Here is a 144179-nt window from a genome sequence, read left to right as displayed (position 1 = left end):
AGTGTAAATGAGAAATGAAGGAATAAAAACCAAGGGATAATCAACGCAGAACTTCTTGTGCATATGTTTTGAAGGGAGTTTGGAATCCAGCTCACCATAGTGAAAACTTAAAAAAAAAAAAAAGGTTATGTACTTTCAGAGTTACATCTAAGAATTCAAATTTGCGAACAAAAAATTGTTATATTGGTAAAGAAGGATTTTGTAATTAAGGATTGCAAACTTGAGACTTATTTATGAACATTGTCTGTGGCCCCTCAACCTCGTGAGCATTCACAGACACATTAGAAAATTGGGTACAGTTAAACTAGTTACCTGTGAGACAAGAATGACATTGTCCAGAAATGGTCAAGGAACCTTGCTGAACCAGACTGTGCCATATTCCAGAAAAGGATATTGCCAGAAGAAAAAAATTCTCCATTATTTATGTATCCTTCAGGTTTCTTTTTTTCAATAACATACTTGTGAAAATGCTGTTTCAGCTTTTTCCCTTTCTTTCTTTTTGAACTAATTTACAAAATGAAGTTGATTCATATCAGAAATGTCTTTGTCAGTGCCAAACTGTCAGTGCACCTAAAAAAGCTTCTTAGTGAAGGAAAAAAATCTGAAGTAGAAACAGCTTTGAACTGCAATGCAGGGAACCAAGTCCCAGCCTAGCTTAATAGCTATGCCACTCTGAGCAAGACACCTGCCTTATGCCCTTAGTGCCCTCATTTCTATATTGAGGGATCAGTTAAGACTCACTCTACTGTTGTACATTGTGTGATAATGCAGGACATTTAATACTGGACAAATTACAAACCATCATTTTCACAAACCAGAATTCTATGTGCAATAGTTCTATTAGGGATACTATTAGTCCTTCCATTAGAGTGTTGTTGGCAAGATGTTGTAACTTGGCTGACTTGATAAGTGAGTTCATTTATAGAGTAATATCAAGACTTTAAATATACAAAATCACATTACTTTACAAATTCTTGTAAGGATATGCTACACACCTGCATGTTCCAAACATTTTCGGCTTATAGATGAATTCCCTGAGTAACATGTAATTAAATGAGGTAATGATGATGGTATATATTTCAGTTTTAAAATATATTCATTAAAATAGCACAATTCACTATTAACCTCATGAAAAGTTTCTTAGGCTTGATCTGAAAGAGGCAAATTAAAAGTATAGTAAAATACCATTTCTCATCCATTAAACGATGCACAAAAATCCAAAAGTTTGGGACATGCATGCATTGCTGATAGGAATGCAAGGTGATACAGCCACTATTGATTGCAATTTGGTAATATCTAAAACAAAATTTATATGCATTTACAGTTTGGTTTAACAACCTGAGCTCAAGAAATCTATCCCAAAGCTAGTGGCAAAAGTATGAAGTTATATGTCTAGAAGAAATTGCAGCAATTGTTTTACTAGAAAAACAACGATGATTTCCCAAGTGCCCATCATTAGAGGAGTGGCTGAGTCAACAATTTTACACTCACAGAAAGTACTGTCTAGGACTCTGTGCCTGCAGACAGGAACGAGTACCTCTATAAATGACTGTGGAATCATCTACAAGATACATAGTTCAGCGAAAATATCAGCTGCCAAACTCTTCATTCTGTACTATCTTTTATGGAAGAAAATGAATATATTAACACATATATTTCATTATATTAAGAAAAAATTGGAAGTGTTCTTTTTTTCTCACCAAAAATAATAGAAGTGATTACTTGAAGGGGGATGCAGAGAATAGAGTTGAATACTAGATTCATTTGTATTCGTCGATTTTGAAATTGCTTGCTTTAAAAAATTTGCTTTGGGACTATATAAGTCTTTTACATGGTTATAAGACAAAATTCTGTTAGATTGAATAACTCAGTTCCCAAAACTGATAATTGAGTGACTGACTTAACTAAACCCAGAAGAATCATTTCCTATAACACTTAAATTTGGATGTTAACTAAACATCTATAATTGAGTATGTTCTAAGGTCAAAGGAATTACAAAGGCACATTAAACTCTTCTTCATAACTAAGTAGTTAGTAAATGTTAGCCATGTTTAGCCTTAGTAAAAATAGTAACAGTACCACTATTACTAGTATTCTAAACTAATACATATAATAATAAAAGGAAATGAGTAACTATGCTAGTGCTGTTTAAAACAAAGGTTTTAGTGTGAGAGATAATGGATACAAATATAAGATTAAAAATTTAAGTGAGAACCCTATGATCATAAATTTGAATTGTGAATGACCGTATTTCCAAGAGTAGAAAATGTCTAGACAAAATTATAAACAATGACCATCTCAGTGTCTTGGTCCTAATATATTCCACTAAAGGAAACAAAGGCTACTTGGAAAATTGGCTAATTTCAGATCTTAGGTAGCAAATGTGCAAGATAACCTTGGAACCTCCTATTTTACAAGAAGCAAAGAGGCTGTTGAAAACTACTGGGATCATGTGAAAAATGATGCAAAAGCAAGCTAGAAAGTCCTCTTACTGGCCAAAGTCAGGAAAATGTGCATCATTTCATATTGCATTAGGCATATCTATTATTTAAAAATTAATATGAAGGAAAGAATGCAATAATTATAAATTCTTCCTTATCGGTAAGCAATCCATTCCAAAACTTCAGTGGATTATTTTCAGAAAAGTGTCTTCAAATAGGAGCTTCAAATCTATGGGGTTATTTTATTTAGAAACACTGCATAAAAATTACAAACATCACCAAATCTTAAACATACAATGGGCACTTTCCAAGCAACATGTCATGGGAGATGAAAATGATTTTGCCAAATTTTTGATACTATAAAGGATTATTTTGATCTAAATTTAATATTCTTATGACCTATAAGTGAAACTTTATATAGCATTTTATATAATTATTTATTAGAAAATTATATTTTTATACAATTTATTTCAAGAAACCAAAGTATTTAAATTAACAAAAAATAACTTTTACTATATGCATGTTATAAACGTTATTAAAGAATGAGGTCCTGTGAACTTCTGCATGCATATTTCTATTTTTAAAATAAATTTACTTATGGATCATGGATCAAGCAAGAAAAATGGATATTTTTTAATTCTTATAGAATTTTGTAGCATTGTATATAACTTGAAAAGAAAACTACAAGTCAAAAAATATCATTACAAATAATTTAGTCTTTATGAATATGAAAGAAAGAATTAGAAATGACAATGTCATACCTTGTTATTTTCAACATCATATTAACTTTGGATAAGTTTGTATATTTATTCATTGTAAATTGATACTTTTTTCTTTAGGTATGGAAAATACATGGATCTATTAATGTAAATTATTTTTAAATATGTAAATAAATACATGTAATTATATCCTACAGTACATTTATCAAATTTAAAGGAACTTAAATTAACAAGAATTTTCAATTAACACTTGCACTTTCTGTAGGCCTTTCAAAATTGTAATGGAACAGCTGAAGACCTCGAGCCCAGAGCCATGATGCAGGTCTTCTTGCTACTGAAGAGTGGCATACATTGCATTAAATTCTTTTAAGAGACTCACGAATTGCTCTTTTGTAGCAGTGATAATATCTGGTATCATATCCCATATTATGTTAACTTATTGATCAAATTATTTTATTTATACTGCTTTCATTTATTTATTTTAAGTGTTCTGTTTTATTTTTATTGAATACTAAAGCATACATTATGTATAACATACCTGTATTGTTTGTGAGGCTGGCTTTATGTGCCATAATCAAGGAGCTTTAAACTAGCTGAGAGGCAGGCAGATTATAACAAAATTATTGAGAGGAAAATTATTTATTCGAAGCACTATAACAGCTGCTATTAATTTCTAAATTGTTCTCATGTATGCTGCTTAGTATAATCAATGTCAATTTGTGAGTTCTGGAACACATTAATAATAGTCTTCATTGAAATAAACTATAGCTATAGTTTTCCTTACCAGAATGTGTGGTCATGAGATTTTTTCAGGAACAAATGACCTTTTGAAATAGGAGAAGAATTAATAGTTTAATAGCATTGACAGAAGAAACTGTTCTTTTTAGGGACATCGGAAATATTGTCTTGGCCAGATTGGCTTTGAGTCTTAAATTTCAACCACAAAGTTTGGGTCCTTTTAAACATTTTTATCATTTGATTTGGAAACAATTTCAAATTTCAAATGTGTGGATTTATCATTTGCTTTCTCTATCTCACTCTCTGGCTGTCTCTTTCTCAAATAAATATATAGAATATGTAAAACATATAAAATACACAAGTTAAAATAAGTATTTTCATTAGACCTACTTGAAACAATTTGCATTCTTCAATGCTTCTTAAAAATAGTATTTTCATATTACCTCCATCTAATTATCAACTTCAGTAAATTTCAAATTACTAATATACCATTTTTGTTGCAATTTGTCAGTTGACCCAATAACATTCTTTATAGTTTTTGTTTACCTTCAACACGGTATTTAGTTAAACGCATTAGCTATTGCACTGAGTTGTAACATCTTTGCCCTTTGTCCGTTTTATATTATTGTCTCTTAATAAATACCTCCTGAAAGGCATAGCATTAAAATAATTGTTACAATCTTCATTATTAATAAAACAAAGAAAAACAACAAATTGAGAAAACAAACACTTGTATAGTGTTTCCATAGAAGAAAGTACTTCTCTCTTATCATTTTTCATCATTTCTCCACCAAACTTTATTATTTTTCTTTTCTTTTTTCCTTTTATTCTAGAGATGTGGTTTTGCCATGTTGGCTAGGCTGGTCTCGAGCTGCGGACCTCAAGTGATCCACCCACCTCGGCATCCCAAAGTGCTGGGATCACAGGTGTGAGCCACTGTGCCCGCCCCACACCAGGCTTCTTAAAAGTATACTCTACACGTCCTCTTTTTGGCTACAAATACTTTAACTTTCTGTCATCTGTCTCCTGGCATCACTACTCTGAAAATGTTTTTGAAGTTTAGAAATCCAATGAACTTCTTATACTCTAACTCCTTCTCATCCTTTCTTAAGTATTTTTTCTTTATTTACTACCCTTTGATACTAGAACCCATCTCGTACTTGACTCCATTGACCCTGGGTTCTTCTACTTTCTTTACCTTTTTAGTCAGCTTTTATCTATGTCATTTCCTGCTTCATATTTTTTTAGTGTCTTAAAAATAAAAGCTTTCTAAACATTCATCTTTAGCACTCTTCAAACCCATGCACTCAACAATTATTATCATGTTAAGAAAATCCACAGATGTCACAAATCTAATCACCTGTTTCAGCATCCCTCTTTCAATTTATTGTCCAGTTGGCACTTCAAATTTGTTATCTCAATGTTACTCGTAGCCTACCCTGCCAAACTGACTTCACCCCTGTGTTTCTTGTAACACTTTTACTTAGTTTCAAATATGTGTGTGACTCTCCCATCTCTCTTGCCCTCTATCATCAGCCAGACTTCCCATTTCTAGTTGTTCTATCTTGTTAATACTTCTTAAATCCATTTTCACCATTCAAACCATCATTACCTAAGTTCCAGTCCTATGTATCTTTCAACTTCTTCAATTGATTTCCATCAATCCATTTCTCTTTTCATTGTAATTAGACTATTTCTCCATTATAATTTCTAATTTTAATTACAAGATTCTTTTACAAGGACATTGCTAAAAAATACTTCTGATTATTTAATTTTCTTATGAAAAAAATTTAATGTATTTTTTATACGGAATAAAGTACAAAGTCTTTTACCAGGCCATTACATTTATCAATGATATTGGCCCCAAATACTTTTTCAAACTCTTTATTTTATCTTTTAGTATTTCATAATGTCTTCTACCAGGCCATTAAGTTTATCAATGATATTGGCCCAATACTTTTTCAAACTCTTTTTTTTTTTTTAGTATTTCATAATGCACTCCCAGATGTTTTTGCATCCTGTGTCTTACTTTATGTCTTCTCTCTCTTTTGCCCACAGTTTTGCATGATTCAAAGCCCAAAGCAAATGTCTCCTTAGTCAAAAAATTTTCTTAAAGTTATCAGATGGAATTAATCTCTCCATTCTGTGCGACTCCATTTAAATGACATATATATACATATTACAGTCTAGGAGGTTTTATATATGTATATATATACACACATGCACACACAGACACATACAGACATATGCACAGAAATACATATATATGCATATGTTAATATACATATACATATATGTATATTATGTGGGTGTATTTGTGTGTGTGTGTGTAAAACTCCTAGACTATAACATTCTAGTAGTTCATTTAACCTCTAGTCTGATTCTTCCTTGTATCAAAAAATTCCTTGCATTCAATAGGTGCTTGATAAATACTTGTTTCTTAAATGATTGTGCTAATAAAGTGGAGAAAATATTAGCCAGACAATGAGCATTTAGGTTTCAAAGTATTTGTTAGTGCGAGGATTTTAGTTTTAAAATGATTTATTGTAGTAAGATTTGACTCTTTCAACAAGAAAGTATTATTACGATTTATCTCTGAATTGCAATAGCTTTCCAGTTGCTAAAGGGCTGAACTTATTTAACTAATAGATTTCTCAGTGTAAGCTCTCCACACTTCCAGTGAACAGAACTAGAAAGGCATCAGCAGTTTATTACATGAACACTTTCACTCATGTCCTGGGATCCTCCTGAGAAGCTCAGCATCAAGGTGGCTGATCCTGTTGTAAGGGCTTATTGACGCCAGATGCTGCAATTGAGATGAGTTTCCAAAGGTTAATGAATTACATGCATAACTAAAAATAGCAACATGTTTTCCTTCAGCAAACATTTTTTTTTCTGTAGTAGAGAGACTGCAGATCCGGCTTTCCAGTGGAGTTCCTCTGTGAAGGAATCTTCCCTAAGAGTTCACCTCTAGGGAGGTTTTTGAGTCATCAAGTAGTTAATAAGAAGTGAATGCAATGTAATGACTATAATTTTCTGATGGTGACGATAGTAAAGATTTTATATCTAGAGATCTTTATTCATTCGAGAAATACTTCAGGGCTCATCTTACATAGTTCAAGTTCTTTGATTTATACTCCATCACTTCTCAGATTATTTTATATTGAGGATAGGTGTGAGATACAATGATTCTCAAAACTTACAGTGCATGAGAATCACCGAAAGCCCTGGAAGGCTTGTAAAAATGCTGCAGGTTTGGAGACAGGAGGCCAAGGTAGGAGGTATTCCCAGAGTTTTTGATTCTGTAGGTTTTTCATGAGATCTGAGAATTTGCATTTGGTGGAATCCAGTAATTTGCATTTCAGCAAGCTCTCAGATGACATTGATGCTGCTGGCCCAGGAACCACACTTTCAGAATGTCATTGCTCCAGTTTTCTTTCCTCAGACTTAGCTGCAGTTTGGAACTGCCTAGAGACTTTTAACATTACCACCACCACCATCACTGTTGGAAACAAATGCTCAGTGCTGCAAAGAAGAACTAACACTCAGACAAAAAGTTTTCTCAGCAAGGCAACTTACTTCTGAAGAAGGGTGCTACCTGTGTTAGTCACGATCGCAAGAGCACACTGAACAAAGGAGAGAAGGAGTTTTTATCCCTAATGCAGTTCCTGTCCCTGTGTCCTTCCCCTCTTGGCTAGGATTGGACTGCACAATCTAAGCTGATCCCGGTTGGCTAAGGCTTAAACTTTTCTAAATATGATGCAGTTTGTAAGAGAAGGAAGGTCTGGGAGTGGTATGTCTGTTATAGTACAAGGCATGTCTGGACATGTCTGGGCATGTTAGGGTGTGACTACAGTGGGAGGGTGTTTTGCAGGCTGGAAATGAGAGTACAAGGAGGTTGGGCTTTTGAGCAAAGGATAAGAACATTACACAATTAAACCTTTTGAAGAGGAACTCATTATTCCTAACAATCACCCTGGAATTTCTGATTTAATCAGTAGAGAGTGTGACCTTGTCATAGGGATTTTTAATGCAGGTAACTCAAAGTTGAAGGTATAATCCACTGCACTAGCTTCCTGTGAGAGGTTATTTTAGATAGAGGTCAGGAATTCGACCTTCAGACTTAAACACAAAGGATAGAATATGAACAGGAGAGACAAGAAGAATGCTGAAATGGCAGCTTATTGCTATTCCGTGTCAGTAAAGCCCCTTCTGGGGCAATAAAGACCCCAGAAAGAAAAGTACACTAGCCATGTAAAATGACCACTGCCAACATTTTTTCTTCTTTACAGAATCTGGTAAAACCAAACAAGTACTCACTATCTGAGCAGGAATTTCTAGAACCAAGTTAATTAAGGGCAGTAATTCTCTTACCTGGAGAGCTTGCTAAAATTAGAGTACTGGGTCCTAACCACAGAGTTCCTAGGGGATGGGGCTGACGGAACTTATTTTTATTTCTAAGAAGTTCTCAGGTGATGTTGGTGCTGCTGGTCAGGGACAACGCTGAGAACTGCTCTCAGCAATGAGAATTTCAGCAAGACTTGCAACATACAGATAGTTCTATATTTGTCAAACAACCAGACAAGTTATCTTGGACATCTCACCCAATTGGTTCCAGGTTAAATGAGTTAATTAGTGAAATTCATGGGGATGTACATAGGTATGATAAAGACAGTATTTATTTATTAATTCTGTATTAACTTAGGTTGAGTTTATTAAAAGCTTACTATTATGTAGCACATACTAAAGTTTTTCTTTTAAATTATTGAAAGAAAAGAGTGTCAAATACATAATATATAATGATTGAACTAATTCTAACATAACTCTTGAAAGATGATATGGATTCCTAGCCAAGGGGAAAGAAGATAACTTCCTTCCTTCCTTTTTTCCTTCCTTCCTTCCTTCCTTCCTTCATGAAGTCTCTCTCTGTCACCCAGGTTGGAGTGCAATGGTGTGATCTCAGCTCACTGCACCCCCTGCCTCCCTGATTCAAACAATTCTCTGCCTCAGCCTCTGGAGAAGCTGAGATTACAGGCACACACCACCACAGCCGGCTAATATTTGTATTTTAGTAGAAATGGGGTTTCACCACGTTGGCCAGGCTGGTCTCAAACTCCTGATAGCAGAGTGATTCACCCGCCTCAGCCTCCCAAAGTGCTGAGATTACAGGCATGAGCCACCATGCCCAGCTGTATATATTGATCTTTATTCCTGCAATGCTATCAAATCAGCAATTGATCATATTGGACATCTAATATTCATATATTTTCTTGATAAATATATACTGAAACCCTTAAGAGTCCCCAAATTTGAAAATTACTCTCTAGCACATAATTTACTCACTCTTCAATTATCCAAACACTCAGTTAGGCATTAATAATAAAATAGTCAATTAAAAATAAAATATATTATGTCTATTTTCATGGAGATTAATGAGGACGGTAGACATTAGTCAACTAATTCATTACGGATATTATTACAAAGTGGGATACTACAATAAGAACATTTTATTTTTAAAAGTGTGCCTGTTATATAAGGATGGGGAGTATTTGAAAAGAAGTCTGGTTTTATATGCTCAAAACCACATTGTACTATCAAACTAAAGAACATTGGGTAGATAAACACACACAGAGAGGCACACTCTCTGCCTGACTGGCTTCAGTATAATTGGCCAAGAAAATTCAAATTCATGACTCATGAAAATACACATCAGTATGTGTCACTAATCTTTAGAGAATATTGCTTGTGATTATATCTATGGATGTTAAAGTCACATATGTCAAAGAACTGCTGAGTTTGGCCAAACTTATTTTTAAAGACATATTGGCAATCTCAGTTAAAATAGAATTTTATTATTGAGAAATCACAAGCCATTTCTTCTGATTCAAAATAAATGTATGTAATAGTGACCTTTTAGCAGGAATATTGACTAATTTAGGTTAAATCATATTCGTCCAGTAGATTATATTCATATTTAGATTCTAAATATATCCAGGGTCCTAAGAAATGTGTTGTCAAATAATTCATTATTGTAAACAGAAATGTCTTTTGAATAGGTAATAGGTAATAAGACAGCAGTTCTATGTTTTTATTCTTCCTTTCCCATATATATATAAAAGTCCCATATATAGTGAACTTTTTATGAATTATAACACATACTAAGAATGGCACACATTTTAAATTTGTAGAGTAAGTAATTTTCACAAATTAGACCGATTTGAAGAGTTTTACATGGTAATGTGAAGGTCTCCCTTTTCATTTGTACCAATTTATACTGCTCATAGCAACAGATGAGAGTTTCAGTGGCTTTATTTCCTTGCTAATATTTATTATTTTCTTTCATTTTAGAGATTCTCATAAAGTATAGCAGCATTGAATTGTGGTTTGAATTTGTAGTTCCCTGATGACTAATAGAATGAAATACACTTTCACGTGTATTGGCTTTTGGATATTCTCTTTTGTGAAGTATTTGGAGTAGTCTTTTTACTTGTTGATTAGTAAGAGTTTAGTAAGTGGTGTGGTACAAGTACTCTGTCACCTCCGTGTATTGCAAGTATTTTCTCCCATTCTGCAGGGTATCTTTTCACTATGGTGACTTTGTCTTCTTGGCTATATATCCTCCATCCTGCTTTTCAGACTCTTGAGTACTCCTTAGTATTCTTTTCTTTTTTCTGAGATGGAGTCTCGCTCTGTCACCTAGGCTGGAGTGCAGTGGCACAATCTCAGCTCACTGCAACCTCCGTCTCCTGGACTCAAGCAATTCTCCTGCCCCAGCCTCCTAAGTAGCTCGGATTACAGTCACACACCACCATACCCAGCTAATTTTTGTGTTTTTAGTAGAGACGGGGTTTCACCATGTTTGCTAGGATGGCCTCGATCTCCTGACCTCATGATCTGCCTGACTCAGCCTCCCAAAGTGCTGGGATTACAGGCATGAGCCACTGCACTCGGCCTCCTAGTATGCTTTCTGGATATTACCTCAAGCAGCTTCAAAATTTGACAAATGCATTGAGGAAAAACACTGCCGTTTGAGCCCCTGAGTTACCAATTTTATCACTCCAGCCCCATTAACCTGCCAACGTATTGTAGTCCCCTCTACCTCAACCCCTAGCAGTAGCTCTCTCTGTTTAGTATAAGCCTCTAGTTTTCTTTACTTGAGCAGCCTTTTGATGCCATTAAATGTAAACAAAATTTCCCCAGCTATTCTGTTTGTTCTCAGTGGGGCTGTTAATGGTTCAGAAGTCACACATCCTAATTGGAAGTTTAATCTGTACCACAAACCAGATTTCATTTATAAAGCACCTCAAATCCTGATAAAAAATAAGTAAACATGAGAGACTAAGATTACTGACTCAACTTCTGCTTTGAAAATGACACAACGTGACTCACCTAAACCGGATATTAATAGTCAAGAATAAAGATGATAATTTGAAAAAGAAACTTTTAGAAATTAGATTAAACTTGAAGTGTTTATTTTTGTTTTTGTTTCTGTTTGTGATATGCTATGTGTTTTTGAGAAAAAGCAAAACAGAGCAGCCATCTGGAAGCCAAGAGACTAAGTTTTCAGAGCCTGTCCTGTTCATGGTAAGCTGTTATTTTATCTCCCTGGGACTTCATCTTTTTGATATATAAAATGAGAACTTGAAGCTAACTCATGGAGAGTCTTTTTTTTTTTCCTTTGAAAATTGGTTTCAGCAATCTTTCCTTTTCAACTTAGTTTTGAGTCTAGAGAACTAAACTTAAAATATTAGTTATTGCTTTAGACCAAAGAAGAGGCAGACAGAGAGTATTTACTCTTCATATTCACTCATGGTTTGATATGACAGACAATGTGGTAATTTACTGGGGACATTGTCCTAAATATAGAGAGTAGTACAGCATAATAGCTAAGGGTGATGACTCTGCAGCATAATATACTGTCTAGGCTCAAAACTGTCCAGGTTCAAATCCCAGCTTCAACACTTATTAGATGCATGGTCATAAGCCAGTGACTTGACCCTTTATTAATATTTAATATGAGCATTTGACAAGTTAAATTTGTAAAACACCTGGAACTATGCAGGCAAATAGTAATTAATATAAAAATTTCATAAAGAGAGAAAAAACTACATATACACACATTTTTTTACAAGATAAAATCCTCATGAAAATATCTTCTTGGTATTATTTTTAATGGGAATTTAATAAATACTTGCTCTTAGTGGAAAATTCTTGTTTATTTTCTGAGAAAATTGAACATGACCATGAGATTGCATTTCTACTTCACTAAATATGCATAGCCGGGTTAAAATTTTCATTTTTCTTCAGTAAGCTTTGTTTTCTTAGTTCAGAATATGTCTTTATTGGAGTCAAAACATCAAGGAAAAAGCAAAATAAAATAGTCATTCTTCTAAATCTTCTGCTCTCAATACTTAGTAATCCTGAAATAATTTCCCCTCCCACCCCAGGGGAGAATAAAAAGTTTAGAGAGCTACTTTCATTATTTTTTTTTTTATTTTACATCTGCCTTTCTATCTTTTTTCAAGCCCCAGTCAGGCTCCTAAACTAAAATCCAGAAATACATCAAGAAAGGCAGATCTGATGTTGGGAATAAGAAGAAGCCCTAAATCCTAACATCTATCCTCACTTCAAAATCCCCTGCAACGTTTCCCTTATCACTTGGTCTTCTTTAGTCCCTTGAAGAATTTGGCTTCACAGTCTGAAGAATAATATCGAAGGAATTGAGAAAGTTTTAGGTAGAATCGAAGTCCAGTCTGTATCATCTAAAATACCATATTAGAAGCAAAAACACTTTATTTGAAATTACATTTTCAACGTTGTTTTCAAAGTAGCAGATTACTGAGAGCTCTTAAGTTTTTTATAGTTGTTTTTCCATTTTCTAGATTTATTTTAAAATTTACCATAGGCAACCTTAAGATAAGTAGATTGTGACGTTATTTACATGAACTTTTTAATCACAGGAGTTGAGATGGCTTGTCAGACTAACTTACTGTTTCCCGGTTTTCCTTTTTTGAGTCCTGTTCCACAGAAATCCAGGATTTTCTTTATGATGTTTCTTACAGTGCATTCTCAAGTCTTTGGTTTCCAGTTTTGCTTTGAGCATCAGCCTGGAGTCTTTAATTTAAAACCCAATATGGGTCACACTTTCAGGAAAGATGCTGAAGTTTAAATTTTCACATGTATTATTGAATTTGAATGAAGACATTTTTGAGATCCAAGGTAACAGGCTTTTGCCTAGAATTTGATCAGATTGCACACAATCCACATTAACTTTTGTTCTTTTTTTTGATCAAGATCAAAATCTGAAAAACATGCTCCTGAGGAATGTGTGCAGGAGGTGAATTGAATACATATTGCGAAATGGCTAAGAATACTGCGATGTTGGGCCTATATAAAAGAAAATATTCATGAGGAAGCTGCAGTAAGATTGATACTTCACCTAGGTCTCCCAGGATCATTTTTACCATTATTTTGTGCACTGTCATCCTTCACCTTCTGTGTGGTTTTGCTTTCCAGTAACCAATACCTGTTGCATTTTTTTTACAGGATGGCCCTTGAGCTACTGGAATAAAGTTGCCCTTTTCCCCTTAGGTATAGAGGGTGCAGGTGCTCCAGGACTCTTATCCCCTGGTGTGTTGGCTGTTACCCAAATTACTGACACGTTTAGGGTCAAGAGAGCTCAGCTGACTTTGTTCAGGATGTACAACTCTTAGTGTAAGTTATTCTCTAGGGATGCCCCGCAGAATCAAACTGAAGCTCACCCCTTTAGAAGACCTTGCATGAGAGCTCGCCTTTGAGTTGCTTAACACCCTCCTTGTCCAACTTTTACCCCTCATTTTTGTCATTCTTTCCTGGATTACTCCCTTAAGATTACTCCCTTACTAAATCACTTGCAAACACATCTTCTTATTACAGAATGCTTCCAGTTTACCCCATCTAAGACACAGGACAAGATAATGTAAATTATTCATTAAATCATTCACATACATTCATGCTACAAATACTTATATTAAGAGCTTTCTGTGTACCAAGCAGCGTGCAATACTGAAAAAGTAATGGAAAGTCAGGAAACTGGAAGAGACAGACAGTAAGTCAATAACTGCACCTGTAATTAGTTGGTTGCTAATTATGACAAATGTTATGAAACAGAAAAGATAGGCTTGCTGTCATTCATCAGACAAAGAGTTTACGCCTATCCTAAAAAGCTTCAGTGGAAAGATCTGGAGGAAATGGATGGAAGTTACAAAAAAGTTAATTTTAGGTGAATGTAAGAAGAAAATTTTAGCAATCAGTCCCATGTAGAGTTTTCTATTTGTTTGTTTGTTTTGTTTTGTTTCAGAATGCTCCTATGAGAGATGAGCAATCTCCATCATTGAAGATATTTTTTATTAAGCCCTAACATCATTTGCTATGTCCATGAGAATCAAGCTTAGGTTGGACTGGATGAGTTAGATGAAACTGTAAAGTCTACAACTCTACTTATTATGCTGACACTATGTGGTATATCAGAGGAAAACGAGAACGGTTCAGAAGGCACTAAAGGATTTTAGTCTGCAGTCTTAAAGTAAATGTCACAGGGAAGTTTCATAAAATAATTAACTGGTTGACATAAAAGATGAACAATTTTGTCATAACCTTTGCCAAACTAAAAAAAATAACTTTCAGCCATCATATTTGATGTGCTTATAAAATAAAAATAAAACCTGTACTTATTTGTAGAATTAATTTCCCTTCATTCAAAATATAAATGTAAGAAATCTCTTATGAGACCTTGATGGAAAGAAAGGCAATGTGTAATCCGAAAGGGTATTGCTCTTATTTTATAATCCTGTTTCATATAATGTACTGTCCTTTGTCAGATGTTCATAGCTTGTGAATATGTACTCTGACACTTCTTAAGTGCTACAGGGAAGATGACATATGTATATAATGCATATGTATATATACATATATATGTATTACATACATGATACATTATATACATATGTGTTTTTTCTAGGTATCTTGTTTATAACATAGGTATATGTTACTAGAAATAACCTGACATGTACCTTCATTACAAACAACATACCTAGAAAAAATACATATGTATGTAAATGTCAAAATTATGTCAAAGAGTAAATATTAGGCCAAGCATGGTGGTGCATGCCTGTAATTCCAGCACTTTGGGAGGCCGAGGCAGGATGATGGCTTGAGTCTAGAGGTTTGAGATCAGCCTGGGCAACATAGAGACTCCATTTCTACAAATAAATTAAAAAATTAGCTGGGCATAGTAGCACACATCTCGAGGCTCACTGCAGCCTCGGCCTCCCAGCTCTGGTCCCTATGAGCTGGTCGATTGAGTCTACAGTGAGCCTAGATCACACCACTGCAATCCAGCCTGGGAAACAGAATGAAACTTTGTCACCTAAATAAATAAATAAATAAATAAATATTCCCCTTATTAATATAGAAACTTTTCGAGGATGTAAGCCATGTCTGTATTGTCTATTATTGTATCTTCTACAGCTAAAGTAGTATCTGGTACAAGGTAAATGAAAAATAATTATTTGGCAATAAACACAGTAGTAAAGTGACTTATGTGGTATGTAGACACATATAGTGCACATAAGAGGAGTATTATTGTAAGTAGTAGTTCTTCCTCATGACTTAGTTGTATTTACTTATTTTTAGAGTACTTATTTCCTCTAAATTAATAAGGTCTTTTCCAGGCAAGAAAACAAGTGTTAGCTTCCTATGATTGACCATTGATGCTTCACTGTTAGCTAAAATAATAGGAAGAAGAAACGATCTTGGTCACAGAGGCCTATATTTTAAAGATATTTTATTAGTATATTTAGATGCTATGGAGAATAAGAAAAAAAAATATCTTGAGTAAAATATGAAAAATTTGTAACCAAATGGTGAGTCTGTCTAAAAGTTTACAATGAAATCATTTCTGTGATAATGAGCTTTAGGTGTGCTTTATATTTTTGCCCCCAAGTGTCTTCCTATTCCACCCTTTGCCGTCACCTCTGGAGCCAACATAATTTTGCTCCGTATAAATCATTCTCATTAGATGAACTAGATCGTGTTGATGAGTTCAGCTTGAGGTAGATATACAAAGTGACAGAAAGGTAGAATTCTCAATTTACTCCAGTATTTTGTATGATCTTCGAGGAACAGCTTTATGATGTGGTAATTGGGCAATAGTTCAGCATTCTGATAGCCCCAGGAGATTCAATTCCACAGTAACAAAAGACATTTAAAAAGCATATCTTTTTATTAAAGAGTATCCTGAATATCAATGCACTTATTTTACTTTTTTGAAAAATCTGAGAAATACTTTACAATCTATATTTTTTTCTTTTTATTCAATATTGTTCAAGCTTCGAGCACTGACTCACCAAAGGGTGATGTAGGAGGCGTCAAGCTCCATTGGGCTAGCTAAGTTCTGTACATCACTGATTACTACCCTGATGACTCCTCTCTTCAGGCCCGGAAGTCAGATCTGCTTCTTTGTAAGGAAACCGCAGGACTGACAGCACACAATGAATCATGCCTAACAACATGCTGACAAGCTGGCAAGAGACAGCCTGTACAGTGACAAATACAGCTGACAACAAGTGTAAACATCTGTTTGGTAGAATTTATGAGAAAAGAATACAAACAAGGAGACTCGTTTTTTCTTTTTATAAGAGAATTTAGAGACTCTTTCCTTTCTATTCAACAGCAGCAACATAAGAAATACACATTAGCCCTCAAGATTTATTTATTACAAGCGCAACTAGATTATAAATGGTCTGTGCAGATTAGCATTTTGATTATCAAACTGCCGTTCCAAATATCTGATGAACAGATATTAGAATAGTTCTTAAACATACTGATTAAACACACATTGATGCTGCTATTTTTAACACTTGCTTATATTCAGGTGTAAATCAGTTTCCTTGAAGCTTAAAGTGAAAAATATGTAACAGTACAAGTCATTTCTCAGGGAGACAGAGATCTAAACCATAATTTTTGATTCAATATTGGGGATTAAGTAAACAAATTTTAAAAGGAGGTCAACAGATTAACATGCTCATAATTACGTGTTCAAGTCGCTTATGCAGTAATCAAATTTATTATTTCACCACCAGCCTGTCATTCCACACATTTGCCTTTGTCTATAACATAAAGCACCATAATTTTCTCAGTTCTAGAACAAGTCCTAAATTTTAAAATGTTGTTTCTTAACAATTATAATAACAGAAAAACAAAAATAGCAATAATAAATCTGTTCAATAATTAGTTCAAAAATTAGTTCAATAATTAATCTTCCCCTCTTCCTCCTGCAGGAGATTTTGTATCAGACTGACAATCACTGCTGCACAGATAAACTTCCACAAATGGTAATGTGTTGCATTGTTCAGGTGATTTGGGCAGAAAAAAAGTTGAGACACTTTGGTTTCTGACAAGTTGATTTTATCCCCTTTACAGTTCTCGATTTGAGCTGTTTTCTTATAATTGTTATTGTTGGTTTCTCTTTTTTCTCTGTTGTACTGGAATGACTTTAAGGGTAGAGCATGTGCTTTTCACATAGTAAATGCTGATTTTAATGATTAATATACTAATGTTATTTAATGTCAAATAAAATAAACTAGGCTGGAGTAAAATGGACCTAGATGTTTTCCTCTAGCCTAAATGGCGCAAGCTCTGACCAAGCAGCAGTTTTACTGGTATCTTTTCTGTCCATTCTTTCTTTTTCTTTTTTAATTGACTTATTGGATATTTAGTGAGTATTCACTATATACTAGGCAAAAGGGACAGAAACAAATGGTCTGTTCAGAATTACTTTTAACTCTTTCAGCTATGTCTCAGTCTTTATCATTTTAAAAAAATCAATTCTTCTGAGTTAGTACACATTCATTCTTTGGTCATTCTTCAAATACTCAAGTCTCCTTCCAAATGCTCCATAATGCTGTGACTACTTAACATTCCAATCATTGGCTGGGCGCAGTGGCTCAAGCCTGTAATCCCAGCACTTTGGGAGGCCGAAGCGGTTGTGAGGCCGGGAGTTCGAGACCAGCATTGCCAACATGGCAAAACCCTGTTACTACTAAAAAAAAATACAAATTAGCTGGTGTGGCAGCACACACCTGTAATCCCAGCTACTCAGGAGGCTGAGATAGGAGAATCACTTGAACCCAGGAGGCAGAGGTTGCAGTGAGCTGAGAATGTGCCACTGTACTCCAGCCTGGGTGACAGAGCAAGACCCTGTCTCAAAAAGCAAATAATTATAATATTCCAATCATTGTCTAAAATTCTATAGGAATTACCATTGTTTTTACCTTTGTTTGACAAAGCAGTAATCAATGGAATAAAAGCCTTCCTTTTGGTGGCAGTGAAGCATTGTAATACTTGATGCTGTCAGACGTCCATTTTCAGTAAAAACCAAAACACTAAGCTCTAAAACATCATATGCTATGCCAATCAGTGAACTTCTGAGAACACAGTTTTCCTTGCTTATATTATCTGAATTCAAAACATCAGTTACAAGGAGTTTGTAAGCAGCTGTAGTAAACTAAAATCAAAGCACAGTCAATGTATATGTCTGCAAAGCATCACAAACTTGAAGCAGTGTTTATAAATGAAGTTTGCCAATATTCCAGAGAAACTGAGGCAGTATACGGAAGAGACTCGATCCTGACAAGTCACATGAGTAAAATGGAAATGAAAGTCCAGATGAGTCTTATATGCCTGGGCATATTCCCTCCCCTGCCTTCTTGCCTTCCTTAAGAAACTAAACTAAGTCACATAGCAGGAAAAAGGGTCTCTCCTAACTTAGCTGACTGGGCTAAATTCTTAACTATAAAAGGAAAATCCTAATCATTTGTTTCTTTTGAGCGATGCTTTCCAAAGTCACCGAAGCAAGACTGAAATTCTAGACAAGAACCTGACCAGCTACAGCGGCAGAAAGACAAGATGAACTCTGGTGCTGTCCTTTCACTGATTCTCTCCGTTACAATCTCATTGTAATGCTAAATTCTTCATCCAAGACGGGCCTTATATGGTCCTGCAGTGCATATTAGAGCATGACATCTTACTGAACAAGGCAGGAAAAAGGTCCACCTAAACATGCTTCTGTGTCATTCCCTTTTTCTGCCTCAACTTCCTTAACGTGACAAAGGCCAAGCCTCTCAGGGAGCTGGCACCTGGATCACTTTCCTAAGCCCTCCTCCCTTGTGCATTGAAGCCACAAGCTACGAAACCTGAAACTGCCTTTGCAAAAATTATAACTGAGGAAATTATGACAGTGAACAAGATCAGACCTAATCGACTTCATCTTGCTTCTAACCTTTAAGATTTCCTTGTTCATTCCTGGTCATAGGCAGAACTAACCTTGGGAAGGAGTTCAGTTTATAGTTTAACTCTGAAAACAAAAATCGATAATATCCCTTACCAAAAAAAAAAAAAAAAAAAAACCTTTGCCTGGGGACCGGTATGCCTTTGTAGGACTTACAAATTAGCTGCAAGATTAGGAATTACAATGTAGGGGCCATTCAGTCCCTAGTTGCAGGAGTTTGAACCTCCTCAAATTGCTCCTGGGAATAACATCACTATTGTAACACCTAAGATCACTGTTTCAGATATTTTGCAGACCTTGCACTCATGCACCAGCTGACACCACCTAGACAGGTAATCTAACTCAACCCATTCTGCCATCCCATCCAGGAACAGAAGACAGCAACAAAAACTCACTTAGACTCTACATGATTCCATCTCTAACCTGAATAATCAGTGTTCCCCATTTTTCAAGCCCCTACCACACAAATTTCCTTTAAAAACTCAAATCCCTGAATGCTCCAGAGACCTGATTTGAGTAATAATAAAACTGGTTTCCCACACGCCAACTCTGTGTGAATTTTTCTATTGCAATTTCCCTCTCCTGATAAATCAGCTCTGTCTGGAGCCAATAGATCGGCAGTGGGCAAGGTGAGCCGCCCACTGCCTAGTGGGTGATTACAAACTTTGCCTGAGGGGAAAAAATACCTCCCTTTGGCCTCTTATTTTTATTTACACAAGAGTCAAAGAACTCAAGGTTCCCGTGTGGTAACAAAACCAGCTGTTGTCCCAAATAACACCATTCCGTAAACATTTAATGTCATTTATTTTGTAATAAATTACAATGTAGGGGCCATTCAGTCCCTAGTTGCAGGAGTTTGAACCTCCTCAAATTGCTCCTGGGAATAACATCACTATTGTAACACCTAAGATCACTGTTTCAAATATTTTGCAGACCCAGCACTCATGCACCAGCTGACACCACCTAGGCAGGTAATCTAACCCAACCCACTCTGCCATTCCACCCAGGAACAGAAGACAGCAACAAAAATTCCCTTGTTTCTGTGGTTTTTTGTGTGATGTTGATGGCCATTGGACTTCTATATTTTGCACCTTCTTGACAAGGACTGGGTTGACCATGCGTATATGCTGCCATCTTGATGTACTTGAGTGCTTCCCCAGTTCCCACCTGCACCACACCTGCATCCCTCAAGTCAGCTCTAGCCTATTTCTCCTCTCCCTGGTTTTTGATGGAGCTTCTTCACTGTCAGTATCCTTAGGGATACTGGGAAGCAGAGAAAGTTTCTGAATATCCCAAGATATTAGAAACAGGATCAGGAGGACACTCATCTTGTCTCCATCATTGCTTCAACCTCCAAATACTGGAAATGGATGGTAGGTAGGAATATTATCAGAGGCCTGGATGATGGAGATGTTATTTCAGTCGGGGTGATGCTAGCCACCTGAGACTTAACCAGAATTATTTAAATCCGGTTCTTCCTTATCTTCAAGATGGAGCTAGAGTTGTAAACAATACTAGTTACTGTTGAGAAATGCTGAGTGTATGATAAAATTATATTGTTTGCTAAGAACGATGGCAAGGAAAACTTAGCTGCCCCCAAGTGGAAAACTACTTGGGGCATTCTAAAGTAGCAAAACAGTATAAGTATATCATACACCGGTTAAAACAATTATTTAAGCACGGGATACGTGACCCTGCCCCCTGGCTCCTTTGTGGAGAATACTTTCTGGTCTGTTCTCAATCAGTGGTAAGCAGGCACCAGCTGCCTACCTAGTTTATCTTGGTTCTATGAGAAAACACAGAACACCTGTTTGTTAATAATAATCACCTGTTCAGAGAGAATAACTACGTGAGTCAGTCTGTTCGAGGTCCTCAGCCTGGAATGCTGTCAGCCTCCTGAAGCTCTCAGCTCGGAAGGTTATTGGCCCCCCGATAGTCTCACTTTGCTGTTCTGTCGGGGTGTCTGCTTCTTAATGCCTTCAGCGCTGCCTGAGTGGGGTACTCTACGGCTGAGCTGGTCTCAGTAAGTACCAGGGAAAGACTGACGGGAGAGAGGATAGTCTTTCTTTACAGATATCAAACTGTGCAGTCTAGTCTAGTCATTGTCATTGGTTTAGACTAATAACTGGTTTACACTCTCACTAATATTTGAATTCAAGTTTGTTTATAACATTTAATCATGATTATTGCTTTTATAAAATCTCTATCCAGAAACTGATTTAAAAATAAGAAGAAAAATCTTCCCAGGCATAACATAATACCTCAGTATATTCAAATATATTATCAATGTTTCTCTCCTATGTTGTTAAATTTTAGAATTAGAGGATTTTAGAGCAAAAATAGACTGTAGAGATCATTTATTTAAAACCCTTAATTTTCCTTCTTTCATATTTGGCGCATGGTTCTACCATCCAGTTTGTTCTGCTTTTATTGAGTGAATTTCAAAGTAATATTTTATCAAATGTCACGTATTTACATAATTAGCATAATTACATATAAGTGCCTAATTGGTGTAAATATACGTAATTACATTATTATAGTATGCAAAATTCTTGTATAAAGCCTTTTCTAACTTTTCAAGCTAAAACATATGCATTGTGCAATCATATTAGATAATTTTTGGTATTCAGTATCTTGCCCTTCTTAATTGACTTAATCAAATACCAAATTTTAATATGTATGTTTAAAAGATAATGTTATCTTTCTTTTTGGCCAGCTGTTTAATGATTTGTTTGTTTTAATTAACAAAAATCCTGAAAAAGAATCACATTTTTTTTCTATCATTTGGCTCAGGTTAGTATATGAAACAAGCAATCCTTGATTTGAATACAACACATAGCTTCATTTGCAAATTTGATTTGGAGAGAAATGAATACAATTGCAAACTCTGTGACTTGGCAAATAATAGGTATGAATGAAAATGCTGGATGCCACATTCACTATGCTGGAGCTTCTAGTGTACCTCATAAAAACATTCTAGTAATCTTAAATTCTGGACCAGACATAGAGAAATGGCCAGTAAGTAGAGAAATCCACACTGAAACACTATAATCTCTTCCTTGTCAGTTTCTGTAAACAGTTCTAAATATGTTAAGAAAACAATTTCATTCATCTTTCTGACACTCCAGAATGATTTCCACATCAAGTATATCTCTTTGAACCCAAAACTTGAATTTCTGTGGAAAAAGTCTAAATCCCTCACATCTACCAGGTTTGAAGATAAATATAATTGTCTGTGGTGATTTTTATATGTCTTTGCTTAGCATTGAGAACTGGTGATTAAAATTATTAAGATAAGATGATATAGTAAAGATATTTCTCTTTTCTCATTCTGTTGAAAATCACCTACAATATTAAGAAAAATATAAAATGCAAAAAAAATCTTTAATACCAAATCATAAAATATAATATTTAAAATAGAAGGTTAAATAATAAACAATCTATGGAAGAGAGAAATAATCATTTAACTATAGTGTTTGAAGGAGTAGGTAGGTGGTTACTGAAAAGACGGAGGTTACTGTGCCTTTAAAAATGACTTCGAGAAAAGAGTAAGGCCGGTGACTGAAAATAAGGATAGCAACACCATCAGTTAACTCATCAGGTAGAGTGAATTCTATACAAGTAATGCAACAGCTAGTTCTCTCTATCATAGAGCTCCACAGTATTTCCCTAAGCAGGAGACACGGTGGATCCTCTAGAGGAAAAAAAAAATTGCCTCAGAAGAAAAGGCTTACAAATGCCGACATCTGTGTGTTTCTCAAAAAGGTAGCTGGCAATCCAATAGGCCTTCAAAGTGTTAGGCTATTCAGCAAGCCATTCCCCCAATCCTGTCCAAACATACATAGAATTTGTTGCCTGTTGCATTTATCAAATAAGAGGAGGACACTATGCAAAAAGGTATAACAGAGAAAAATAAAGATCTATTGACAAAATAAATCATAAGATACAATATCAAGATGCTAAAATACTGGTGATAAAGAGAAATAGTTGGTCATAAAGGGTTAGAAACAAAGTGATATTGAATTTCTCAATAGCAAACGTAAGCTGAATGACACTAAAACAATACCTTTACATGTTTAGTCAAATGGTATCAACATACATATTTCTGTGCAGATAATAGAGTGTGAAGCTAAAATTAAGACATTTTATTTATGCATCAAAAAAGCTACTTCTCATTAATGCATTTTCAGAGAGCTTCTGGGAAATGTATATATCCCCAAACGGGGGGAAATAAAACAAGAAAGGGAAAAACATAGAATTAGGAAGCTGAGGCTCTAATGCAGGAAAAAAGGGAAAGGAATTATCAAGAAAAGCAGAATAAAGTCCTAGGATGGCAACTGTGCAGGTGACGCACAGATCAACTGAACTAGATTAATGGGCTTCAGGAGGAACAGCTACAGGTCCAGGTTTAACCAGGTAAAAACTTGTACTAAGATGTTTTACTCACTTATTGGAGGATTTAGATTTAATCAGATATTAAACATTTTTTTCAGACAAAAATGAAGCATGTATTGAGAAAAATGAAAAAGTTGTACATGAAAGGAAATAAGAAATATAAACATAGTATAGACCTGTAGCTCAACAGTAATCAATACTTTCAGAGTTCTAAAGTTGAAATGAGTAAACAGGGACTTAACCAGAGTTAAGTAACCAGAGTTACAATGGCAGCTAAGGAAAGAAGAAAGAGTATAAGAAAACTAAAATCCCGTTTACAATACAAGGTACATAAAGTCCATCTAAGGAATCTGCAAGTAGAAATATTTTCATATTATGAAGAAAGATGGAGATAGAATCCAGAATAAATAACTAAAATATTCGCAGCTAGCTGCCACTGGGAAGTGGGGCTATGTTTATTCATAAGCTTTTTAAGTATTATTTCATCTTTTAAATTATATAAAATACTTTGTTAAAAGTTACAAAGAATTTAACAATTTTATATCACATCTCAAAAAAAAAAACAAAAGTTTTTCCATTCAATCATTTGCATTAGAAATACTTAATTTGGATTGATAAATTTAATATTGCTAAATTGTTAGGAAGATATTCTGGAAATTACAAAAGTACATAGAGTGGTTAAAATTTATAGTGCATAAGGAAAATTTATAAAGCAGAATCTAGACAAATCAGACAAAAGAAACGCAGAGTTGCAGGTGTTCCAGGAGGCACTTTGAATGTGTAGAAGGGATGCCAAAGGGATCTGCATGGGGTGCTAACAAGTGATATGGCATCTATCCGGTGGACTAAGATAGAAACCTGAGTTATTCCTGGCTTTCTTTCACATGTTTTTTACATCCAGACAGTCATCAAATCCCATCTCCAATCTCTTTCACTCATGTTCTTCATCTCTTTATCATAGAGCTCTACATTTATTCAAAATCATTTATTATTTGAATTGTTACAAGAGCCTGTTCATTGATTTCTTTGAGTTTTTAATTGCTGTCATCTTCATAACAACACATAATCCACTCATTTTCCTACTGTAACTTTTCATTTCACACAGGTCACATGGAAGTTAGAATATTCTAAAATTAAGGACTCTGGAATCAGAACTGAGTTTGATCCCTGTCTTTGTTCCTCATCAGCTTCGTGACCTTTGGCATGATATTTATACTCTGTCTCATTTTCCTTGTTTGTATGTTGGGGATATTTATAATTATTTTGCAGGGTTATTTCGAATGTGAGAAATAATATCTTTAATTTGTTTTTCTTTTAGGAGCTAATCAAATGGTAACTAACTTTTATTTGTATTAGCATGGTCTCATCATACAAGGCCCTTTGCAACATTGCCCCCACCTCTATGTCTAGATTCTGCTCCACTGTCCTGTACATTTCGGCCACCTTAGATGTCTCTCTATAATTTGGCCATGTCTCATCACAACTCTAATCTTGTTTGAATTCCTTCAATGCCCTGAAAAACTCCTACTCAAACTTACAAAGCCAGCTCAAATATTGTGTTATTCATAATTTTTTTCCTTCTTCATCCAGGTAGAGTCTAATACTTCTTCACATGCCACTATCAAACTAGGTTTAAAATGTTACTTTTGTACATTTAAGAACTTGTTTTAACATTTTTATTTTTAAAAAATTTTAATAGCAAAAATATTATAGCCGAGAGGAGTATCATTATATACTCCTCTTAAATGTAATTTAAATAATATTTATTGTATAAACATGGATGTAATAACTGTAATCTGGAAAAAGAAATAGAATATAGCCTATATCACTGAAGCTCCTCTGTGGGCTTCCATGATTAACACCTATCCCATGCCTCCTTGAGCTAGTAACTATTTTGATTTTGTGTTAATATTTTTATAATTTGCTAATTTTCATCTGAATCTTTGAAACATATGTTTTCCTATTTTAAACTGCATATAAATGGAGGTATGCTGAATATATTCTTTTTTGACATGTTTTCCTTAACTGGTGTTGAAAACATGTTTTTACATATGTCTCTCTGACCAGCCTATATGCTTCCCAAGCTAAGAACAAAACGAAATTTACTTTTATATCTCTAGCGCTAGGTATACTGTCTTCCATAACAAAAATCTGTTAAAAGAAAAGATAAATAAATAGATGGCTGGATAGATAGATAATATTCTTGTTATTGGAAACCACATAGTTTAGGAGGCTATAACAAGTGTTTGTTCTAATATAGAATGGAAATGAATATTGATTTTCTAAGGCAGGGTTTTGATGCAAAATGCAGACTTTCAATGTGGCAGGTTATATGTGAAGTATTTTTAAAATATGAATATGATTGAGTTGGCTTGGTTTCATATGTGCAATTAGCTTGTACTTCCAAATATGTCAAATTATTCAGTGATTGCCAAGATCACACTCTCTAACATGCCCTATAGTAAAGATTAAGAACTCTTATAACACTCATTTCTCTAGAGCCAACAAGCATGGCAGTGCAAAGTTAAATTCTATGCATGCATCCAGAAAGAATGGTACAGGGCAATGATAATTATTTAAATCTGACCAAGGATGTATAAAACACCTTAGCTAAGATCTTACATATATGAAAATTTGAAAGTATGACCTTTACTATATCAGAAAGTAGAGTTAAAAGGAAACTCTCAAAAATCATTTAGAAGCTGATAAAAGCTAACTTTCTATTAAGTGACCAGTGTATTTATGTCTGAAAGGAAGATAACTACTTTTAATGAGATAAATACATAAATATTTGTAAGTCTACAGAAAAGCTCAGAGAGATGGTAGTGCTGACACTCTGTTTATATATAAAGTTCTTTACTAGTCCCATAGAACAGAATGAATAGAGTCTTGTCTTAATACAGCATTGATTTATTATGTAATATATCCATATTTTTCCATGATCAAGATCTTCCTGTGCATATTGAGGCTGACAGCCAACTTGGCTCATGTGAAGAAAGATAAATTTTTGATTGCTTTTTGAGTGTTTTAACATGAAACAAAACTAAAAAAGAAAAAACCCCTGTCTTAAGCATTACTTATGTAGAAAGAAGCAATTTTAAAATCATTCGTTCAAAATATAAAAGTACCATCAACACAGGAATTGCCATTGAGAGTGATAATGAAGATTCTGTTTTCACACAATGGGAGTTATTTTAGTATTTTCTTTAGCTGCTTTTGGCAGTTCACATTGTCAGTGAAGTTAATGCTGAATGTGAAACATGATTCCTCTTTTTTTTCTCTAAATGTATTTATTCGTTTTTTAAAACATATAATTTTATGTATTTCTCATGTATGGCATGATTTGAAGTATATATACATTGTTGAATGATTAAAGTTAGCTAATAACATATGCATTACCTTACATAGTTATCATCTGGGGGCTGAAGACACTTTAAATTGAGTCGGTAAAGAGAGAAATGACTTAGAAGAAAAAAAAAATAAGCCCTTATGCAAAAAATGGTAAGATACGACTTCTCTAGGGAGAAAAATAATTCAAATAGTTTAAAATGGTCCCCACTGTCCAATTCAAATTTCCTTTGATCTTTTACAAATTTTTAAAAATACAGCAACATTTCCATTAATAATTTAAATCCTAAAATCATCATACACTAAATGCAAGTTAGAATTTCACTTTTCTATAGATAAGTTTAAGTCAGATGGTGAACAAAAGCTTTTCTTCTCCCTTTGCATTAATTATTTATTTAAAAGGGTTTGTTTCCCTTTTAGAAAGTATAACAACAATATGCTTTCTCACTGTATCATAACACCTATTTAAACGATCCATTTTTTTAAAAGGCACTGGCAACAGGACGTGTGATTTTTGAAATAACGTCAAATTTTGCTTTACCAAATGCACCATAGATTTTAAACAGTAAATATTCTCACCTTCAAAGTAACAATACTATCATTATTTTTTTAAGGGTAAAATGTTCTTTTGGAATTAGTTTTTGAGCCTATTTGAAAGTTATTCACATTTAGCCTTATTCATTTAAAAACTATTTGGAGTTAAAATCATGTTATTTGAATACCTACCCATTTCATCCAGGAATCTTGGCTCTCAATAGCTAATGACTAATTCCAAAAACCAAATTTGACTTCAAATCATCATTTTTTACCATCAATCTGAGATATTCTAAGAATGCACCATGGGATCTTGAAGGCATGAACATAAGAGATACTTTCTAAAATGTCTTGAGCAGTGAGAACGACATTGAAATATTAATCCACATTCCAAAATACCTACTTTGATGAGGTCAGTGTGTATTAGAAAATCTTAAATCTGATACAGTTGAAAACTAGCTATATTATGTAATAGTCACAAACTCATGTGAATAGTCTGCTCCTTTCTTCATTTACTCTGGACATTTTAAACGTCAAATTCCTTATTACAGTCTGGAAGATCTGACCTCTGTTTTCTTCTCTGACCTCTACTCACTTTAAGTATCCGAGATATAGTGGCCATCTTCAAAACCACATCAAACCCACTGCTTTCTCTGCCTTCTGCTTGCTGTTTCCTCAAACTAGAACACTCTATCAACAGGTGTTCTCAAAACTTGATTTCTCACTATGTACACTCATATAATTAATCAATTGTCACCACATTAAAGAGACCCTCTATGACCACCCCACCTAAATACCTCCACCTCCTTACCTATCTTTATTTTTTCTTATGACCATGTGAAAATACACTGTGTATTCATTTGTATATTACCTAGCTTTGTCACAGGAACATGAAATCCATAAGGATAAGGGTTTTATATGTTTTGTTTGCCACTCAATTTACAGTCCCTAGAACTATGTGAGCCTTTAGTAAATTCTCAAGAAATATTTGTCCAGTACTGAGTGATGAACTGAATAATGTATTTAATCAATGCTTACCTACCCTGTTCTAGTGATGCAGAAAAAGTGAGGGGGAAGGATACTCTTTCTTGAAAGAGCTCATGTTTTTTAGGGGAGATGGGCATAAAAACAATAGGTAGTTACAGTAAGTAGTTTTAAGGGTAATAAGTATACACTAAAGAAGAAAGAAGAACTTTGAATAGTTAATGAAGGTTTCACAGAGAAGGATAGTTTTTAATTGAGTTGAGAATCCACTGGGGTTTAACAGTGGGAAAAAAAATTTTTTTAATCCTAGAAAAAGCAAAAAAAAAATAGATCAATTCACTTTCAAAGGTGTATAGAGTACTTACCAGAGAGTCAATATTCTGCTAAATGCTGAAACACAATAATAAGAATCAATGGCAAATACCAATGATCTTATCTATTGGGGTAGACAAATAGGTAAATAATTTCATGAATGTAAAAACTATTCTGATAGCATTATGCATGGTGATAAAAGAGAACCAGTTGCTTCTCTGTCAGGTGGGAAATAGATGGGAAAATCTATATTTTGCTCAGGGAAGGCATAGCATTCCTTATTTCAGTAACTGTCTACTTCCAAACACCAGAAAGATTGTCTTTCATGATACCATCTACTTAAACAGCAGAAGAGACAAGTTCCATGAGGGAAGAGGTCTCAGGTGCTGGAGAAGAAAAAAGAGATTATATAGAAAATTTTGTCTCAAGTTAGCTTTTAGGCTAGACTATGCTGCATATTAAAAAAATCTTTCTTCACTGAGCAATTTGAGGCTTTTAAAATAATAAATACTTTATGTAAACTAGTGATAACAGATATGTTCATGGCTCTCAAGTCTACACTTTTTACACGATTATTTTTGAGAAAAGCAAAATAGTAAGTATATCCTCTTTCTTCTGATTTTTGTCCAAAATACTGATCTCTGTTTTTCAGTGTTACTCACATAGATTTGTAGAAAATGCATATCTTGATATTAAATCATCATTGTATAATATTTAAAATAGGGAATTGCAAAAAGCATTTACTGTATCTTTAAAGTTATTAAATTTCTTTTGTTAAATACAGAAAACAGAAATGGATTAAAAGTCCTATACATTGGTTAATGGTACAATTTTTTTTTTGTAGTAGGAGTATTCCTTATAAACCCTTGGGTAGTTTTGCAAACATGTAATAGTGTTATACCTGGGACAACAAAATTAAACACTGACTAATTAAAAGGTACTTTCATGATAAATGTGCTCTATATAGAATAGTCATGTCTATGAATTGTAGAATTAAACTGACTTTTTAACAAACTAGAATCCTTTTCAGAGGGATAGAGTGGCAAAACAAACAAAATTGTTACTTTCATAAACATATCAGTCTCATTGATAAATCCTAAAACATAAATCTGTTTTAGCTTTACCGTTGGCAGTAGACAGTAAGAAAATTATATGTCTTCAGTTACTCCTCTGATCAGATATCTCATCTATAAAAATTTGATAACATAACTTGTCAACAAAAACTACATAATTGAAACCATTGTTTTATTCTATTAATCTCAATTTTATGCAGCATCAATTGTGCCTAACCCTATGACTACTTGGCAACTCTGGAAAAAGTGTACTCTCTCTAAAAGCATAAATTGCACATGTATTTGTGCTGTGTAGTTACCTATAAGTTTTTTTAAGGGTAGACATATTCACCATATGCAGTGTCTGGTACACGTTTGTTTTGTTGTAGATCGTAAACAAAGTTCATTCTTTGAATAAGTAAATATATGTCTACATAGTGTTACAGAGAAGAAAATTCCTTTCTGGAAAATACACTGCGGTAGAGGAATCTATCACTAGAATAGTTTTATCTCATCTTTGGAAAAAGGACAATGAAGATGGCAAAAAGGTTAAAAATGTTAAAAATGTTCAGAAATCATTTACTTTTTATATAAAAGAAGACAAAACCCATTTTAATTCTTTGTTTTATTAAAAATACACTGAGCAAAATAAAGCCGTTGAACTCACACAAACAAAGTCCCCACTGATAAAGAGTCAGGCTTAGTTATAAATAAAACAAATAGAAATCAAGCTTGACTTCCAAGCAGTTTGAAGAGGATTGGACCAGTGTTGCACAGATTCCTGTCCTAGAAAAAATAACTAAGAAGAGTTATGATTTGCAGGGAGACAAGAGGAAACTATTACAGATTTAAACTGTCTCCAGCTAGTACTTCTCTACACATCCTGCTAATTCAGGCAGTGCTTTAAAACTAGAATGGATCCCTCATCTTTTCTCATGAACAGGCCTCTGACTTCCACAGCCAGAAATTGTCACATCATTTTTTCAGAGTAGTTACTAATATTATGTCCATTGCTACCTCATCTGTGACAAAGGAGAAAATTCATTCTCTAGCTATATTCCACCTTGGGATAAATTATATGTGTGCACACAGACAGATGTTTCGAAGTTTTCCTCTGTCCATTGCATGTTCTGTTTCTAAGGCTTTTTCTTCAACATCCGAGGTGACATGAGTACCTAATTTCGTTAAGTTGAATGGACTAATATATTATCAACTGTGATAATATTTTAATACTAGCCTCCTATAAATCTGAGTGAAAACCAGTGACCATGGAATAATTATTGTATCCCCGAGACACTAGCCTGAGAATACAAGATTTAGTATCCAGACTTGATTTATCTACGCCTTCAGAAAGGCTTCAGATGGAAAGACTCCCTGAGTATCATCTGTAGCTTGTCTAGGGCCTCTTGGGAAACAGTGTATACCCCTTATGCATTGCCTGGTCCTCAAGGGAAGAGACTGACTCACACTGCACTAGTCAATTTGAGGTCATTGTGAAAACACAGGCAGGTCCTCGACAGACTTATGCTTCTCCTACAAATGATAGAAGTAAAAGCAAATGGTGCTCAGAAAATAGGTGTCTTTTGATAGTCCTTTGATAATTTATTTGATGTTGGGATTGTGTTCTTTTCTCTGTAGACCTTCTCATGCAGTTATTTTATGAACTCTTTTCTGTCTGGCTTGGTAACTACCTACCTCTCTCTGCCCCTCACCATTTGTCAAAGTCTAATTGATGATGCACAGATTTCAATCACCTACTTTTTTACTCTCTGGGTAGTACTTTTTTTAAAATTTTTTGTCAGAATCTCTAACTCACTAGTATCTATACCATTTTTCTTTTAAAAAGAAAACTTTTATTTTGGTTCAGGGGTACATGTGCAGTTTTGTTATATAGTTAAACTTGTGTCATGGGGGTTTGTTGTAAAGATTATTTCATCACCCAGGTACCTAACCTAGTACCCAACAGTTGTTTTTTTCTAATTCTCTCCTTCCTCCCACTTTGCACCCTCAAGTAAACGCCAGTGTCTGTTGTTCCTCTGTGTCAATGTGTTTTTATCATTGATCTCCCACTTATAAGTGAGCACATTCAGTATTTGATTCTCTGTCCTTGTGTGAGTTCGCTAAGAATAATGGCCTCCAGCTCCATCCATGTTCCCATAAAGGATGTGATCTTGTTCTTTTTTATGGCTGCATAGTACTCCGTCATGTATATGTACCAAATTTCTTTATCCAATCTGTCATTGATGGGCATTTTGGTTTATTCCATGTGTTTGCTATTGTGAATAGTGTCACAATAAACATATGCATGCATGTGTCTTTATAATAGAAGAATTCATATTCCTTTGGGTGTATATCCAGTAATGGGATCGCTGGGTTGAATGGTAGTTCTGTTTTTAGCTCTTTAAGGAATCACTACCCTGCTTTCCACAACAATCGAATTAATTTACATTCCCGCCAACAGTATATAAGGGTTCCCTTTTATCCCCAGCCTTGCTAGTATCTGTTAATTTTTCATTTTTTAATAATAGCTATTCAGACTGGTGTGAGATGGTATTGCATTGTGGTTTGATTTGCGTTTATTTCTCTAATAATCAGTGATGTTGAGCTTTTCTTCATATGCTTGTTGGCTGCATGTTTTTGTTTTAAAAACTGTCTGTTCATGTCCTTTGCCCACTTTTTGGTGTCTTTTTTCTTGTAAATTTAAGTTTCTTATAGATGTTGGATATTAAACCTTTATCTTTGTCAGAGTCATAGTTTGCAAATACTTTTTCCCATTCTGTAGGTTGTCTGTTTTCTTTGTTGATAGTTTCTTTTTCTGTGTAGAAGCTCTTGAGTTTAATTAGATCTCATTTGTCATTTTCTGCTTTAATGCAATTGCTTTTGGTGTCTTCATCATGTAATCTTTGCCAGTTCCTATGTCCAGAATGGTACAGCCTAGGTTGTCTTCTGGGTTTTTATAACTTAGAGTTTTACATTTAAATGTTTAATCCATGTTGAGTTGATGTTTGTATATGGTATAAGGAAGGGATCCAGTTTCAATCTTCTGCATATGGCTAGCCAGTTATCTCAACACCATTTACTGAATAGGAAGTACTTACCCCGTGGCTTGTTTTTGTCAGCTTTGTTGAAGGATAAATAGTTGTTGGTGTGTGGCCTTCTTTCTGGGCTCTCTATTCTGTTCCATTGGTGTATGTGTCTGTTTTTATACCAATACCATGCTATTTTGGTTACTGTAGTCATGTAGTATAGTTTGAAGTTGGGTAATATGATGCTTCCATCTTTGTTCTTTTTGCTTATGATTGCCTTGGCTACTTGGGCTCTTGTTTGGTTCCATATGAATTTTAAAATAGTTTTTCCTAGTTCTGTAAAGAATGTCATTGGCAGTTTGATAGGAATTGCATTGACTCTATTAATTGCTTTGGGCAGTATGGTCATTTTACTGATACTGATTCTTCCTATCCATAAGCATGGAATGTTTTTCTTTCTTTTTTTTCTCTTTTCTTTTTTTTTTTTTTATTGCATTTTAGGTTTTGGGGTACATGTGAAGAACATGCAAGATTGTTGCATAGGTACACACATGGAAGTGTGATTTGCTGCCTTCCTCCCCATCACCTATAACTGGCATTTCTCCCCATGCTATCTCTCCCCAACTCCCCACTCTCCACTGTCCCTCCCTATTTCCCCCCAACAGACCCCAGTGTGTGATGCTCCCCTCCCTGTGTCCATGTGTTCTCATTGTTCAACACCCACTTATGAGTGAGAACATGCGGTGTTTGATTTTCTGTTCTTGTGTCAGTTTGCTGAGAATGACAGTTTCCAGGTTCATCCATGTCCCTACAAAGGACATGAACTCATCGTTTTTTATTGCTGCATAGTATTCCATGGTGTATATGTGCCACATTTTCCCTGTCTAGTCTATCATTGATGGGCATTTGGGTTGGTTCCAGGTCTTTGCTATTGTAAACAGTGCTACAATGAACATTTGTGTGCATGTGTCCTTATAGTAGAATGATTTATAATCCTTTGGATATATACCCAGTAATGGGATTGCTGGGTCAAATGGAATTTCTATTTCTAGGTCCTTCAGGAATCACCACACTGTCTTCCACAATGGTTGAACTAATTTACACTCCCACCAACAGTGTAAAAGTGTTCCTATTTTTCCACATCCTCTCCAGTATCTGTTGTCTCCAGATTTTTTAATGATTGCCATTCTAACTGGTGTGAGATGGTATCTCAATGTAGTTTTGATTTGCATTTCTCTAATGACCAGTGATGATGAGCATTTTTTCATATGTTTGTTGGCCTCAGATATGTCTTCTTTTGAAAAGTGTCTATTCATATCTTTCTTCCACTTTGGGATGGGTTTGTTTTTTTCTTGTAAATCTGTTTTAGTTCTTTGTAGATTGTGGATATTAGCCCTTTGTCAGATGGGTAGATTGCAAAAATTTTTCCCATTCTGTCGGTTGCTGGTTCACTCTAATGATTGTTTCTTTTGCTGTACAGAAGCTCTGGAGTTTATTTAGGTCCTATTTGTCTATTTTGGCTTTTGTTGCCAATGCTTTTGGTGTTTTTGTCATAAGTCCTTGCCTATGCCTATGTCCTGGATGGTTTTGCCTAGGTTTTCTTCTAGGGTTTTTACGGTGTTAGGTCTTATGTTTAAGTCTTTAATCCATCTGGAGTTAATTTTAGTGTAAGGTGTCAGGAAGGGGTCCAGTTTCTGCTTTTTGCACACTGCTAGCCAGTTTTCCCAACACAATTTATTAAACAGAGAATCTTTTCCCCATTGCTTGTTTTTGTCAGGTTTGTCAAAGATCAGATGGTTGTAGATGTGTAGCGTTGCCTCCAAGGCCTCTGCTCTGTTCCATTGGTCTATATCTCTGTTTTGGTACCAGTACCATGCTGTTTTGATTACTGTAGCTTTGTGGTATAGTTTGAAGTCTGGTAGCGTGATGCCTCCCGCTTTGTTCTTTTTGCTTAGAATTGACTTGGCTATGCAGGCTTTCTTTTAGTTCCATATGAAGTTTAAGGTGGTTTTTTCTAGTTCTATGAAGAAGGTCATTGGTAGCTTGATGGGGATAGTGTTGAATCTGTAAATTACTTTGCGCAGTATGGCCATTTTCACAATATTGATTCTTCCTAACCATGAACATGGAATGTTTCTCCATCTGTTTGTGTCCTCTCATTTCATTGAGCAGTGGTTTGTAGTTCTCCTTGAAGAGGTACTTTACGTTCCTTGTTAATTGTATTCCTAGGTATTTTATTCTCTTTGTAGCAATTGTGAATGGTAGATCATTCTTGATTTGGCTCTCTTTAAGTCTGTTATTGTTGTATGGGAATGCTTGTGATTTTTGCACATTGATTTTGTATCCTGAGACTTTGCTTAAGTTGCTTATCAGTTTCAGGAGATTTGGGGATGAGATGATGGGGTCTTCTACATATACAATCATGTCATCTGCAAATAGAGACAATTTGACTTCCTCCTTTCCTATTTGAATACCCTTTATTTCTTTTTCTTGCCTAATTGCTCTGGCTAGAACGTCCAATACTATATTGAATAGGAGTGATGAGATAGGGCTTCCTTGTCTAGTGCCAGATGTCAAAGGGAATGCTTCCAGTTTTTGCCCATTCAGTATGATATTGGCTGTTGGTTTGTCATAAATAGATTTTATTATTTTGAGATACGTTCCATCAATACCTAGTTTATTGAGAGTTTTTAGCACAAAGGCTGTTGAATTTTGTCAAAGGCCTTCTCTGCATCAATTGAGATAATCATGTGTTTTTTGTCTTTGGTTCTGTTTATGTGGTGAATTACGTTTATGGACTTGCATATGTTGAACCAGCCTTGCATCCCCAGGATGAATCCTACTTGATCATGGTGGATAAACTTTTTGATATGCTGTTGCAATCAGTTTGCCAGTATTTCATTGAAGATTTTTGCATCTATGTTCATCATGGATATTGGCCTGAAGTTTTCTTTTCTTGCTGAGTCTCTGCCAGGTTTTGGTATCAGGATGATGTTGGTCTCATAAAATGATTTGGGAAGGATTCCCTCTTTTTGGATTATTTGGAATAGTTTCAGAAGGAATGGAACCAGCTCCTATTTGTATGTCTGGTAGAATTCGGCTGTGAACCCACCTGGACCTGGGCTTTTTTTAGGTGGTAGGCTCTTAATTGCTGCCTCAACTTCAGACCTTGTTATTGGTCTATTCAGGGTTTCAACTTCTTCCTGGTTTAGGTTTGGGAGGATGCAAGTGTCCAGGAATTTATCCATTTCTTCCAGGTTTACTAGTTTATGTGCATAGAGTTGTTTATAATAATCTCTGATGATGGTTTGTATTTCTGTGGAATCTATGGTGATATCCCCTTTATCGTTTTTTTATTGCATCTATTTGATTATTCTCTCTTTTCTTTTTTATTAATCTGGCTAGCGGTCTGTCTATTTTGTTGATCTTTTCAAAAAACCACCTCCAGGATTTATTGATTTTTTTTTTTTTTTTTTTTTTTTGAAGGGTTTTTGTGTCTGTATCTCCTTCAGTTCTGCTCTGATCTTAGTTATTTCTTGTCTTCTGGTAGGTTTTGAGTTTTTTAGATCTTGTTCCTCTAGCTCTTTCAATTTTGACAATAGGGTGTCAATTTTAGATCTTTCCTTGCTTCTCATGTGGGCATTAATTGCTATGTATTTTCCTCTAGACACTGCTTTAAATGTGTCCCAGAGATTCTGGTATGTTGTATCTTCGTTCTTGTTGGTTTTGAAGAACATCTGTATTTCTGCCTTCATTTTGTTGTTTATCCAGTCAACAATCAAGAGCCAGTTGTTCAGTTTCCATGAAGGTGTGCGGTTCTGAGTTAGTTTCTGAATTCTGAGTTCTAACTTGATTGCACTGTGGTCTGAGAGACTGTTATCGTTTCCGTTCTTTTGCATTTGCTGAGGAGTGATTTACTTCCAATTATGTGGTCAATTTTAGAGTAGGTGTGATGTAGTGCTGAGAAGAATGTATATTTTGTGGATTTGGGGTGGAGAGTTCTGTAAATGTCTATTAGGTTACCCACCAAGAAAAGCCCATCAGACTCACAGCAGATGTCTCAGCAGGAATGTTTTTTCAATTGTTTGAGTCCTCTCTGAATTCCTTGAGCAGGGTTTTGTAATTCTCATTTTCAAGATCTTTCACTTTCCTAGTTAGCTGTATTCCTGGGAGTTTTACTCTTTATGTGGCAATTGTGAATGAGATTGTGTTTCTGATTTGGCTCTCAGCCTGGCTTTTGTTGTATAGAAATACTAATGACTTTCGTATATTGATTTTATGTCCTGAAATTTTGCTAAAGTTGTTTATCAACAGAAGGATAAATGGGCCAAGACTATGATTTTTTCTATATATATGTATATATGTGTATGGATGTGTATAGAAAGCATAGGAGTGATGGATAAATTCCTGGACACATACATCCTTACAAGACTGAACTAGGAAGAAATTGATTCCCTGAACAGTTCACAATTTTTCTTATCTAATCCTTTTAACCCCCATAACCCACAAAACAGTGCTTAATGGGTATTGTTCAATATTATATCAAACTAGGTTCATAAATAATCATTTAGCAAACATACCAGATATAAAACACAAAACTCAGAAGCAACACTTATTTAAGGGCCTACTATGTTCAGTTTTTTTTTTTTATATTTTCAAGGGATCTTTTGGTGATTAAATTGTCCTAAGTGAACTTGTCCCATCAAGAGTGCTGGAGCTAAATGGCTATGTTATCTAATATATTATCCCCACCACTTGGGTGCCTGACCCAAGGGTAACCATTCTTAAGCTGGCTAGTCATTCATGATGGGTCAGAATATATGACCCCAACACTAATGGTTGTTTAATTTTTAATAGATGAGAAGACATAAATAAATTGTGGATGTAGCTAACTTATGTTAATGATTGAATACTAGAGGAAATATTTATAAAATTCTTCTGTTGAAATTTTTGGAACTGAAGTTTCAGCTCCAAATCTCTAGTGTCAGAAAGACCCTTCTCTATTGTTTAGATTTTCCCGAGATCCTATAGTCCCTATTTTTTCTCATGTATCACTTTCCAAAATCCTCTTTTCATTGAGCTTGCTTGATGGGTTTCTACCCCTTGAAAGCAAACAAGACTAAATAAACATTTCTAAAATGAGGATTATATTAACTCTACCATTGTAGAGTAAAATGAAAAGGATAGTTTAACAGCTCTGGCTTTGATGTCCATGAATAGGGACACTAGTGAAGCCGATGATAAGAACTTGTTTTAGATTGTGTGACACTGGATTAAAAATACGATTTTGTTGATTATACCAGTGTATAAAGGGATCCTTAATTCTATTCTAAACTGTCTAGTATGTATGTGAGTTTCCTATGCTTCGTTTTTGCCTTTATGATTAAAAGTATATGTCTAATTGCTCTGATGGTAAAAGTGTCATATATGTTACTATATAAACAGTTTTCTCTTGTGAATAATGCTGAGTGGGAAAAATTCATCTAGACAGTACTGATGGTGACAAGCATTTTTTCAGGCCTAATCTGTCATGGGCTCTAAGAATATTACTCTTCAATGGTGACTCTGACCCCTTGGCCTTGGAATGAAGATGTCCAGCTTGATCTGTTTACTAAAGTCACTCTTATTCAGTTTGACATCATATGTCACTTTCTTCCCTGGGCTAGTAGTCTCCTAACCTGAACTCTGCTATTTCTTCTATTTCTTTAAGTTTAATGCAATGTGTCACTTGGGGCAAAAGGACCTCTCGTTCTGGCCACCATGGCACTAAGATTCTTTCTCAGACCAAACTAGTTTCTAATTCTCCCAACAGTAGGCACATCAAATTGGTAATTTTCTACTTAGTAAATAAATCATGTGAAAATGCCTATTAATATAACAAGCAAATGAATTGTGGTATTGTATGCAATAGAACACTACTAGTTGTAATATAGAATAGAAAACTACTGAGCAATAAAAATAAATAGATTACTGTTAAATGCAACAACATGGATAAATGTCTAAAGTAATAAGTTGATCTAAATAAATGAATGCAAATGATTCCATTTACATAAAAGTCTAGATCAGGTGAAACAAATCTATGATCATAGAAATCAGGTTGGTTTTAGTGTGGAGGGAGGAGGAGGGACTAGAATGGACTGAACATGGCAGGAAGAAACGTAGTGTAATGAAGTTGCATGAGTTACATATAATTCATAAAATAAAATAGGATATGACCAGTTTCTGGTAACTCACACTATTAAAATACAATGACCAGTTTCTCTGGTCTTCCTTCTTCTGTAAGTACTCAGGGAGATGTGTTTACCCCAAATACCCCAATTTTAGCACTTATCATACTCTATCATAAGTATATGCATATATTCATAAAAATTCATAATATAATATATGTAAAATCTATGAATTTTATTGAGTCTAAGTTGCATCACAATAATACAAGAGCAAATTGTTACAAGAGAGCTATGTATGTATACTTTGATGTTTTATTTGTTTTTTAAAGTAACGTCTAGCCTGGTTTACCAAAATAGGAAAGTACCAATATATTTCTGTTTGCAATCATATAAAAATATTTTGCCAGATGTATCTAGGGACACACATCTTTTTACATAAGATTTTTGCAGTAATATCTTAGGGTATATATTTACCAAAAGCCTCTATTCTTAACTTTATATTAGTGTGTATTTGTTATTAAATTATCAGTTTTGTAGTTATTAGGCAATGATTTATTCCAGTCAATAAGCATACCATATCTTGTTTAAAATTTCATTTAGAGACTTCTTTAATTTTTTTTTTTTTTAAAAAAAGAAGGAATAACTTGATCTTAGGATTTTTAGACTGAGAGATTTGTTGAGACAGATCAGGCTAAAAAATAATGTTTTAATTTAGAACGTTGAGACTTTTTAAACCAGACACTTCAAAGTAGACCCTTTTCATGCTTCAGAGCGGTGTTAATAAGGGATGTATCAAAGCAGGTTGGGAGCAGTAATAGGCATGTTTTCAAATGGCATCTTTAATTCCTGCATATGACTTATTTTAGCCATTGGAGGAATTACCACAGCACTAAGCTATAACTCAATAGATACTTGCATTGGATGTCTTAATCCAGGCCTTTTTTAAAAAATGAATAATTATTTCCCTGTCCCCTGTGCATATAGTAAGTCACTGACTACATATGGATGATTGGTCATGGTGTGAAATAGTCACATAATATAATAAGATAAATTTTACAGCATTGCAAGGGAAAAATAGCTTTTAAAACTGCCTTCTTGTTCTGTAACAATTAAAAAAGAGGCTCTATATTGCTCTGCAAGGTATTAATGCATGACATTGATCTTTAGGTTATTAGTAGTATATATCATTAGCCATTAAGCAAGCAATACCTTTTTCATATGTTTGGATGAGATTAGCAGGTTGCTCTTTCTCCTCTAATAGACTGGGTCCAGCATGAACTTTGGGCTTTTAAAGTTTAAGCAGAAAATGACTTGACTGTCTTTACCCAAATATCTTAGTCAATGCTTCTTTTATGGACATTTTATATTTAGGTAGAAATCTTTAATTGGGACTGAATTATAGAGAGGATGCGGGTTGTTGAAGATACATGCTTACTCTTTCCAGTCCTAAGTGACCTCAGTAAAGAAAATATAATGACCAGTGTCTCTGGTTTTCCTTCTTCTGTAACTACTCAGGGAGATGGATTTACTCCAATTTTAGCCCTTATCATACCATATTATAATTACCTGCTTATGGGACTTTCCTTGGTTGCAATGTAAACTTTTTGAGATCAGTGTCAGCCTCTCATTTTAATTGAATACCGCTGAGTACTCATCCTTTCTTGGCCCCATTTAAGGACCATGCATGAGATTAGAAAACATTCCAATTACTTTTTATTGAAATCAACATTTATAAAAAAGCTACATCCACAAAGGGAGACATGACTTACTGATGCTGGTGCTTCGGATGTAGCGTGGATAGCTGGGGCTGGGTATATCCAAGAAGAGCAAAAGTTAGAGCCTGTACTCGTTCACTGTCCCTGCTGAAGGCAGACTACTCCGTGCTAAAAATAATAAGCAGGTTTCTCCTTCCCCCTTCTGGCTTCCACTGTTCTTCATTGGCTCTGCATTTGCAGAACCTCACCAAAAGCCAGCTGACATTAAACTATAGGAGGTATGGATTCAGAGTCTCATCTAAGGTATATATTTCAAAAGGCATTAAAAATGTGGGCTTCAAGTTCAAAGAAAATAGGTAAATAATTAGCACAGTGACAAGAGTCAACAGGGACATTTGATGAACTACCAAAAGATGATGTGCAAAAATGTTTTCACAAAAGAAGGACTGCAAAAATGGCCCAGATTTTTTATTCTTTTTCTTGTTGTTGCAACATGAACTTACTACTGCCTTCATCAAGATGGGAACCCTATTTAGTTGCCTATTTAATTTCATCTGGTCTTGTGATTTACTATGACCAAAAGAATAAGCTGGAAGGGGTAGTGTGCTTATTTTAAGCATGGGTTTCAAAGATTCTTAGGTGTTTCTGTTTTTTCTCTTACAATACTCTTTTCCTGCAAGAACAATTCCAGAATCTCCTACTGGAGGATGAGATACCACAAGGAAGAGAGACAAGTCATCCTCACTGAGGCCACACTTGATCAGCCAGCTCCTGACTTAACTTAAAATCTCTCTCTTAAATATTAAAAGAAAAAAGAAAGCTATACCCAGGAATCATATTACAACCTACTTTATCTTGGTAGTTCTGTGGTTTCTTGGCCTACCTGCCAGCTTTATGAAAATATCAGTGGGAATGGAGGGAGGGAACAGATAGACCTGGACATTAGACTTTGAAATTCGAGTTTTACCTAATAACTAATAGGTGTTCAGAAGTTTTACAGAATAATTACAATGGAAAGGAAAAACTAAACAAAAAATTGGTAGAACAAACTAAGCCACAATTTAGCAGAAGGAAGAAAAAAATAAAGGTCAGAGCAGAAATAAATAAAATAGAGACTAGAAAAACAACAGAAAAATCAATTAAACTAAAACTTTGCTTTTTGAAAACATCAACAAAATTGACAAATCCTTAGCTAGATTAACTAAAAAAAAGAGAGAGAGAAGACTTAAAAACTTAAAATCCAACATGAAGGATGAATATTTAAAACATTGCACAGAAATAAAAAGCATGCAAACTTAGGTGTAAGTAATATTTATATCCGGTCTATATTCAATTTTTCCTATTTGTTCACAAAATGTCTTTTATAGGGCCAGGCGCGGTGGCTCACGCCTGTAATCCCAGCACTTTGGGAGGCCGAGGCGGGTGGATCACGAGGTCAAGAGATTGAGACCATCCTGGTCAACATGGTGAAACCCCGTCTCTACTAAAAATACAAAAAATTAGCTGGGCATGGTGGCGCGTGCCTGTAATCCCAGCTACTCGGGAGGCTGAGGCAGGAGAATTGCCTGAACCCAGGAGGCAGAGGTTGCGGTGAGCCGAGATCGCACCATTGCACTCCAGCCTGGGTAACAAGAGCGAAACTCCGTCTCAAAAAAAAAAAAAATGTATTTTATAAATGCTTTGTTTCTTAAATCCCAAATACAAGTCAAGATTTGCACAATGAACATATCCAGTTATTATGTCCATTTAGTTTGTTTTCATGTGAAATAACCTTTACTCTCCACATTTAGTGATAACTTTTTAAAGAATCTAAGCTAACTTTTCTATGAGTGTTTCAAATTTTGAGTCCTATTTGTTTCCTCTTGATATTGTTCCTCAGCCCCTGCTTTTTCTGCAAACTGAAAGATCTAAAGATGTAATCAGATTCCAATCATACATTTCTGTCAACAAGTCTTCATAGGTATATTACATATTTCATATTGCCATATAGGGTTGTCCTGTCACAAGTGATAAAACCATTTTTTACTTGAATAAGCCGTTGACTGCCAGACCTCTCCATTGTAAAATCCATGTTAGTGTGTGTAATCAGTAAGTGATTGTGGTGCAAGGCAAACACATTATTCTGCAACAAACTTTCAGCCAATAGTTCAACCAGTGGTAAATGAGATTTGCTTGCATCCATGTTTTACACTGGGGATTGGAAAATGGCATATTCTCTTTATCTCATATTTCATTCTACATTTATTAGCTGTAATTACTGTTTTAAAAGTTTGTCTTCTCATGAGGGCCACACATAGCTTCTCTCTCAGAATACTAATTGGATTATGGATTCTAAAATATGTAGCTTCTAAATTTTTATAATCAATCCTTAAGACATTTTTACTGTTTAAATTGTTATAAACTGGCTGGTGGAGTCTCTTCATGTCAGTTTCTGTGTATTTTCAACATGATTGCATTTTCTTTAGAGCATTGATTTTCAACTGTTTTGGCACTAGGGACTTGTTTCATGGAAGACAATTGTTCCATGGTCTGGGGTCGAGGGAATGGTTTGAGTATGAAACTGTTCCATCTCAGATCATTAGGCACTAGATTCTCATAAGGGGCATGCAGCCTAGATCCTTTGCCAATTGCACATGCATGTGCAATTGACAATAGGATCTGCACTCCTATGAGAATCTAATACCACCGCTGATCTCAGGCAGTAATGCTCGCTGGCCCGCTACTCACCACCTGCTATATGGCCCCGTTCCTAACAGGCCATAGACAGGTACTGATCTATGGCCTGGGGATAGGGACCCCTGCTTTAGAGCACCTTCTTGCTTTGTGGTACAAGTGGTTTTGTACTTAATCTATATTACACAGGTCTCAGATGTTGAGGGTCATGCATTGAAAAGAGCAGTAAAATAAAATGACTATATCTCTTAGAATACATGCAACATAATTACTTTATGGAACTCTTCTGCACAAAATATTTGTTTCTTGAGTGTTAACTCTTTTACTTCCCTCAGTGTACTATTAACAAAATCTGTTTTCATTCTACTGCCAAAATGTCTCTGAAATACTTCCCTCAGCTCTGGCCCCAGGGCCACAACCTTACTTGGCCTCTTAATAGTAAGGTAGTATGAGAATGGGAGAACATTTTTGCAATCTATCTATCTGACAAAGGGCTAATATCCAGAATTTATAAGGAACTTAAACAAATTTACAAGAGAAAAACAACAACCACATCAAAAATGGGGCAAAGGATATGAACAGACACTTCTCAAAAGAAGACATTTATGTGGCTAAAAAATATATGAAAAAAAGCTCATCATCACTGGTAATCAAAGTAATGAAAGTCAAAACCACAATGAGATACCATCTCATGACAGTCAGAATGGTGATTACCAAAAAGTCAGGAAACGATAGATACTGGCAAGGCTGTGGAGAAACGCTTTTATACTGTTGGTGGACATGTAAATTAGTTCAACCATTGTGGAAGACAGTGTGGAAATTCCTCAAGGATCTAGAACCAGAAATATGATTTGACCCAGCAATCCCATTACTGGGTATATGCTGAAAAGAATATAAATCAGTCTATTATAAAGACACATGAACATGTATGTTTATTGCAGCACTGTTTGCAATAGCAAAGACATGGAACCAATCCAAATACCCATCAATGATAGACTGAATAAAGAAAATATGGTACATATACACCATGGAATACTGTGCAGCCATAAAAAAAAAATGAGATCAAGTTCTTTGCAGAGACATGGATGAAGCTGGAAGCCATTAGCCTCAGCAAACTAACACAGGAAGAGAGGGCCAAACACTACACGTTCTCATTCATAAGTAGGAATTGAACAGTGAGAACACATGGAAACAGATAAGGGAACAGAACATACCAAGGCCTTTTGGGGTGTGGGGGCTAAAGAGAGGAAACTTAGAGGACAGGTCAATAGGTGCGGCAAACCACCGTGGCACACGTGTACCTATATGACAAGCCTGAACATTCTGCTGCATATGTATCCCATTTTTAGAAGAAATTTTTAAAAATTAAAAAATTAATAAATAGTAGAGTAGTATGTCTAAATTTTGAGGGAAAGCAAAAGATCTGCAGTGTGTTTCAAACTTTTTATGACAATAAGAATATAAAAACCCTGTTTACATGATACAGCACAGACACACTTATACATATTCATGTGTACATATAAAATGGTAATGATTTCATGAAACAACACCTGTATTTTCTACATGTTAGGTACTTTGACATTTTTCTATTTTTTTCTATTATATTTTCTTTCATTTATAAAAATTGATTTCACCACCAATGATCACCGACTCAGAGTTTAAAATAAAACACTGAATTAAATGATATAAAAGAACTAAATTTCTCCAGCAGGGGACTATAACTGAACCTGAAAGAAAATGAAAAGGAATATGGGATTTGAGAACCAGGAGATACAGGACTAGGAAATATTGACATGCATAGCAAATTACACTAGTGTATCTAAAAAAAATCCAGCCTCCTTATCTTTCCTGCTTTTAATCCATTCTCCCTTTTATTATCTTCTTTCTTTTCCTAGTCTGGTTTCAATATCTTAGTTGAGCTACATTAAAATATTTGAGATATCATCGAATAAATATTTATCATATTTATATTGCCAAAGAATAGTTATGCTTATTGGGTAATTGTGTCACCTCTAACAATTATTAAACATTTGCCCTCTGGAAAGATGGGGGTTATGACTTTCTTTGCAACTACCCCCACATTGTGTCTAATCTCTTCATTTATCAACGGGACTATTAAAATTACCACTTAGCCAGTCAGCTCCTCTCTATTCTTTGACTCCAACTGCAGGGCAAACTATCCCTCACACTACCACCAACCATTGTGATGTCATTTCTAGTACCTTAAAAGCTCCATAAAGTTGTTTCCAACAGCATAGAGGAGTATATTCATTTTCTATTGCTGCTATAACAGATCACTACAAATATAGTGGCTTAAAGCAACACACATTTATTATTATGCATTTCTGAAGGTCAGAAATCATAAATGGGCCTTGCTGGTATAAAATTAAGGTGTAATATGTCTAAATATTCCTTCTGAAGGTTTCAAGGGAGAATCATTCCTTTGCCTTTTCAAGCTTCTAGGGGTTATCCCTATTTCTTGGCTTACGGGCTGTTCTTCCATTGAGAAAATTGACAACATAACATCTTGCCCAACTTCAGAAACACATGTGGCCATGTTTTACTAATCTTCACAAATAGTACCACTAATCTGTAAAGTCTTCACTGACAGAGAGGCTTCGGTTTTTTTGGTTGGGTTTTTTTGAGACGGAGTCTCCCTCTGTCCCCCAGGCTGGAGTGCAGTAGTGCGATCTCGGCTCACTGCAGCCTCCGCCTCCCAGGTTCAAGCAATTCTCTCAGCTCAGTCTCCTGAGTAGCTGGGACTACCAGCAGATGCCACCATGCCTAACTCATCTTTTGTATTTTTAGTAGAGATGGGGTTTCACCATGTTGGTCAGGTTGGTCTCCATCTACTGACCTCAGGTGATCTGCCAGCCTCAGCCTCCCCAAAGTGCTGGGATTACAGGCATGAGCCACCGCTCCTGGCTGAGGTTTCAGTTTTAATAACGCTATCGGGGCAAAGTCTGCCACAGGGGGTACAACTGAGAGTTATCAAAACCTAGGAAAGTAACAAGATATATATCGTTAATGAAAGGAGGTAGTACAAAGTAGAGTACAAAGTCAGCAAATGCTGCACGAAGTGGAAAGAAGGAGAAAGATGGAAGTGGATGGTGGAGAAACAGAACAGGTGAAGACACTAAAAACAAGTCAGGCAGTTATTTGGTAAATATTCTCAAAATGCATAGAAAAAAATAACAATAAAGACAACGTGGAATAACTACACCTTGTCACACCACAGTCAGACTGCTGAGAGCCTGAAACAGAACGCTGTACAGGCAGTTAGAAAAAAGCTCCACAGGGGAATATCGATGCAAATCGTGGCTAACTTATCATCAGACACAGGAGAATTTAGAAAGCCATGGGACAGCAGTTTCAAATTGCCAAAATGCCAATGTCCATCTAGATTCTACAACCAGAAAAATTGTCTATCAGAAATGATGGCAAAATAAAGACATTGAGATGCATGATATTATTTTTATCTAACATATACACACAAAAAATGCTAAAGGAAGTTATTTAGGCTTAAGAGAAATAATACCAGACTGACAATAGACTGTTCTGGAAGACTGAAGGGTACTGAAAGTAATTAATATAAGATTATATCTCTATATGTACTTACATACAGATAAATAATATTTGCCATATATAGGTATTATATATTATAATTGTACATATTACATAAATGTGACAATTTTTTCATGAGTATTTCTAAAAGATTTGGCTGTTGAAAGCAGAAAATAATATTTTGTGGCTCTTATGAAATATGTAACTGAAAACATATGTTAACAGTGACACAGAGAATAGGAGGTAGGTAAATGGAAGAAATAACACAAAAGATGGGAAATGAAACATGGTTGCCTTCCTGTGCATGGTGGCACAGCCGATCTATTGTGAAGAATTATTTAATAGGAAGAATTATTCCTATTAAAATTCTACAATTGAGCTGGCAATAGTTTTCCATGTTCTTTCCACTGCAACTATTATGGCCTTCTGGCTTGAGTAGAATCATACTGTCCCAGCTATGTAGTCTCTGCATGTGTAGTTAGAGAAGTCACTTGGGCCAATGGATTCAGAGAACCATGTATTTGAGACCCAATTATGTTTATGGTTGTGTCCTTGAATAATCATGTAATTGCTTCTGTTTCTGCAAGTAAGAATGAAACATAACTAACCTGAATATCTTTGATAAGGCTTAGGAATGATATCCATAAATCCCCAACCCAGTGCTTGGAATAGAGCAATTTGAAATGTAAGTGATAAACACTAAAAGAATAGATAACATGGAAGTGGAAGAAGGACAACTTCTGTACCTTTTGGTGATGTCATAGCTAAAACTAACAGGACCAATTTAAGGTCAAATTGAAGTGTCAATTCACATTTCTTCTCTGATGACTTAGTGTCAATCCCATCAGATGACTTTAGAACAGCCTCGTTTATGGAATAGACTGCATCAGAGCCAGCAGAAGCCAGACACAGTTGCAGACGTTTTTTGCTAAAGAACAATCCCAAAGGACAATAGAGGACAAAGGCTGCTAAGTCCCCTTCCTGATCACTCATACATGGAAAAGAGAAAGGAGAACTTGGCAAGGCAAGGACCCAGGTGCCACTTTGTGTAAGTGCGTGCTGGGTGAGTGGGGCTATACAGCCTCCTGAGTCCTTAGACCTCCATGCATTCACCCTGTGGCACGAGCAACCAGGTATCCAGGAGGAAAGCTGATGAAAGAGGAAACCATGTGCTTGGAGTAATCAGTAGCAAAGTTCAGTGCCAAGTGAGGGCTGTGCAGCTGTTCAGATACTTTTGTTCCTTAAAAATAAAACTTGGATTTACTGAAACCCAAATTTATATTTACCTAAAGGCACTTATGTTTTTGTAAAACAAGGATAGCTTCTCAAATGAAGATCTTGATTGCTTGGCAATGTGAATTTTAGTGTTTTCTTTTTTAAAAAAAACAAACAGGTATAATGTTAAAGCAATAGATAAATGCCACATTGCATATAAAAAATAAGCAAATCCTTACCATGAGGATTCAAAACCAAGGAATATATATTATTTTTCCTAACCTGCAAGCTCTGTGAAACCCATATTATAATGACAATTTGACTTAAAATCTCACTTAAAAATATTCATTATATCAATTTCTTCTTCCAAAATCAATATCATCCATACTATCAGCTATGATGTATAAACCCCAAATAGCTAAAATTTCTCTGTGTTTATCTGCCTTTTCTTTTTCCATTTACTTCAACAGAACTTTCAAGCAGACCATATCTCTTTGTATAAGTAAAACCCAGAAATTTTAAAAACCAGGGCAATACTTATTTTGCATTTCTCTATGATTTTGGTCTCCAAATAGTTGCTTTTAAGATGCATCAAGTTATTTACAAAAGCTTTGTCTGTCACCTCCTCATTGCCAGCTTTAATTATAATATATGCATACTTTAAAGCTTTATATGAATTGGTGAAAAAACGCTTTTAGTTTTTCCTTTCACAAAACATTCATTGTGCAACTCTGAGCTTTCAGAGAATATGCTACAATGTCAGAATTTTATGCAAACATCATCATATTGCACATTTTAGTAAATATCATGTTTTATATTTTGGCAACCACAATCTTTCTTAAATATTGTGTCTTTTTAAAAAATCTCTTCATGTCTTCACCTGGGCAGGTTCAGAAATGAGTTTGCAGTTAAAACAGTTCTGAGCCAAAGCATCCTACCAACCAAGCTATTTTCTCAAAGAAAGTTAAGCATCTAAAGAAATCCTCTTGACCCTTTGAGGGTCAAAATCTTCAAGAAGAGACTTTTTTTGCAGACATAGTTTACATAAACTACTTGGTGATTTTAAATCTTCATTATTTAACCTAACTTTTTATTTATTTTATTGTACTTTAAGTTCTGGGATACATGTGCAGAACGTGAAGGTTTGTTACATAGGTATACATGTGCCATGGTAGTCTGCTGCACCCATCAACCCATCACCTACATTAGGTACTTCTCCTGATGCTATCCCTCCCCTATCCCCCAACCCCCTAACAGGCCCAGAATGTGATGTTCCCCTCCCTGTGTACATGTGTTCTCATTGTTCATCTCCCACTTATGAGTGAGAACATGTGGTGTTTGGTTTTCTGTTCCTGTGTTAGTTTGCTGAGAATGATAGTTTCCAACTTCATCCATGTCCCTGCAAAAGACATGAACTCATCTTTTTTATGACTGCATAGTATTCCATGATGTATATATGCCACATTTTCTGTATTTAGTCTATCATTGATAGGCACTTGGGTTAGTTGCAAGTCTTTGCTATTGTGTACAGTGCCACAATAAACATATGTATGCATGTGTCTTTATAGCAGAATAATAAATAATCCTTTGGGTATCTACATAGTAGTGGGATTGCTGGGTCAAATGGTATTTCTGATTCTAGATCCTTGAAGAATTTTCACACTGTCTTCCATAATGGTTGAACTAATTTACACTCCCACCAATAGTGTAAAACCATTTCATTTCTATTTCTCCACTTTTTCTCCAGCATCTGTTGTTTCCTGACTTTTTAATAATCACCATTCTAACTGGCATGAGATAGTATCTCATTGTGGTTTGGACTTGCATTTCTCTAATGACCAGTGATGATGAACTTTTTTCATATGCTTGTTGGCCACATAAATGTCTTTTCTTGAGAAGTGTCTGTTCATATCCTTCACCCACTTTTGGATAGGGTTTTTTTTCCTTATAAATTTAAGTTCTTTGTAGATTCAGATATTAGCGCTTTGTCAGATGGATAGATTGCAAAAATGTTCTCCCATTCTGTAGGTTGCCTGTTAACTCTGTTGATAGTTTATTTTGCTGTGCATAAGCTCTTTAGTTTAATTAGATTCTATTTGTCAATTTTAACTCTTGCTGCCATTGTTTTTGGTGTTTTAGTCATGAAGTTTTTGCCCATGCCTATGTCCTGAATGATACTGCCTAGGTTTTCTTCTAGGGTTTTTATGGTTTTAGGTCTTACGTTTAAGTGGTCGATAAAAGTCAATACCCCTTCATGCTAAAAACTCTCAATAAACTAGGTATTGATGGAACATACATCAAAATAACAAGAGCTATTTATTAAAAACCCACAGCCAATAGCATACTGAATGGGCAAAAGCTGAAAGCATTCCCTTTGCAAACTGGCACAAGACAAGTATGCCTTCTCTCACCACTCCTATTCAACACAGTATTGAAAGTTCTGGCCAGGGCAATCAGGCAAGAGAAAAAAATAAATGGTATTCAGATAGGAAAAGAGAAAGTCAAATTGTCTCTGTTTCCAGATGACATAATTGTATATGTAGAAAACCCCATCTTCTCAGCCGAAAATATCCTTAAGCTGATAAGCAATTTCAGCAGTCTCAGGATACAAAATCAATGTGCAAAATAACAAGCATTCCTATACACCAATAATAGACAGAGAGCCAAATCATGAGTGAACTCCCATTCACAACTGCTACAAGGAGAATCAAATACCTAGGAATACAACTTAAAGGGATGTGAAGGAACTCTTCAAGGAGAACTACAAACCACTGCTCAAGGAAATAAGAGGGGACATAAACAAATGGGAAAATATTCTATGCTCATGGATAGGAAGAATCAATAACATGAAAATGGCCATACTACCTAAAGTAATTTATAGATTCAATACTATCCTATCAAGCTACCATTGACTTTCTTCATAGAATTAGAAAAAACTACTTTAAATTTCATATGGAACCAAAAAAGAGCTCATATAGCCAAGAAAATCCTAAGCAAAAAGAACAAAGCTGGAGGCATCACACTACCTGACTTCAAACTATGCTACAAGCCTGCAGTAACCAAAACAGCATGGTACTGGTACCAAATCAGATATATAAATCAATGGAACAGGACAGAGGTCTCAGAAATAGCACTGCACATCTACAACCATCTGATCTTTGACAAACCTAACAAAAACAAGCAATGGGGAAAGAATTCCCTATTTTAAAAATGGTGTTGGGAAAACTGGCTAGCCGTATGCAAAAAGTTGAAACTGGACTCTTTCCTTATACCTTATACAAAAATTAACTCAAGATGGATTAATCTAACATTTTTTGAAGGCACATATAACTAAACAATATTTCTAAAAGAGCTAAGATTTTAAAGAATTGTAAAGGAGAAGCCCGGCCGGGCACAGTAGCTCATGCCTGTAATCCCAGCACTTTGGGAGGCCTAGGCAGGTGGATCAGGAGGTCAAGTGATCAAGACCATCCTGGCCAACATGGTGAAACCTCATCTCTACTAAAAAATACAAAAATTAGCTGGGTATGGTTGCACGCACCTGTAGTCCCAGCTACTCAGGAGGCTGAGGCAGAAGAATTGCTTGCATCCAGGAGGCGGAGGTTACAGTGAGCCAAGATTGCGCCACTGCACTCCAGCCTGGCAACAGAGCAAGACTTGGTCTCAAAATAAAGAAATGAATAAATAAAATAAAGAGGAAGCCTTTTACCAACATTAAAATCAATAGAATTTCATAGCTTAAACTTTCCTTTCTTCCACTAAACATTTCTGAACTCCTCTCTCTGCCATGTACAACTTCAGAGTACAACATCATTTGCTTAATCCAGTGTTTTCTTTCCTAAATAAAAGTGACACCTACTTTGCAGACACTCACCTTGAGGATTAAAGAGAACATTTCACTTTATTCTTGGACCTTTCAAGTAGTAAACACCAGCTTTGTCAATACAAGGCACCTCTTAAGAGAATAACATTTTTTTTTTTAGAATAACAATTTAAAGGAACTTGATTGAAAATGTACCAGTCTAGTGAGGAAAAGCATAGGGCATACATGCTTGTTACCTAAAATCAGAAATACCAACACTGCCTGTCTTGTTTCCTGGAAAAATATTTTATTTTTGGCTTATTTCATCATTCTGTCTCTCCACGACCCCTCAAATTTACACTTTTTTCTTTTCAGTGCTAAAGGCTAATAGCATTTCATTTCCACGAAAGTGAAAGGGGGCTATTGAAACTCTTCTCAGTGTAATGTTCAACCTCTCTTCTCATTCCTTAGACCAAGGCAATGAGGGTATTTTCTGTGAAAAGACACAAACCTTCAAGATTCTTTCTCATAAAATTAATTACAGAGCTCCATTTCACACTCACCAAGGTTTGGTTGGGCTTTTTTTTAAATTTTTTTTGAACACAATGACAACATTTCAAAACAGGTTTCTTAAGGCTATGCCTACACATACAAACTAAGATGGAGAACTGAGTAATTAATAAAATATCTTAGATGTTAAAGTAACTTTGTATGGATTATTCAGACAGTGAGTACATAAATATTCTGAGTGTTTTTGCCTTGAACATGCATAACTGCTTCTAATTCATTTTATCCAGAAGTCTGAGGACCAAGGCTAGAGCTACCTGATGAAAAGAATCAGACCATTTTCAACTCAGTAAACTATGTCAGGTTAGGATTTTACTATCTCAACTAAAAAATGAGCAAATCAATCAAAATTGAATGTGTGCTAATCCTCTTTTCCATCTTTAACTAAACACAGTAAAAACTCTGAGCCCAAAACGGGTGGGTTATCTGAAAATCATTGCATTACAGATGAAAGTTTAGTCTAATTTTTGCCTTACTGCTAAAGATCTTTAAAAACTGGACAACATGCTTTAAGTCTCTTTATTATTCTAGAATTTAGTTACTTTTGTTATAAAGTAGAGACAATGAAGTTTTACCTTTTTATGCTATACCTTACAGAAATGGGAGATAAGATTCTAGATCTAGAATTTCATTTTCAATTGCACTCCATAATTATGTGGAAGAACATGCAGGGAGAGCGTTCTATTTTTTCCAGTTCAACTTGCCAAGATACTTGTACAGTACACCTCCTTTCATTCTTCTTTGTGCTATATAACTTAAATATGCTATGTAATTGATAAAGCAAAAGAAACAAAGAAAGCTCAACATGTAAATTATACTTTTTGCCATGTTATCATGAGGAAACTGACTTGAACTAATATGAACATGTTTATTTAGCAACTGAGTGTTAACATTGAGACCTTGAAGCCTTATCTGTCTTACACCAACATTTGCTTTACAATTTTTCTTTCTTTTTTGGACTTAAAACATTTTACATTATTTTTCTAGACAAGTAAAGTCATTATCAAAGTTAATAACCTTCAAACTAGCAAAATTATAAAACCTCAAAGATAAATAAAATCAAATATAGTTGAGCAGATAATGGTGGAATAACTCAACATCTTTCAAATTGTCAGATCTTTAAAGTCAGGAAAATCATATTCAAAGTAGTGAGAGGAAACTTTATAATATCAGTAAAAAATTCTAACATTTAAAAAATTCATAGAAAATTTTTTAAAATGACAAAAATGGTTTTGAAAAAGAAAATTTAGACTTCAGAACCAGTAAATTGCAGCTTATTCCTTTCCCCAGTTATAACTCGGAATTTTAGAGATGCTCTTTTTAAAAAATTTAAATAGGAGTTGGTTAAGTCATATCCAAATACATTTATTTTCATTACAATAGAGATAATATACATAAGGGACAAACTTATGGAAATATTTTGAGCAGATAGATTCCAGTAATAATGAGTTGACTTACAGTTAGTAGAGTAATTGTATTCAAAGATTGCAGTGGCTCACACCTGTAATCCTAGTACTTTGGAAGCCGAGGCAGGTGGATTACCTGAGCTCAGGAGTTTGAGATCAACCTGGGCAATATGGCGAAACCCTGTCTCTACTAAAAGTACAAAAAAATTAGCCAGGTGTGGTGGTGAGTGCCTGTAATCTCAGCTACTCAGGAGGCTGAGGCACAAGAATCGCTTGAACCCCAGAGGCGGAGGTTGCAGTGAGCCATCTTGCCATTGCACTCCAGCGTGGGCGACAGAGGGAGACTGTTTCAAAAAAATAAAAAAGATAATGACTTAAAGATATGATGTCAGCTGAAAGAGATGTTTCCTGAACATATGTTCTAACCTCTCTATAGAACATTAAAATCAATGACAGGAATGAATACACAGTTTTCAAACCTACATATAACACATTCAGGATTTTAAAAGATCTTAACACATGGATACATATGATGAAACTAAGAGCTAAACCTAAGAGGGATATATGTAAATTACCACATTGGTTTTAACAATCTGCTGCACAAGGACTTCATGGAGATTGAACTTAATCATAGTTTATGTAAGTAATATCAAAGTCTTTTAGAAGAAAACTCAGCACATATTAATCAACCGTGGTATTATAGCTATTTTAGTCACCTCCATTTTGTTACTAATCATCACTACAATTATACTCACCAGAGAAGTGAATGTAATAACTTTAATGTACTTTTTATTCAACAAAATTAGTTCTAGGCAGTAGCATAGTTGGAAGCGGGGAAGATGAGAGGAGATCTTATGGATGATGGAGCACATTTTCAAATGAGACAATTCCTTAAGAACTTTCAAGATAATGTGATGAAATGCTGGTTGGCACCATTATTAAATAAAGATGTTGGAGAAATCAGGGTGAGGCAAGATCATGAAACTGACTGAGTTCATTTAAAGGTCTATAGTTTTCTATGTGTCTGTGCTTTCACCAAGCAAAAACATAAGCCAACCCAACCTGAGCTGGGCCATTCTCTGTTCCACACCCTATTTCCCCTGATGTTTTAATCTGGCCATGCTTCCTGTTCTTGCTGCAATATTGTAAGAATGACGTTGACAAATAAGAATGCATTTTAAGTAATATGAATGAGTAATTAAGGGTCTAAATCCTATGCCAATTGAAGAATCTCTGGTGTACCTATGGATATTTAGTTACTCAAGTGAAACCATGGAGAAGAATGATGTGTTCAGTGTTTTAGCACATATAAGAGACTGCTAAATAGAACAGAGATTAGAGTACATCTGTGAAACTTTAATAAGACAGGACCAATAAGTGAATATTAAAACAAAGTAGATTTTGTTTCAATTATAAGGATAGACTCTAAAAACAAAAGAAAATAGAAGAAAAAAGAGACTGAACCACATTTTTTAAAAAATGACATGATTGCACTCAAGAAGACATTGTCAAAAATTGTAGAAAAAAAATTTTTATATTAACTTGGAAGATATGCTAAATCTCCAAAAGGATCAACCATGACGAGTCTAGAATTCTGAATATATAGAATCAGAGTAATAGGAAAAAAAGTAGAGTAGTCTTTTTTTTTTTTTTTTTTTTTTTTGAGACGAAGTTTCGCTCTTGTTAACCAGGCTGGAGTGCAATGGTGCGATCTCGCCTCACCACAACCTCCGTCTCCTGGGTTCAGGCAATTCTCCTGCCTCAGCCTCCTGAGTAGCTGGGATTACAGGCACACGCCACCATGCCCAGCTAATTTTCTCTATTAGTAGAGACGGGGTTTCACCATGTTGACCAGGATGGTCTCGATCTCTTGACCTCATGATCCACCCGCCTCGGCCTCCCAAAGTGCTGGGATTACAGGCTTGAGCCACCGCGCCCGGCCAGAGTAGTCTTTTATATGCTCCATTGAGTGTTAACATTCTCTGTTTTTCTGTCAATAACACCTACATAATTATATTTCCTAAAATTGCTATACTTCATTCCTGGACATGCCCTACCATACCATAAGGAAAATATTATCTTAATACTGTTACTAGATGAGGGGATGCGTTTTTCTAGGCCGAGTTTCCTGTATAATATTTAATTTTTTTCACCATTAATTGTGTGTGCACATGTACCTGTGCATGCTTTAATTCTTTCAAAGTATAGAGAAAGATACACAGATGTCATTTTGTGGATTTCTTTTTTCCTTTTTGAATGATGATAAAATTGGGTTCAATAAGTTGTACTTTGGGCATAGTACCCTCAGCCTAGGAGCACAGTAAATCATTACCTGATTATAACCCATTATATTTGCTCTAAGAATTCCCCATAAAAGCAGTAATGTTTACATCATAAAGGAATATCTTTATAATGATTCATAGGATATATTTCTCTCAGGTGTAAATCTATACAATATAAATTTATTTCCTCTTTAGTAATATTTTTAATTTTTTAAACATGAATTATAGGAATATTTGATTCCTTATATTTCTCCTTTTACACTGAATACCAAAAATTCAGAGACAAATTGGTGATCCACTAGTCATAACTTCAGTTTTAAATATTACGTTACCCTAGCTTTATCTTACTGCTTTTCAATTCTTTTTTTTTTATTTGCCAATCTCTTTTCACTTTAAAAAATCCATTAGATTTTGTTTCATTATCATTAATACTTTATGGAACAACCTGGACACTTAATAAACACATAGATAAATAAATAAATTACATATCAAATAAATATGCACAAGTTTTCAATGCTATAGAAACTTTACACAAGCCTACTGTAGAATCTAAAAGAAAGATTTAAAAATGGGTATTTTTTTCAGAACAGCTTATGATAGTACCATGATCCTATTTTATATTCATCATTTTCACTATGGTCACTTTGTCTCATGACTCCGCTTTCTCCTCCTCCAATGTCAACAAATTTCTCACTGTGAGGGCAATGATGCTGCTGTCATATTGAGACTCTGTAGAACTGTTTTCTCCTGTGGAGCAGTCTTCACGTGCACCTGCACGTGTCACTATGCAAACCCTATCCTTTAAGAGAGAAGAAAAGAGCCCTTTAAATTAACTCCTTGCATGCTGAAAACACTAGGCTAAGCACATCCAGCTATAGGATTCCTAAGTTTCCTTCACTCTATAGCTTGTGTAATGAAATTTATAGCCATCATAATTCTATTTCAGGCCATGCATGACCATAACTTAGGAAACAGGATAATGGTGGGAGCTGTGCTGTTTTTGTCTGTACACATTCTCATCAATCAAGGGAAGCCAAGAAAATTTTTCAAGAGTTGAAAATAGACAGGCGTCAATTACTTTTATAGGAAAACTGAATTCTTATGGCCTCTACATAAAATATTTATTCAGTATAACTAATTGCTGATAGAAAATAGTTATATGGAAAAGAAATTGCTTATTCTGGATGTAAGGGGGATAAAGCCAGTAGCTTATATTTTGTCCATTTCTTTTGATTACAGGTAAGTGGTTATTTGCTTATTTAACAAAGTTAATGCAACTTAGATGAAATATGTTTTCCCCTTGAGGTATTATACTTTGCTATAAAGCAATATCAAAGAAATTTAAATGTGTTCTCAATTAAATGCATTGGCCCAGATTCCAGAGCTGAGCTGAATTTCTCAAATTATAGTTCAAATGCATCAGTCTTCCTATGAAGTTTATTGTTCTGTAGTGGAATTGGCTAAGAGAAACTTCAACACTGGTGGGCTTTAAGGATGCAGTAATAGCTCTTGAATGACCATCAACATAGAAAATTGTTTGAGGTAGAGAATAAATTTGACTTAAACTCCTTCAATATGCACAGGTCAAATGACTCTGCACAGGTTCCTTTAAGAGAAAAATCTGAAACCAAGTGATAATAATAAAATGCTCTCATGAGAATGATGTCTGGCAAATTTCACCCAGCAAATATCATGACATTTAAGCCCAAAGTGACTGGTGAAATCTTTCTCTTTTTGATTTAAACAGCAGCCTTCAATAAACAACACATTGGATCTTCAAGTCTCTGGTCCCTATTCTTAATTAGTATTTTGTTTTGTCTGTTGTTTCTTTAATTCATCTTGGGATCCTTGTGCTGTGGCTTTTCCCTTAACATAGCCACTTTTCTAAGCCACAGCAGCCAGTGCAGCTCCCTCATTATTCCCAGTACTGCTATTTAGTGTCGGCTTCAAAAATGGAAGCACGCAAGGAAAGAAATGTTCATGCTGTGTTTCTCTTCATTGCATAGCCTTACAGGGTTGATTCCTATGGAAATCCAAACTGTAGGAATAATATTTCAGTGAGAGAAAGATGCAGAAAAATCTTTATTGATGAGTAAAGGGCTAGGTCATTGCATTCACATCCATCCCACTGCAAATGAAATCTACAATTTAAATGGCACATCCTATAAATTCAGCCATGAGGATGCAGGATAGCCAGATCCTGGCTGCCCCATTGGGTGCGGCAGATACTTGAATTCCTCAATTGTGTTCTACACAGAGATAGCACCATAGTGTTTTATTTAATTGTTTCCCATAATATCAGCTGCCTGAAGGTAACACTTCTACGTATTATGATAAATTATGGAGGACACCATATGTGGTAAGACTAGCCATGTCTTAATGAGCAGATACAGGGAGTAAGTATGTTAATACTTCTCATCTGTCAGGAAAGAGTCATCAGTGGCAGCAAAACTTCTCTGTGTTTCCATTCACTTTGTCTTTATGGTTTTCTACATTGTAATTAATACAAATTCTAAGGGCCTTTACCTAAGGTGCTTTTTTTTTTTTTCAATGTGGTAGTGTGTAGGCTAGTTTGTCTGTGATTCTGCAGTTCGATCATCATTTTTCTTTACAATCAACTAAAACACAGCTATGGCCCTCAAGCAAGTATTTTAAAATGGCAGACGGTTATATAATACACACAAATTGGAGGCATAAAAAGGGAAAAGGAAAAAGTTCTTTGTTTAGGTATATCTTGAAATGTAAGAAAGAATACAGTATGTATTTGATCTTTTTAAAACTTCACATTACTTTGTGTAGATACTTGCTTGAATTGTAAATATATTTTTATTCTTATGGAAAATGTCTTAGCAAAACAGTAAATCATGCTAGACTTGAACATGTCACTTTCTCACCTGGGTTTGTCATTTTGAATATTTGTCATGAGTGAGGCTACAGTTTCTTTTATGGAACCCACATTTATAAAATTCTGTGCTGTTAATGCAGGTCCTCAAATTAAAATGAATTAGTTTTTTTTTAATAAAATAGGGGTTAAAGTAAAATCACTCTAATATACTCACTCATTGTACCTCATTGCAATGTGAAATCTGTTTCCCAAAAACACATATATTCTTCCCATTAAAAAAAATACTTTTCAATGACTTGGAAGTTGAGCATAAGAGGGAGAAGTAATGAAATGAAAGTAGTTTCAGGACCAAGGGTTGTAACTTGGGGGTTTATTATTTCCCTAGGGATCTGCCTTCTATTTTTCTCATCAGATTGCGTGCACACATAAGTTTAATTGTCTTACAAGGCACACTTATGAAATTTAGCATGTTACTGTCTCCCTGAGTCTATAAGTCAATCCACCATGATAAAAGAAGCATTTGAAGAGGCAAGTAACTTTCCAGAATCAATAGAATATACCTAATCTTGTTAGGGCAAAAGAAGATCAACTTTATTCAATGTTGGATTGAGTAATTAGACAAGAATAGGATTGCAATTTAATTAATTTAGCATATCTGCCTTGTATCTGACATGGCAATATTTCTTGACATATGGAAATTAGAGACCTTCTAAATTATTCTCCAAGGAGAAGAAACAAAAGAAAAAGCGTATTTGCTAAGTACATTTTAATTTTAATTGAAGTTTCTGTGATGATGAAAATGTTTGATATTTGCATGGTCTAAGCTATAGGCATTGACCACATCTGGCAACTGAGCACTTAGTGTAATTGAAAATCTAAAATTTTATTGCATTTTAGTTAATGTATATTTAAATACTCACATGTGGCTAGTGGCTGCCATACTGGACTTTGCAGTTCTAAATACTAGAGAAGTAGAACAATTTTCATGGAAGGAGGTTTGGGGAGAGCATCCCAGAAGAAAGGCAAAACTTATGTGATTCCTGAAAGTGAAACCAGGGAAACAGTAAATAGCCATATGAGTAGAGCAAACATTGCACAAAGGCATGTTTCAAAGGGGGAAGAAAGAAATTAAACCAGGGAGTTGGTATTTTTTAAGTACAGCCTGGCCACAATTTTTTTAACCAGATTACTAATTCCCAAATAAAAGTTTAAGCAGATCCATCAGGCTCCCATTTGTTCTAACTTGATGTAATTAATAAGAAATATGGAATTTGTTTTGATGACCCTTTAATAAAGCTGTATTCTGTGTACATATATATAAATACATATGTGTATAACTGCCTCCTAAAGAAATATTGAGAGAGACAAGTGCTATTTGGAGGATTTTGAAGGACTAGGTTAAAGCTCTCCGTTTATGTTCAGCTGGGTTATCAGATCTTGGCATTCCATGGCTAAGATCAACGATTGCTTCAAACACAATCCCAAGGAATGGTTGTGGGGTTTTTTTTGTTTTTTTTCTTTTTTTAGAAATCTGCTGAGCAGTTGTATCACAGAATATTTCTTTTTGGACACAGCATTTTCAGTATTTTGGTATCTCAGTTACTATTGATTGCTCTATCCACAGGAAGTCGATGACCAGAGAGAAGGTGGTGAGGATATACAGTATCACAACAGGAAAGTTTCTGGAGATCATCTAATAAGTAAGTGCCTAGATTCTAATCTAAGCCTCTAATTTTCCATCTGGGGACACTGAGGTTCAGTGAAGTCAAGTTGATGGTGTTGGTTTACCAATTTAACAAATATTTCTTGAATCCTTCAGTGTTCCAAGCATCCTTTTCATTTCTGTAGATGTGATAGAGAGCCAAATCTCCTTCTTCCATTCATGGCTTACCTTCTAGTGTGGAGGAATATAATATGCACCTAAATATATCCAACAATCAATTCGTTCTTTCAACAATATTTTATTGAATACTTATTATGTACCAGTCGTAGTTCTAAAAACTGGGAATATAGCATCAAGAACAATAGAAAAGAAAGAAAAATAGGCAAATAACCTGTGCCCTTCTGGGGCTTCCAATCTGATAAAGAAAGAGAAAACAAACAAGGTAAATCAGTAAATAATTATAGTATGTTCAATATAAGAAAAAATAAATAAAGAACCAAAAGGAGATTCAGGGAGAACTGAAATTTGGGTAGACTGGCCAGGCAAGCTTTACTGAGAAGACGACACTGGAACACAGCCCTTGAAGGAAGGGAGGAAGCAATTCCTTCAATATCGGATGGAAGACCTTTTCTGACAGAGGAGGAAAAGCAAGTGCAAACACTCTGGGGCTGAAACATGTCCTCCATGTTCAAGGAAGTCAGCATGGCTGGAGTAAGGGGAATAAGGTGGAGGGAGACTGGAAATGAGCTCATGAAATTAACAGCCCAGGGAAACCAGATAAAGTCTCATTTTTCATAAAAGAAGGGTGGCTTTTACTTTGAGTAAAAAAGGAAAGTTGTCAGGGGTTTTCATTAATAGAGTGACATGACATAATCTATTTAGTAAGAACACTCAAGCTACTTTGCGGTAAATTGACTAAAAAGGATCAGGGACATAAGTAGACATGTCAGGGAGAATGCAATTGCAATAACCCAGGTACAACAATGATGGCAGCAAATGTGGTGAGAAGTGTAACAGCTTATGTAGAAGTATAGGTTTACATCTAATTGTCTGTATATCGATATCTTTTGAAAGCAGAACCAATATCATTTGTTGATGGGTTGAGTGAAGAGTATGAGAGAGAAAAAGATAAATTAAAAAAAATAAACATTGATGGCCTAAACAACAGAAAATATGGAACTGTCACAAACTGCTACTGTGTGTGTGTGTGTGCGCACGCACGTGTGCATTTTGAGTGATGTTGAGTTATAAAAAAGAAAGAAAGAGTAAGTGATGAGTGATAAGTTGAGGTGAAGGTGTAATTGCAGATGGAATTGTCTATATAAGTTCCCTTTTTATTTTATTATTTTATTTTATTGAGATGGAGGCTTGCTCTGTTGCCTAGGCTGGAGAGCAGTGGCAGGATCTCGGCTCACTGCAACCTCTGCCTCCTGGGTTTAAGCAATTCTTCTGCCTCAACCTCTGGAGTAGCTGGGATTACAGGTCCCTATAACCACACCAGCTAGTTTTGGTATTTTTAGTAGAGACGAGGTTTTGCCATGTTGAACAGGCTGGTCTAAGATTCCTGACCTCAGGTGATCTGCCTGCCTCGGCCTCCTAACATGCTGGACTTAAAGAAGTTACCTTTTAATATAGACCTAAAATAAATTCTCTTCTGGAGAGGGAAGCATACTCCAAGGAAAGCATAGAACAAGGACAAGGGTCATGAGAAAGGAATTCTCTGGGCATGTTTGAGAAACAAGGAGGAGGCCACAGTGGCTGCAGAGGAGTCAGACCATCAGTGAGGTAACAGAAGGTAGATTATGTGACCCTGGAGGCCATGGAATATGCCTTGTATATTCCCTGCATGAGACAGGAAGCCTCTGGAGGGTTTTGAGCAGAAAAACTGATATGACTTGAATATGATTTTTTAAAGGTTACTCTGGATTGTCATCAAGGGTCAAGAGAGCAGAAAGACCAGCTTAGAAGACTATTTTAACAATACAGGTAAGAGATAATGGACTACAGCTGTAGGGGTAGAAATGGTAAGAAATATTTCTATTCTGGATGCATTTTGAATGTAAATACAACAACATTTTCGGAAGAATTGATGGTGAGAAAAAGAATGAAGTCTGGGATATCTCCAGGTTTGCAAGCCTGAGCAACTAGAATAATAGGCCTGTTACTTTTTGTCATAGGAAGATTGTGGGAGAATCAGCCTCGGAAAGAATGATCAATCGTTTGGTCTTTGACAGATTATAGTTTAGAATCCTATCAGACATCCAAGATGCAGCTGTGAGAAGGTAGTTGTTTAAAGCAGTTTAGAGTTCATGAGGGAGGTCAGTGCCGGAGGTACACACGTACATGCACGGTCACGTGCACACACACACACTTGCCACTGGTATATAGATGGAATCAGAAGATGCCACTCGTGAAATTGATGTATATGGATGCTGATAGAGAAAAAAGAGGGCCAAGAACTAAGCCCACAGACACTCCCACATTAGAAATCAGGAAAATGAAAAGCAAATCGACTGAAAAGGAACAGACAGTGAGGCAGGAAAAGAACTACGAATGGCAAACTGTAAACCTGTAAACTGGAGGCCCAGGGAAAAAACACGTTTCACGCTGAAGAAACAGATCAACACTAGCAAATAGTGTTCATAAGTCCAATAAAATGAGCCCTTGACCATTGGAAATGACAACTCGGCAGTTGTCTTGTAGATGTCATGATGACATCTACAAGATCATTTTTGATGTTAGATACAAAATTATAATTTGACTGCTTTGAATAAAGCCTATCAGTAGTGTCACTGGAAGTCAAGTGAGTCTTATGAATCTTAGTGCCACACAGTTTCTCCAACTCCAGTCTAGTCCCCAGTGTTTCTATGAAATATTAATGTGTACCCAGAGGTACCTATCTATATATGATTCTTACAGTAATAATAATCTTCACTAAAATAGGTTTTAAAAATATGTAAAAATAACAAAGGCATGTATAGTTATTATAATTAAATAAAATGCTATGCACACTGCATATAAAGAAATCACAGTAGAAATTGGTCAATGCATGAGTAGCCATTTATTAACTAAAATTCAATTAATTTTTAAGTGTCATTCACCAAAGAAGCAACTCCTTGATTTGTCTTTGTTTTAATGATTAGCAGTCTGTAATATGTCTTAGTTTATAATTTTAATATACCTTTGTTATTCAATATTATGCAAAGTCTAATATTTGTAAGACATAAAAATCTGTGGTTGTAAAAAGAAGTTTTAGCCAGGTGCAATGGCTCATGCCTGTAATCCCATCACTTTGGGAGGCCAAGGCAGGTGGATAGCTTTATCCCAGGAATTCAAGACCAGCCTGAACAATGTAATGAAAGCCCATTTTCACAAAAAATGCCAAAAAAAAAAAAAAAAAAAAAAAGAAAGGAAGAAAGAAAGAAATTAGCTTAGTGTGGTGGTACATACTTTTGGTCCAAGCTACCCAGGAGGCTGAGGTGGGAGGATTGCTTGAACCCAGGAGGCAGAGGTTGCAGTGAGCTGAAATCATGCCACTGCACTCCAACCTAGCTGACAGAGCAAGATCCTGTCTGATTATATAAATAAATAAATAAATAGATAGATAAAAGTTTTAGATACAAAACAGTTTCTTGGCATTGAATGGAATAAATCAAGGAAAGATTAACAATTAAAGACTGGTTTTCAAAATCTCAGAAGCCAAGTGGTCTAATAGAAATTAATAAATAGTTTCTGGAATACCCTAATTCAAAGGTGTTCCACTATTAACCATAGCCTGTTTTACTATTTCTGATGGACCAGATCTCTGCAAACAAGATTGTCATACAGCACTAAAGTGGAAATAAATAATCCCCAAAAACCACAATGTTTTGTCCAGTATAAAAATATAATTCAATGAAATTATTCATAGTATTAACTATAAAGAAAGAAATCACTTAAAAGGGCTGGTCTCATTAAAATGTTCTTTGTATTAGTTTTCATATCGACATATAAAATGAATTATTTTACTTTATTTTGTTCTTTTGATCATAATTAATATGACTTAATTGTTATAAATTATTTTTATAATGTTTCTTAAAAAGCATATAAATCAGAGCTCAGTTATTTCTTATAGCAGAGAATTCATCTGTGAGATCATTTATTTGTCCATTTTACTCCAAATGAACCTTACATCTCATGAGCTTTGCTTGATATTCTGCCAATGTTTAAATGTGTTCTGTAGTCAAATAAGCTTAGGAAATAATTCCCCACAGCAAGAAACCTGAGGCATAGTAATAGGCTTTTGGCTGCATGTTGGTCACCACAAAACAGCATTGGAGTAACTCAGGTTATAGAATTGTGTTAGCATTAAGTGCTTGATTTCTAAAATATTAAAAACCAAATCAGACATATTGTTGCACTTGCGTAATGCAGGTAGGCAGGTGAATAAAGATCAAACCACGGAATTAATCAGTATCAAATTATTTTAATAGTGCAAGATTATTCAGGGAAAGTAGGCAACAGTAAATTTTTAATTGGAAAGAAAGATAGAATTTGTAGTTGTGATAAATCTAGATCTAGAGAAAAACTAAGATTTACTGAATACTAGAGAGAATATATGTATGCATGTATATGTGTGTATATATATGTGTGTGTGTGTGTGCATATATATATGTGTATATATATATATATAGTTTCTTTTTTAAAAATATAATTCTGGACCAGGTACAGTGGCTGACTCATGCCTGTAATCCCAGCCCTTCAGGAGGCTGAGGCAGGTGGATCACCTGAGGTCAGGAGTTTAAGACCAGCCTAGCCAACATGGTGAAACCCCATCTTTAAGAAAAATACAAAAACAAACAAAAAAATCAGCTGGGCATGGTGGCTTGGAGTACCAGTTACTTGAAAGGCTAAAGCAAGAGAATCACTTGAACCCGGGTGGTGGAGGTTGCAGGGAGCCAAGATTGTGCCACTGCACTCCAGCCTGGGTGACAGAGTGAGACTCCATCTCAAATTATAATAATACTGGACCTGTTAATTTTCAGTCACTAAGCTAGTTACCAGGGATTCTGAGATGAGCCTTCACAAAGAACATCACCTAGGTCAATGGTTCTGTGTAGTTCCCAGACCAGCAACATCATCATTGCCTGGGAACCTGTGAGAAATGCAAACTTTTAAACACCCAGATTTACTGAATCAGAAACTTTGAGGTTGGTAACCAACAATCTGTGTTGTAATGAACCTTCCAGGTGATTCTGATGTATGCTAGAGCATGAGAACCTCCAACCTAGCTAATCATTCTAATCTCATGGGTGAGAAAATTCAGACTCAGATTAGCAGGTGATTTGGGAATATGGATTAAAACTTAGGAGTTTTCTAGTCTCTACTACATAAATAATTCTGCTTAGAGCACTTGAGAACACATTAACTAGCTTACTCAGAATCCATTTGGTTGTTTTTATTTCTTTTAGAATAATGGTTCTGTTAAAGGACTTCTTACTCTACATTTTTAGGTTCCAAAGGAAAGTGGCCTTATTCTCGATGACACTTTTTCTAAGCAAATTAGAGTAGTAGCAATGTCTTTGTTATTTATTCACATAGGGAAGAGTATTTGACCCAATTATGGCCAGTGAGAAAAAAGGAAAACTTTTGGGAGATATTTTCTCACTCCTGGGAAGAAATTATAAGAAGATGAAATACCTCTTCTTCCTAGGTACTGCCATTTTTGGGTAGAATGCCTGGGACTCCTACAGCCCTTTTGTTACTAAGGGCAAGTCCAAACTTCTGAGAACATTACAATATTTACTTGTAAAGAAAGTATAATACCCATGATGTGACTGAGCTACTAAAACAATCTGAAACAACCAACCAACAATATAAAGTACCTTTCGTGACATCCATCCTCCCTTGGGAGTTTGAATTATTGACATAATAAAGGTCTCTACAGTTTAAGCCACTATGAGTCAAAGTTTCTGCTACTTATATTTGAAAACATCTTGGACACAGGAGTTTTAACACTATCCTGTTGGAGCTCCTTAATATCTTGTTTGCTTCTCATATTTATAAATTGTAAAAGAAAAAAAATGCATCATGTTAAAAAAGATAAAGATTTTTCATCCCTAATCCTACTTTCTCCTCTATTCTTGAAATGTAAATCTTTTGAACCCTTTCTAATTGTTTGATAGTCTTTATCATAATTATAAATAACATTTCTAATATTTACTGATTGGTAATTTTTAAATATATATTTATTTCCTGATATGAAATTATTATCCTACTTATACAACTTGAATTTCCCTTTCTCTCACCTATCTCCAGATTTTTATTTATTATATTTTTATTTTAGTTCTGTTAGCAGTTACCTTTATAATTTTAACTAGGAAAATTTTGATCTACTAGTTTTGATCCAACAAAATTAAGTAGTACATGTTGATTATCCAGTACATTAGATGAAGAAATAATAATACTTCTCTGCTTCCACTTCTTTCCTTTTTTTCCATAGCTGCAAACTCTTTTATCAATGTTCAAATAGGCACATATTCTTCTGGAATATCACTAAAGTAATTTGAAAACACTGAAAATCATTAGTCCTTTACATCTCAATGATCCAAATGTTGTTCCCCAAAGAATTGAAGGATTGAACTCAGAAACTGAGGCATATTCTAGCCTCATAAATCTATGCTACTTAACATGAAATTTCCAGGCATTATGATCAAATAGATTACCTTCCTTTCCATTTCATCACATGTCACATCTTAGTTTGTTTCGTATTTGAATCATGACATTCTTGTTTTTCTTTTCCTAGAAGATCCAATCACTTTTTCATTAACTTTTGGATAGAACTACAAGTTCATCTTATTATTAAGGGCTTCTAAGTCTCTTGATTTTTTTCTCCCATAAGTCCCAAATGGCATCTTTTAAAAAGCTCTTTTTACTCCTTGGTCTAAATCGGACAGATAAAAGTCTATGTCAGCTGCACAGATGTCTTTCTGAGAATGTTTTCCAAATAAAATTGTGGGTTACTTCTGTTTGGATCTAATATTTTCTTTTTATTTGGGTTTCTCTTTTATTGTTTTACTGGATCATGATGTTAAGTAAGTGTTTTAAAGATTTGTGTAGAACTAAACATTCTGTCTTTGCATATCTCAAAAATATGCTCATTTTGCGCTCATATCTGATTTATACTTTCCAGATTCAAACTCTGAACATTTGTTTTGCCTCATTAGTTTCTAGCATTTAGTAACACTCTTAAAAGTCTGATACCAAGGTGAAAATTTTGTGTTTCTAGATATTCTCATTTCTCTTCCAGAGAACTGAATTTTCTCTTTACACTTGAAAATCTGAACTTTCAGAATAACATATATAATTGTAAATTTTTCTTCACATATTCATTTATTCCTTTCTTCATTTATTCTACAATGGACCTCAGTGTTTATTATATCAGTCAGACATTCTACTGATTTTTTTATGTGTTTTGACAATTATATTTTTAATTAGCAAGAGTTATTTATTTTTGTTCTACATTTTCTCCTTTTTCATAGTAGCCTGGTCTTGTACTATGAATATGATATTCTCTCTCCTTTCTCTAAGAATATTAATTGTAATTGGTAACACAGTTCTCTTAGGTTTATTGACTTACGGTGGTTCCTCCAGTCAATTGTTGTGTTTATTTTCTAGATCTATCTCTTTCTACTATTTACTCCAAATAACCTTCCCTCCAACGGGAGGCCTAAGCGTGGGCCATGGGACAAGAGTGATTTTCAAGTGACTTGGGCTTTCTTTTATGGAGCATGAGAAAGCATGAGAGAAGGCAGGACAGCAGCCCAGGGCTCATGTAATTTCCAAAGTTAAGATGAACTTTACTCCAAGGGGAGCAGTGTTGCTGTGCTGTAACCCTCAGTGGGGCCGTGGAGCTGCCTTTATTGACTTACTTTTCTATGCTGAATCCTGCTACTCTCTTTCCAAGCCCAGTAGCCACATCACATGTCTTCCAAAGCAGCTTTCTTGTGTCTTAACACAGGTCAGGCCAAGTGCTGCAGCCAGAGCTCTGTAAACTCGAGTAGTGGAGAGGGAAATTGAGAGGATTTACCTTCTTGGTATTTTTTTTTAATACAGACAGCCCTCTGATTAGCTCTGCTGATGACTGCTCTCTAGACAACTCTGCTAGGACGATTAGGACCTGCTCACTCTGAACTTAATGTTAGTTTCAGAACTTATGGCTCCTACCTCTGCTTACAGCTTTCTCACGTGGACTTTTAATCTCTGGTTTCCTCTGTCCCGTATAACCCTTAATGAAGTCTTACCTTCTTTTCCACCTTTCAGGAATTCTGCAAAATATTTTATCTACTGGTGACACCCATCAGGGTTTTCAGGATTGATATGAATTATTTCATGTAAACAAAAATTTTTATAGCTATATCACTGGTGTGTTGAAAGAACTTGTAGATGGATATGTGCTCTCAATATATTATTTTGCTCTGAATGCACACATACACCCACACATATACACATATCAATACACACACACATATATATTATAGAACACATGAAGTAATTTGTGCAAAATTTCCTTAGATAATGATAGCATTAGACTGAAATAAGGACAATATTCTGATTGAACAATTATGTCAAGGAAAGAATTTTTAATACTTGTGAGGCACAGTAACTTATTTTATGTATCACTTTAAACAAGCAAACATGCAAATCAAGGTGATGGAATCAAAGTGATGACAAAATATAAATATGGCAGAAAATAGCATGAAAACAATAATTATTAATAGACATATCTCGATCCTGCAAAATTTGAGCAAACATTAATAATATAGAAAAAGAGAGAGAAAAACCAAGCTGTAGAAACATCATGTTATTTCATACACATAAAGTTCAATCCCAATAAATATCAAGCTTTTTATTATATTTTATCAAGCAAGAGAAAACCAGGAGTTGTTACTGATCTGAGTAACGTTGCAGAGAAATTTGCATTCATTTTCTTAATATCTTGGTTACTATGCACTTTGTAGAGTAAATTAGTCACAAAAGTTTGTTTAACGTGCTGACTGGCAGCAAATAAATTATAGTGAGCCAATACCATTCCTCCTTCATCTAGAAACTAAAAGCTGGACTAAGCCATCCAATAAAACTCAGAGGTGTTCCTTTAATTTTCTCATGAGTTCCTTCAGGTGACTTAAATAAATGGATGGATTTGTACATGGTTATGTAAACTTAGATTGAACCTATGTTAGGCGAGGTACAGTGGCTCACAGTTCTCTCAACATTTTGGGAAACTAAGGTGGGAGGATTACTTGAGCCCAGGAGTTCAAGAGCCCCCTGAGCAACATAGTGAGACCCCATCTCTGCAAAAAATAAAAATTTGCTGGGCATGGCGGCACATGCCTGTAGTTTTAGCTATTCCAGAGGCTGAGATGGGAGCAACGGTTAAGCCCAGAAGGTCAAGGCTGCAGTGAGTTGTATTCCTACCACTGCACTCCAGCAACAAAGAAAGAATCTGTCTCAAAACTAAAAACGAACAAACACAAAAACCCTAAAGTAATTGGTACCTATTGTGAAGCAATTTTCAATTTCACATACTGTTATTATATACCTTGTTACATTATATTTATTTTTTTCATTCTTATAAAATACACTGCCTAAAAATATACTTAAGTAAAAATATCTAGCAAAATAAAATGGTTTGTGGGACAGTAGTATCCCATAATTTAAACTGGCGTGTATTCGTAGTTTAGGATTTATTTCTAAAATATTTCCTGGCTGGGTGTGTGGGATGGCTCGTGCCTGTAATTCCAGCACTTTGGGAGGCCAAGTTTCATGGATCGTCTGAGGTCAGGAGTTTGAGACCAGACCAGCCTGATCATTATATGAAACCCCATCTCTACTAAAAATACAAAAATTATCCAGGTGTGGTGGCAGGCACCTGTAATCATCCTACTTGGGAGGCTGAGGCAGGAGAATCACTTGAACCCAGGAGGCGGAGGTTGCAGTGAACTGAGATCACACCACTGCATGCCAACCTGGGCAACAGAGTGAGACTCTATCTCAAAAAGAAATAAAATGTTGCCTTTTTAATTGTTGTATTATTTAAATTGTATGTGAAATGGGCACACCAGGAGCCCACTTTTGCAGTACACCAAAGGCACTTTTATAGTACACCAAAGGTGCATTCCTCAATTCTTCATGATCTTGTATAGCATACTCATTATAGGCAAGATGAGATTTATAAAAACTGGGAGAATCTTATTCCCACATTCCTTCCTTGACCTACGAAATAAGAACTTGGCCAATTCTGCCATTGTATTAAGTAAGTACTAGGGAGGAAGCTTCCGCCATTTTCTCCATCCTACTTAATTCCTCCTCCCCAGAAGAAGATGGGTGACTTTGCTAATTAGTACACTAGGGCAAGGGCTACAGCTTGCAGGTGACCCACATTCTTGGCTTCAGCTTTCTATTTTTCACTTTCCCTATCATCAGTGTGCCCACCAGGGATGTGTGTTCACTCTCACCACTCCCACTCTCATGCAGGAAGTCCGCATGAATTAGAATAAGGCAACATTCTCTCAGCCCTGGCTTGCTGAATTCTAGAGCGTATGAAAGGTTATTCTCTGTATAGTTGAACAGGTAAATCTCTGCTCAAAATAACCAACACTCCCAAGAAAAAGGCTCCAAGGTCAAGTTGAGAAAGATGGATAAAATCAGAAGTCTTACTTTGCTGTCGAAGCCCAAACTTTTTCACCTAAAATAATACTACAATATTAAGTATGTATTTTAACATTAAATATTTAAATTCTTACCTCATTTTTTGTAGTTGTTCTCAATTTGGTTGGTGCTCAGAAAACAGCAGTGGAATAAACATTAGCACTTCACCAATTCTTAATAAAAAATAAGAAAAAACCTTTTTAAAAATTTGCCTTAACAAAGATCTTTTGCATACTCACAAAGGAAATAAAAGTCCCACTTACTTAAATAAAAATGTTTCCTAACTACAAGCCCATACAATTAAAAAAATAGTTGCACAATCCCACTGAATTTTAATTCTCAAAATATATTTAAAAAATTAAAGTTGTTTAGGTTTCAAAACATCATTCTGTGGCAGAATTGTTTCTTATTTGGATGAGTACAAGCAAAACAAGATCATGATCTTTTTGTAGATTTGTTATAGGCAAAAACTACTTGGTTTAGAAGTACAATTATTACTCCAGCCTGGGTAACAAGAGCGAGACTCTGTCTCAGAAAAAAAAAAAAAAAAGTACAATTATTTTTCCCCTTTGGCAAATCAAAGACTCTGCATGTAAACACTTTGAGGGTTAAAGCTCCAATGCTCATTTATCTTTGCAAGCTTAAAGAGTTTTGCAGACCTCTGCCCGTAAGCCAGTGTTTGATAGAAACCTTGTGCTTTAGGGAGTTTTAAATGTGTCCAGTAACTTTCTACAATTATCCCTTGTTGAATTAGCAGAATCAATAGGGCACCCAAAGAGGCCCTTGTGATTTTTTTCTTGATACCTTGGGGTTTTTTTAAGTTTCTGAAACCTTCCAGACTTGCTTAATCCTGTGATTTTAAATCTAACTGGCTGTTGTATGTAATGCACTGTTGTACAGAAATTTCAAGGTCTCTGATAACTAACTTTCTGCAATGTCCTTTGTTTTATTAACCAGACCAGTGGGGCTATCCCATATCATGCCTGTATTTGGTGTGCTTTCCCTATAGGTTCAAAGGCAGCCATTTTAAGTCACCCTTAAATGTTTCGATTATATACAAGACTCACTTCAGCTCTGTGAATGTAGGGCCATCAGCCTTTCCAAGAGTTGACATACCTAGAGACCAATTGGAAAGTTGCAGGAGATAATAGTCATGGGTCCGTTAATTCAGTGAGAAACAACTGTGAAAAATTGAGAATAGATTTGTTGTATGCTGGTCACCTTTTCTCATGGCTTTGAATTGTATTTTCCTACTTACCTAATCATGCTTAGTGCAGTATCCTACCTCGGTTTTCTAAACATTAACTGATAATTTAGTAAACCTCAGGAATCAGAAAATAATCTTAGACTTAATATTTTTACAAAAATCTTCTTCTATTTTGTATGAAAAACTTTGAAGCTTCATTTTAAATGTTCATCCTGTTAAATCTGTAGATTTTTTATGGCTTTCCAGAGAAGTACAGAAAACTCTGATAATTACAAAGTGTGAAGTAAGACCTGAAGCAGAGGCTAATGAGAGAATGCACTAATAGCATACATTTCTTCCTGGTGTATTTCATTTTCTCTGAACCTAAGAAGCTGCACCTATGAGCTGAAGGGGGCCAAAGAGGAAAATTATTACTTAGATTTTGCTTTCATAAACAATTTTCTATAGATAAAATACTATTGAGAGAGCAATTTCCATGATACTTTATACTTATATCAGAAGAGGATATTTGAATTAGTTATTAGAAAAAATATATTAAGCAGGAAAAACTATAGTCCCTTTAGCTCAGTGCAACCATGACAATCTAGTGCTTTTCCCAAAAATTATTTACAAACTTTAAGAAAACAAAAGCAATGTTGTCATTATTTACATAATTTATATAAATTTTAACTTTCATATTAGTGTAGAGAAATAAATTCTGAAACAACTGTCATATTTTATATTTTTCGTACCCTTTGAGAACTTTGGGACTCACTGAATCAACATGTAAAGTTTGTGCACGTATTCAAAGTAAAACTGAGTAGCTTTGCTATTCTAAGTGATTATGGGTGCTTCTGGTTGATACAACTTTGCATATGTATAGTCTGCTTTCATACTGCTAATATAGGCTTACCCAAAATTGGGTAATTTTAAAGGAAAGGGATTTAATGGACTCACAGTTCCACATGGCTGTAGAGGCCTCCCAATCATGGCAGAAGGCAAATAAGGAGTGAAGTCACATCTTACATGGTGGCAGGTGAGAGAGTTTGCATAGGGGAATTCCCCTTTATAAAACTGTCAGATCTTGTGAGACTTATTCACTATCATGAGAAAAGCATAGGAAAGACCTGCCCCTATGATTCAATTACCTCCTACCAGATCCCTCCCATGACACATGGGAATTATGGGAGCTACAATTCACAATGAGATTTGGGTGGGGACACAGCAAACCATGTCAACATCTATGACATTTTCTTTTTCTTGTTATTACCCCTGACTGATTGTGTGTGTGTGTTTTGATGTCCTGGTCTGAAGTAAACTTGGCAATAGGACATGAAATCAAGTTTAGATTTATTCTAATCATTTCAAAATAGTCATAAATAAATTATGGGGGAAAAAGACTTTTGGAGCAGAGATGATTTTTAATATAAATATGTTTTCTAGAGTAATTTTCTTAGGTTTCTTTGCATAAAATAAGCTAATCACTAGAACCAAATCACTATCTGCAGAGTTTTACAATGTACAAAATCTCAAGTACTATATTAGTTTCTATGGAATATCTTAAACATGCCCTGGGACCACTATAATAATAACGTATATGCCAATTATGAGCAAATCTACTCAGCCACCACAGCAATTTTTTCCTACATTAGTTAGCACTTTTTGTTACTTTGCATTATAATTATCTTTTTATATACCTGTCTCCTCCATCAGACTCAGAAATCAGTTGTAAAAAGGTTTAGCACATAATGTGCACTCAATGGTTTCTTTGGTTAATGAATAAATAAAATATCAAATGAATGTATCATTTTATTTTTTACTAAAATAAAATTTATATTTATGTTAAAATTATATTTATTTCATGTTGAAATGTAATTTGTATTTGGTTCTCCAGAAACTCGTAGAACTAAGGGAAACATAACCTATTTTCAGAGATTATAAGATTATCTGGTAAAAGCTTTGCCACAGATGTTTTAGCCAATCCTTTACTCTTTACTCTTCCCCTAATTCATCTTTCTTATTCATCTCAACATCTGATCACACATTTGCTTTTTGCTCTAAAACTTGATTCACAATCCTAAAGTGGTTTTAAAGAACATTTTTTGGTTCATATATTTCACAAGTAACAATGATTACACCTAAAGAAATCCAAGAGCTGCTTCCTTCTCCCTTCTCAGCAAATTCTTCTTTGCTTCCTAGGTTTTGTATGTATGCCATATAAAGTTTGGATTTAAATTTCAAAACTCATCATTTTTAGTTAAAATATTAGTATTCTTTATTATCCATTTCTTCCATAATTTTCTAACACCTCTTTCCAACATCATAAAAAAACCTCTGAATTTTTATACAGAACAGTATAAATTTGCTGTCCTAAATGACATATCTGTGACTATGAACATAATCAATGTCTTCAGCACAGAGAGAATAAGTGCATTTCTAGCCAGGCGTGGTGGCTCATGCCTGTAATCCCAGCACTTTGGGAGGTTGAGGTAGGTGGATTGCCTGATGTCAGGAGTTCGAGACCAACCTGGCCAACATGGTGAAACTCCATCTCTACTAAAAATACAAAAAATTAGCTGGGCATGGTGGTAGGCACCTGTAATCCCAGCTACTTGGGAGGCTGAGGCAGGAGAATTACCTGAACTGGGGAGGCAGAGGTTGCAGTGAGCCAAGGTCTTGCCATTGCCCTGCAGCCTGGGTGACAGAGTGAAACCTCCAACTCAAAAAAAGAAAAAAGAAAAGAAAAGAAGTGTATTTGTAGGGACCAGTTCATATACTGGTAGGATAAATGTTAATTCTTTATAAATATCTTTCTACCCTCTCAAGATTAGGAATTTGATATATTTTCTTTCATAGAAATTCAGTAAACATGTAAATGATAAGCTTCAGTAACTATTTCCTGTTTTCTTGATTATTAGTCATTATTTTAAGATGTATTAGAAACAGGGAATGCAAATAAATTATTTTTAATTCTATTATGCAGCCTATCATAGATATTAACCTTTGTATGAAATTGTCTTTGTACAATCACAAGTTTTCACTCTGACAAAAAGCTTTACAATTCATTTAAATAACCTGGTTTCAGTTTATTAATCATCATCAACTGATTTTGAAAATCAATTATGATTTATTTTAATTGAAATATTATTTTTATTCAATAGTTTACAAAACCCAGATACTTGTGCTGGTGACATATAGGCACACCTATTTTAGTTTTTTAACAACTAAACAGTACAATTACAATGGCAAGTTTGAACTATAGAGCTTTTAGCTGCAGATGAAGGAGAACTGCATTCTCATGTACCTTCCATTGAAGATTTCAACCTGTGGAAGAAAATAATCAAACAAACAAAACACATATATCAATCATTTATTTGAAATGTAATTTATAATCTGTTTGAGATAACGTATCCCTATAAAAACTAAAACAAAAAAATTGTTTGGGATGTGAACTTTTTATTTTGTAATTTAACTTGCTCTGCTGTTACTTTTTCCTCCATGAAATCCATATTGTAAACAATTTCAGAAAAGATATGCCAAGAAGATGACAAGAATGTTAGAGATCTCTCCTGCATGAGATTATTTAACCTAAACACCTCAACTGTGAAAACTGGGGATGCAACTTTGAGAAAACATTTTGAATGTGACAGCAAAATTACTTTGTGATGTTTATACATTTTTCATAATGCTATTCCCAGTAGAACTGATTTCTATATTTCTTACAGCAATGGTATGAAGAATCAGCCTTTTAAAAAGATTGGGATTTGCTGACACTGCTGATAGAGTGCCTTGTTAGCTGAGAGACAATGATGTGGTTAAATGCAGCAAAGTAATAACTTTGAGAAATTAGAAGGTATCAAGAAAGGGAGTTGTATGGCCCTATATGTCTGTATTTGTGTGAGAGAAAAAAGAGAGGAAAACAGTGAGACAGACAGAAATGAAATAAGGCAGTCAGAGCAGAGGACTCAGACAATGTGCCACTGAGGTCGATAAATCTATACTTATTTTTTACATCCTGCAAGGTCATAGATGACGCTGACATTGGTCTCCTAGCAACCAACTCTACTAACCTACTTTTGTCCCAATCACTGGAGAATGGGTTTGGTGCTTTGAGCTGTGTTTCTAGATAAAAAAGAAGGAATCAAAGTGATGCTGGGTAACTACCAATGGGTGAAATTTTTTAAAAGTAAGCACATATGCAGAAACATAAACATTTCTGGTCTCTTTCCTATCTAAGTTTACAAAGTTCAGAGCGGTCTTTCTACTTATTTCTTAGAATTGATAATAAATGTGCAATTATCACAAAATTTTTGCATTTTTAAATATCCAAAATACATGATGTAGCACACATGATACTTTACTACATCTAAATTCAAGATATAAAAAGTAAAATATATATATGTCAATTTAACTAGTGACCAGGATCTAATTAGAAAAAATCAATTAAGCAAAATAAACTAAATTCTAATATAGCTGTTGTTACTTTTAAGTTTTATTATGTAAATATAGTTGTAAAAGCAAAGTTTTATAAATACAATTATAAATTGCCAATATATCATTTTTTTATCCTTCAAGTTCAGAAGCAATATTCTGAGAATTAGTTTTCTGTGACTCTAAATTTTAGGAACTCTGTTATCTCCTAAGTTTTTTTTAGTTCATTTAAGTATAATTTTTTGGTTCTATTATTTCAGGTCTTCATGTCAATTTCTTATCTCTACAATTCTGTTGTTACCTTTTCTTGATCGTCTCCTTAGTCTTTACTCTCATAGAGAAGACGATGAAAGTATTATAACCTATTTTGTCCATTTGATTCTTAAGGAGGTAAATAATAATGACACTTATTCATATTTCCTGGTGCGAGGTGATCCAGTATATGGTCTTCAATTCAGGAATCTCTTCTCCAAAGTCCTTGAACCCTTGACTATTTGCACATTAGGGAACAGTTTAATTATGTGTGCTTCATTTAATATGAGATTTCTGCCTTTAGTACTGGAGTCATATGATATAGATTCTAGATACCCCAGTGTTTTTTATGTCATCTTACCTTCAACTCTTAAAAAGTCACTCAAAAATGTTTTCTACAGTATTTTATGGCACACCTTAAAATACAAGTCTCAGAACTGATTGAAATATCCCAAATTGTATACATTATTATCTTCTTGTTCAATGTATTATCAATCCACAACTGCCATTATTTCCTTTAGAAATAACCAAACATCACTATAGTATACAAAAATGTGATTGTTTTTCCCAGAATTTCACTAATCTGTCACCCCCAATTGTATAATACATTTGTGCAAAAATTGAGCAAATATTTTGAGTCTTCAGGGAAACTTGTATTATCCTTTAAACTATTTTTTTCATGGCTTCAATTATAGTTTCAATTTTTTGAGATATGCTTTCAAACTTGATTTAGTCATAGAATCAGTATCTCCTAGTTTTTTCTTTTGTCATGTGAAAATGCTAAGTCTGCCATTGCTCTTTCAAAATATTTATAAACTCTATTAACATGACCTTTAGTTTCAAGATGGTGTATTAAGCACATCTATTAACCTTCCCTGCTTTCTAAAACCTAAGTAAAATTTCTAAAATAATATTAAAGAAAACATATATATGAAAATTTAAAAAAGGAGATTATTGTTAAGAAAAAAAATGAAAGAGGCAAACTGATAGACATCAGAAACTAGTGTTCTTACATTAATGCAACTGCTTCCTGAGTAGAGTGGGAAGGTAAACATAAAAACTTATTATTTGGAAAAATAATTTAAAGTTGTAATAACTCAGATGCAATACATATAAAATTTCATTTTTTAGATGGAGTTTCTCTGTTGTTAAAATAGCTATTGCAGAAACACAAAAAACAACAAACGTTGGGGAGAATGTGGAGAAAAGGGAACCCTTACACACCATTGGTGGGCATTTAAATTAGCTATTATGAAAAAGAACATGTAAGGTCCTAAAAAACTAAAAATAGAATGACCATGATCCAGCAATTCCACTTCTGTGTATAAAAGGAGGCTAATTTTTCTCTCTATTCGTTCAAGAACGAGGTTGAGAAATCTCTTCATTATCCAAAAAGAAAGTGGTATTACAGGCTGGGCGTGGGGAAGTGATGGTTCCCGCCTGTAAATCCCAGCACTTTGGGAAGCCAAAGTGGGAGGATGGCTTGAGCCCAGGAGTAAGGCTGGGCTTGGAGGAATTAAAATAATTATGTCAAAGAAATATCTCCAATGCCCTGTTTACTGCAATAATATTAACAATAGCCAAGCTAGGAAAGCAATATAAGTGTTCATCAATAGACAAATGGATAAATAAAATATTGTGTGTGTGTTGTATATATGGAATGCAATTGTACACTATTCAGCCTTTAAAAAGAAGGAAATCATACCGTCTGTGACAACACAGATGAATCTGAAGAACATTGTGCTAAGTGAAACAAGCCAAGCACAGAAAGAACAATATTGTATTATCTCACTTATATATAGAATCTAAAAAAAGTCAGACTCATAGGAGCAGAGAGTAGAGTGGTGATTGTCAAGGGCTATAGTGTTTGGAGGAGAAAAAAGTTGTTGGACAAAAGGTACAAAATTTTAATCAGACAGGAGAAATAGATTTTAGTGATATATTCCATAGCATGGTGACTATAGTTAGTAATAAATATTGTAAACATTGTATATTTCAATACTGCTACAAGATTAGATTTAAATGTTCTCATCTCTAAAAAATAAGCAGGTGATGTCATGAATATATTAATTAGCTTGATTTAACCTTTCCAAAATGTATACATATATCGAAGCATCATATTGTAATCTATAAATATATACAATTGTTTCTATTAAAAATAAAATAAACAGATATTACAAATTAACCTAGGTGACAATATTATGAGAATTACACAGAAGATATCTGGAGCAGATTAAATGTTTAATAAGTATTAGCTATTGTTAACTAATAAATTACAAACAAATGCTTTACCATTTAGGGTGTTTACTTAATGTTCTGTTGTTATATTCTATTATAAATATAGAAATGAGATAAAACATGTGAAATTTCTTTGTAAAATATCAAATTTGTGCCCCAACTTTTTTTTTTTTTTTTTTTTGAGACGGAATTTCGCTCGTTACCCAGGCGGGAGTGCAATGGCGCGATCTCGGCTCACCGCAACCTCCGCCTCCTGGGTTCAGGCAATTCTCCTGCCTCAGCCTCCTGAGTAGCTGGGATTACAGGCACGCGCCACCGTGCCCAGCTAATTTTTTGTATTAGTAGAGACGGGGTTTCACCATGTTGACCAGGATGGTCTCGATCTCTTGACCTCGTGATCTACCCGCCTCGGTCTCCCAAAGTGCTGGGATTACAGGCTTCAGCCACCGCGCCCGGCCCCAACATATATATATATATATTTTTTTAGACAGTATATTGTTCTGTCGCCCAGGCTGGAGCATAGTGGCATGATCATAGCTCACTGCAGCCTCAAAGTCCACGATCCAGTGATCCTCCCACCCAAGCTCAGTGATCTCAGACCTCTCATGCTTAAGAGACCATCTACCTTACCCTTCTGAGTGGTTGGAACTACAGGTGCAGACGCATGCCACCACTCTCTGCTATGTTTTTTAGTTTTGAAAAATGCACTCTCACTATGTTACTGAGGCTGGTCTTGAATTCTTGGACTCAAGCAATCCTTCTACCTGGGCCTCCCAAAGTTCTGGGATTTGCAGATGTGAACCATCTGCCCCACGGCCTGTAGTGCCACTTTTTGTTGCACTTTTTATTGGCTAATTAAGAGATTTCCCAACCTGGTCCTTGAACAGATGGAGAGAAAGATTAGCCTCCTTTGCAATTAGGGAAGACTTTGTGACAACTCTGGCTCACAAGATATGATGGAAATCTACTAAAGTCTTCTGAAAAAGCTTTTTCTCTTTTCTACCTCTCCCCCAATATAGCACAAAAATAAAGTTCTTTCTGCTTCTCTCTCCCCCTTGCTGTCTGTATTGTGACAATATAACACGAAACTGCTCCAAACAACTTTGACCATAAGAAAAAAGCCAAAAGAATACATCGATTCTAACCAGAGACTCTGACTTCACTGAGCCACTGAAACACTCCTGGGACTACCTACCTCCTGCCTTTTCATTATGGGAGGAAACTCTATTGGTTAGGTCACTGTGAGTATTAATGGCCACTATTAATGGCAGCCAAAGCCATTCCTAACAGACACATTTTAATTATGAAGATATTTGCCTTCATAAATTACAATTTATATAGGTGCCCTTGGAAATTAATTATGCATAGTTTTAACATCGTAATTATTATTACTCTGTAGTATTCTTTACTGGTCCTGGCAGTAAAACATGTCACCTCTGAGAAAACAGGAAGAGATCAGATGATATTAGAAAGAGAATTGTCTAGTAACCAAACAGATTTAAAACACAAACCCACTCTGTTATTGATTGGTTCTGTGATAGTCTGCTATGTTACTTAAGCTTCATTTTTTCAGTATCAATGTAGGTAGCATAATATATCTCTTACAGGCTAGAATTAAATGAGATGATTATAAAACTGCATGACAAAGTACAGAAGACAAAGTAAACATCCTAGAAGTTCATTGTTTTCTGGCCTGATTATGGCCCTTAGGAACTCATGTGGTAGCGTCCACTCTTTTTCTGTGTGGAAATTTAGCTAGTTGGTGAATTATTTGCTCTCTTATCTTATGGATATCTGGTAGCAAGAGTCATAAATGTGACATTATCATCACTTGCAAAGTGTGGCTGAAATTCTAGTAGTTTTACTATATAGTGTAATATTGATTTTGAATAAAATAATTGGCAAGTATTAATGTTTTCTATATGAGATATATTATACTTTCTCATATTCTATAAAATGATTACAATAATACCCACCTTCAGTGATGATTAAATTTGGAGAGGTAAATAGACTATTCCTCATGATACTTTGAACCCTTATTATTGTTAATTTTACTATAAGTTAGTCATGTGTCTATATCATCTACCTGAATAGACTATAGGGCAGTGTTTCTCAACCTCAGTAATACTGACATTTTGGACCAGATAAATTTTTGTTGGAGAAAGGGGGTGTCCTGTACATTCTTGTATGTTCAATGATATCCCATCTTATGCTCTCTAGATGCCAGTAGTAATTCCGTTCCCAGTTGTAATAACAAAAATATCTCTAGACATTGCCAAATGTACCCTGGAGGATGAAATTGTCCTCCTAGATGAGAACTATTGCTATAATTCATCCAGGTGAGAAACACAATGCCTTGTATCTATGAGGATTATGAGAAGAAAAATGTTAGTTGAAGTGATTTGAATATGTGTACCAATAAGCAACTACATCTATATTAGTGATTTTATTAACACTATTTTCTTTTTTGGCATCTTTAGCAAGTTCTTGTTGATTAATAGATCTCAGAATTGAATAATGAAATTTGAACGTAGAAATATAATTAGACATTAAAATGATAAGCATGTACAGTAATGTTTAATTGACATTGAAAGCTGAAATGTAATATTGAAGTAGCGTAACTAAAATAGAATAGAAATATTTTAGGAATAATTTTATACCATTCTATAATACGGAGAAAGCAGCAACAGAATAATTTTATGTAAGTTCTATAGATGTAGTACGTGATTTTGGGGTAGCCAAAAATTTTAAATATCCTTGTAAGTGGGAACACCCATTGTATAATTCGAAAAATTTTAATTTAGCCTTTATTTAGCCTGAAAGCAAAAATAGAAAATCTCTGATAAGAGAGTGTGCAGTTTTACTGAATTGATGTAGATCCATGTCAAAAGTTACAAGTGAACATTCTAAAATGAGATGGCTACTGAACATACCTCTAAATGAGATAAATGTGCAATTGATTTAAGCTTGGTTTAATTGCTGCATCTAGAAAATATTTTTTATATTCTCATGTAAAAAAATTATTTCTTTTTCTGATGTGCCATTTTTATCTACATAGGGTGTAAAGTATGTCCCTTAAAATTACAGGAGAAGAAAATGTTTGGAGATGATAAATAAGTTTATTTGCTTGATGGTGGGGATAGTTTCAAAGGTGTATGCATATGTCCAAACTCGTCAACCTGTATACATTAAATATGTTCAGTTTATTGTGTATCTATTTTATCTTAATAAAGCTTTACAAAATAATAATTAAAATAACATTCCAAAGGGAAATATCTACTTTGGTAACTTTCAAATAAACACATTGATCTTTCTCTGGCGTGGCCAGATGCATTAGGCATTTAAATGATCTTCTATTTGTAAATAAATATATATTTGTATGAAGTGTGTGTGTGTGCGTGTGTGTGTGTGTGTCCATGTGCATGTGTCTCCTTCTATGTCCAATTGGTAATTTACCTGCTTTGAGTCAGTAATTACATTTTATGACTTAAGAACTAAAAATCTCTTAAAATAAAAAACTTCTCTTCTAAAAGATATAAACTTTCATATGTGAGGTAAGGAACACAGCATTCTGCACCAAAAAATAAAATCTTTTTCTTCTCTAATGTGGGAATAGTTGACAAACATAGAAAAAGAGTTTTTTGAGGATTTAGACATATTGGAAATGGAAAGCTTGGACAAATCAACTAATGACAGATTTTTTAAACAAATGTTTGAAGTCCTATAGAAAAACAAAAGTAAGAGGATGCTCTTGAAAATTTTATTCTTGTACAGTGATGTGTTGATTAAAGATGGGTGTGTTCTAAGAAATGCATTGTTAGACAATTTCCTCATCATGCAAATATCACAGAATGTACTTGCACAGACCTAGATGGTAGAGCCAAGGACACACCTAGGCTTTATGGGGCAGCCTATTGACCCTAAGCTTCAGACTTGTACAGTATGTTGCTTTACTGAATACTGTAGGCAATTATAATACAATGGTAAGTGTCTGGGTATCTAAATATATCTAAATAAAAAAAGGTACAGTAAAAATACACTATTAAAGATTAACAAAATGCTACAGCTGTGCAGGACAGGTACCATAAACGGAGCTTCAGGACTGGAAGTTGCTTTAGATGAGTCACCAAATGAGTGGGAGTGGGGAGTAAAGGTAAAGTCCTAGGACATTACTGTACAGTACTGTAGGCATTATAAACACTACACGCTTAGGCTACACTAAATTTATAAACATACTTTAACTTAAATTATAAATTAGCTTTAGTTTGCTGAATGACCACCATCATATATGCGGTCTGTCATTGACTAAAATCCCGTTATGTGGTACTTGACTGTAATTCCTAATTTAGCTAAAGGAAGAAGAAAATGAAACAACATTTAATGAATATCTAACATGAATGAATTATGCAATATAAACCTTCCTGCAACCTAGTTACTTATAAATTTTTTGATTTTACAATAAAGGAAACCATGATTTCAACTTCAGATAATTTGAGCAAGGTCATAAACTATCCTATTTATACCATAGCATGGTAGTTAAGAATCCTATGTAAAGACCTCAATGCAGCTCTTTTCGGATGGCGAAAGATTTTCTAAAATGTATTTATAAACTTTTATTGTAGCTGTGGATTTGTTGTTAGATAAATGTGTGGCATTTTTTATCATCATAATAATGTTCAGAACTCTGAGAATTTGCCTAATTGAAAATTCTTCAATAACGTATTTATTAATTAAATAAAAATCACAAAAGTATTGGTTAAGTAAGCCCTCTTTAATTTGCTTATAAATCACAGAAGATGGTGTATTACTGTTAACCATGGGAGCAAATAATAATTGCTTTAATAAGCAAAATGATAATTTCCTGTTGGGGTCCGTGAGATCGGCACGTCTGCCGGGGGTCTCTTGACCAGCAAGAGGGTCCTAATACCTGGAAGAGAGAGTGCGCTGAAGAAAAGAGAGATAGAGAAAAATGGATCTGGAGGTCTGATAAGAGCTATGCTCAGATCAGCGATTTATTCTTTGTGTCCAGGAGCTTATATGTTTTTTCATACAGTGACTGACGTAGGTCCCAATACAAAAGTTTTATCAGGAGGGAACAGAAAATTACAAAGTAAGCATGGGAGGGGGTAGCATACAGGTTTATCTAAAGATCGCTGAACCCAAAACAAACAAAAGATTCTAATCCGATTAAGATTCTTATCCTCTTATCAATGACTACAGTTACAGTAAATAACATCAAGCAAGCGATAATTTGAGGGGTAGCAATTTTCTAGTAACGTGAGTGATCACGGGATTTAGTGACTGCAGGTAAACAGAGTCATAAAACCAGCCCAGAATGGGAACTTCCAGAGACAATAGTCTCGTAAATAGTCACGCAGGCCTCACCCAGACATGGCATTAGCTCAGTGGATCAAGAATAGGCTTCTGCAAACTCAGGCCTCTATCACTTCCTTCTTTTTTCCTCAGCTCGACTGCCCTCAGCGGGGAGAATATGTCCGGGCTCTAACTCCATAATGGCGGAGACACGGAGGGGTCTCTACGCTGATGGAGTGATCCCCATAATTTCCAGTGTGTTTTCACTTATGTCTACTCATTTACATCCTATTTACTTCATGTAACAATAAGTCAAACATATTTATTAATGTAATGATTGATAATATGTCAAAATTCCAAAAAGTATTTAGAGGGACTTGTAAGAATATATACAATATAACATGGAGACCAGGATTATTTCAAACATAAAGTCAAAGGAATAATAAAGAAAACTAAACTAATAAAAGGTAAATTGAATAATCAAAATCCATATCATAAAGCACAAATTATCCAGGAAAAATTAGGCACACGTTTTAGAAAGAAATTTTTAGAAAATAAAGCAGAAGTAAACACAATTAATATATGATTAAGAGAACGTAAGAGAAAATAGCAAACTAAGATAAGTTCATTAGTTTTGAAACAAAAAAAGAAAAAATATTCTGCCATAACTTCTCAAATAGAACATCAAGTGAAAGAGTAAACAACAATCTCAAAAGACACCATTCGTTTGATCCAAATTTGGTTTCTTAGAGCTATTTCTCATAATGCTCCGTTTTAGTCTTATTCAGAACACATTTCAATATTTGATAGTATATTAATTAGCAATCTCACAAATAATGAACATTCAAATATAGGGTGATTGGAGTCCACCTTTGAGGAGGAGAAGGCTTAGGTCTTACCTTCTCTGAAAGACAGAATATAAGTAGAATCGAACTTCCTTATTTGGCACTTTTTTACTTCCAGGTACAGCACACATTTTGGTTGTAATAATCTATTGTTTTAAAAAGTGAAAACACAAGCATTTATTTTTTGGTTGGAATGGCCCATTCAACAAATACCCTCAAACAGAAATTATAATGGCCACATGTTCCTAAAATTTTGTAACAGTGTAACTTCTACTTTCCACTTCAATTAAGTGAGCTTCAAAAAAGCTGTTAACAGAGAATTTCCTTAAATCATAACTCTCACACAGTGTAATGGAGGAATGTCCTGTATTCTCATATAGTACATTCCTATTGTTGAGGAAACATCACCATTATTTATCTCCAGAATTCTTTTCAACTTACAAAACCGAAACTTTATGTTCATTAAACAATAACTCCCCAATGCCCCTTTTTTCTAGTGCCTGGCAACCATCATTTCACTTTGTCTCTATGATGAAATAATTAGTCTATTCTATATTCATAACATAAGCAAAGACTCTTTTTACTTTTAATTAGCATTATATTTGATTATTTATTTTCAATTTATTTTAGTTTTAGATTTGGGGGTACATGTGCAGGCTTGTTACACAGGTGTACTGCTTAATGCTGAGATGTGAGGTTAGTGAGCAGAGTACAAAATAATTTTCCACACTTGCTCCCCTCACTACCTTCCCCTTCTAGTAGTCCCACTGTCTGTGGTTGTCATCTTTACATTCGTGAGTACCACTCAAATGCTGAATGTTCTCACCTATAAGGGATTAGTTTCCACACATTGGTGAGAACATTCAATATTTGATTTTCTATTCCTACAATAACTGGCAGTGTATAAGCATTATGGGTTGTCTGCAGCCTTACCAGCACCTGTTATTTTTAATAATAGCCATTCTGACTGGTGTGAGGTGGTATCTCATTGCGGTTTAGATTTTCATTTCTCTGATTATTAGTGACTTGGAACTTTTTTAACTGTATGTCTTCTTTTGAGAAACGTATGTTCATATCCTTTGCCCATTTATTAATGAAGTTGTTTGGTTTTTGTCTATTCAATTGCATCAGTTCCTATAGAATCTATATATTAGACCTTTATCAAACGTGGTTTGTGAATATTTTCTCTCAATCAGTAGGTTGTGTGTTTACTCTATTTATAGTTTTTTTGCCGTAAAGTAGCTCCTTAGATTAAGCAAATTTCATTTGTCAGTTTTTGGTTTTGTAGAAATTGCTTTTGAGAACTTAGTCATAAATTATTTCTCCAGGCTGATATCTAGAATGGTGTTTGTTAGGTTTTCTTCTAGTATTCTTACAGTTTGAGTCTTATACTTAAATCTTTAATCCATCTTGAATTAATGTTCATATATGGTAAAAGGTAGGAGTCAAGTTTTATTCTTCTGCATATGGCTAGCCAACTATCTCAGCTCTATTTATTGAGTAGGGAGTCTTTTCCCCATTGCTTATTTTTGTTGACTTTGTCAAAGATGAGATGGCTGTAGTTGTGTGACTTTGCTTCTGGGTTCTCTTTCTGTTTCATTGGTCTACATGTCTGCTTTTGTACCAGTACCATGCTATTTTGGTTAGCGTAACCCAGCATAACCTTATTGTAAAGTTTAATATTGGGTAATGTGATGCCTTCAGTTTTGTTCTTACTGCTTAGAATTGATTTGGCTATTTTGACTCTTTGAGTTGCACATACATTTTAGAATATTTTTTGCTCATTCTGTGAAAAATGATATTGGTAGTTTGATAAGCATAGCACTGAATTTGTAGATTTCCTTAGGTAGTACGGCAATTTTAATGATATTGATTCTTCTAATCTATGAGCATGGACTGTATTACAGGGAAAGAAAGAAAAATAAAAAATCCTACCAAATGAAAATAATTACAGAAATTAGAAGTGCCAGCATATCCAGGTGAAAGGGAACCAGTGCAAGAATTCTGGCACCATGAAAAATCTAAATGTTGTGATACTACCAGAGGATTACACTAGCTTTCCAGTAATGGCCCTTTACCCAAATGAAAGCTCAGAAATGACAGATAAAAATGCATAGATTGCAAGGAAGCTCAATAAGATCCAAGACAAGTTTGAAAATGAACACAGAAACTTTTAAAGCAATCCGGAAAATGAAGGAAAAGAAAAACATATGAAAAGAAAATCAAGGCCAGGCACAGTGGCTCACTCCTGTAATCCCAGCACTTTGAAGGCCGAGACAGGAGGATCACTTGAGGTCAGGAGTTCAAGACCAGCCTGACCAACATGGTAAAGCCTCGTCTCTACTAAAAATACAAAAATTAGCCGGGTATGGTGGCACACGCCTGTAATCCCAGCTACTTGGGAGGTTGAAGCAGGAGAATTACTTGAATCTGGGAGGTGGAGGTTGCAGTGAGCCGAGATCATGCCATTGCACTCCAGCCTAGGCAACAAAAGCAAGACTCTGTCCAAAACAAAAACTAAAAACAAACAAACAAAAAGAACAACAATAAGACCTTCTGGATTTGTAAAGAAAAGCTCATTTAATAAATTTCAAAATACAGTTGAAAGCTTTATCAATAGACTGGACCAAGCAGAAAAAAGAATTTCAAAATTTGAAGACTAATATTTTTTAACTAATCCAGTCAGACAAAAATAACAACAAAAATCCATAAAAAATGAAGTCTTCAATAAATATGGAATCATGTAAAATGACCAAACTTATGAATCATTAGCATTCCTGAGAGAGAAGGAAAAAAAAGGAATAACTTGGAAAATGTATTTGAGGGAATAATTCAAGAAAATTTCCCTCATGTTGGTAGAGAGGAAGATATCCAGATACAAGAAATCCAGAGAATACCTGTGAGTTACTGAACATAAAATGAACAGAACCAAGGCATGTTGTCAGCAGGCTGTCCAATGCCAATGCTAAGGAAAAATTCTTAAAGGCAGCTGGAGAAAGAGGTCAAATCATGTACAGGGGGAACTTCATCAAGCTAACAGTATACTTCTCAGTGGAAAACTTACAAGTAAGGAGAGACTGGGTGCCAATTTTCAGCATCTTTAAAGAAAAGAAATTCCCACCAAGAATTTCATATTCTGCCAAAGTAAGCTTCAAAAACAAAGGAAAAATTAAATCTTTTCCAAACAGGCAATAACTAATGAAATTTATTATCACTAGATCAACTTTACAAGAGATCCTTAAGGGAGTTCCTTACATAGAAACATAAGAACATACCTGCTACCACAAAAGCACACTTATGTACATTGTCTGCGGACCCTATATAGCAACCACATGATAGAAACTATGAAGCAACCTGTTAACAACTTTATGATAGCATAAAAACTTTACATTCCAATATTAAACTTTAATCTAAACAGTCTAAACTGCCCATTTAAATGGCACAAAGTTGCAAATTAGATTTTAAAAAGACCCATAATTCTGTGTTCAAAAGGCCCATTTCATATGTAATGACACCCCTAGACTCAAAGTAAAAAGGGTTAGAGAAAGAGCTGTCATGAAAATAAAAAACAAGAAAGAGCAGAAGTTGCTATTCTTATATCATATAAAACACTTTAAACCAACAACAGTAAAAAATGACAAGGAAAGGCATTACATAGTGATAAAGCGTTCAATTCAGCAAGGAGACCTAACTATCATAAATATTTACACACTGTATTAGCCCATTCTCATGCTGCTATAAAGAACTGCCCAAGATGAGACTGGCTAATTTATAAAGGGAAGAGGTTTCATTGACTCACAGTTCAACATGGCTGGGGAAGCCTCAGGAAACTTGGAATTATGGGGGAAGGCACCTCTTCCCAGGATAGCAAGAGAGAGAACAAGAGAGGAAACTAAAGGGAAAAGCCCCTTATAAAACCGTCGTATCTCATGATAACTTACTCACTATAATAAGAACAGCGTGGGAGAAACTGCTTCCATGATTCAGGTACCTCCCACTAAGTGCCTCCCACTGCATGTGCGGATTATGAGAACTACAATTCAAGATGAGATTTGGGTGGGGACATAGCCAAATCATATTACACACCTAACATTGGAGGACCCAAATTCATAAAACAAGTACTTCTGTACCTAGAAAAATACTTTAATAGGCACATGATAATAGTGGTGGAACAAAGCATAAGACAGATCATCAAAGCATAAAACTAAGAAAGAAATTCTGGAATTAACTTCAATACCCAACCAACTGAACCTGTGATAATAGATAGCTACAGAATATTCCACCCACCACCCATGGAAGATACATTCTTATCGTCTGCTGCAGAACATGCTCTAAGATTGACCACATGCTTGATAATACAGCAAGTTTCAATAAATTCAACAGAATGGAAATCATACCAGTCATACTCTTGTACCACAATGGAATGAAAATAGAAATCAATACGAAAAAGACCTCTCAAAACACAAAATTACACGAAAATTTAAAAACTTGCTCCTGAATGACTTTTGGGTAAAGGGCAAAATTGAAGCAAAAATCAAAATATTCTTTGAAAGAAATAAAATAGAGACATAACATACCAAAATCCCTGAGATGCAGCAAAAGCAATATTAAGGGGAAGGGTTTCAATGCTAAAAACTGACCTCAAAAAGTTAAAAAGATCTTAATTAACAATCTAACATCACTCTGGGAGGAACTAGAAAAACAAGAACAAACTAACCCCAAAGCTGGCAGAAGAAAAGAGATGACTAAAATCAGAGCAGCACAGAACATAGTGTAGACCCAAAAACCCATAAAAAGGCCAGGCGCGGTGGCTTACGCCTGTAATCCCAGCACTTTGGGAAGCCGAGGCGGGTGGATCACGAGGTCAAGAGATCGAGACTATCCTGGTCAACATGGTGAAACCCCGTCTCTACTAAAAATACAAAAAATTAGCTGGGCACGGTGGTGCGTGCCTGTAATCCCAGCTACTCAGGAGGCTGAGGCAGGGGAATTGCCTGAACCCAGGAGGCGGAGGTTGCGGTGAGCCGAGATCGCGCCATTGCACTCCAGCCTGGGTAACAAGAGCGAAACTCCGTCTCAAAAAAAAAAAAAAAAAAAAACCCATAAAAAGAATCAACACAAAAAAAAGTTTGCTGGTTGAAAGGATAAGCAAGATCGATAGACCAATAGGTAGATTAAGAAACAAAGAAAAGAGAAAAAAGTCAAATAAGCACAATCAGAAATGACAAAGCTGACATTACAACTGATCCCACAGAAACACAAAAGATCCTCAAATACTATATGGACACCTCTATGCATACAAACTAGAATGTCTAGAGGAAATAGATACATTCCTGGAAACATAACCTCCCAAGACTGAATCAGGAAGTAACTGAAATCCTGAACAGATTAATATTGAGTTATGAAATTGAATCAGTAATAAAAGACCTACAAACCAAGAAAAACCCTAGACCCAATGAATTCATACCAAATCCCATGCTGCCAATTCTACTGAAAGTATTCCAAAAATTGAGGAGGGACTCCTCCTTAAATCATTCTATGAAGCCAGCATCACCCTGATACCAAAACCTTGTAAAGACACACACACACACACATAAAAAGAAAACTACAGGACAATATCCCTGATGGAGATAGACACAGAAATTGTGAACAAAATACTAGCAAACTGAATCTGCACATCAAAAAGTTAATTCGCCACAATCAAGTACATTTCATTCCTGAGATGCAAGGTCATAGCTACATATGCAAATCAATATATGTAATCTACCATATAAACACAATTAAAGGCAAAAACTAAATGAACATCTTTACAGATGCAAAAAAAAGCCTTCAAGAAAATCCAATATCCTTTCATGATAAAAACCCTCAACAAATGAGGCATCAAAGGAACATTCATCAAAATAATAAGGGACATCTATGACAAACTCACAGCCAACCTCCTACTGAACAGGCTAAAGTTGGAGGCATTCCCCTTGAGAACTGGAACAAGACAAGGATGCCCTCTCTCACCATTCCTATTAAACATAGTACTAGAAGTCCTACCCAGGTCAATCAAGCAGGAGAAATAAATAAAAGGCAATTAAACAGGAAAAGAATCCAAACAATCTCTCTTTGCTGATGGTAAGATTTTATACCTAGAAAACTCTAGATATGCTTATAAAAAGTTGCTGGAACTGATAAACAACCTTCGTAAATGTCAGTATACAAAATCAATGTACAAAAATCAGTAGCATTTCTGTACATCAATAATGTTCAAGCTTAGATCCAAATCGAGAATACAATTCCATTTCCAATGGCCACAAAAACAGTAAAATACTTAGGAATATAGCTAACTAAGGAGGTGAAAGATCTCTCCAAGAAAAACTACAAAACACTGCTAAAAGAAATCATAGCTGTTATATTCTTTACTTCCTTATAGAATAACTAGAGGAAGAACAAAATAAAAGTATCTTTTCTAAGCCTCGTAATATGATAATCCTATAATTTATATAAGTATTTTTGATACTGACTCCATCATGGTTTTGTTTTCGTATCTACCATGTGTTTGCTTGTTTGGCTTTTTCCTCACTGGTGTGTAATCTTCATGGAAAAAACACTTTTCTTTGACACACTTATTTCCAGAACGTGAAAAATGTCTTAATATATATTTGCCAAATTAATGAGTGAATAAATGGAATGTTTTTCATTATCAAATTTTTGCTGACACATTTTTAGTGAGGAGAGCTTATTTCTGTGCATAGAAGCATTTGTATAATACAGTTGTCCGGGACCCCCTTCATATACCAAACTCTGCACATAGTCAAGTCCCACAGTTGGTCCTGAGGAATCTGTGGATGTGAAAAGTTGGCCCTCTGTATATGTCAGTTTCATATACCAAGGATACCATGTTTTCCATCTACATTTGGTTGAAGAAAGTCCATGAATAAGGGGACCCATGTTGATCAAAGTCAAACTCATGTTGATCAAGGGACAATGGTACTTTAACAAGTGTTTTCTGTAAGATAACCACTGTAAGACTGTATCTCCCTTTCCTTAACTGTCATCTCTGCCTTGTTATACAAGACATTGATGCTGCATACAGTTTTTTTTTTTTGCTTCTATAATGTCATAAAAGCATTTCAATGCATAGGAGGCATTTACAAATCAGAATATTTTACCTGAAAATCCAGATTCCTGACTTCTGTTGAACAATCTGATAGTCAACACAGGACCTACAATCATACATGAGGGCCATCAGCTGTATCTGAAGAGCTTCTCTACCTATAGAATGGGTACATAACTCTAGCTTACTTACCTCACGTATGTCACCTGCTTATCCCTTGTAACCAATTAACTTTTTGACCCCTTCTGTATGTGATTTTTTGGCAGTTGTAACTTTCCTTTTTCTCTGAGTTGCACTTTTTCTCAAAATGCATGTAGAAATAACTATTTCTTACATAGAAATAAGAAGAAATAAGTATTCTCATATAGAAATAAGTATGAATAACAAGCCATCAGGGTCGTGTGACTACTGATTGAAAACAGAAATGAGTCCCCATTGGTGCATTCCTATTACGTCCAGGGGATCTCTGGGAAGGCACTTAGCATAAATTTAAGTTAATATTATGTAAAGTCGTATCACAGCCCATCCACCTTGGAAAAACTTGAGTCTTCATTTTTACCTACAGTATTGAAGTCATAATATGATATGAGGTGACTAGGAAGAAGATATTTTTAAATGTATTTAATATGATATGGAATGACTCCTGAATCCTCTCCATTTTTATGCCTTACATCTGAATGATGCATCCATTTTGCATCACATGTGTGTGAAAGTTCTGAAACATATTTCAATTACAGATTTGCTGTATTTTTTAATTCAGTTAATTTAGTGGTAAGAGAGCTGTTATATAGACCTCATCAATAATTACACAGAAGGGTCTGTTAGACTAACAGATGCTCTAACAGTATAAACAAAATGTTTTGTTTAGAGTTCTGTTTAACTTTACATATTTAATTTTAATAATATTTTAGTTGAGTTATCATAGTTTATAGCACAGCAAATTTAGTTTTAAACACACACAGCATGAAATTTATAGTTATAAAATGTATAAGATTTTAGGGCACAGTTATCCATGAATTGGTTAGCTGGGGGACAAAAAATTTCCTACAGTTGGAGCACAATCTAAAATAGCAGATAAATATAAAGGCAAATTAGATGTTGAATAATCCGATTTAATAATGCTGCATCTATATCAGTGAGACAAAATTATTACAACTGAAATCATTGTAATAATTTATTTTAAAGAAACTTTCTTTCTAAATTGTAGAGCTTATTGTTTCAAAATAATAATCATTTATTTGTGTAGCTATTTAAAATTTTCAAGCCACTTAACATCTGGGTTACTGCCTTCTACCAGCATTAAAGAAAAGGTCATTCTCTCAACCTAGTTATACCTCAGATTTGTTTTTTAGTACTCTATGCCATTCTGCATGAAAAATCTATACCATCTTTGGACACTAATTAGAACTAATAGGCCATTTGCTTGAAAATTCTCTGAAGCAAAAGTTTACAAACTGTGTCCTGTGGGCTATATTTAGTCCTAAACATTTTATCTTTCATTCACACATTATTTTAAAATTTATTTGAAACATTTGTTGATACTTTAATATTTAGAGATTTCTCAAGATACTGGATTTCTGTCTTCTTCTTTCAAAATAATGTGAAGATCAGACAAAGTCTGCCTACCCCTATAGGAATAATCAGCCAGAACAAAGAAATGGTTCCTTGCCACCATGAGCACTCTACAGTTAGCCTCACTCTAACAGAGCCTGTGTCACTTACTTACATTACCTGAGTTAGACCTTCTAGTGTTGTCCTTGTGAGTAGCTTTTAAAGTTGGTGCACTTGATAAACACGTGAGGGTAAAAAGTGTTGATTCCCTTTATACATCAGGACCAGTTAAATCATAAACTCTGAGGAAGCAGCCTGGGGATGGGTCTTATGCTTCCCAGGTGATTCTATTGTACATCCGGGTTTGAGAACCACAATTCAAGAGGTTTCTGCCTATGCTCTAATTCACTGGTACTCAAAGTGTGGTTGCTCTCAGCATCTGTACCTGTTAGGATATTGTTAAAAATGCAAAGCCCATGGCCCATTTCAGATTACAGAATCAAACTCTCTGGAGGGGAAGCCCAGGAAACTGTTCAGGAATGTTTCTAGGAAAATACTTCTCTAATTCACTACAGCCAATGCATAATTAAGGAAGAATTGCATGTGAAAGTGTCTCATCTCTGACCTTTCCTCTGCTATTCACAGTCTTTCCTCACTAACATTTGTTGCTCTCTGATGTGTTATCTCTCAATGTAAGGCCCAACCTCAGCTTGTTTCCTACTCTAGTTCTACGTGGTCCCATTTTACCTTTACCACTTCTGACCTTATACCATTGAAGGGCCACTTCCTACAAAGTTGTCATGGGAAGAAAACAATCTGACATCAATTTTATGATTATGATTCTCACCGAGGTTATACTTGTGGAAGGTTTGAATTTTCAAAGAGGAGTTGTTAACATAGCTAAATCTCAAATTTCAGGAATTTTAGCCATTTTAGCAAAAGTTTGCTGGGGTTAGGCAGGAGGTACAGCTTATTTTCCCTTCAAGCCTAATTCTCCAGTACTTTACTTGACTCTATATTATAAATTTGTGCTCAAATACTATTAAAATTCCCTAGATATCAGGACTCCCTAATCCCGATTCTCTATGCTTTGGGGCCATAGTTTTCTTATTCTTGGGCCAGTTTCTCTGAGCCTCATTTTATATACCTATGAAATAAGAAGATTAGGCAGAAAGTATGTTTCTCTCCCTTTTTTAAAGAAAGACTTCTCTTTTTAAAAAATCACATATGAAATTGCATTAAGTGAAACATCTGAAAGAAAATTTAAAAAACCTAATATGAGGACACAGAGCATCATTAGTTCACTGGTATCTCTCTTTCTGACTTGAAACAAGCAGATAGGGGAAAAGAAAAAAGAAAGCAGAGGATTATTATTCTTAGAGAACAGACTCCTTGAATTACCTTCTCTATATATATAGAATTGATAAAATTTAACCATGTGTGTATTTTCGTAAACCCTTTGTGTTTTAGTAGCCAGAGCAATTAGATTAATAGTATAGGACCAACAATTTGTGCAAATGAAACTGGCATAATTTTTTTCTAGCATATTAAAAGATACCATTTACTGAAACCATGGTATTGCAGGAACAGTGCTACATGGTTAATGTGGATTGTTAAAAATTATAAAAACACTACAAAGTAGTTATTACCACCTGAATTTACACAATTTTCCTGAGGTCATACAACTTCCAAAAGGCAAAGCCAGTCTCCCAATCAATGTTCATCTTGATGCAAAGATTATGTTTCATCTATTGCTCCACACTATTGCTCATCAGTAAACACAACATGCTTCTAGCAAACATTTCAGGATTATTTTGTGTGGTGTTTCTAGTAGGGAGGAATTTCGAGTATGTCTTACTGCTATTGGCATATAGTATTCTAAAATAGGCAAGATTACCTATGGGAGTCAGAACACTCCCTGTACTTCCATTTTCTCACTTGCAAAATAGGGGTAAAATCCTTAATTTACATAATTGTTGGAAGTAGGAAATACATTTGTAAGTAAAAAGAATACATGGCATATTAAAATGTTTTAAGAATATTGGTTTTCTCTTAAAGACGTAAGTCTGTATATTTTCCACTGGCCTGGTACCTTAAGAATAAGTAACATTTAAGCATTTTATTGGAATTTCAACGTTTTTTTAATGTGGAGATGTTCAATACAGATATTACATGCCTAATATAATTATAGAGGTCTTGTTATCTTTACAAAATTATTTCCAGAACTGACACAGATATAACCTAAAATAAAAAGAGGGTTTTTTTTGTTTGTTTTCAGTTATTTGTTGGGTGATCCATATAATTTAAATAAGAAATAAGTTATTTATAAAAAAAGAAATACTTTTCAAATATAAAAAGATTAATATTGATGCTATTTAATGGTACATCTCTATGGACAAATTTCCCCTAAAAGTGAAGCTCAGTGTTTGTGTCTCTGTATTCTTTAGTCTTCATATGAATTCTTCCCACAAACTGAGCATGCAAGCTCAAAAATGTAGATTTCCAAATGTCTGCAGAAAACAGGACTAAATATAAACAAGTATATTAGTATCTGAATGATAAATATTCTATAAAAACTTTTTCATAGTCTTTATTCTTAATTGAACTTATAATTTTTCAGAGAGATTGTGGTGGCTGTGCAATTTTTATGTTTCCTATGTGAATATAGTGTACTTGAAAATATCTGTATTCTACTCTCAAAGCACATGATGAGCACCACTCTTCAAAGAATTACTTCCTCAAGAATAAATGCAAAGGAGTATTTTGAAAGCACAAACAGCATCATTTAAAAATGTAATAATGATGGACTTGATATTTATTTATTTAATTTGATATTTTTCATGCAAAACAAAAAATATTAACTTTATTTTTTTAAATAAATTGCTAGCATATTCATAGTAAAATTCTATATGACTTAAAATCATAGGGTTTTAAAGCTTACCGATTGATGATGATATCCTAAACTCAAATTTTCCCTTTTTACTGAGAATTTTACAATAGGAAGCCCTTTTATTGCAAGAATTTTCCTGGCACCTGTTGGGCTTCTACATTAAAAGTATTACTAAAAGCAGATTAGCATATTTGTAAGAGGTACTATGTAAAAATGTACATTGACAACACCAAATGATGGCAAGGATGTGGAGCAAGAGTAACTTTATTTATTGCTGGTGCAAATGCAAAATATTACCACAAATTATTAGTCAGTGTTCTCCAGAAAAGAAGCAGAAATATTAATTTTATATATAATATATATGTAATAGTTATCATGGGACTTCTCAGTTTTCATAATTGCATGAACCAATTCCTCATAATCCCTCTCTCCTCTGTGTGTGTGAACATTACGTAATGAACATTACGTCACACACATACAGACAGAGATTATGTATGTTTTTACACAGCATCTCTTACAAATATGCTAATCTGCTTGATTATGTGGTTATCAATAGCTTTAATGTTTATAGGAACCCAACAGGAGCCACGAAAATTCTTGCAATAAAAGAGCTTCCTATAGTAAAATTCTCAGCAGAAAGGGAAAATCTGAATTGAGGATATCATCATCAATCTATAGTATAAAATGTTATAAATTGATGATATCCTATGTACTATATATATTTATATGTGTATATATATGTTGTGTATATATACACATTTTGTATATTATATATATATAGTATAGTTAGATACATAGATAAATAATGTTCACAGAGAGAAAGAGTGAGACAGAGAAGAGAGAGAGAGAGAGAGATTATGAGGAATTGGCTCATGCAATAATGAAAGGTGAGAAGTCTCATGATCTGCCATCTGCCAGCTAGAGACCCAGGAAAGCCAGTGGTGTAACTGAGTTTAGGTCTGAAAGTCTGAGAACCAGAGGAGCTGATGGTGTAACTCCCAGCTGATGGTATAACTCCCGGCTGATGGTGTAACTCCCATCATGAAATGAGATATACCAGCTCTAGTAGGCAGAAAAGAATCAAAAAGGACAAATTCTTTTTTCTTCTGCCTTTTGTTCTATTCAGGCTCTCAGTGGATTGAAAGATGTCCCCTCCCCACCACAGTACGGAGGACAATCCACTTTACTACATTGGCTGACTCAAAGGTTTATCTCATTAAGACACACCCTCACAGACAGTCAGAGATAATGTTTAATCTGGGCACCTCATGGCCAGTCAAATTGAAACATAAATCACAGTCACTCTGGTAGTTTCTTACAAAATGAAAACATCTTTTACCACATGACCCAATAAACATGCTTCTTTGTATTTATTCAATGGACATGAAAATGTATTTTCACACAAAAACCCACACATACATGTTTACAGAAACTTTATTTGTAATTGCCAAAACTTGGAAGCAACCAGGATGTTCTTTAATAGGTGACTGGATAAATAAGTGTAGTACATAAAGAAAATAGAATATTATCGCCTGTAATCCCAGCACGTTGGGACACCGAGGTGGGTGGATCACGAGGTCAAGAGATCGAGACCATCCTGGCAACGTGGTGAAACCCCGTCTCTACTAAAAATACAAAAATTAGCTGGGCATGGTGGCACATGCCTATAGTCCCAGCTACTCAGGAGGCTGAGGCAGGAGAATTGCTTGAACCCGGGAGGCGGAGGTTGCGCCACTGCTCTCCAGCCTGGTGATGGAGCAAGACTCTGTCTCAAAAAAAAAAAAAAAAAAAAAAAGGAAAGAAAATATTATTCAGCGCTAAAAGGAAATGAGGTATCAAGCTATGAAAGGACATAAAGGAAACATACACACATATTACGAGGTGAAAGAAAACAATCTGAAAGGCTACATGCTGTATAATTCAGCTACAGTATTTGACTTTTTGGAAAGCAAAACTATGGAGACAGTAAAATGATCAGTGGTTGCCAGGGACCAAAGGGGAGGGAGAGATGAACAGGCAGAACATTGAAAATCTTTAGAAAAGTGAAATTTTCTGTATGATACTACAATGGTAGATATATGTCATCATGTAGTTGAGTGAACCCTGATGATGTGTCAATGTGGGTTCATAGATTATAGCAAATGTAGCACTCTGATATGTGGTGTTGATCTTGGGGGAGGACATGTATGTGTGAGGCGGGGTAGGCAATGGCTAATTTTGTGTGTCGATTTGACTGGGCTAAAGAGTGCCCATATAGCTGGTAAACATTATTTCTGGGTGTGCCTGTCAGGCTTTGTTTTCAAAAGAAATTAACATATGATTAGTAGACTGAGTAAAGAAGGGTATTCTCACCCATTCAGTTGGGCATCATCCAATCCCTTGGGGGCCTGAATAGAACAAAAAGGTAGAGGAAGAGTGAATTTTCTCTTGTCTTGAACTAAGGAATTCATTTTCTCTTGCCCTTGGCCATTGGTGTACCTCATTCTTGGGCCTCTGGAATGAGACTGGGACTTAAACCATCAACTCCCAGGTTCTCAGGCCTTCAGGTTTGGACTGGAACTACACTACTGGCTTTCCTGGGCCTCCAGCTTGCAAATAGAAATCGTGAGACTTCTCAGCCTTCATAATCACAAGAGGCAATCCTTTATATTAAATCTATTTATATGTATATATTTACACACACACACACACACACACACACTTTACTGGTTCTGGAGAAACCTGACATGAGTGTAGGTTTGGGTACTAAAAGTGGTTGTAGAGAAGCAGAATTTTAAGTATGAAATTTCTGTTGAAAGATTCTGAGGTTTCTGGAATTGACTCTGTAATCTCATTAGATTTAAAGATGCTAATGGCTGTTTCCAGTAGTAAAGAGAGCACACACCTTTCACTAACACTATAAAATATAAATTTGTGAAGGGAGCTCCAGTATTCTTGAAGAGCTCTGTGATTGCTCTTCCCTTTAGGCCAGACCCCACACTGAAAACAGCAGTCACTGAACTGTGAAATCTAAACACAATGGGAGAAATTGGAGTCTAGAATGCCAAGGGCCACGGGGCAGCACTCATCTACCAATGGCAAGACAGGCATGGCTGCCTTCATGGAGAGCAGAGTCAAAGCAGACATCAGCAACAGCGTGACTCACGCAGACCTATGGTGCTGGCTGATTAATCCTAATGTAGTCAAAGCAGACATCAGCAACAGCGTGACTCATGCAGACCTATGGTGCTGGCTGGTTAATCCTAAGGTAGTCAAAGCAGACATCAGCAACAGCGTGACTCATGCAGACCTATGGTGCTGGCTGGTTAATCCTAATGTAGTCAAAGCAGACATCAGCAACAGCGTGACTCACGCAGACCTATGGTGCTGGCTGGTTAATCCTAATGTTCCTAAAAGTAGAAATAGATAGGAAGCCTATTGAATTTCTATTTGATCTGTTTAAGCAGAAAAGTTCTGTGTCCAGTTAACAAAAGCCTAACTCAGATTACAAAACCAGGCAGTTATGGCCCCTCAGTCAATTCCCAGACTTTAGCCAGTTTGCAAACCAGAACCCCTCAAATGGAAAAGAGGCTAGGTTCTCTAGGGGAAACACCTTGGTAAACTGCCAGAAATGTATACTGCTAATCTTTCTTCCGGTCTTACGCAAAAGACACCCTTTTACTAGAGTGACTGCATACGGAGGAAAGGAAATCATTGGACCTTTCAGGGACTACTTGACACTATCTCTGAACTGACATTATTTCAGAAAACCCAAAACATCACAGTAGCCAGTCAGAGAAGGGATGTACAGAGACATATCATCAATGGAGTTTTAGTCCAAGTTCATTTCACAGTGGGTCCTGTGGGTCACTGAACTGATCCTGTGGATATTTCCCCAGTACCAGATGCAAAATTAGAATAGACATAGCAGCTGGCATAATCCCTACATTGATGCCCTGATCTGTGGAGTAAAGGCCATTGTGGTGGGAAAGGCCAAGTGGAAGCCATTAGAACTCCCACGACTTAGGAAAATGGTAAATCAGAAGCAATACCACATTCCTGGGGAGATTGCAGAGATAGTGCCATCATCAAAGACTTGAAAGGTGCACAGGTAGTTATTCCTACCTCATTCCCGATAAATGTTCCTTTTAAAAAAGGCACACTGCAGAAAATTTATGGATCCTGGAAAATGACCGTGGATTATCATAGGCTTAACCAGGTGGTGACTCCAATTCCAACTGCTGTACCAGATGGGATTTCATTGCTTGGGCAAATTAAAACATCCCCTGATGCCTGGTTTATAGCTATTAATCTGGCAAATGCTTTTTTCTCCATCCCTGCCCATAAGACCTACCAGAAGCAGTTTGTTTTCCACTGGCAAGGCTAGTAATATATGTTCACTGTCATACCTCAGGGGTATATCAACTCTCTAGCCTTTTGTCATAATTTAGTTTTCAAGCATCTTGATCACCTTTCCCTTCCACAAGACATCACACTGGTCCATTATATTGATGATATTATGTTTATTGGACCTTGTGAGTAAAATGTAGAAACTACTCCAGACTTACTGGTGATACATATGCATATCAGAGGATGGGAAATAAATTTGACTAAAATTCACAGATCTAGAAAAGAGAATTTCTAGGGTTCAAGTGGGGGACATGTCAGATATCCTTTCTAAGGTGAAGAATAAGTTGTTACAGCTACCCCTCCTGCAAGGAGGAGGCCCAATGCTCATAGGCCTTTTTGGATTTTAGAAACCACATATTCTTCAGGAGGGTGTGTTACTTCAGCACATTTACCAAATGGCTTAAAACCTGCTAGTTTTGAGTGGGGCTCAGAACCAGAGAAGGCTCTGCAGTAGGTTTACACTATTGTTCAAGCTGTTTTGTCCCTTGGGCCATATGATCTAGCAGACCAGTGCTTAAAGTGTCAGTAGCAGAAAAGGATGCTATTTGGAGTCTTTGGCAGGCACCTATATGTGAAGTATAGCACTTTTGGATTTTGACAAAAGGCTCTGCCATCAACCGCAGATAATTACTCCCTTTTTGAAACAGAGCTCTTGGCTTGGTACTGGGATTTAATGGAGACCGAGTGGTTAACAATGAACCACCAAGCTGTTATGCAACCTGAGCTTCCTGTCATAAACAGTGGTATCTGATGCTAAAGCCCTAAATTTTGACACACACAGCAACAGTCCATCAGCAATCGTAAGCGGTATACATGTTATCATGCCTGAACTGGTCCTGAACACCAAGTAAGTTACACAAAGAAATGGATCCAAATGCCCACTTCTTTAAGAACAGGAATGAGTCCTATTCCTGCTTCAGTGCCTTCTCTCTCCCAGACTATACCTATGGCTTCATGGGGAGTTCCTTATAATCAGTTGACACAGGAAGAAAAGACCCAGTCTTAGTTTGCAGAAACTGCAGCCAATCATGTGGCTGGATGATCAGTGATTTGGAAGAAACAAAACATGATTGGTAATTTAGTGACCAATAAAGTCACTAAAGAGTTATGTAGATAGATCTCTCTGAATAGTCAAAAAGCCATAAAGATATTTGTATTCTCTGTGAATGTTTACCGAAGAGTGACTACTGCAGAGGAAGATTTTAATAATCAAACAGAGGATAACGTGTTCTCTGAATACCAGACAGGCTCTTTCCCCAGCAACCCCTGTCATTGCCCAATAAGATCATGAGCAAAGTGGCCACAGTGACCAGGCGGCAGTTATGCATGGGCTCAGCAACATGAGTTTCTACTCATCAAGACTGACTTGTCTACAGTCATTGCTGATTTCCCAGAGACCAGCACTGAGCTCCACATTTGGCATGACACTCTAGGGTGATCAGCCAGCTGATCCAGTGGCAGTTTTATTACATTGTATCACTTTTATCATGGAAATGGCAGAGTTTTCCTTACCAGAATAGACACTTACTCTGGATACAGATCTACATACAATGTTTCTGCCAAAACTACCCTTCACAGACTTACAGAATGCCTTATCCATCATTATGTTTGCCTACATACCATTGCTTCTTATCAAGAAATTTATTTCACAGCAAAAGAAGTATAATAATGGACCCAAATTTATGGAATTCATTGATTTTGCCACATTTCTCACTATTCTGAAGCGACTGGCTTGATAGAATGGTGAAATGGTCTTTGAAGTCTCATCTACAACACCAGCTAGGTGACAATACTTTGCAAGACTGAGGCAAGGATTTCCAGAATGCTGTATATGGTCTGAAGCAGCACTGAACATATGGTGTTGTTTCTTCCAGAGCTAAGATTTACAGATCTATACATCAAAGATTGGAAATAAAAGTGGTACCACTAAATATTACCCCTAGTGACCCACTAGCAAAATTTTTTGTTTACTATTCCCAAGGCCTTACCCTGTGCTGCCCTACAGGTCTAGTTTCATAAGGAGGAATGTTTCCACTAGGAGATACAATGACGTTATTGAAATGGAAGTTAAGACTGGTATTAACCCATTTTGGACTCCTTGTCTCTGAATCAAGCATCAAAGAAGGGAGCTACAGTGTTGGCTGGAATAACTGGTCTTTAATACCAAGGTGAAAGTGGGCTACTACTTCACAATGAAGATAAGGACAAATATATCTGAAACACATGTAATTCTTTAGAGTGTCTCTTAGTATAAACCATGATTGAAGTCCTGTGATTAAGGTCAATGAAAAACCACAACTCAACCCACACAGTACTATAAATGACGCAGATCCTTTAGGGATAGGATTTTGGATCACTCTACTAGGAAAAGAAACACAACTAGATGAGGTTATTGCTAAAGGCAAAGGGAATACATAATGTGTAATAAAATAATATCAGCTATGACTATGTTACCAGTTACAGGGACAAGGTTTGTAATTATGAGTAGTTCCTTTTTATTTTGTTGTGAAAATATTTGTGTGTATACATACAAATACATTTTAAATATATTTGCTACCTTTCCTCTCTTATTCTCTTATACACAACATATATTGACTTTATATCATTATCTAAGTATTTTTGATTTTACATAAAAGTATTTAAAAGATATGAGAAGAGTAAACAGCACTCAAGGACTTTACCATTTCTTTTTAGAAAGGGACTAGTTCAATTTTAGCGGCATGTAGGATACAGTTGTATCATGTTAGGTGGACTAGTGACCCTGTTACTGTCTTTACTGAGGATCAAGCATGGTTTAAGGAGATAAATGACTGAGTGCCAAGTTGACAAGTTGTGGAATTATAATGGTTAATTTTATGTGTCAACTTAAGAAGGCTAAGAAATGCCCAAATCACTGGTAAACGTTATTTCTGGATGTGTCTGTGATGGTATGTCTCCAGAAGAGACTCATATTTGATTGGTAGACTGAGTAAGAAGGTTGTTCTAACCAATGCAGGTGGCATCATTATTGGTATGGTTTGGATTTATGTCCCCACCCAAATCTCATGCTGAAATGGAGGAGGGGCCAATGGGAGTTAATTGGATCATGGGGACAGTTTTTCTCCTTGCTATTCTCATGACAGTGACTGAGTTCTCATGAAATCTGATGGTGTAAAAGTGTGTGACACTTCCCCCTTCACTCTCTCTCCTACCACCATGTTAAGAAGGTGCCTGCTTTCTCTTCACCTTCTACCATGATTGTAAGTTTCCTGAAACCTCCAAGTCATGCTTCCTGTTAATCCTGTGGAACTGTGAGTGAACTAAACCTCTTTTCTTCATAAATTACCCAATCTCAGGTAGTTTTCTGTAGCTGTTTGTGAATGGACTAATACAGAAAATTGGTACCAAGAGTGGAGTACTGCTATAAAGATACCTGATAATGTGGAAGCAACTTTGGAACTGGGTAATAGGCAGACGTTACAACAGTTTGGTGAGCTCAGAAGAAGACAGGAAGAGGTGGGAAAGTTTGGAACTTCCTAGAGGCTTGTTGAATGGTTTTGACAAAAATGCTGATAGAGATATGTAAAAGAAAGTCCAGGCTGAGGTAGTCTCAGATGGGGCTGAGAAACTTATTGGGAATTGGAGTAAAGGTCAGTCTTGCTATACTTTAGCAAAGAGACTGGCAGCATTTTGCCCCTAGCCCAGAGATCTCTGGAATGTTGAGCTTGAGAGAGATGATTTAGGGTAACTTGCAGAGAAATTTTTAAGCAGCAAAACATTCAAGATTTGACTTGACTGTTTCTCAACATGTACATTCATTTGTGTGAACAAAGATTATTTGAAAATAAAATGTATATTTATAAAGGAAACAGAGCATTAAAGTTAGGAAAATTTATGTCCCAGCCATGCAGTAGAAAAGAAAACCCCCCTGCTGCAGAAATCCACGTAGTAAAAAGGAGCAGAATGTTAATAGACAAGACAGTAGGGAAAATGTCTCCAGAGGATTTTAGAAACTTCCCTGGCAGCTCCTCAAAACACAGGCCCAGAGGCCTAGGAATAAAAAATGATTTTTGTGGGCCAGACCTAGGACCCCTGCTCTGTGCAGTCTCAAGACATGGCAGCTTGCAACCCAGTTACTCCAGCTCCAGCTGTGGCTAGAAGGAGCCAAGGTACAGCTTGGGTCGTGGCTTCAGAAGGTGCAAGCCCCAAGCCTTGGCAGCTTCCATATGGTTATGGGCCTGCAGGTGTGCAGAAGGGGAGAATTGAGGTTTTGAAGCCTCTGCCTAGATTACAGAGGATATGTGGAAATATCTAGGTGTCCCGGCAAAAGTGCCGCAGAGGCAAAGCCCTCATGGAGACCCTCTACTAGGCCAGTGCAGAGGGAAAATGTGTTGGAGCCCTCACGCAGAGTTCCAACTGGGACACTGCCTAGTGGAGCTGTGAGAAGTGGGCCACCATTCTCCAGACCCCAGAATGGTAGATCCATTGACAGCTTGTACTGTGCATCTGACAAGGCCACAGGCACTCAATGCCGGCTTGTGAAAGCAGTTGTGGAAACTGTACCCTGCAGAGACACAGGGGTGGAGCTGTCCAAGGCCTTGGAGGCTCACCTGTTGTCTCAGCATGCCCTAGATTTGAAACATGGAGTCAAAGGAGATTATTTTAGAGATTTAGGATGCAATGTCTGCCCTGCTGGGTTTCAGACTTGCATGGGACCTGTAGGCCCTTTGTTTTGGCCAATTTCTCCCTTTTGGAATGAGAGAACTTGCCTAATGCCTGTACCCCCATTGCATCTTGGAAGTAACTAACTTATTTTTGATTTTACATGTTCAAGGGTGGAAGTCACTTACCTTGTCTCGGATATGATTTTGGAATGTGGACTTTTAAGTTAATGCTGAAATCAGTTAAAACTGGGGGACTATTGAGAAAGGTTAATTGAATTTTGCAATGTGGGAAGGACACAAGATTTGGAAGGGGCCAGGGGCAGAATGATATGGCTTAGATTTGTGTCCTTGCTCAAACCTCATGTCAAATTGAAAGAGGGGCCTGATGAGAGGTGATTGGATTATGGGTGCAGTTTTTCCCCTTGCTATTCTCGTGATAGTGAGTGAGTTCTCATGAGATATGGTGGTTTAAAAATGTGTGGCACTTACCTATGATTTAAAGTTTCCTGAAGCCTCCCAGTCATGCTTTCTATTAAGCTTGCAGCACTGTGAGTCAATTTAATCTCTTTTTTTCATAAATCATCTAGTCTAAGGTAGTTGTTTTTTTTTTTTTTTTTTTTTTTTTTGAGATGGAGTCTTGCTCTGTTAACCAGGATAGAGTGCAATGGCATGATCTTGGCTCACCGCAACCTCTGCCTCCTGGGTTCAAGCAATTCTCCTGCCTCAGCCTCCCGAGTAGCTGGGATTACAGGCATGCATCACAATGCTGTTCTAAGGGTGTTGTTCTAAGAATCACAATATGTATTTTCAGTTTATCACCTTCTACTTGTAGTAAAGTTTAAATCATATCACATAAAATATGGGGAATTGTACAGTTCTGTTTATGCCACATATTTTGTGACGTCATTATCATATCTTGTATAATGTCATAATTTTTGCACTAAACAGTAAGTTATCTTTTAAAGAAATTAAGAGAAGAAAAAAGAAATAGTCTTTTAGTGTCAACCACTATTTAAAAAATTAACTTTATTGAGGTATAAATTACATGTAATAACATGCACTTATTCTATATGTGATTAAATGAGTTTTGGTAAATGTTTACCACCAAAATCAAGATATAGAATATTACCAGTAGTCCATAAATTTTTTAATATCCTCTCCCAGTCAATTCTCCAACACCATCCCTGCCTCTAACTTTTAAAAAAAATAATAATTATAGTCCATAGGTTACATTCTAGTTTGCTCTGTTCTGTACAGTTCCACGGGTTTGGATAAATACAAAATTCCATGGATTCTTTAGACTATCACATTATAGAATACTTTCACCATCTTAAAAATCCCTAGGTCTTATCTCACTCCACTCACCCTTGAAAATCATTGATTTTTTAATTATCTCTACAGTTTGGCTTTTCCAGAATGACATATGACAGAAATCATACAGTGTGTAGCCTCTTGAGATTAGCTTTTTTACTTTGCAAGGTGCACTGAAGTTTCTTCATGTATTTTCATGACTTGACAGCCCATTCCTTTTTAACGCAGGTTATATTCCATTGTATAGATATACCACATATATTATCCATTGGTCTATAGAGGGACAACTTTATTATTTACAGTCTTTGGTGATTATGAATAAAGCTGCTATACACATGTGCAGTTTTTTGTGTGGACATAAGTTTTAATTCATTTGAGTAAATATGTAGAGCACAGTTTCTGATTCACATGGTGAGACTGTGTTCAGCTTTGTAAGAAACTGCCAAACATTCTTCCAAAGTAGCTGTACCAATTCCCACCAACAATGAATGAGGGTTACTGTTGCTTCATATCTTCATTAGCATTTGGTGATATCAGTGATTTGGATTTTAGTCATTCTCATAGCCATGCAATGATATTTTGTTGTTTTAGTTTGTAATTTCCTAATGACATATAATATTAGGCATCTTTCTATAAGCTCATTTGTCATCTGTGTATATTTTTGGCAAAGTGTCTTTCAGATATTTTGCTCATTTTTTATTGAATTCTCTTACTGTTGAGTCTGAGGAGTTTTTTTTTTTTGTATTTTTGGACATAAGTCCTTTATCAGATATGTACTTTGAAAATGTCTTCTTCCGGTTTGTGGCTTCTTAGCAGAGCACAAGTCTTTCATTTTAATGAAGGCCAATTTATCCTTTTTTTAAAATGCAACAGGCTTTGGTGTTGTATCTGAAAACTGAAGATCACCTAGATTTTCTTCTGTGTTCTCTTCTAGAACTTTTATAGTTTTGTGTTTTACATTTACATCTGTGATCTATTTTGAGTTAGTTTTTGTGAAAGATGTAAAGCTCTGCATCTGGACTCTATTTATTCATTGATTTATTTGCATGTGGGATGTCCAGTTGTTCCAGCATCACTTGCTGAAAAGACAATCTTTCTGCACTGAATTGTCTTTCTTTGTCAAAGATCAGTTGACTACATTATGTGTATCTATTTCTGTGTTCTCTATTTTGTTTCACTGATTTATTTGCCTATTATTTTATCAGTATGACACTCTCTTTTTTAGTGTAGATTTATAGTAAGTCTAAAAATCACTTAGTGTCAGTCCTCTGAATTTGTTCTCTTTCCAATATTGTGTTTGCTATTCTGGGTCTTTTGTCTTAATTCCTCTCATGAAAGAGTGAATGCCCTGACTGTGCCCTCAAGAATTTAATAATCAAGCCAGTGGATATTTAGATTTCAGCAATTTGTTAATTTCAATTTAAATGTGTCAAACAGATGTTGTCTCCAGTGGATCTTCTCCAGGTCAGCTGTAATCCTCCATATATACCTGTCTCTCTAGTTTTTGAAGTTACAGTTTTCCTTGTGATCTCATTTCTCTGATGGATTGAAGAAGAGTTGTTGATTTTATTTTTTCATGCTTTTCTTGTAAAAACAGGAGTAATGACTTCAAAGCTCTTTACATATCAAAGCAGAAGTTATAAGACCCTTCTCATTTACTTTTAAAACAGTTAAAAATTACACACATAAAACAGTAATACATTTTCTTTGTAATAAATAAAATGTTGCAAGTAAGACGTATTCCCTTTTGACCTTCTCTTTCCCACTGCCAAGCATATCCTTCTGCTCTTTTCTCAGAATTTTCTGCTATCGTCAATTTTATTTGTGTTCCTTTTGACATTTTTCTATAAATTTATATATAAAAGTTTCATATTTACTATAATGTTATATATTTTATGTGATCTGTATGTTGCAAATAACTATTTCTATAACTTCATCTTTTTCTCTACTGTCTTAGGATGTTAATATAGAGAGATTTGCCTCATTTTGTTAAAGTTTTTAATTATTGCATTTTCTCATTCTCATGCTGAGACATTTAAGTTTATTCCAACTTTTCTCTATCAGAATTAATGCTATAATAACATCCTTGTACTTATAACTTTATCTTATTAGGAAAGTCAATTTTCAACAAGAATAAGTGATGTACTCATAACAGTAAATCTGCCCACAATATCTTATTAGGAAAGTCAATTTTCAACAAGAATAAGTGATGTACTCATAACCACTAAATCTGCCCACAATTTTGGAAAGGGGTTTCAATGACCTTTGGATCGGAGAGAAACATAATGACAGTCCTAAAGTAATTCAGGACCTTTATGTTTCTCTGGACTGTCTCAAGCTAAGAATCTTGGACTTTTCCAGAATTTTATCAGTTAACATTATCCCCACACTGCTAATGAAAGGCAATTACTTCAGATGTTTTCATAAGAAATTTGTCACTCAGTTAAGTACCAGTTATTGATTAACACTAGTTAAGAGAAGAGGTATTTAAAATAAAGTAATAATGCCCTACTAGTGAATACTGTGTAATAAAGTGTTGTCTATTATAGACCCACAAATATCTTGATTATTATCATTATATTAAGACTCTCTAGCAGAAAGGGCATTTGCTTCCAAACAGGAATAAGATGTTTCCTATAATAAATGATTAAAGTAAGAATTGGATCATAAATAGAAAGTGTTAGTTCTTACCATATGTTCCCTTTAGGCAAAACATTATTACCTCAGATTATATTTAAAATCCTTTGTAGGAGTATTTATCATCAAAGCAGGTGACTGCATATACAGTAGAAGTTTGGCTGACTTTGATATAGCTAAACAATTTAATTTTGTGAAGGTGATAATCATTTTATAGAAGGTTGTATTAAAACACATAGTAAGTCTTAGCTAATCCAAAGCTCATTTTTTAGGGGAAGTATTGAAGCTGATTTTAAAATAATGTGCCATTATCTTCTGTAACTTTTAATTTGCTCAGAAGATGAATCTAGAAGTGGCACTGCTGCATGTTCTAGTGACTCAAAATTGGGCTGGAAGTCAAAGCAATAGTGTTCTAGATCCCATTTGCCATGAAGTGGCAAATTCTTCAGAAGTTGCCTGAAGTGACAGAATTCTTCAAATTTCTGGGCATCAATTTTTTTTTCTTGTAAGTTAAGGATATAGTAAACTCTACATTTTCTTCAAATACTAAACGCTATATATCACTTAGTAATAAAGTCAGCAAACATTTTTTGGGTCTCTACTATGTGATATCTACTATACTAGGCACTATATATAAAACAATAATAGGATATAAGGATTATGCTTCTAAATTAATGTTAATTCCGATCATCTGTTCATGCTGGCTTACTAAAACCAGGAACTTTATGAAAGTCCTCATCCTTCATAAATTCACACATCTGTGCAATCAGAAGGCAGTTAGATGGACTTGGATTCTTCCAAAGGAAACATGGCAACAGAAGCATTGATTTATTTCAGAGGAAATCTCTATTATCTCCCTAAGACAATACTTGCTTTGGCATTTAATAAGCATTGAGAAAATAGAATGAAAGACATGTAGCTAATATTTTCTTGTCCAACTGGGTTGCAAACACAAATACAAATAAGAATCAGTGACGTGGTAGGACTTCTACTTTATTCACTCAACAAACTTAACGACCTGCTTTTATAAATATACCATCATAACCATTGTAGAGCATATGCGTGAACAGATCTTCGGTTTCAACCTCAAAGAGTTCATTATGTGCTGATGAAAAAGAGGTATGCATATAAACAAAGATCATATAGCGTATAGTGCAAAATCCAAAAATAAAAGCAGACACAGGACAATGAGAGTTCGAGATTTTCCCCACTTCATTACATTCTAATCTGAAGTCTGACTACTCATCTTTGAAAATTCAAAAACCTATCTTGTTTTTTATAGCTGAATGTTAGAAGACTAAGACAAGAAATAAGCCAAAATTAAAGAGGTTTCATTTATTCAGTTTTGTTTTATTTTTCTTTTGTTGTGTTTGATTCTTTCCCAGCGTCTCTCCTGGGTAATTCATTGTGGGGTTTACTGTCTCTGCTCCTCCAGAGATGCTCAAGGCATATGGCTAACTTTCCTCTCCAGTTGAAAACTACACATTTTCTTACTGAAGCCCACTATATTATTCTTGTGTTTTGAACTTCTTGTTCTTTCTCAAAATTGTAAGTTAATGAAACCAAATTTTCTGTACACAGAAAACTGGAAAGCATCAATCTCTGTCAGAACTGAGAACTTTTTAAATAATCATTTTGGATAAATTGTTCATCCTGTTTTTGTTTTGTTTTGTTTAACCACAAGTATAAAAGTAATTGAAGACATTTCCAGGCAAATAAGGAGGGGTAATGTTTGGCTTGACTGGCCAGTTCTCATGAAAAATGTTTCTGAACTGGAGAACAAGAAATACCTTTCTTCTTTAGGATGAATATACTGAATGACACCTGTTTTCAAAAGTCTATAAAAAGTGACCTCAGCAGACTAATTAGTGCCTGTGTTGATACTTCAATTTGCAACCTAATTGTTTATTTAACTTCTAGCTATTTTCTTCCTCAAGGTTGTTAGTACTTTTTAAATCCTGTTTCCAGCCTGGCAAATTAATTATGTGATTATTCATTGGTTCCCAAGGACCAAGTTTTAAAAGGCTATTCAAAAAACAATGAAACAACTAAAAATCAATATATATGTTGAAAGAAAGGAAACAAAGTAAACTACTATTCCACCAGCTTACTAGAAAAAATTATTTTTCCATATTCCTTTTTAGCCTCTGCTTGTCTTTTTCTCTGTCCCTAAGATTTTAGCTACCTGCAATGACACTCAGAAATGATGCTTTTGTGGTTGTTTCCTTTATTTTCCTCTCCATCTTTTCCCTTTTCTTTCTTAATCTTTTCAGGTTGCTGTCTTCTCCACTAACCATTAGTCTAAACGTCTTAGAGTTAAGAATTTTGTAGGCAGTAAGCCCTTACTGAAAGCTTGGTTCAAACCTCTCACAAAATGGTTTTTGTAGCCTTCCTAGCTTCTAAAAAATGTCATTTCAAATATAACTTTTCATCTGAGTTTAAGTTTGGCTGGAATCAAGAAAAGAAGCATAAATAGGCTTCCACCTAGTCTTCCACATCTGAATTTATTTCTCCTGGGTGGCACTTTTTATCCTGCTCTTTCCACGTGACACATGCTCACTTCTCTCCTTCGGAGTCTGAATACATTCCATGACAAGACAGAACGAGATTTTTTTCTCCCTTATTACCCTATGTCTTTTTCACATAAATATTAAACTCTCCACATCTCCAACTAGCAAAAACAAAATAAAATAAAGCTTAGGGCAGGGGATGGGACAGAAATATTGATAACCCAGAAGGAAAGGACAGACAGGAAGCAGGGGTGTCACTCACAACGGAAGGTTTTAAAAGGGTCTAGATATACTGGAATAAAGAAAAGATAATAGACACCTCAGAGAACAGAGGACCTTGAAGAGTCTGTCAGAAGAACTCTGTGAGTAGCCTCAAGAAAGGAAACGTAGAGCCAGCAGTACCTATGGAGGAACAGTATCTAAACACTAATTGGAACAGTGTAAATCTCCAAATCTCACCTTGAAGGAGGCTACTATAGCTCATAAAAGGTAATTGAGCCTGAAGTAAAGACCAATTCTCCACATTTTTCTTGATTATCATTTTTAGAATCAGAATTTACTACACCATTCCTCTGATATTAAGAACTTGGCAGCAGAAATGACCTTTGCCAAGTCTTCAGCATTGCACACAATTGAGAAGATATGGGGACTGGAGAAGTGATAGGAAGGACCACCATCTAGTAATGCAAGAACCGTGGATTCAAGTTATTAAATGAAATGTTATCAATCTTTTATGTATTAATATTATTACTCCTTGTCTGTGCACCTTCACAATCCAGTCACCCATCTGGGACCTGTCAACCTCTAAATCACTGCCTCTCAAACTTTTTTGACCTCCTTACTCCTGTATACTCTGAGAATTAGTGAGGACCCCTAAGAGCTTCTGTGTATGTTGATTTTATATACGTATGTGTGTATATGTATATATAAATTTACTATATTTCAAGTTAAAACAAACTTTATATTTTTGCTTAGTTTAAAATAAAAATAATTTCATTACATGTTAATATAAACAGCCGCCTTTTTTGAAGAATACTTTCCAATGTCCCATAACAATTTGAAAAATGTGGCATTGCTTTATATTTGTAAAAAGCATTTTGATGACTGAATTAATAGAAGACGGCGGGTTCTGAAACCTGCTTCTGCATTCAATCTCTTGTGATATCATATGTCATATAGCCTCTGGAAAATTATACTATATGCTCATGAGAAAGTAAGATTCTAGAACAAATAGTGGCTTACCATTATTGTGAAAATTGTTTCTATCTCATGAATTTCTGAAAATGCCTGGGGGATCTATACTTCAAGAATCTCTGCCCAAATTCATTGTAGTTCTCAGATCAGCCCAAATTTTCAACAAAGCACATAATTTAGTTGTTCTCCCTTCCTCTTCAGTGGTAACATAGCACCATGAGGAGGTTAATCCTTGAGAGAGAAAATTAAATTATAGTTTTAAAAAAAATAATCTGCCCCCTAAATCTTAAAAATTATCATGTAACCATTTGAGGAGTATAACAAAAACGAACTAACGCAGAGCAACTATAGGTATTTTCATACACCTTATTTTGTGTCAACGTCATAAGAATCCTGGTCCACAAGTAAAGCAGGCTATATACTTATGCCCATTTTAGTTAGCAGAAAAATGAAAGCCCTTTTCCTTCAAGGAAAAGTGGCTCCTACAAGTACAACGTATATTTGCATCTAGTTAAATGTAAAGGTCCAAATGACTTGAATATTGTGCTGTTAGTATTGCTCAACAAATTGAACTGACAAACAAGAGTTAAGAAATCTAGTTTATAACTTGGGTTCTGTCTAAGATTTGGCATTGGACTTTTCAGAATCTCTCCTTATAGGAGTAGAGGTCGGTGTCTATTATAAAGTAAAATTGTCTCATGCCAAATTTTACAATATTTTTTTAAAAATGATCAATTTTGACTCATTTATCCCCCAGCTCTCTGAAAAAGTAACTCAGTGGATTTATTTTTATTGTGTTGCTAGCCTTATTTTCAACCTTTTTTAACTTTTATTTTAGGTTCAAGGGTACATGTGCATGTTCATTATATAGGTGAACTTGTGTCATGGGGGTTTGTTGTCAGATTTTTTTGTTTCCCAGGTAGGAAGCCTAGTACCTAATAGTTATTTTTCCTGCTTCTGTCCCTCCCCCTCGCCTCTGCCCTCAAGCAATCCCCAGTGTCTGTTGGTCTCCTCCTTGTGTCCATGGATTCTCAACATTTAATTCCCTCTTATAAATGAGAACATGTGGTATTTGGTTATCTGTTCCTGTGTTAGTCAGCTAAGGGTCATAGCCTCCAGCTCCATCAGTTTGTGGCTCTTCAGTGCAGTCTATGAAGACTGACCCTGCCAGTTTGACAAACGGGGAGAAATCACTCGTTAGATGATCAGTCACTTGGTGTTCCTGAGACAGAAGAAAAACAAGCAGTAAAATTTCACACTAACTTCTCTTTGGTGAATACAGAAGTAACTCAGAATAAGCAAGTTCAAGATGGAATTTATGATGAGGCAAAGTCCATTAGTCCTCCCAGAAACTCACCTGAATTCTCACATGAAGGGTTTTAGGGACTGAACTAAGCCTTCTAATTATCTTTAGACTGAATCATATAAGAAATTGAGCTCTATTCCCCCTCGTACAAGGCTCTCTGGCTGAAAGATGCTTTGGGAGGAGCGTTTAACCCTTCAGGGCCTGTAAGGTTCTACTTTGGTCAGATTGACATTTAGCAGCAAAAATCTCACATAAATACCTCTGGGTCTCTTCCTTATGCATATAGGCTATATGTGATTGGTCTCCCCCCTCCACCAAAAAAGTTAGATATAATACTTATATACTTACACTAAAACGAGACTGATTGCTACTTTGGTTCACTCATAATTCGTCTCATCACCTAGTACAGAAACATTTCAAGTCTTGTTTCATGTTAACTTTTATGTCTATATTTTTAAAAAATCTCTCACTAGTTTAAGTATTTCAGTTTGTAGGTTCTAAATGCACAACAAATTCAGCAGGCAAAGTACAGAAATCTGTATCTTCCAAGAAATCTCCTAAAGCTCTTAGAACATTATTTTTTATCAGAGGCAATATTGAGATATTCACATTTCCTAACCAGATTCCAAGGCTACGTTCTGATCTGTTTGCTTGCCTAGTCAAATCATTCCCTCCAACATAAAAAGATTTATTCTCTTTTCCCACTGCTATATCTCTTGCTTGACTCCTCAGCAATGTAGTTCTGAATGAGAAAACTGCATCTCCTTTTTGATTTGACACACCAGATCTTCTGAGTACTACTGATACATTCATTTCCATTGCTGACCTGGTTAGGCCATGATGCTCTGTTATCTGCTGACTTTAATGCCTGGTGCCCGATTACCTTGCAGATCAAATTAATGATTGCAATTTCAGTGTGAAATTACAGTACTCATCTTTCAGGGTTTATTTCAGGTAATAATACTAGGATTTCTTTTTAATTAGTTAGGACATATTTCTAAGTAGTGCTATTAAATATTTGATATATTTTAGATAAAATATATAAATACATATCAAAACACCCAGAAAAACATAATTTGTATTTAAATGCATAAATTTATTTATGTATATTAACATAAAGGATAACATTTATCCTTATGTTGTAAGAAGATACAAATATTAAAGAGTCTTTACAATGATAAAATAAGCCATTTTCCGTTCTCTGGTCCTGGTGCTGCCTATGACTTTGATCCTTTCTGCAACCAGGTTATTCTGATTCCATGGTCTCTGATAGAGCTAGTCTTATTTCTTGGGTAACTTTCTGTTCTGTTCAGTGACCTTAAATGAAGCTTCGAACACCACCACCACATCTGGGAATTGCAATTTTGATTTTTCTGCTCACCAGTCCAGGAAGAATGGTCCTGCCCACAGTGAAATGAATCACCTCCCTGTAGAGACAAAAGCAGATATCAGAAAGTCCTTTCTGCCTGTATCATGGTGGGTGGGGGTCAGGCTACATGAACAGAAAATTGACAGGATGTAGGATAATGAGCTCCAAAAACCAGGAAGTAAAGGAAGCCTGGGAGGCCTGAGGCTGCCAGTGATTCAGGGATGATACTGCAGATGTATAAGCTGCTGAAGGGTATATTTCATAAAGGTTCTATCCCCACAACAATGCTCGTGTTTCGGTACTTTATAAACCATGATATGCCAGAAGACCCTAAAACCAAAAACAGATATTTTAATCACTAGGTCAAAGCTGAAATAATAATTCAAGTCTTTTCTACCCTACCAGTCTGAGTGAACTGTAAATTTTGTGAGGATAAAAACACATCACACATTGCCCCCTTTCAGGCAAAAGATGCTCCATTAACTATGAATGAGTTGACGCTAGCTAAATCTAGGCAGGATAATAGGATAAATTCTGCTATTGTTTCAGATAGGATGAACCATATATGGGAAAGCACAGAGTCATGAAATAATATATTTAAGGAATTATAAGTAGCCAAAATTGCAGACCGATGGGTGCTTTTTGATGACTGGTAGTAGAATAACTGGGGAGGAAAAAGAAAGAAATCATGAGGATTAAACTTGGGAAATGATAATATATTTTGAAAGCTTTTGAGAGCTAATTAAGAACTATAATCTGGACAGGAAGACTGGAGGACTGGCATTTTATCGGATTTAGATGATTTTTAAAGTTCATTTTGTTAGCAGCATAGGGAATAGAATGGGGTAAAACTGGGCAGAGGGAGGTTATTGCAATATCCAAGAGAAAAGGAGGAAAGGCTCCATGTAAGCCAGCTATGGTAAAAAGGTAGAGAAGGAGACTCAAAATAAGTATCAACACCAGAACCTAGTGGAGCAGTGACAGCAGTAAAGAGAGGATTATAAGGTAAGATGATTTTCAGGCTTCTGATCTGGGAAAGAATGCATGGTACTATTTTTCACTAAAGTAAGAGCAATCAATAGAGTTACATGTATCTTGAGAGGCAGAATAATTCCTGAACACAGTGATAGCTATAATTTAATGAGCATTTATTTGGTACCTGGCAGCATGCTACATACAAAACTGTTTTAGGCAAAATATAAGCACAGATGGAGGTGAGGAGTCTCTCTTTCTTAACAGGCCCTGCAAAATTATTCATTCTTTTTAAAAGGCAAATAGTGAAAAGTCAAAACTCAAGAAAAAGAACATTAGAAATGCCTTTCAACAGAGTTTCTTTACTTTTAAACGAAGATAACATCAAATAATGGTGAATTCTTGAATTGTTGCAAAGGCCCACACAGAATGAAGGATCCCCATGCCCACAGTCCCCTCAACTCCACTACCCACATGGGTATTAAAAGGAGTGCTTGGAAATACATCCTCCCACAGTCAATTGCTGCTCCCTGGTGGTGAGCCCACTTTTTTTTGATAAAGCCTGAGAAGACTGACAGTTATTTATATCCAATTACAACTTTCCTTTATTCAGTTACTGCGCTTTAAAATCAGATCTTTCTCTCTCCTATTATAGATGTAACACAAGGCATCAAGAACGTAGAAATTATCCTAACATAGTGAACTCTATAAAGACTATATGAGATATGGCAACTTTCTTCCCTGTACTTTTAAATTTCACACACACACACACACACACACACACACATATAGATATATATATATAATCTCATGGGAATCTAACACATATGTTTTGCAGAACAATGTTCTCTCAGTGAAAGTCACAAGTCTACCTCATCACAGAACTAGGACAATTGTTACATGGTTAAGGACCTAGAATTTCTTCTCCTCTTAAGATGGGTTTATCCAGAGGTTTCCTTACACACAAATATAATTTAATCTTCTAAGAAGCAGCTGTTGACACCTACGTTCTGTAAGTCAGAAAGCTAGCAAAGACAATACATTGTCCAACCTCACATAGCTACTAAATATTAGATATGAAGTTCAAGCCTGGTCTGAAGCCCTTCCACCCCACTTCCTATCAATTCAACAATGAACCTGTTGAAATGGAAAGTTTTATGAGACATTAAAGTAGAAATATGCCGTAAACAGTTGAATGTAAGTCCAGAGCTTCAGATCAGTGATACAGATCTGGGTTTATCAGTTCAGAATGTAATGGGTAAAGATAGGGAATTGTACAATATTGCCAGAGACAGTAGGGAATAATATGTTTACAAGTAAATTTTTATGTGAAACAAAATAGTTTATTTTAGGTTCAGATCACAACCATCATTGAAGGGACAGAGGAAGCAGTTTATCTTCCATGATGTTCTCTATACAAACTACATACCGAACCAAATACCTATTTCAATAAAAGCAGCCTACTTTTCTAGTCTCAATTTTGTAAGCAAAATGAGTCAATTCTTTCATTCTGTTTCTTTTATTTGAGGGCTCTGAGTTCAGTACAAAAGTCACATTCTTTTATTCATACAAATTAAACAGAAAATTATTATATCTGAAATATACTCATACATAAATAAATATTGAATTTTATAGCATTCTGTGAGAATTGTAACAAGAAGATAAATCAAAGTGGGTGTATTTATATAATAGTTTTTAGACAAATGCAATGTATTAATAGGACATTAATGACAACAGTCTTTCTGGTCACTATATATTTAAATGAAATTCACTTTTATCTCATGTTATGATATTCTATATTACCTTAATTATTTAGTCTACTACTATTGAAGGAGAGTCATAATTTCTACATCTAGCCATAACACACAATGCTATGACGTGATTTTTGTGTGTGTTCTTATATAAAATCATTTTACATTCTGGTACTAGTAACTAGAGAATAATTTCTTCAAAGTGGGATTTCTGGGTCAAAGAGTATGTAAAATTTTCATTTAAATGAAATTGGCATTTTACTTTCATATATTTTAGCTAGTTAGCCCTCAACAAATAATGTAATGGAGTGCCAATACCTTTGTCTCTTTTCTTTTTGATCAGAACGCTTTGTTTAAATATTTGTCGATCAAATGGACAGGTGAAAATGGCAACATTGTTTTGGTGGCATTGTTATTTTATTTTCCTTATGATGGAGTCAGAGTACTTGATAATGGCCATTTGGATTTTTTTTATGTGTATTATACGCTATGTGACCATTTTTCTATGGGAAACTGGATAAAGGAGTTTTTTTCTTCCATTTAACAATTTATAAGGCTTTTCACATAACTGAAAAGTGTACAGTGATTAGTTTCTTCTGTGCATTGTAAATAGTCTCCCAAATACTTGTTTGTCTTTTAGTTTTACATTTTTATTGTATTTTTCTTGTGGATATGTATCTGTATAAAATATACATGTATTTGCTATGGAAACTAGAGATCCATAGGTATTTTCTTATAAGTAGGCAACTTATATTAGTACTTATTAAATGAATAATTCTTTTTTCAAATTATGTATATTCATATTACATGAATTTACTTTTAGTAACTGTGATGTATTTTAAAACTTCATATAGAATAATAAGAAAGCAATTTCTATTAAACTTTTTGCCACTCTCAGATTTTCCTCTAAATTTTTTTCCCACTGAATATTAAAAAAATTAATATGTAAGATTTTTGTTAATTTTTTCCATTTTGATTGCCATTAAAATTATTAATATATGAAATTTACCTTTAAAATTCAACATAACATTTTGTGATGTCTATTTACACGTAGCTTTTGTACTTCAATGAGATCCTAGATCTGAAATTTTCACTCTAAATTATTCATTTTCATTTTGCATTGTTTTCAGTATTATACCAGTATTTTGGTTTCAGTTCTACTTTGAATAGATTGTTGCTAAATTTTTACCGTACACTTAGTCAACTAATTATTTAATTCTATCTTGTCTTCCTCAGGTCTCTCATGCTTCTAAGACAGATAAAAGTATATTCTTTAAAATGTAAGTACATTTTCAGCATTTATATGTATAACTTCAACTTCTTGTCTTGTTTCATTAGTTAACTCTTTCAAAATGGTGTTAAATGAAAATACTGACAGGCAATTTAATCATTTGGATATATACCCAGTAATGGAATTGCTGGGTCAAATGGAATTTCTATTTCTAGGTCCTTGAGGAATCGCCACACTGTCTTCCACAATGGTTGAACTAATTTACACTCCCACCAACAGTGTAAAAGTGTTCCTATTTCTCCACATCCTCTCCAGCATCTGTCTCCAGATTTTTTAATGATCGCCATTCTAACTGGCGTGAGATGGTATCTCAATGTAGTTTTGATTTGCATTTCTCTAATGACCAGTGATGATGAGCATTTTTTCATATGTTTGTTGGCCTCATGTATGTCTTCTTTTGTAAAATGTCTGTTCATATTCTTCGCCCACTTTTGAATGGGCTTGTTTGTTTTTTTTCTTGTATATGTTTTAGTTCTTTGTAGATTGTGGATATTAGCCCTTTGTCAGATGAGTAGATTGCAAAAAATTTTTCCCATTCTGTTGGTTGCCAATTCACTCTAATGACTGTTTCTTTTGCTGTGCAGAAGCTGTGGAGTTTGATTATGTTCCATTTGTCTATTTTGCTTTTGTTGCCAATGTTTCTGGTGTTTTGATCATGAAGTCCCTGCCTATGCCTATGTCCTGAATGGTTTTGCCTAGATTTTCTTCTAGAGTTTTTATGGTGTTAGGTCTTATGTTTAAGTCTTTAATCCATCTGGAGTTAATTTTAGTGTAAGGTATCAGGAAGGGGTCCAGTTTCTGCTTTCTGCACATAGCTGGCCAGTTTTCCCAATACCATTTATTAAATAGGGAATTCTTTCCATATTGCTTGTTTTTGTCAGGTTTGTCAAAGATCAGATGGTTGTAGATGTGTGGTGTTGCCTTCGAGGCCTCTGTTTTGTCCCATTGGTCTATATCTCTGTTTTGGTACCAGTGACATGCTGTTGTGATTACTGTAGTTTTGTAATATAGTTTAAAGTCTGGTAGTGTGATGCCTCCCGCTTTGTTCTTTTTGCTTAGAATTGACTTGGCTATGCGGGCTCTCTTTTGGTTTCATATGAAGTTTAAGGTGGTTTTCTCCAGTTCTGTGAAGGTGGTCATTGGTAGCTTGATGGGGATAGTGTTGAATCTGTAAATTACTTTGGGCAGTATGGCCATTTTCACAATATTGATTCTTCCTAACCATGAACATGGAATGTTTCTCCATCTGTTTGTGTCCTCTCTTATTTTACTGAGCAGTGGTTTGTAGTTCTCCTTGAAGAGGTCCTTTACGTTCCTTGTTAGTTGTATTCCTAGGTATTTTATTCTCTTTGTAGCAATTTTGAATGGCAGTTCGTTCTTGATTTGGCTCTCTTTAAGTCTGTTATTGGTATGTAGAAATGCTTGTGATTTTTGCACATTGATTTCATATCCTGAGACTTTGCTGAAGTTGCTTATCAGTTTCAGCAGATTTTGGGCTGAGATGATGGGGTCTTCTAAATATACAATCATGTCATCATAGAGACAATTTGACTTCCTCCTTTCCTATTTGAATACCCTTTATTTCTTTTTCTTGCCTAACTGCTCTGGCTAGAACTTCCAATACTATATTGAATAGGAGTGGTGAGAGAGGGCATCCTTGTCTAGTGCCAGATGTGAAAGGGAATGCTTCCAGTTTTTGCCCATTCAGTATGATATTGGCTGTTGGTTTGTCATAAACAGCTTTTATTATTTTGAGATACATTCCATCAATACCTAGTTTATTGAGGGTTTTTAGCATAAAGTGCTGTTGAATTTTGTCAAAGGCCTTCTCTGCATTAATTGAGATAATCATGTGTTTTTTGTCTTTGGTTCTGTTTATGTGGTGAATTACGTTTATGGACTTGCATATGTTGAATCAGCCTTGCATCCCCAGGATTAAGCATGCTTGATCATGTTGGATAAGCTTTTTGATGTGCTGTTGCAATCAGTTTGCCAGTATTTTATTGAAGATTTTTGCATCTATGTTCATCATGGATGTTGGCCTGAAGTTTTCTTTTCTTGCTGAGTCTCTGCCGGGTTTTGGTATCATAATCATGTTGGTCTCATAAAATGATTTGGGAAGGATTCGTTCTTTTTGGATTGTTTGGAATAGTTTCAGAAGTAATGGTACCAACTCCTCTTTGCATGTCTGGCAGAATTCAGCTGTAAACCCATCTGGACCTGGGCTTTGTTTGGGTGCTAGGCTCTTAATTGCTGCCTCAACTTCAGACCTTGTTATTGGTCTATTCGGGGTTTCAACTTCTTCCTGGTTTAGGCTTGGGAGGATGCAAGTGTCCAGGAATTTATCCATTTCTTCCAGGTTTACTAGTTTATGTGCATAGAGTTGTTTGTAATAATCTCTGATGATAGTTTGTATATCTGTGGAATCTGTGGTGATATCCCCTTTATTGTTTTTTTATTGCATCTATTTGATTATTCTCTCTTTCCTTTTTTATTAATCTGGCTAGTGGTCTATTTTGTTGATCTTTTCAAAAAACCATCTCCTGGATTTATTGATTTTTTGAAGGGTTTTTTGTGTCTCTATCTCCTTCAGTTCTGCTCTGATCTTAGTTATTTCTTGTCTTCTGCTAGGGTTTGAGGTTTTTTTTGATCTTGCTCTTCTAGCTCTTTCAATTTTGATGATAGGGTGTCAATTTTAGGTCTTTCCTTGCTTCTCATGTGGGCATTTATTGCTATATGTTTTCCTCTAGACACTGCTTTAAATGTGCCCCAGACATTCTGGTACATTGTGTCTTCGTTCTCGTTGGTTTTAAGGAACATCTTTATTTCTGCCTTCATTTCATTGTTTATCCAGTCAACATTCATGAGCCAGTTGTACTGTTTCCATGAAGCTGTGCGATTCTGAGTTAGTTTCTGATTTCTGAGTCCTAACTTGATTGTACTGTGGTCTCAGAGACTGTTTGTTATGATTTCCATTCTTTTGCATTTGCTGAGGAGTGATTTACTTCCAATTATGTGGTCAATTTTAGAGTAGGTGTGATGTGGTGATGAGAAGAATGTATATTCTGTGGATTTGGAGTCGAGGGTTCTGTAAATGTCTATTAGGTTTGCTTGGTCCAGGCTTGAGTTCAAGTCCTGGATATCCTTGTTAATTTTCTATCTCGTTAATCTGTCCAATATTGGCAATGGGGTGTTAAAGTCTCCCACTATTATTGTGTGGGAGTCTAAGTCTCTTTGAAAGTCATTAAGAACTTGCTTTATGTATCAGGGTGCTCCTGTATTGGGTACGTATATATTTAGGATCATTAGCTCTTCTTGTTGCATTGATCCTTTTACCATTATGTAATGTCCTCCCCTTTGTCTCTTTTGATCTTGTTGGTTTAAAGTCTATTTTATCAGAGACAAGAATTGCAACTCCTCCTCTTTTTTTGCTCTCCATTTGCTTGGTAAATCTTCCTCCATCCCTTTATTTTGAGCCTTTGTGTATCCTTGCATGTGAGATGGGTTTCCTGGATACAGCACACCGATGGGTTTTGGCTTTTTATCCTATTTGCCAGTCTGTGTCTTTTGACTGGAGCATTTAGCCATTTACATTTAGGGTTAATATTGTTATGTGTGAATTTGATCCTGTCACTTTTATGCTAGCTGGCTATTTTGCCTGTTAGTTGATGCAGTTTCTTCATTGTGTCAATGCTCTTTACCATTTGGTATGTTTTTGGAGTGGCTGGTACTAGTTTTTCCTTTCTATGTTTCGTGCTTCTTTGAGGAGCTCTTGTAAAGCAGGCCTGGTGGTGATGACATCTCTGAGTACTTGCTTCATCTATGCCTATTTTTAAAAGAAGTTTTATTTGAAACTTTTGCTAAATATTAAATGCTATTTAAGCTTTTATTGTTGATTTTATGAATTGATGGAGTTTATGGTCTTAAATGTCTTTCCATTTTAAAAAATTCTACTTAGTGTTTGTATATTAATCTTTTAATATACTACTATATTCAATTTATCATTATCTAATTTATAATTCTAGCATAATATTTATAAGATTACTTAATCTATAGTTTCTTTTTTCTATTATTGTTTCAAGTTTTATATGGGAGTGTAACAGCTCTTATATAAACAAAATTAGTACCTTTAAAAATTCATATGAACTGGGATAGTATTTATAGAGAAGGTATCTGTTCTTTAAAAGTTAGATAAGTTTTGTGATCAAACTATGTGAACATGGGAGTTTTAAAAATTATGTCTTTTTTATCAACTCCTCTATGATTACTGCACTCTTTAAATCAATTTCATTAGTTTATATATTGCAATAAAACTACTGTTTATTCTAGATATTAAACTAATGCTGAAAAATTACACATAAAATTTTAATCTTTTCAATATTTTATATTTTATCAACTTTAAGTATTTTAATTTTTAACTTTTCTTTCTTTCATCAGAATCATCAAAAATTTCTCAATTTTATCACCCTGTTCAAATAACCATGTTTTGATTTTATTTATCCTTCCTTATTTTGTTTCATAATTTCAGCTTTATGCAGCCCTCCCTCCTGCTTTGTTTCATTGTGTTTACTTATTCTCTAGGTTTTAAGTTATTTGCAATCTTAAACAATTTTTTTTTTTTTTTTTTTTTTGTAATTATAAGAGTTCTGAAGAACATGCATTGTCCTCTAGGTACAACTTTAGTGTCATCTAGTAATTTTTCTTCATTATTTCTAAATAATTTTCAGGTTTATTTTTTAACCTCAGCTTTGATTCAGAGATTATTTAGAATATATTTTTCCAGGCTCTTAAGGTTTATTATTTTTATCATAAGGAACCAGTAAGTCACTGAGTTATTCGTTCGTTTATTCAACAATAGAATTCAAGACTAATCATTAGGTAATGCTACTATCTACTTTGGTTACATTTTTTTTGGTTCATCACATAATCAATATTTTGATAACTTCCTATGCCATGAAAAGAATGTACAGCTTCTCTTTGAACTTTATAAATTTTGGGATTTTTTTTCTTGCCCATTGCTATATTTGTACTGACTGGAAAAGTACCTGAATATTGTTGATGCTCAAGAAATATTTTTAAAAATATTAATTCCTGATCTTTATTATGTTAATCAAGTACTTTACCTCCCTCCTTATCCATCATCTTTGGCCTGACAAACTTGAAAACATGGATAGTAAAATTATTCAACATAATTTTTAATCATCAGTTTCTCCATGTAACTCTAAAATTTTCCTTTTTTCATGAATTTCTCTGCTATCTACATACACTGGGTGCATAAATGTATTCTTTATATCACATTTTTAAGATTTTAATTAAATAAAAGATCAATTTTTATTTTCTTTACATATGCTGTTATTGAGTCACATTTCAGTTTTAATATTTCCATTTTGCTTTTATTCCGACTATGACAAACATAGGTTTTTCTACCCTTTATTTTGAACATTTTTTGGTCAGTTTATTTAAATATCCTTCTTGTAAAAATATTATAGCTATATTTTTGTTTTTTACTCTCCTACCACTTTTACACTGCCTTTCTGTTTGTGAATTTGGCAGTTATTCTCATTCTTTTTTAAAAGAATAACTTAATATTTTTACTTCAAATAGTTGTTTTAAATATTTAACAAAATAAATGCTTTACCACCCAATATGTTATAGCACATGGAATAGTGTGGTTCATTAAAAGACAAATGAATAAATCACTCATTCATTCACTCCACAATACATATTCAGGACTAACCACAACACAATACTACAAAGCTAGATCTAGATACTAAAAACATAAATTAACTCTTAGTGAGGCATGGTAGTGTATACCTGTAGTCCCAGCTACTTGGAAGCTGAGGCAGGAGGATCACTTTAGCCCAGAAGTCTCAGTCCAAACTGTAAAATATAGTGAGACCCTGTTGCTAAAAATAATTTTTAACTCTCTTGCTTACTGCCTAGAAAAGAAACAGAATTAATCATGAAGTAAATTTTAGTATATTAAAAATGATAGTTTATCAAAGAATATTTATAAACATGTTACAGAAGATCCAAAAACAAAGAAATTATTTCTAAGAGATTGTATGCAAAAAAAAAAAAAAAAAAATGACATTAGAATAGATAAATGAGATTTGTTTATGATAAACCACTGGGGTGGATAAGCCAGGTTTTACCAAATATTAGCAATCTAAAAGAAGGCACAAGACTGAGTTTAGAAGCGAGTTCGAGTTCATGAAGAGAAGTAGGAGAAAAGCTATAGAATAAAGGGAGACAGGTCACAAAGATTTAAACACATAGGCTGCCTTGATATCAATTTCCTCTTACCTTTTAAATGCCTTTTGGATCTTTCCTAGTCATGTTTTTCTACATCCAGTCCAATGTTTTTCACATATAGGTTTCTTCTACCCCTAAGTATTTTTTGGTAGTTTTCTTCTCTTTCTTACTCTTTCTGATGATCTCCTTTTCTAGCTTACTAAAATATGCTTACCTATGTATATAAATGTTGTAACTAAACTTAATAAGTAATAACTTCCTCTTTGACTTTCCAAGTCCATCTTACATCTTTATGCTTCCAAAAATTACCAAGAAGTGTCTAGTAAATCCAATGGTACAATGAGTCTCCTGGAAACAAGATTACCTGTTTTCTCTTATCAGTTTTACAAAAGCCCATACCAATTTAATAGTCTATACCCTGCTTTCTAACCTTAAAAATGTGGAGATACCTTTAACATTTCTTAATTTAGATGTAGTTAATTAAAATGTTTTGGAGTGTATAACTTATTAACAAAAGTAATGTAAATTTTTATTCTTAGAAGCCACTGAAATAGTAGATTTCCTAATTTTCTAACAGATCAACCCGGCTTTTTGAGACTCTGTCTATTCTCTCTTCTCACCAACTGCTCCTTCAATAGCTCTTTCAGCTGTTCCTATTTCAACTACTACTGCTGCCAATTTTGTTTGCCTTCTAACAATCCTACATCCTATTAATCATATCAATGTGCCATCAATATTTCCTACTCTTCACACATTATCATAGATGGGTTATTTTTTCCACCTGTTTCCCTGCATTGCCAACATAGTATCTCTCTTGAGTCCAAAAGATCACACCTGTGCAATTTGGAAAGCATCCAATAAACTCTGTAAAATTTGAAATTACATTGTCTCTAATTTAGCTCCTTTTGATAAAGTATCATTGGAGTCAAGTATTCTATTTCATTGATTTTTCACTCAATTTTACGTTTACTCTCCCATAACATTTTTCTTTCCATGGCTTAATCAATTCTGCTAGATATATCTGTTCCTTTAAAAATAATGCATACTTTTGATCTGGTGAGTTTTCCCTCTGAGTTCACATTTTGTCAATTTTAAAGCAGCAGTAGATACATTATTCCAAATATTAACAAATGTTGACAAATTGCATGTGGTTGTTGATCAAAATGTGTGTGTATAATTATATATTTTATAAGATATAGTAAGAAATTAAGCAACACATTGCAGAAAGAAAACAATGTATTAAAGTGGTTTTGTATATTCCTTTTTAAGAAGAATACTCTTATTAATTACAAGTTTAGTTTATGGACAATAAAAAAGTATTGCTAACTGGGCACAGTAATATATAATTTATCTACCCAAATTTATTATTTCCTTCTTTAATGTTAGTAGTGTACTATCAGATATTACCGGGTAGAATGACATAAATTATGATCTTAAAGTATTAAATGTTACAGCTAAAAAAGATCCAAAGGATAATTTATTCTATAAATTTTGAGATTGATACACAAATAGAATTATATATTATCTGATATCATATTTCTGGTCACTTTATGTGCTCTCCAGAGCTCTAACTGGCACTGTTTAAAACACAGACCTCTAAAGGAGTGGAGCAAGACAGTCAGATTAAAGTCTTCACTGATCATCTCCTCATAAGGATATTAATTTAGCAATATCTACACACAAAAAAGGAACCTTCATAAGAACCAAAAATCAGGTAAGCACTCACAATATCTGTTTTTAAATTCATATCACTGTAAAAGGCAATGGAAGAGGGTAGAAAAGACAGTCTTGACTCACTGATGCTACCTCCCCCCATCCCATGGCAGTGGCCACAATGGTGTAGAGAGAGAATCTGTGTACTTGGGAGAAGAAGAACACAGCAATTCTGAGTCATTGCATTATGTTCGGTGCTGCCCTGTCACAGTAGAAAGCAAAACTGCAAGAATGCCTGGAAATCTTTCCAAATAGGGATGGTTACAAACAAGCCCAGACTGTGAAGACTACAATAAATACCTAACCCTTCAATGCCCAGACAAAGATGAACATCTACGAGTATCAAGATAGTATCCAGGAAAATAAGACCTCATTAAATGAACTAAACCAGGACCTTATCTAGGGATCATTCCTGGAGAAACTGACATGTTACCTTTCAGACAGAAAAGTTAAAAAACAATTGAGGAAACTCTGAGAAATTCAAGATAACAAAGAGAGGACATTCAGAATTTTATCAGATAAATTTAACAAAAAGATTTAAATAGTTTAAAATAATCGAGCAAAAATTCTGGAACTGAAAAATGCAATTGGCATACTGAAGAACACAGCAGAATCTTTTAATAGCAGAAATGTTCAAGCAGAAGAAAGAGTCAGTGAGCTTGAGGACAGACTATTTGAAAATAGAGTCAGAAGAGACAAAAGAAAAAAAGAATAAAAAACAGTAAAGCACACTTACAGGATCTAGAAAACAGCCTCAAAAGGGCAAATCTAAGAGTTATTAGCCTTAAAGAAGAAGTAGAGAAATAAATAGGAATACAAAGTTTATTTGAAGGAGTAAAGGGAGAATGTCTTAAACCTAGAAAAAGATATCAATATTTAAGTATAAGAAGGTTATAGAGCACGAAGCAGATTTAACCAAAGAAGACTACCTCAAGGCATTTTATAATCAAACTCCCAAAGGTCAATGTAAGGCTGGTTGCCTCTCTGGGGGCTTGGACACACCTCCCCCTACAGGAGCCTGGGAAAAAAGCCCCACCAGGACCTACCTGATACTATTTTGTCCCATCTGGGCCCCACTCCCTGCCTACTATTTTGTCCTATCTGGGCCCCACTCCCTGCCATTTTGTTCCATCCGGCCCCACTCCCCTCCATTTTATCCCACTTACCTTGGGCACAACCAATCAGACACCTCCACTCCCTATAAAACCCCCTGCCTGAGAGGAGTCCATGCGACTTCTCCGGCCCCTCCTGTCCAGACTGCAGAACCTCACCCAGGAGCCTGAATAAATTCCTTCGCATTGGATTATCTTCATGCTGGCCTCAGTTTCTTCATTTTAAACGTGGCAAGAACCCAAGAACAAACCTTACAAGTGGTGCTGAAACCGGGGAAGGAGTTGTAAGACCCCTTCTGGGGGAAACTGACTCCTCCACTCAACGCCGGACCGGGGAGCAGCCCTTTCACTGCAAGGTAAGACTTCTGTTGCTCACTACCCCTCCCGCTGCTTGCCTCATCACATGGACTCCCTGCTCACAATCGCAGCCACGTCAGGGACTCTTTCTCATTGTTTGCTGTGGGCCCGTGGCCCCGGCCTTGTGGCAAGGACTTGAGCGTAGAGGAGACGTCCCTACACTCTTGTCTTCTCCCCGTGAGGGGTTTCTTAGGGTCAGGATTTTGAGGAAGACGTCCCCACTTTCCTGAACCCTCTCATTGTCATGTCAGGGTCAGGATTTGGAGGGAGACGTCCCCACTTTCCTGAACCCTCTCGTTGTCGTGTCAGGGTCATGATTTGGAGGGAGACATCCCCACTTTCCTGAACCCTCTAGTTTTCGGTGCTCGGTAAGCATGGCCTGGGATGCCTAGCCGCTCTTCCGCCCACCCCCGCAGCAGCGATTGAGGTGTGGGTATTCAGAAGCCCCATTACCCTCAGCTCATACCAAATTTGTTGTTTTAAATTAGCCCATTTGGCATAAAAGGCTCCCATTTATTTAAAAAACTGTATTTTCGGCTTCTTTCTTTTTCTGTCTCTCTCTTAGCTTTCTCTCTTTCTCCCTCTCAAAATGGTGGCCATACCACACCCTTAAGATGGTGGCCACTTCTCACTCTTAGCTTTCTCTTCCACCTAAGATGGCAGCTGGACCGCACCCTTAAGATGGCGGCAACTTTCTATTTTTAACTCTACTTTCTCCTGCTTTCTATTAACTCTACTTTCTCCCACTTTCTATTAACTCTACTTTCTCCCACTTTCTATTTTTAACCCTACCATCTCCCGCTTTCTACTTTAACTCTATTTTTTCTCCTTTCTTCCTAATTCTGGTGTGAGTGAGTGAGTAGGTTTATGTGTAGTCCCACAGCCTAACAGCTATGGGGCTTGTGTAGGCCTCCACCCGTGGTTCCACAGGGACGTGGCCAGGAAGGCATCAGACTGGTCTCCCATCTGGGGGGCACCCACCCTTTGTCTGTCAGTCTTCCCTGTAATACTGTCTTTATTGTGCCTTCCAATTCTCACATAGCTTCAGCTTTGCCTCTTTCCATTCTCTCCCTATTAATACCCATTGCTGCCTGAAAATTCCTACAACCACCTTCTTCAGCAAAGAGTACTTCTGCTTGTGGTGAGTGTAATACCTACTCCTATCCCTTCCCTTACTTGCTTCTGATTGCCCCCATAAAAGTCAATTATGGGGAACCAGAATTCCCACATAGACCCCAAGTCACCATTACGATGCCTAGTTCAGAATCTACCCAAACTAGGGCTTTCCATAAAGAAGAAAAAGCTGGTCTCCCTTTCTACTGTAACCTGACCACAGTATCCTCTAGACAATCAGTCCAAGTGGCCTCCAGAGGGCATACCTGACTTTAATATCTTAACAGACTTAGATAATTATTGAAAGAACGGTAAATGGCCAGAGATTCCATATGTGCTGGCTTTCTGGTATCTTCGTTCCTGTCCCACTCTCTGTTCCTCTTATACTGCTGCTCAAGTACCTAGCCAAAGAAACTTCCTCTCTGCCCTTAGCCCCTCTACCCTCCTCCTCTTCTTTCTCTGACCCCAACGTGCCTGAGGAGCTCTCCTTTCCACTGGCCTGACCCAATCCTCCACCGCCTTATGACAGACCTCAATCCCCTTCAGCTCCTCTACCTCCTACTCTTCCACCTCCTGACAACAACCTAGCCTCTCCTGTTAGTACCCCTCCACCTCCTGACAACAACCTAGCCTCTCCCATTAGTGCACACACCCACTCACACAGTGCTCCTAGTGATGAAGTCTCCCTCCTTTGCCCCCTCCGTGAGGTGGCTGGAGCAGAGGGTATTGTCCGAGTGCATGTTCCCTTCTCTTTCTCTGATCTGTCAGCCATTGAGAAACGCCTAGGATCTTTCTCCACCAATCCTACTGCTTACACCAAAGAATTCTGCTACCTTACTCAGGCATATGATTTAATCTGGCATGACACATTTGTAATCCTATCCTCCACCCTTACCCCAGACGAGCATGACCGGGTTTTTACAGCAGCCCGGGAACACGCTAATCAGGTACATCTAACAACCAGATGCCAGTAGGCGCGGCAGCGGTCCCTGAGGCCGACCCTAACTGGGATTATCAGGACGGTCGGGATGGCCACCGCTGCCAAGACCAAATGCTACAGTGCCTCCTGGCGGGCATGCAAAGTGCAGCCCAAAAGGTAGTCAATTACGATAGGTTAAGGGAAATAACTCAGGGACCCAATGAAAACCCAGCCACCTTCCTTGACCACTTGACTAATGCTATGATCCTCCATACCCAGCTGGATCCAGCCTCCTTAGCAGGAGCTACAGTCCTAGCCACCCATTTTATCTCCCAGTCAGCGGCTGATATAAGGAGGAAGCTTAAAAAAGCTGAGGAAGGCCCCCAGACTCCCATACGAGACCTGGTAAACATGGCATTGAAGGTCTTTAATGGCCGAGTTACGGCAGAAGGTAGGCCTCCAAACCCGAGCTCTTGTGGTAGCCCTGAGGATGGCAACCTACCAAACGCCCAGTGGGAGAGGTCCATTGAAACCCTTCCAAGATGCTCCGTCCAGACCATGTTTTAAATGTGGTCAAGAGGGACACTGGGCCCAGCAGTGCCTGCCACCCGGGCCCTGTTTCAAATGTGATCAAGAGGGACATTGGGCCCGGCAGTGCCCCATCCTCATCCATCTCCTGGACCTTGCCCAGGCTGCAAACAGACTGGACACTGGAAGGTTGATTGCCCATCCTGGACCAAAGGCCCACTCCCCACACCTCTATGTGAGGAGCAGGCCGGTCCGCGGGAAGCAATCCCTCCCCTTGAATTTCTTGGCCTTCTGGATGACTGATGCAGCCCAGACTTGAGGACCCCCCATCACGCTTGCTGAGCCCAGGGTAACACTGCAGGTAGCAGGTAAGTCCATTTCTTTTTTAGTGGACACGGGGGCTGCCTACTCTGTATTGCCTTCCTACTCAGGGCCTAGTACACCTTCCCAGGTCACGGTCATGGGAATTGAGGGAAGGCCTTCCTGTCCTAACCAAACTCCTCCCCTAGCCTGTGTCCTCGAGGGACACCCCTTCTCTCACTCCTTTTTAATCATACCCTCATGCTCAGTTCCCTTGCTAGGACGAGATATTCTCCAGGCTGTGGGGGCCACTCTCCAACTCACTAATCTCACATACACAAAGTCAAACCCATCACATACACACCTCCTACTGTCTCTCCTAACCAAGACTAACCCCTGTCTTAACCCTTCATCTCAACCCCCTATCCCTCCTGATGTAGTCAATCCCTTAGTGTGGGATACTTCCAAGCCAATAGTGGCAAGACATCACACAGCAGTTAAAATATTTCTCAAGAATCCTACTCACTTCCCCTCATGTCCACAGTTTCCCATTTCAAAGACCCACCGTCAGGGCCTGAAGCCTATTATCACTCAACTCCTAGCCCAGGGACTCCTTATTCCCACCAGTTCTCCTTGTAACACTCCTATATTGCCAGTCCAAAAGCCATCTGGTGACTATCGCTTGGTTCAGGACCTATGCCTTATCAACGAGGCAGTAGTACCCCTCCACCTGGTAGTCCCCAACCCATACACCTTATTATCCAACATTCCCTCCAATACCTCTCATTTTACAGTTTTGGACCTCAAGGATGCCTTCTTTACAATCCCTCTACACCCTGAATCTTATTTTCTCTTTGCCTTCACCTGGACTGATCCAGACACCAATTTGGCACAACAGCTTACCTGGACAGTCTTGCCCCAAGGATTCAGATACAGCCCTCATATTTTTGGGCAGGCCTTGGCAGCTGATCTCAGCTCCTGCCCTCTCCAACCCAGTCTCCTCCTGCAATATGTAGATGACCTTTTACTCTGTAGTCCCTCCCTCTCCCTGTCTCAACAGCATACTGCCACTCTTCTTAACTTTTTGGGATCTAAAGGATACCGAGTATCCCCATCCAAGGCGCAGTTGTCAGTCACCTCAATAGTTTACTTAGGCATTCGTCTCACCCCTACAACAAAAAGCCTGACAACAGACCAAAGAAAAGCACTCCTTTCACTACAGCCTCCAGAGACAGCAGACCAAATTCTTTCCTTTCTAGGGTTTGTGGGATTCTTCTGCCATTGGATACTTAATTTTGCCACTCTAGCTAAACCTCTGTATATAGCAGCTAAAGACACACCCTACTGGACCCCTCTCTCACCCTGGAGTAGTAAAACAGGCTTTCAAAGCACTACAAACTGCCCTGTCCACGGCACTTCCACTCCAGTTACCCGATCTCAACCACCCCTTCCATTTGTTCACTGACGAAAAACAGGGAATTGCAGTTGGAGTCTTAACCCAACCCCTAGGCCCTGTATATAGTCCAGTAGCCTACTTATCAAAGCAACTTGACCCCACAGTCAGGGGATGGCAGCCTTGCCTGCGGGCTTTGGGAGCAGCAACAGAACTCACTAAGGAATCCCTGAAACTTACCTTAGGCCAGCCCATCTCGGTGTTTTCTCCCCATCAGCTCACTGACCTCCTCTCCCATAAGTCTCTCGCACACCGAGGACCTTCTCAGTTACAAGAGTTTCACTTACTTTTTATTGAAAATCCTTCAGTCAGTCTTCATCCCTCTTCTCCACTCAACCCTGCCACTTTACTTCCCCTTCCATCCCACTCCCCTTCCCCAGTTCATTCCTGTCCTGAATTAGTAGAGACGTTTGCTAAACCACAAGAGGGTCTGTCTAGCCTTCCACTCCCCAGCCCCAACTTTACCTTGTATGTAGATGGGAGTTCAGTAATAACGGCAGAGGGATGGTGAAAAGTGGCCTATGCTGTAGTCACAGATTCATCCACCCTCAAGGCATGCCAACTCCCTGATGGGACAACATCCCAAAAGGCAGAGCTCATCCCCTTAACCCAAGCTCTCACACTAGCAAAAGGGAAACGGGCAAATATCTGTACAGACTCCAAGTCTTTATGGTAAGGAGGATTCCTTACCATAAAGGGGACCCCCATAGTCAATGCCACCCAAGTCTCTAACCTCTTACAAGCTCTGATGCTGCCCAAAGAGGCTGCGGTCATCCACTGCTGAGGGCACCGGGCCCAGCAGGATGCCATTTCTCGGGGCAATGCAAGGGCAGATGCAGTAGCAAAGGCTCTAACTACTACCAGGCCAGCTCCCGCTCCAATTCTGTTCCTTACCACAGCTACATCACCAATGTACTCACCATCAGAAAGACAGGACCTTATGTTAAGGGGAGGAACTGAGTCTGACCAAGGCTGGATCTTCCTAAATAATAAGATCCCCCTCCCATGGGAACAGGCTCCTACAATTATTGCTGAAATACACCAATCCTTACATATAGGGCCCAAGGCATTGTACTGCTTTATACAACCCCTCTTTTATTCACCAGGCCTACAACAGACAGTCTAGCAGATACACAAAGCATGTGTCACTTGCTCTAAGGTCTCATCTCAGGGAAGCCTAAAGCCACAGTTTCCCACCCACCAAATGCACAGCAACCTGCCGGCTCAGGATTGGCAAATTTTACTCACATGCCCTCTCACAAGAAGCTTCGTTACCTCCTAACTTTTATAGATACCTTTTCAGGTTGGGTTGAAGCCTTCTCTACGTCTCGGGAAATAGCAGACACGGTAGCCTCCATTCTTATTCAAGAGATCATCCCCCACTTCAGCCTACCTGTCACCATCCAGTCAGACAACAGTCCAGCATTCATAGCCCAGGTAGTCCAGCTGGTCGTCAAGTTTCTCAACATCTCCTGGAAGCTACACATCCCTTACCACCCTCAGTCATCAGGTAAGGTCTAACGGGTCCACAACATCCTCAAGCACCATTTGGCTAAACTGACTATCAAGGTAAAACTCTCTTGGCCCACTCTCCTACCTCTTGCTCTAGCTCAGATATGAGCCACCCCATGAGAACCAACAGGCCTTAGCCCCTTTGAGTTGCTGCATGGTCAGCCCTTCTCGGTTTCCCATAATTTTCTGGTGCAACCACCTCCCCTAGCCACCTACCTTCCCTATTTATCTCTCCTTTGCCACTTACTCAGGGAGCATGCAGATCATGCTCTCCCTGTTGTTCCAGGGCCTGGAGACTTGCACCCGGCAGCACCCCTGCAACCAGGTGACAGTGTTCTCCTTTGGGAGCTCCAGTCCGGATCTCTGCAGCCAAGGTGGTCAGGACCCCACATCATTATCCTAACCACCCCCACGGCTGCCAAGCTCCTAGGTCACACCCCGTGGTATCATGTGTCCCACCTTAAGGCAGCACCTTGAGATGACCAATGGGAATCCAAACCCCTGGGTCCCACTCGCCTCCGCCTCACCCACGGCCCCTGCCTGTCAATTCCTAACCCTTCAAATCCTCCTCCTAACAATCCTTCTAATATCTCCCCTTAAGGCCAGTCCCTACTATGCCTGGCAGTTCTATTTGCAGGAATCCTGGAAACAAGGCCCCACTACTAAGACCCAATATATTGCTCAAGTAGATTGCCAGCCCATAGATTGCAAATCCCCCATAAAATTTGAGTTCCCAAAATCCAAGGCCAATACTATTAAGAACTCTCAGAATAGCTTTGGCCTCTGCTTTCTGTATGACCAAACCAAGAGTTTTTGTCATAAGTGGAGCACTATCTTTGGTGGTTGCCCATATGCCTATTGTGTCATGCATAAAACCCCAAAAAGTGAAGTACTTTCCGTTGACAACCAAGGCAAGGTGTCCCTTACTATTTGTGACCCCTGGCACAATTGATGGGAAAAGGGAATTGCAGGTAAAATATACACCAGGTTTACAAATAGCCACCCCAGTGGTACATGGCAAATATATCGAACCTATACCCACGTCGTGCCAGTGGAAGTAGACCAACTCAGCTCATTAGGCAACACCATTTTACAAAATGAGGCCGCTTTAACTAACCAACTTGGATCCTCGAGCAATAACCCCCAACCTTTCTCTTGGTTAACACTAGTACAGCAAAGTGTTAATATGTTAAGTTTAACTGAAGCCATAAACTTTACCAATTGTTTTTTTGTGTGCCTCCCTCAATTAATCCCCCTTAGCCACAGTTCCCCTCCAGACCGAGTTCAACCTGTCACGATCACCTACGGGACCTGACACCACCCTAACAGGGATCCCGCTGTTCAAAGCACACTCCCAGGATCTCTTTCTCTGCTATGGAACAACTGACAGCCCCAGCTGCAACACAACTGTAAAAGTAAGATCCACCCACTATGCACCTCCGGGAGGATACTTTTGGTGTAATGGGACCCTAACCAAGGTTATAAATGCCTCCCTTCCCTCCCCTTGCATACCTGTTACTCTGGTCCCACAATTAAAGGCATATGGGCAGGCCGAGTTCCTATCCCTCCTTATGCCTCCTCCCTCTGTTCACCGAAACAAATGAGCTGTTTTCCTCTCAGTAGTAGTCGGCATCTCTTTAGCATCATCTCTAGTAGCTGCTGGAATAGGAAGCGGAGCAATGGTTCAGCCACTCAACTGGAAGACAAGCTCCGTGTGGCCATTGAAGCATCAGCCACCTCTCTAGCCTCCCTCCAGTGACAAATCACATCACTAGCTCAGGTAACTCTCCAAAACCGATGGGCCCTTGACCTGCTAACAGTGAAAAAAGGAGGTACCTGTATGTTTATCCAGGAAGAATGCTGCTACTACATCAATGAATCAGGCCTAGTAGAGGAGAACATCAACACTCTCCGCCACCTCCAGGAAGACCTCTGTAAAAAGCAAAATACAGGAGCCTTGTCCCTAAGCTGGTGGCATCCTATGCTTACCTGGCTAACCCCCATCATCACTTCTATCATCGTAATCTGTTTGCTTTTACTAATGGCCCCTTTTCTTCTCAGGTACCTACAAGCTCGTATGTGAGAAATTGGACGAGTGGCTGTTAACCAAATGCTGCTTCATCTCTTCGTCTGCATCTCGGTCGAGGCACCAGTCAACTGGCCTGTCCCCCTTACTTCGCCCCTATTCAGCAGGAAGTAGAAAGAGCGGCGCCCTCTATCTATCATCAAAAGGTCGGAATGTAAGGCCGGTTGCCTCACCGGGGGCTCAGACACACCCCTTTCCCTCTCCAGGAGCTCGGACACACCCCCTTCCCCCTCCGGGAGCTTGGACACACCTCCCCCCCGCCGGGAGCCTGGGAAAAAAGCCCCACCAGGACCTACCTGATACTATTTTGTCCCATCTGGCCCCCACTCCCTGCCTGCCATTTTGTCTTCCCGCCTACTATTTTGTCCCATCTGGGCCCCACTCCCTGCCTACTATTTTGTCCTATCTGGGCCCCACTGCCTGCCATTTTGTTCCATCCGGGCCCTACTCCCCTCCATTTTGTCCCACTTACCTTGGGCACAACCAATCAAATGCCTCCACTCCCTATAAAACCCCCTACCTGAGAGGAGTCCATGCGACTTCTCTGGCCCCTCCTGTCCAGACCGCAGAACTTCACCCGGGAGCCTGAATAAATTCCTTCACATTGGATTATCTTCATGCTGGCCTCAGTTTCTTCATTTTAAACGTGGCAAGAACCCAAGAACAAACCTTACAGTCAAGGTTAAACAAAGGATCCTAAAAGCAGCAAGAGAAAAGAAACAAACAACATACAATGGAGCTCCAATACATCTGGCCGCAGACTTTTCAGTGGAAATCTTGCAGGCCAGGAGACAGTGGCATGACATATTTAAAGTGCTATGGGAAAAAACTATTACCCTAGGAGAGTATATCTGGTGAAAGTAATCTTCAAACCTGAAGGAGAAATAAAGACTCTCATAGACAAACAAAAATTGAGGGATTTCATTAACACCAGGCCCACCCTATAAGAAATGCTAAAGGGAGTACTTAAAACAGAAAGAAAAGGAAGTTAATGAGTAAGGAGACATCATCTGAAGGTAGAAAACTCAGTGGTAATAAGTAAATAGAAAAACACAGAATATTATAACACCGTTAACTGTGGTGTATAAACCACTCTTAAGTATAAAGACTAAATGATAGCCAGGTGGAGTGGCTCACGACTAATCTCAGCACTTTGAGAGGCCAAGGCAGGAGGATCAGGAGGTCAGGAGATAGAAACCATCCTAGCTAACATGGTGAAACTCCATCTCTACTAAAAATACAGAAAATTAGCTGGGCATGGTGGCACACGCCTATTGTCCCAGCTACTCAGGAGGCTGAGGTAGGAGAATTGCTTGAACCTGGGAGGCAGAGGTTGCAGTGAGGTAAGAGTATGCCACTGTACTCCAGCATGGGTGACAGAATGAGACTCCGTTCCCACCCCCCCAAAAAAAAGAAGAAAGAAAGACTAAATGATAAATCAATCAACAATAACTACAACAAATTTTCAAGACATAATAAGATATAAATAGAAAGAACAAAAAGTTTTTTTTTTTTTTTAAAAAAGGGACAAAGTTAAGTCTGAAGTTTTTTACTGGTTTTCTTTTGGCTTGTTTATGCAGTGGTAAGTTGTTACTGGCTTAATGTGTTATTGACTTAATATTAGATAGTATTTGCAAGCCTCATGGTAACCTTAAATCAAAAGACATACAACAGATATACAAAAAAAGAAAGAAATTAAATCATACCACCAGAGAAAATCACCTTTACTAAAAAGAATACAGGAAAAAAGAAAGGAGGAAGAGAAAAGCACAAAACAACCGGTGCACAAATACTAAAATGGCAGCAGTCAAAGTAGGTTCTTAGTTATCAATAATAACATTGAATATAAATGAATTCTCCAATCAAAAGACACAGAGTGGCTGAATGGACAAAGAAACAAGAACCATCAATTTGTTGCCTATAAGAAACACACTTTATCTGTGAAAACACACATAGACAGAAAATAAAAAGATAAAAAGGGTATTCCATGCCAATGGAAAAAAAAGAAAACCAGAAGTCACTATATTTATATCAGACAAAATCAATTTCATGGCAAAAACTTTAAGAATGAAAAAGGAAGTCACCATATAATAATAAAGGGACCGATTCAACAAGAGAATAAAACAACTGCAAATATATATGCACCCAACACTGGAGCACACAGATATATATAAGAAATCTAATTAAAGCTAAAGAGACAGCTAGATCGCAATACAAAAATAGCTGGAGATTTCAACCACCCATGTTCAGCATTGAACAGGTCTTTCCGACAAAAAATCTACAAAGAAACACTAGACTTGATCTGTGCTATAAAACAAATGAACTTAATAAATATTTACAGAATATTTTATCCAGTGGCTACAGAATGCGTATTATTTTCCTCATCGCATGAAAAAAAAATGGATCATTCTCAAGGATAGACAATATGTTAGGTAACAAAATAACTCTTAAAAATTAAGAAAAATTTGAAATATCAAACGTTTTCTCTGGCCACTGTGGAATAAAACTAGAAAGCAGTAACAAGAGGAATTTTGGAAACTATACAAACACTTGGAAATTTAAAAATATGCTCCTGAATGACCAGAGGGTTAATGAAAAAATTAAAAGAAAATTGAAGACTGACTCAAAACAAATGATAATGGAAAGAAAACACAACAAAATCTATGGAATACAGTGAAAGCATTACTAAGAGGGAAGTTTGTAGCTATAAGTTCCTATACACAAAAAGAGAAGAACTTCAAATAAATAACATAACAGTGCATCTTAAAGAACTAAAAAAGCAGGAGTAAACCAAACCCAAAATTAGTAGGAAAAGAAAAAAAGATCAGAACAGAAACACATGAATTTGAGAAGAAAAGAATACAAGAGATCAAAGAAATAAAAAGTTGGTTTTTTTGAAAAGATAGATAAAATTTACAAACCTATAGAGAGACTACTTCAGAAAAAAAGAGAGAATACCCAAATAAATAAAAGCAGAGATGAAAAAGAAGACATTACAATTGATATCAGAGAAATTGCAAGGATTGTTAGTGGCTAATATGAGCAACTATGTTCAGATCTGGAAGAAATGAGTAAATTACTAGACCCCTACAACCTACCAAGATTGAACTATGAAGACATTCAAAATCTAGAAAGATGAAAAAGGTATTCCATGACAATGAAAAAATAAAATAAAATAAAATAATAAAACATAAGTCACATATTTATATTAGACAAAATGGATTTCATGACGAAAACTATAAGAAAAAAAAAGGAAGTCACTATATAAGGATAAAGTGATCAATTCAACAAGAAAATAAAACAACTGCAATAAGAAGATCGAAGTTGTAATAAAAAGTTTCCCGGCAGAGAAAAGCTCTGGACATATTGGCTTCACTACTGAATTCTATCAAATATTTAATGAAGAATTAATACCTCTTGCTTTAAACTATTCCAAAAAAAAAAAAAATACTGAGAGAGGGGGAAGGGATACTTTCAAACTATTTGACAAGGCCAGTATTAACCTGACACCAAAATTAGGCAATGACACATCACAAAAACTATAGGCCAATATCAATGATGAAGAGTGATGCAAAAATCCTCACTATAATATTAGTAAACTGAATTTAACAATACATTAAAAGGATTCTTCATTATGAACAAGTGGGATTTATTCCAAGGATTCAAGGATGGTTCAAAATGTGCAAATTACTGTGATACATCATATCTGCAGAATGAAGGACAAAAGTATATGACTATTTCAATGGATTCTGTAAAAGCATTTGTTAAAATTCAACATCCCTTTGTGATAAAAACTCTCAAAAAACCGGGTATAGAAGGAACATACACTAACATAATGAAAGCAATATAAAACAGACGCACAGCTAGTTTCACACTGAACAGGAGAAAAATAAAAGCTTTTTCTTTAAGATCTGGAACATGACAAAGATGCTCACTGTCACCATTGTTATTCAACAGAGTACTGAAAGTCCAAGCTAGAGCAATCATATAAGAGAAAAATATAAAACACATCAAAATTGGACAGGAAGAAGTCAAATTATCCTTGTTTGCCATGATATAATCTTATATTTGGAAAAAACTAAAGATTCCATCAAAAAATTATTAGAACAGGTAGACAAATTCCATAAAGTTACAGGATATAAAATCAGTATACAAAAACCAGTAGCATTTCTATGTGCTGACAGTGAACAATCTGAAAAAAGAAAAATCAAGAGAGTAATCCCATTTACAATAGCTACAAATAAAGTACCTAAGAATTAACTTAAGCAAAGAAGTGAAAGATTTGTATAGTGAAAACTACAAAATTGCAAGAAATTGAAGGACACACAAAAAATTTAATAAATATTTCATGTTTATGGATTGGAAGAGTCCATATTGTTAAAATGGACTACACAAAGCAATTTATGGATTTCATGCAATGCCTATCAAAATACCAACAACATTCTTCACGGAAATAGAAAAAACAATTCTAAAATTTATATGGAAACACAGAAAACCCAAACAGCTGAAACTATTCTATGCAAAAAGGACAAAACTGGAGGAATCACATTATCTGAGATAAAATTATACTAGAAAGTTATTGTAATCAAAACAGCATTTATGGAACTAGCATAAAAACAGACACAAAGGCCAATGAATAAAGAACCCCAAAACACATCCACATACCAACAATGAACTCATTTTTGACAAAGGCATCAAAAGCCTAGAGAAAGGACAGTCTCTTCAAAAGTGGCACTGGGAAAACTGAATATCCATATGCAAAAAAATGAAACTAAACTCCTATCTTTGTCTTATACAAAAGTGAAATCTCAACAGATTAGAGACTTAAATCTAAGACTCAAATTATGAAACGACTGCAAGAAAACCCTAGGGAAATTCACCAGGACATTGACTAGGCAAAAAATTCTTGAATAATACGCTACCCAAACATAGGGAACCAAAGCAAAAATGGGCAAATGGAAAGACTTCAAGTTTAAAATATTTTGCACAGCAAAGGAAATGATCAACAAAGCAAAGAGACAATGCACAGAATGGGAGAAAATATTTGCACACTACCCATCTGACAAGGAATTAATAAAAATATGTAAGGATTTCAAACAAGTCAATAAGAAAACAAATATCTAATAACCTTATTAAAAATGGATAAAGGACATGATTAGACCCTTCCTAAAAGAAGACATACAAATGGCAAACAGGTGTGAAAGTTTAAACATCATTGAAAAGGTGTTCAACACCATTGATCATCAGAGAAATGCAAATGAAAACTACAGTGAGATATCTCACCCCAATTAAAATGGCTTTTCTTCAAAAGTCAGGCAATAACAAATGCTAATGACGGTGTGGAGAAAAGGGATCCTTCATATACTGTTGGTGGGAATGTAAATTAGTACAACCCACTGTTCTTTATGGAGAACAGATTGGAGGTTCTTTGGAAAACTAAAATTAGAGCTACCATATGATCCAGCAATCCCACTCGTAGGCATATACCCAAAAGAATGGAAACCAGTATGTCAAAGAGGTTTCTGTACTCCCATGTTTATTGCAGCAATATTCACAATAGCCAAGACTTGGAAGGAACCTAATTGTCAATCAACAGATGAATGGATAAAGAAAATATGGTACATATACACAATGGAATATTACTCAATCATAAAAAACAATTAGATCTGATCATTTGCAACATGGATGAAACTTGAGGTCATTGTGTTAAGTGAAATAGGCCAGGCACAGAAAGACAAACTTTGCATGTTTTCACTTATTTGTGGGAGCCAAAAAATTGAAACAATTAAACTCATGGAGAGAGTAGAAGGATGGTTACCAGAGGCTGGGAAGCATAGTGGTGGAGGTGAGAGGAAAGTGTGGATGGTTAGTGAGTACAAAAACATAGTTAGAAAGAGTGAATAAGACCTAGTATTTGCTAGCAAAACAGCATAACCACAATAAAACATAATGTAATTGTACAATTTGAAATAACATAAAAAGTATAATTGGATTATTTATAAGACAAAGGATTAATGCTTGAGATGATGCGTACTCTGCATACCCTGATGTGATTACTCTGCATTGCATGCCTGCATAAAAATATCTCATGTAATCCAGAAATATATACAACTATTATATACACACAAAAATTAAAAATTAAAAATACAAATAAAATAAGATACAGACCTTGCCATCTCTTCCCT

The 144179-nt window shown here is 35.9% G+C and overlaps 1 long non-coding RNA gene across 1 annotated transcript; it reads left to right on the top strand.

The window, feature by feature from the left end:
• Positions 1–60737: 60737 nt before the first annotated feature.
• LOC105718707 (uncharacterized) lies at positions 60738–130072 on the top strand. Its single transcript, XR_001107809.2, has 5 exons — positions 60738–60813; positions 62692–62762; positions 120592–120635; positions 128494–128615; positions 129871–130072. It is a non-coding gene; the product is annotated as an uncharacterized LOC105718707 (long non-coding RNA).
• The last annotated feature ends 14107 nt before the right edge of the window (positions 130073–144179 follow it).

This window comes from Aotus nancymaae, unplaced genomic scaffold, assembly GCF_030222135.1.
Source record: "Aotus nancymaae isolate 86718 unplaced genomic scaffold, 86718_ANA_hifiasm-v0.15.2.pri h1tg000041l, whole genome shotgun sequence".
NCBI classification, from domain to species: Eukaryota; Metazoa; Chordata; class Mammalia; order Primates; family Aotidae; genus Aotus; species Aotus nancymaae.
The sequence above is the reverse complement of the archived record's forward strand: the minus strand, read 5'-3'. Positions and strand labels throughout refer to the sequence as shown.